This window comes from Schistocerca cancellata, chromosome 4 (assembly GCF_023864275.1).
Source record: "Schistocerca cancellata isolate TAMUIC-IGC-003103 chromosome 4, iqSchCanc2.1, whole genome shotgun sequence".
Taxonomy (NCBI): Eukaryota; Metazoa; Arthropoda; class Insecta; order Orthoptera; family Acrididae; genus Schistocerca; species Schistocerca cancellata.
The window spans coordinates 743,374,007-743,518,185 of NC_064629.1; positions in this window are offsets into that span (position 1 = coordinate 743,374,007).

Here is a 144,179-nt window from a genome sequence, read left to right on the forward strand (position 1 = left end):
TCAAACTTGTTGTACTTACATTTTTTGGAAAGACAGATGTTGACTCTCCGGCGGTTCTACATCAACTGATAGCTTCCTAGCGAGTTTTTCCTGCTTTTATTGTACGCCTCTCCTCTTCCAGATATTGCCGAAAACACAATCTTTCTCTCTGTCTTTGCAAATGTGTGTGTGTTGGACTGGAAAACAGATTAAGCAGGCAAACCACGAAATCTTTGCAAAGTGAGACACTTGTTTTTCCTGAGAGAAAGTCAAGGAAAATAAGCGTGTTGAAATTTGCAAAGGCTCATCACACTCAGATTCTTCTTCTGCTGACTGCAAGGCTCTATAGAGTGATGGGACACATTCTGCATTAAAAAATAAATCATGGTGCAAACCACATCAATATTTATTTGTATTTCTGAGGGATAATTCTCCTTCACGTAATGATGCAACACAGGAGCTCGCGTCTCACAAGGGGAAGGCCTCAGGCACGGCCAACCGATTCGGCTCAAATTTGGCAGGTCGCTTGTGTACAACCTAAAACGAAGGAATTTAGGATATTTTGGGTCAACACCCCCGAAATTTTGAGAAAATCACCCCTAAAGGTTATGATGAGCAATCGACTCAAAATTAGCGGGATTGATAGATAATTCAGAGCATTTTTCATCATCAGGTATGGGGTCCGAAAACGCATACTTTTCCAGAAATCGAGGTAAGAAACTTTTACAAGTGTCGTTTCTGTACCCACATGGTAAATGCTTTTCGCTGACAGCACCGATAACGCCGGCACGGTAGCTGAGTGTGTTCGGTCAGAGGGTTAGCTGTAATAAAAAAACTGAGTCAACAGCTCAATACTGAACTTGAACGGGTGTCGTGGGACATCCGCACCGAACAAATGCAACGAACAAAAAAAAAAAAAAAAAAAAAAATTGCGCGACGCCCAAGGTAACTGGCTGGGAATCGGAGAACCCAGGTTCGTATCTCGAAGAAATCGGATGTTCTTCTTTTCGTTTGTATCTCAATTGATAGGGACAGGAGTGTTAATAAGGTAAGTAAATCAATAAGGAACGATAATAATAAGGTGTGCAATCTAATTTCCCAAACGCCGTGAGTTAGTAAAGTATTAAACTTTTAATCCTTGTCACATCGAAACAACTCCGAGTAAGAGTGCTGCGAATTCCTCACGAGAGAGCACAGATAGCCAACCTCGCGGCGCTTGTTTACAGTGAGGCACGGGACAGAATGCTCGCGGGGAGAGTTCTGTTGTTCCGGTTGGCACTTCGTCATATCATAGTTGTGAACTTGGAAGAGTGAAAGTGACCAACACGTGCTTTACAGATGTCAATCGGAAAGAGTTGTTTTCCGTCATTAGGCTGCCGCGAACCTCGCGGATACATGTACTGATTTTTTCATCGTTAATGCGCCGAAGTAACATATGACGAGTACTGTATGTATTTTGTAGTAATTAGCTCCTCTGTTTCTGCCGTAGTAACTAGTTATTGTTTGTTGTGTCATATCTTTCAGGTGCATAATCTGAATAATGGAGGATGTACACCCTTCGACTAGCGCTGTAATGTATATTTGGGAGCTTTTCACAGTATTACCGACGCTGTGTTTTGGTTTGTAAAAGTGTTGCAAGACAGATGCATTATCAATGCACTACTGGAAACAGGCAGTTCTGTTTCTCGGCGTTCCAGATTGATATGAGCGGCTATCGTCGAGCGATTTTTGGAGCTGACGAATGAAATGACTTTTGTTGATACTGAAGTACTATACCATGAAGGTTTCTTGGAAATTTACCGATTCCCAGCGAGTTATCATAGCCGTTGCGCTATCGGCGCTGTCGCCAAAAAGCGTTTACCATGTGGGTACAGAAGCGGCAGTTGTAAAAGTTTCTTTCCTCGATTTCTGGAAAAGTTTGCATTTGCGGACCCCATACCTGATGATGAAAAATGCTCTATGTACAATTATCTATCAATCCCTACAATTTTGAGTCGATTGCTCATCATAACCTTTAGGGGTGATTTTCTCAAAATTGCGGGGGTGTTGACCCAGAATATCTTGGAGTCCTTCGTTTTAGGTTGTACTTAAGCGACCTGCCAAATTTAAGCCGAATCGGTTGGCCGTGTCTGAGGCCTTGCCCTTGTCAGTAGCGACAGGAGGCCGAAAGCATCCCTGCAAGTGATACGATTACACGCGTCTATTATCTTCCAGAGAATCAACTAGAGCATTTTTGCCTCTTTGTCTGGCACCATACACTCAGTATTACTTACTCTAATTCGACGCGCAAGTCGCCGAAGTGACGTCAAATCGAAAGACTTGCACCCGGCGAACGGCCTACCCGACGAGAGGCCCTAGTCACATTACATTTATTTTACATACTATAATAAATTTTTAATTCTTCTGCACAAGCCCAAAATCTAGTGTGTGCTGTTTCAATCAAACAACCAATAATTATGGCTGATTGCAAATCTAGTGTTTTTGTCAGAATTGTAAAACATTTAGGCAATAATCATTGCTCCGTGAAGATCTTCTGCAATAGATATTATTTCACTATTCTACGAATTATTTCCCAGTGCTTACGAAACCAGCAATAAAACTAATCACTCGACCAATTCATTCGAATTATTCTCCTGAATAAAATCAGTATGTGTTGATGATTCGGTGGAGATTGTCTTCCAGTCGTGAATTTCAAGCCCATTTTCGTCCTCTCGCTTACAATGCATGTCGTCATCTTTCACTATTGTTCCACCAATTTTGTTTATTGCAGACTTCACTATTTGAGTTTATTTACAGCTTCGGTTTGAATTTAATTCTTTGCGAGGGAGGTAGCTTCGCTTGTGGGCATTGCTAGCCTTGCGAATTTTTACATAAGTTCGAATATCTCATAGTATGTGGCTCGTTTTAGGAGGTCACATTTTAAACGACAGGCCTACATTATACAATCCTCTCGCTCCCGGGCGTTTTAAGTTGTGAATTATTAAATCATCTGCTCCAGCATCTACCGGTGAATCACCAGTCGTCCACACTCTCGCTGTTGGTACAAATCTAAAGCCGTATACAGTATCATCCATTCCGTCTATCGGTTTACTAAAAATTGATGTTGCCAGTCTACCTCATGCTTCCAGCATTACTTTCGCTCATGGCTCTACTTCATCATATCTTCCATCTCATATTCATCCTCTTCTTCTGCATTTACAAATGCTATACACCCATCTCCTTCATCTAGACCTGTCTTATTCTCCTGTCATAATAACTCTCCCAATTGAAAAACAGGTCTGAATGTTCTTTCCACACAGAGTCAACGTCAGATTGTCTTTTTTGCAACAGTGGCAGTTTCCAGCAACTCTTTCGTCGAGATTCCAACACCTGGCTTTTAAGACTAATCTTTCGCCATTGAATTGCGAGACATGTTGACAACCACAGAGCTCAATCACAACAAGCAAACGTCTCAATTTATATCACTGCTCACAGCGTTATGCATTAGGTTTATTAAACAGTATTTTGGCACCATGTGAGTGTTAGCTATTGGAGGAAGAAAATTGTACCCCCTCTGATATATGTTAGAATGTTGTTGCCTCAAGGTATTTATGTGCTAAGCTGTAATTCTTCTGTAATATATATAATGTTTACGAACTACAAGAAAAATAAATCAGTATTAAAACTGGCTTAACAGAGTAATACAAAGTGAAATTCAGTAGCACTATGCCTGGCAAACAGCAGCAGCAAATGCAATAACTTATACCTAAATATGACATAGCTCAAGCAGAAAAAATAGTACACTAAAGACAACAATGCAGATAAGGGAAATGTCTATTCACATCTTAATGTCTGTCATTCAAGTGGTGCACCACAACAACTTATTCTACAAAAAAAATTACCAAGTACTTGAAATGAAAATTATGTATGCAGTCACTGTTATTAGTCCCTTCTTATTATTCTTTTCTTTTCAAGTGCTCCTTTTTCCAAGAATGTGGATCATAAAATTATTATTTAATAGATCTGTTGACAGAAAGTGTTCACATTAGCAAATGAATTTAATTTTATTTTATAAAATCAATGCTGCAACACAGCTGGAAACCAGATATGAAATGAAATAAGCAACTGTGTACAAAGCAAAGTGTAAAAACACCATTTAGTAGGCATGTGGCATTTCATAAGTCAGTAGAAATTCTCTCAACTCTCGTAGAAAGACACTTGTCATAATCAGGTGTGCAGATATGAGAAATTTCCCATCAATTCATAAGCATTTCAGTAAGTAGCACAAAGTATAATCATATGTTTCCAAGTAATAGCGTGTCACATTTGCGATGCTTTCTACAAAGGAATGTCAATAGTGAGGTTAATGGCCTCTTTTTTTCTCCACCTAATGGCTTTTTCTCCAGGCGACTGGCGCAGCTGGGTGCCCACAACGCATTACGTCAAGGTCACTTAGCTTTCTTACCCAAAAATTTATGACAGCAGTTTCTGCTACAGTGACAGTTTGATACCAATACAATTTCACACGTCGAAAAATTACAGTAGAAATGTGTAGAAACGAAATCTCATGAATAGCAGTGTTGTGATACATTCACACATGGACACACAAGTCATAGCTCTTAAAGTATGATTCTTGGTTTCTAACATTCTTTTTCACAAACTAGAGTCCCTAACTTCTATTCATTATTCATATACATATAGATACATATATATATATATATATATATATATATATATATACACATATATCCTGGAAGGGTCGCCATATGAAATGTCCCTTTTGAAAATTTATATTTTACTATGCTGGAAAACCTCTACATTATTTGATTTTCAAACAGCTGAGCAGAACTGAACGTACTCAGATATTTCGCTCTTTACTTATTCTGATCAACACTAAACTGACACACAATATTTTTAGTGCAACGCAATCTGACTTTCAATAATCCCTACAAAAGAATGGCCCTGACTAACAATAACCTATACCTTTCATGAATCACTTATCTCACAAAAATCTTCGTTACTTGAACTACTGCAATGCAGGGAGGATCAATACTGACAGGTAAATAAAAGATTCTAACTACTGAAGGCACTAACTATTGATAGGCATATTTAGCAAATGAAAGATTGTGATAGTAAACAATGTATTTACCTTAATAATGTTCAAAAGTCATATATATATATGCATCCACTGCATAAAAAGGGAGACATGGCAGATATAAACAACTATCGAGGAATCTCCCTTCACCAAGTCACTTATAAAATCCACTCAGCTTGTCTTCTTCAACGAACACAAGAACAACTCGAACACAGTATTGGTGAATACCAAGCTGGCTTTCGCCCTCACCGATCCTGTGCAGAACAAATTTTCAATTTGAAGACAACACTAAAATACAAAGCAGTCAGAAACAGTCCGGTCATTTGTTCCTTTGTTGATTTCGCAAAGGCTTATGATTCAATCGATAGGCAATCTCTCTTTATTATCCTTGAGGAGCTAGGACTCGATCCGAAAACCCTAAACCTTATCAAAGAAACGCTCACAAACACAACTTATAAGATAAAATTCCTGGGTGAAATATCAGAGCCCTTCCTGATCAAAACCGGCGTCAGACAAGGTGACGGCTTGTCTCCACTCCTCTTCAACCTTGTCTTAGACAAAGTCATCCGAGAATGGGAAAAAGAACTGAAGAATCAAAATTACTGGAAGCCTATACAACCAGGAAGATCGAAAGATGGTATTAAAATTTCATGCTTGGCATTTGCAGATGACGTGGCCATTCTAGCAGAAAACGAGACCACAGCAATTAAACAGATAGACATTCTCAAAGAATGTGCCGAAAAAGTTGGGCTACAAATTTCCTTCCAAAAAACCAAATTCATCTGCTCAAAATTTGAAACTAAAAACTGACTACAAAATATGGACAAATTGAGAGAGTTCCATTCTTTAAATACTTAGGCGAGGTCCTAGAACCCACAGGGGGAGAGAAAACTGCACAAAAAGTTCGACTGCAAAAACTGAAAAGAGCATACTGGAAAACCCACAACATCTACAATAAAAAGTGTCTCTCCATTCACTCAAAAATACACTACAATACAGTAATCAAGCCCGAAGCACTATATGCCAGCGAAACACTCACACTCCATAGAAAAGGCGACCTGGAAGGCATCCTGAAAGAGGAACGCAAAATTCTCAGAAAGATTCTTGGCCCAAAAAGAACTGAAGATGGATACAGGTTACAGTCTCGGAAAACTACAGAAAAATTATCTAACCTCGCCGCAGTTTCCGGAAAAGAAGACTAAAATTTTACGGTCATATCCACAGACTCCCAACACCCAGACTCTCCCACAAAATCTTAATATACATTGAAAAATTGAAAACCATACCCTGGATAAAAGAAACCAAAACAGATCTGGCAAATGCACAAATAAATTCTTCAGAAGTTATAAACAGAAATGTATACAGGCAAAAAATCAATAGTTGGAAAGTACAACCCGAGAATGAAGTTTGCAAGAGACAGGGGACAAAATGGACAGAGGAAAGAAAGAGAATTCATGGGGAAAGAATGAAAGAAGTTTGGAGAATTAAAAAATTGAATCGGAAAAGCTTTGCGTGATCCGTATGGGTCCAATCGCACATAATAATATATATATATATATATATATATATATATATATATATATATACACATACGTATCAGTTCATGATATTCGGTATTACAAATTTACTCTTTCTGATGGACACATGTCCAGATCGTCCGCTCTCAAAACTCTGCTATCTTTCTCTCCACATCCACCACTGCTGGTGGCTAACCTCCAACTGCGCAACGCTACGTGCTGTTCACATCGAGCTGCCCAACAGTACAATAGCAAATATTCCAACAATGCAAACCAGCATAGCATAGTCAGTGATTTTCATACACAGTGCTATGTGGCGTTACCAATATAAAAACCTAAACAGCCTACTTACAAACTTTATGATCCAGTACAGGAGTTACCTTCACATGCGATTCATTTCCACTCTTCAGTCTGTCTTGCAGGGTGTTAGCAGGAATTTTAATTTTGTCAGCAGCTATTGTAATCAATAAACTTGCAAGGTGACCCTGTTCTGCCTTTTCGAAATCTTCTGAGGGAATCTGACATATCGAGGAATGTGATTCTGCAATTGTAAATTCAGCACAGGAGTTAAGAAATCACTGCTGGATTGAGATGTTTGCTCGTTGCGTTTGAGCAATGCAATTATCAGTATGTCTCTCTCAAACATTGATTGGTTGGAAGTCTTAAGAGTTAGATCGTTCTCCTCTCCTAGGTGTCCACCATTCCTCCGAAGTGCTTACCGTTCCCCTTAGCTTACCACTCAGTAATATCTAACACTTAATTCATAACGAACTGTCCGTGTGGCTCACCCCATCAGAGGTTCGAGTCCTCCCTCGGCATGGGTGTGTGTGTTGTCCATATCGTAAGTTAGTTAGATTAAGTAGTGTGTAGGCTTAGGGACCGATGACCTCAGCAGTTTGGTCCCATAAGACTTTACCATAAATTTCCAAATTTTTCCATATCGCTACTACTTGGAAACATATGATTATACTGTGGAGTTTGTACTTTGTGCTACTTACTGAAATGCTTATGAATTGATGGGCAATTTCTCATATCTGCACACCAGATTATGACAAGTGTCTTTCTACGAGAGTTGAGAGAATTTCTACTGACTTATGAAATGCCACATGACTACTGAATGATGTTTTTACACTTTGCTTTGTACACAGTTGCTTATTTCATTTCATATCTGGTTTCCAGCTGTGTTGCAGCATTGATTTTATAAAATAAAATTAAATTCATTTGCTAATGTGAACACTTTCTGTCAACAGATCTATTAAATAATAATTTTATGATCCACATTCTTGGAAAAAGGAGCACTTGAAAAGAAAAGAATAATAAGAAGGGACTAATAACAGTGACTGCATACATAATTTTCATTTCAAGTACTTGGTAATTTTTTTTGTAGAATAAGTTGTTGTGGTGCACCACTTGAATGACATAGACATTAAGATGTGAATAGACATTTCCCTTATCTGCATTGTTGTCTTTAGTGTACTATTTTTTCTGCTTGAGCTATGTCATATTTAGGTATAAGTTATTGCATTTGCTGCTGCTGTTTGCCAGGCATAGTGCTACTGAATTTCACTTTGTATTACTCTGTTAAGCCAGTTTTAATACTGATTTATTTTTCTTGTAGTTCGTAAACATTAAATATATTACAGAAGAATTACAGCTTAGCACATAAATACCTTGAGGCAACAACATTCTAACATATATCAGAGGGGGTACAATTTTCTTCCTCCAATAGCTAACACTCACATGGTGCCAAAATACTGTTTAATAAGCCTAATGCATAACGCTGTGAGCAGTGATATAAATTGAGACGTTTGCTTGTTGTGATTGAGCTCTGTGGTTGTCAACATGTCTCGCAATTCAATGGCGAAAGATTAGTCTTAAAAGCCAGGTGTTGGAATCTCGACGAAAGAGTTGCTGGAAACTGCCACTGTTGCAAAAAAGACAATCTGACGTTGACCCTGTGTGGAAAGAACATTCAGACCTGTTTTTCAATTAGGAGAGTTATTATGGTAAAGTCTTAGGGGACCAAACTGTTGAGGTCATCGGTCCCTAAGCCTACACACTACTTAATCTAACTTTAACTAACTTACGCTATGGACAACACACACACACACATGCCAAGGGAGGTCTCGAACTTCTAATGGGGGGAGCCACACGGACAGTTCGTTATGAATTAAGTGTTAGATATTACTGAGTGGCAAGCTAAGGGGAACAGTAAGCACTTCAGAGGAGTGGTGGACACCTAGGAGAGGAGAACGATCTAACTCTTAAGACTTCCGTCCAATCGATTTTTGAGAGACATACTGATAATTGCATTGCTCAAACGCAACGAGCAAACATCCCAATCCAGCAGAGATTTCTTAACTCCTGTGCTGAATTTACAATTGCAGAATCACATTCCTCGTTATGTCAGATTTCCTCAGAAGATTTCGGAAAGGCAGAACAGGGTCACCCTCCAAGTTTATTGATTACAATAGCTGCTGACAAAATTAAAATTCCTGCTAACACCCTGCAAGACAGACTGAAGAGTGGAAATGAATCGCATGTGAAGGTAACTCCTGTACTGGATCATAAAGTTTGTAAGTAGGCTGTTTAGGTTTTTATATTGGTAACGCCACATAGCACTGTGTATGAAAATCACTGACTATGCTATGCTGGTTTGCATTGTTGGAATATTTGCTATTGTACTGTTGGGCAGCTCGATGTGAACAGCACGTAGCGTTGCGCAGTTGGAGGTTAGCCACCAGCAGTGGTGGATGTGGGGAGAAAGATAGCAGAGTTTTGAGAGCGGACGATCTGGACATGTGTCCATCAGAAAGAGTAAATTTGTAATACCGAATATCATGAACTGATACGTATGTGTATATATATATATATATATATATATATATATATATATATACACTCCTGCAAATGGAAAAAAGAACACATTGACACCGGTGTGTCAGACCCACCATACTTGCTCCGGAAACTGGGAGAGGGCTGTACAAGCAATAATCACACGCACGGCACAGCGGACACACCAGGAACCGCGGTGTTGGCCGTCGAATGGCGCTAGCTGCGCAGCATTTGTGCACCGCCGCCGTCAGTGTCAGCCAGTTTGCCGTGGCATACGGAGCTCCATCGCAGTCTTTAACACTGGTAGCATGCCGCGACAGTGTGGACGTGAACCATATGTGCAGTTGACGGACTTTGAGCGAGGACGTATAGTGGGCATGAGGGAGGCCGGGTGGACGTACCGCCGAATTGCTCAACACGTGGGGCGTGAGGTCTCCACAGTACATCGATGTTGTCGCCAGTGGTCAGCGGAAAGTGCACGTGCCCGTCGACCTGGGACCGGACCGCAGCGACGCACGGATGCACGCCAAGACCGTAGGATCCTACGCAGTGCCGTAGGGGACCGCACCGCCGCTTCCCAGCAAATTAGGGACACTGTTGCTCCTGGGGTATCGGCGAGGACCATTCGCAACCGTCTCCATGAAGCTGGGCTACGGTCCCGCACACCGTTAGGCCGTCTTCCGCTCACGCCCCAACATCGTGCAGCCCACCTCCAGTGGTGTCGCGACAGGCGTGAATGGAGGGACAAATGGAGACGTGTCGTCTTCAGCGATGAGAGTCGCTTCTGCCTTGGTGCCAATGATGGTCGTATGCGTGTTTGGCGCTGTGCAGGTGAGCGCCACAATCAGGACTGCATACGACCGAGGCACACAGGGCCAACACCCGGTATCATGGTGTGGGGAGCGATCTCCTACACTGGCCGTACACACTGGTGATCGTCGAGGGGACACTGAATAGTGCACGGTACATCCAAACCGTCATCGAACCCATCGTTCTACCATTCCTAGACCGGCAAGGGAACTTGCTGTTCCAACAGGACAATGCACGTCCGCATGTATCCCGTGCCACCCAACGTGCTCTAGAAGGTGTAAGTCAACTACCCTGGCCAGCAAGATCTCCGGATCTGTCCCCCATTGAGCATGTTTGGGACTGGATGAAGCGTCGTCTCACGCGGTCTGCACGTCCAGCACGAACGCTGGTCCAACTGAGGCGCCAGGTGGAAATGGCATGGCAAGCCGTTCCACAGGACTACATCCAGCATCTCTACGATCGTCTCCATGGGAGAATAGCAGCCTGCATTGCTGCGAAAGGTGGATATACACTGTACTAGTGCCGACATTGTGCATGCTCTGTTGCCTGTGTCTATGTGCCTGTGGTTCTGTCAGTGTGATCATGTGATGTATCTGACCCCAGGAATGTGTCAATAAAGTTTCCCCTTCCTGGGCAATGAATTCACGGTGTTCTTATTTCAATTTCCAGGAGTGTGTATATATATATATATATATATATATATATATATATATATAATGACTTTTGAACATTATTAAGGTAAATACATTGTTTACTCTCTATCACAATCTTTCATTTGCTAACTATGCCTATCAATAGTTAGTGCCTTCAGTAGTTAGCTGTTTGAAAATCAAATAATGCAGAGGTTTTCCAGCACAGTAAAATATAAATTTTCAAAAGGGACGTTTCATATGGCGACCCTGCCAGGATATGTGTATACATATATGTATATGAATATATATGTATATATAGGTATATGAAAAATGAATAGAAGTTAGGGACTCTAGTTTGTGAAAAAGAATGTTAGAAACCAAGAATCATACTTTAAGAGCTATGACTTGGCCATTAGCCTCACTATTGACATTCCTTTGTAGAAAGCATCGCAAATATGACACGCTATTACTTGGAAACATATGATTATACTGTGGGCATACTGTGGACATACTGTGTGACATAGACATTAAGATGTGAATAGACATTTCCCTTATCTGCATTGTTGTCTTTAGTGTACTATTTTTTCTGCTTGGCTCATATTAGTTGAAATGTTGTATTTGCTTTTCTAATTTATATTTATTGTTGCTAGTTTTGCCAATTTTCATTTTTTCATTGCTGTTTGTGTTCATTGTTTTGTGCTGCTGCATTGCCTCATCCCTTAGTTTATGCATTTGAGCTCAGTAAATTTAAGTTAGCTTAAGAGGGGGTAGGGTATATAAGAGAATGAGTTGTGATGAATTGGAAGAAATGCATTGAGAAGTTATACGAAAAAAGTTTGTAAAAAGAAGGGTACTGTACAATGAAGAATAATTATTTTGAAAGAGGATACGAATAGAATACAGAAAGCAGATATAGATAGGACTTTTTGGGAATAATGATAAACGAAGGGAGATGTCCAAGAAATAAAGAAAGTTTTGTTTACAAATAAAATACTATAAATACTGCAGTAAAACAAACCCTGTCCTTTCCTTTTGTGTTATCACTCTATGTGTTAGTGTACCCTTGTGTATTTGTGTTCTTCCTGTATTTATGTGTTTAGCTAATAAGAGTTATGTTGTAGAATTTTTCTATTACTCATCTACAGTTACTATGATGAGGGAAACTGTTATCCTCAAATATAATTTGCATTAATAATATGTTATTTACTTTGTAAAGATGTTTACACATTATTTTCGAAAGCTATTCTGATCTTATATGTATTTACTTATATCATAATTCCTGTAACACTGATGTATATGTTATTTCGATTCTTTTGTAAAGCCCGTGTTACTACAAATGTTATCTGCATTATTATGTTTTTAATGATGTTTTCTGTACCTTTGTAATTGTTTTCTCATGCTATAAATTTGTAATTGACACCAGTTCATCAAATTAAGTAACTTGTAAGCATTCATTTCAATGCACACATTTCTGTTGGTCATAGTATATGCACAATATCTGAGAAAAAAAGGGGGGACTGCTAGTGCTCGGACGTCTGTTGATAATTCAGCAAGGGACTGGTTAACATCATTGCTGGTTCTAAGGACATACCAAAAACTTTGTGAATGCACAAGTGGTGGTTTATGGACTTGCTATATTGTCCGCAAAACTCTTTAATGGTGATTGTGCACCCACACAGTCGCAACAGATGGCTGCTGGTCATCTCTACAAGGATTACGTGGGTCTACACCTTTGATGACCCACTAATACCATTATTTCTACAAGGACTGCAGTGAGTCTGCACCTCTGGTGGCCCACCAATACCATACTCTCTACCAGGAATACAGTGGGTCTGCTCTGTGATGACCAACGTACCAATATTCTTCAAACCTTCAACTGACACTGCTGTGGGTTTGCTCTGTTGTGGCCCATTACCTGTCTGCATGTCAAGAGTCAGCATTGTCTTTCCGTTGGAAGGACAACACTACTTCTTCAAGACTGCATGGAAATCCACTACTTCCGTGTGCATTTTCTTTTACTGCTCAGACTTTGAGAAAAGAAGAAAACTGTTATTACTATTGTGATGAATGATCAGGACTGTCTTTATGAGAACAATTTTTGCTTTTGACCAACATTGCATGAATAAGTGTGTGCATTTGATATCTTTTTTATTGTAATTATGAAATTTTCTTTCAAATCTGTATTGGCCACTGCCAAAAACAATTTGTAAAATTTTTGTGGGGAGCATGGAGGCTATGTAAGTAGGCTGTTTAGGTTTTTATGTTGGTAACGCCAATTAGCGCTCTATATGAAAATCACTGACTGTGCTGTGTGCAGTCTGTGGCTGGTTTGCATTGTTGGAATATTTGCTATTGTAGTGTTGGGCAGTTGGATGTGAACAGCGCGTAGCGTTGCGCAGATGGAGGTGAGCCGCCATGACAGAATTTTGAGAGCGGACGATCTGCACGTCTGTCCATCAGAAAGAGTAAATTTGTAATACTGGATATCATGAACTGATATATATGTGATGACTTTTGAACATTATTAAGGTAAATACATTGTTTGCTCTCTATCAAAATCTTTCATTTGCTAACTATGCCTATCAGTAATTAGTGCCTTCAGTAGTTGGAATCTTTTATGTAGCTGGCAGTTCTGGCGCTCGCTGAATTGCAGTAGTTCGAGTAACGAAGATTTTTGTGAGGTAAGTGGTTCATGAAAGGTATAGGTTATTGTTAGTCAGGGCCATTCTTTTGTAGGGATTATTGAAAGTCAGATTGCGTTGCGCTAAAAATATTGTGTGACAGTTTAGTGTTGATCAGAATAAGTAAAGAGCGAAATGTCTGAGTACGTTCAGTTCAAATAACGTAGAGATTTTTCAGGACGGTAAAATATAAATTTTCAAAGGGGAGGTTTCAAGTTGTCAAATAAAACTACTTAGTAGTGCTCACCGTCTAGAAAGTAATTTTATCCATTTTGTTTCAGGTAGGTACAAAATGGACTGCTGAAGATTTGCCCAAGCAAAACAAGAAATTTCTGCAGGTTCGATTGGAAAGGCAGCTAAAACCTTTAAGATGCGTCATAGTACACTGAAACAGATTACAGAATGGAAATATATCGGACTCGAAGGCAAGCTCTGATTTGCATCACTTAGTTACTGAACAGATCCATGTGTAAAAAATCCAATCATAACGATTTCTTTTTTACGCTTTAGGTGGGGAGAAAATGGGCTGTAAAGATTTGGAAAATTTGAAACCGGTAGTTGCTTCAGGTTTATCCATTAATAAGACAGTTTTAGTTTTAAGAATATCTTATAGCAGACCGCAAATTAGATTAATGACTCCAAACAAATAGGAATTTTATTGACAAGCTTTGATCATCGTCTGGATTTCACAACGGCTGTCGAAAACACTCGAGTGAAAAACTGGAAAACTGCGTTTGGAGGCTATCCATCGGTTGAGAGATGTTCACAAAAAGTTGATTTCACAGATTCATAGACAGTCCACTATTTACTGATTTGGATGGAACAGCGTGTATTGGTTTACGTGAACAGATGGCGAGAGATCTTGTTCGCTTCCGCAGAAGAACTGAAAATATTAGCCAAGTAACTGAGCCAGTTGAACATCAATAGTTTATAGAGTGATATGAGAGAGCAAGCAGGCATATGTAAGAGATAACGCCGCAGCCTTATCTGTTGCATGGACGCAGTCGTTGCTGAGAAGGCTTGCTTACTATTGCACCGAAGACAAGTGAACTACCATTATAACTATAACGGAGTGCTCGTTAAGAAACATATTTTTAACACAATATTTTTAACGGAAGTTTACGTTCTGTAGAAGCGCGGTTTGTCTGTTTAATCTGCTTTCCTCTTCAACACACACATTCGCATAGAATCTGAAGGAGAGTCTCCCAATATATTGTGAATCAGAACCTTTGCATGCACATTCGTTAAATAAAAATTAATCGTGGTGAACATTGAGTTCTTTTTATTTTGGAAACGATATGAAATCCGAAATTGACAATGGCTCCATATGAGATAAGAGCGTATTTGAAAGTGAACTTTTTACATGATAATAAGTATAGCTATCTATAAAAAGTGTAGTGTGAGCAAGCATTGTCAGCTCATTTGTTTGGATGTCGAGTGAGTAACAGTACTAGCCCACATCAAATTGTCTCATACTGTCGATTATACAGAGCATCAAAATCAGTCCTACTTTTTGTAACACATAGTTGTTGTTAAATGAAACATTGCGTACTGGGTAGCAATATGCAGCGCACCATTACCATAATAGCATCCATTTTTATGTTGCTAGCGTATTTGGAGAAATCATGTTGCGCACGCTATCGTTCTTGATAGTGATGGGTGCAGCAATCTTGTGTATTTAAGAGTGTAAGCTACCTTTGTCAGCTGTTTGGACCTCGAGCGAGAACAGTTCCACCACATATCAGTTGTCTGATACTATTGGTTATACACAACATGTAAGTAAGCATTACTTTTTTGTATGACGTAGTTGCTAGAATGAGATTTTCACTCCGCACCGGAATGTGCGTTGATACGAAACTTCCTGGCAGATTAAACTGTGTGCCGGACCGAGACTCGAACTAGGGACCTTTACTTTTGTGGGCAAGTGCCCTACCATCTTCTTTTTCTGTCGCGCTGACCACTCTTTTTATTATAATTAAATGCTTTCGCGGGAAAGTGCTCTACCATCTGTTTTTTTTAAAGAGAAAGGAAATGTCAGGAGTGAGGTTGTTTTATGTTTTTTATTTATTTATTTTTTATTTTATTTTATTTTTTATTTTTTATTGATTTTTATTTTTTAAGGAAGGTAGGAAAAACAGAAACCTTTATTACTCACAAAATAAACGTAGTACCTCCTTATACATTATAGCTGTCCTTGAAGGAACCTCGTTGCCGTCCTACCCTGCAGCGTGAAATAACAACAAAGTCAGAGTAGGGCCACCTCCGGCACCCTAAAGAAAAGTATTTATAGATATGAAAACAAAATTTGAAGCACATCCCATTGCTAACTGTGCAAGCGTTAGTTTTTCCTAGGTCGCATACTCGCATAGTTGTTCTTAGCTGATCACTTTACTTGGTCGGTTTCACAACAACACCCCAAGTATATGGCGGGTCCGCAAATACCGTTACTAGGAAACTGCCATACCAATCCTTGTATTTTTGTAGCCGTAACAGTTTTTGTGTCCATCTTACAAGTGTTGCCAGTAATCCAGTACGTTCAGACGTGTGTCTCTATAGATGTAATGGACCGTCATATCTGTGATCCACGCCACTGCGTTCGTCTTATGACGCGGAAAATACGTTTCCTCTGGAAAAAATACTATGTGAGAAGAGACTGCTGTATAGATAGTGCGCCACATGAACGCTATTATCTTCCTTGCGAGACTCCAGACAGCCAATGCCTCGCCGCAGACCAGCCGGTGGTCGTCCGTATCCAGCACGCCGCATTGCTGACACATGGGCGAATCCGCCAAATGTATCGCGTACTTTTTATCCTTCGTAGAGTATTTTCGGTTCACTACAATGTATCATGTTGATCTGGCTGTTGTAGAGAGGTGGGGGTGGTGTACCGTGCGCCACATCACGTGCCAATTAACGGCTGGATGTTTCCGTTGCACCCTATCCCGGGCGATCTGTCGAAGAAGCAGATGGTACACGTCCTTCGATGTCGACTGTCGAGTCGTCCGCAAACGCTCTCGAACGTAACTGTGTTCCACGATGAACGTGCACACATACGCTAACGGGGGCGATATATGGCCGACACTGACTGGAGGAAGACGCGATGTTGGTACTAGTTCTTCGATGCTCGTCCCCGTAAGCGAGTGATTCCTGTTGCGCCACCGTTTGAGCATAGTATTAATATACATGGCACGCGCCTTCTCGTGCACGTTCACTAAACCAACGCCCCCCTCTAGCGCTGGGAGGGTAAGCGTGTTGTACTGTACCTTAAAGAGCTGTCCCAGGCTTACATAGTACCCAAAAGCCGCCTGAATCCTCATAGCCATCGAGCGCGTCAAGGAGAGAAGTTGTCAGGTGACACATGATGGGCGCGAGATAAAGGTTGACGAGTAACACTCGCTGCAGCATATCCATCGACCGTAGTGCGTTTAGTCGTACTGCCGTGCGGACCCTGAGTAACAACCTTCGGTAGTTGTCCGCAGCCGTTCCCGCCGTCTCCTTGTGAAAGGTAATACCCAAACAGCGGAGGGTTTGCACCGCAGGTAACGGTCCTTCCATTCCTGGTTCTAGTCCACGCCCCACATGCATGAATTGTGATTTTCGGTAGTTTACCTCACTTCCAGCTGCCATCCCATACGTCTGTAGCCAATCCAGTGCTGTTTGAGTCTCCCTCTCATTCCGTGCGAGGAACACAATGTCATCCGCGTATGCTCTGCATTGGAATGATAGATGTCGTAGGGAAATCCCGGTAAGACGGCGGCGAAGGCCTGCGAGACACGGTTCTAAGGCGATCGCATACAGGAGGATCGACAAGGGACAACCCTGTCTGACTGATCTTAAGCTCGGAAAATACTCAGTTCTCCCTCCGTTGATCACCATCGCTGATCTGGCGCCGTGCAACAGCCGCATCACGGCAGTGGTCAATAATGGCGAGACATCCATCCTGTTCATCACGGCCGCGAGGTACACAAGATCCACACGATCAAAAGCATGATCGAAATCTACAGCAACCATCGCCCCTTCGGAGGCGTCATGCAGCCGCGAGGGCGACGACGTCACGATAGTCTCCCAAGGCTGTGTGGATATTACTGATGCCGCCAAGACAAGTCTGATCGGCATGTATTCGGTTCTCCAGCGACTTTTTGATACGACTGCCCAGTATGCGCATGAAGATCTTGCAGTCATTATTAAGGAGGGTCAAGGGGCGATAATCACAAGGCCGTTTGCCGCCACGGGGCTTTGGTATCGGTATCATGAGCCCTTCCGTGAATTTATTGTGAACCGGTACTTCTTGCCGCAGAAGCTCATTAAACATGCTTAGCAACATCGGTGTCATAATGGTCACAAAGGCACGGTAAAATTCCAAAGGGAATCCGTCTGGACCTGGGGACTTGTTGCAGGCACCTCGTGTAATCGCTTCCTACAGCTCTTCACACGTAATTTCAGATAACACGTTTGCTTCCCCGTTCACACTCGTCGCGTCTGGGATCTCTTCCAGGACGTTCCTCAACTCCCTCTGACCCTCCCCGTTGCTTGCATAGAATCTGCTAAAATGATCCGTGAACGCCTGTGCTATGCCCCTTTGTGTTGTAAAACGACGGCCATCGCCGAGATTGATCTCATGTATTAACGCCCTTCGTCTTCTTCGTCTTTCTTTTATCACATAATGCATCGAGGGAACCTCGTTGCGCAGGCAATCCTGCGACCTCGCGCGTGTCATCGTACCCGCCATTCTCAGCGTCGCAAGTTGGACCAGCTTCGCCTTGACCCTGTGGACGGCCGTCTGGCGTTCTGGTGTAGGTGGTTGAGCTAACAGTTCCCGGAGAGCAGTAAAGTAAAACTCAGTGGTCGTGCGCTGCCATTGAGAAACCTCCTTCCCGTAACCTATTAACATCCTCCGTAAAGCTGACTTCGAGCACTCGATCCACCACTGCAGGACAGAACCGAAAGAATTTCGTCGACGGAGGCAGCCATGCCACGCGTCCTCCACCATGCGTCGGCATTCTGTATCACTCAGGTGGGAGACGTTCATCTTCCAATTCCCCCTCCGTCTCCATACCTGCTGTCTAGCAAGGTTAACCGTACAAATATATGCCTCGTTATCTGTAAACGCTGTTGGCCATATTTCTGCGTCCACCGTCGATATTGCTAACGCCCTTGAAACGTAGATCCGATCCAATCGGCTCGCGGAGTGGCTAGTAAAAAATGTATATCCTGGTTGATTGTGATACTTCAGGTCCCACGTATCGACTAATTCCATCCCGTTGACTAGCTCCCAAAGTTCTTGGTTAGTAGTATAGTTAGGATGTTGGTCCTTTCTGTCGAACACACAATTAAAATCTCCGCCGAGTATGCAAGCATCGTATCGTCCCTGGAACAACGGTGTAACCTCATGGGCGTAAAAATCTGCTCTGTCTCTTCTCTTATCCGAGCCTGACGGTGCGTATATGTTGATCAAACGTATTCCACCTATGATCACGGCCGTACCACGGGCAGAAGGCAAATACTCTACTTCGTCTGCACGTATCCCTTTCTCTAATAGTATCGCTGTGACAACGCCTCTCTCGTCACACGGGGAACAGTAAATGTCATAACCGTAGAAGTCCGAGGGGGGAAGTACCCGAACTTCCTGTAATAGTACTACGTCTAAATCTGCAGCCTTTTTCATGTCACTGAGCATCTTGGTTTTTACCGGCGTCCCAATGCTATTGCCGGCCAGGGTGGCCGAGCGGTCCTGGGCGCTACAGTCGGGAACCGCGCGACCGCTACGGTCGCAGGTTCGAATCCTGCCTCGGGCATGGATGTGTGTGATGTCCTTAGGTTAGTTAGGTTTAAGTAATTCTAAGTTCTAGGGGACTGATGACCTCAGAAGTTAAGTCCCATAGTGCTCAGAGCCACTTGAACCATTTGAACCCAATGCTATTGATGTTAACAGACCCTATCCGATAAGCTTGTTGCTTGGCTCTCAACGTAGACAGGGCACCGTACGGTCGCTAATTCTTCCGTACACAGGCTGCTTTCGTACTAACGTCCCCCGCCGTCCCCTCATATGGTCTGCCGTTATTCCGTGCACTCTTCCGGTCTTACACCGGGAGAGTTTGTGGGAGCAGTTCCTCCGGCATAGTCTGTTCCCCAGAGGGTTGGGTTTTCTGACCAGTCCCCTAGAGTCCCATCGGTGTCGTGCGTTGCAGGCGCCGTAGCCTCCTCAGTAGCCTGTTGCCGTCGATCAAATTCCGTCGCTGTGTCTGGAGCATCGTCAGCGGTAGGTCGTGTCGCCGTCCCACTGGCCACCGTTGCATCCACGCTAGGCAGTTCTTCTGTATCCATGGTCGTCTGCTCTGTATACGAAAAAGTCTCAGAATTGCCTGCTAGATCAATTTGGTCGTTCTCCACCGTGAGGCGGCGCTTCTTCCGGCGTTTTGGTGATCGCTGTTTGTATTGCCGTGCTTCGGAATCAGAGGTCAGCATTGTCTCCGGTTGTTCGTAGGGGACGTCGGAATCGTGCGCCGTCGTATTATCGACGTCTGCAAGTGCCTTATCTGAAGGGGCCGCAAGCGGCACCGAAGAGAGGGCGTCCTGTGATTGCTGGAGGCGGTCCGGCGAAACATCGCCCTTCCGTGGCTCGCCACGATCTGCCTCTGTCTGTGTGTTATGGTACGCTTCTGTTTCGCGGCTCACGTCGTCGCGTAATGCGGCGACATAAGTCATGGGGAGCACAGTCGGATGCGGTGTGAGGGGTGGATCATCCCGTGGCAGCTGTAACAACCTTCGTTGAACACACTCAGAACGGACGTGTCCCTCCTTCCCACACCCAGAGCACGTCCTTGGTTGTCCGTCGTAGATGACAATCGCCCTACAACCAGCGATGTACAAGTATGACGGGACGTGTTTTCGGACTTCGATCCGTATTTGTCTGACGCCATTGAGGACCAGATACGTCTTGAAACTCGCCCATTTTTCAGCCACGTGGGATAGGACAGTTCCGTAAGGACGCAGGGCGTCTGTCACCAATTCTTTTGGCACTTCGAATGGAAGCTCAAAGACGCGGATCGTTCGGAGTCCCATGCCGGCGTGTTCAACTGTTACCGCTCCTAAATTCCCGTCCGAATGACAGAAACGAAGTGCTTGTCGGTGTCGGAGTAGTAGTTCGTCACATGCCGCTTCATTTATGAGCTTGACATAGACCACGCTGCTTACTATAGATAAGTGTATTCCAACTAGAACGTCAAGTTCGATTTTCACCTCGTCCCGTAAATAATATTCGATCTCGTAAGCCTTCGGTCGAGCATATTCGTTAACAAAACTGACTGTTAGAGCTACCCAAGCACGACTCTCGCCCCCTCCTCACAGCTTTACTTCTGCCAGTACCTCGCCTCCTACCTTCCAAACTTTACAGAAGCTCTCCTGCGAACCTTGCAGAACTAGCACTCCTGAAAGAAAGGATATTCTGTAAAGTTTGGAAGGTAGGAGACGAGACTGGCAGAAGTAAAGCTGCGAGGACGGGCCATGAATCATGCTTGGGTAGCTCAGATGGTAGAGCACTTGCCCGCGAAAGGTAAAGGTCCCGAGTTCGAGTCTCGGCCCGGCACACAGTTTTAAACTGCCAGGAAGTTTCACATAGTTGCTGTTGTCAAATGAAACCCGGCATTGTCTCTATTTTCCTCATGTTTCAGGTGTGTTGCAAGTGGACTGCAAAAGGTTTGCGAAAGGCAAAACACGCTGATCCTGCAGGTTTATTGATTACAAAAGCTGCTGACAAAATTAAAATACCTGATAACATCCTGCAGAAGAGTGGCAAGGAATCGCACACGAAGGCAAGTCCCATGTTGAATAACATAGTCGTCGAATAACACCACGCAGTAGTGCTCATCCTATAGAAAGTAATCCCCTCCATTTGTTTCAGATAGGTACAAAATGGACTACTGAAGATTTACGCAACGTAAAACAAGAAATTTCATTCTGCAAATTAGATTAGACTGCAAATACATAAGAACTGTACTGCCAAGCTTTGATTATCGTCTGAAGTTCACAATGACTTTCGAAAATATTCGAGTGAAGATTGGAAAACTGCATATGGAGACGTTCCATCGGTTGATAGATCTCCACGAAAAGTTCATTTCGGAGATTCAAGAAACAGTCCACTATTTATTGATTTGGAACGAACAGTATGTGTTGGTGTATGGAAACAGATGGCGCGAGATCTTGTTCGTTTAAGCAGAAGAACTGACGATATTAGCGAAATAATTGAGCCAGACTTACATCAACAGCTTTATCTGTCATATGCACGCAGCCAGTGCAGAAAGGGCTCGCATTACCATTACACTGCAGACAGGTGCACCACCGCTATAATTATCACGGCGCCCTCGCTAAAAAAATATTTTTTACCACAGTAATTTTTTTAACGGAAGGTTGTGTTATGTAGAAGCGAAGTCTGTCTACTTAATCTGTTTTCCTCTCCAACACACACACATCCGCAAAGAGACAGAAATATTTTTGTTTCTGAGAAGTCTGGAAGAGGGGTCCTCTTTCCTTGATAAATGTGTGTTGTAAACAAGATATGAAAAACCTTCCTGGCTGAAGTCTACTAATTACATTTTTGCCTGCTGATTCAGCAGAAAGGCATACTATAAAAGCTGTAAAAATCTCGTAAGGAAGCTACCAGCTGGTGCTGCACCTCTGTAGAGTCAATATCGCAGTCGCTATTTGCACTGTTGGCTGGAATACTCTCTTGAAATTCTGAGGGTAGCATGAGTAAAACACAGGGAGCGAAAGGCCACCTACAAATTGTTCTGAAACCAGACGGCAGTTATAAGAGTCGAGGAGCAAGTACATTGTGCAAGTAGTAAAGGAAACAAAAGAAAAATTAGGAGTTGGAATTAAAGTTCAGGGAGAAGACATACATATTTTGAGTTTTGCCGTTGACATTGTAATTCTGTCAGAGACAGCAAACTGCTTGGAAGAACAGTTGAATGGAATGGACAGTGTCTTGAAAGCAATCTATAAGATGAACATCAACAAAAGTAAAACGAGGATAATGAAATGTAGTCGAATTAAATCAGGCGAAACTGAGGGAATTAGATTAGGAAATGAGACACATAAAGCAGTAGATGAGTTTTGCTATTTGGGCAGGAAAATGACTGATGATGTTCGAAGTAGAGAGGATATAAAATGTAGACTCGCGATGGCAAGGAAAGCGTTTCTGAAGAAGAGAAATTTGTTAACATCGAATATGGATTTAAGTGTCGGGATGTCTTCTCTGAAAGTATTTGTATGGAGTGCAATCATGTATGGAAGTGAAACATGGACGACAAAGAGTTAAGACAGGAAGAGAATAGAAGGTTTTGAAATGTGGTGCCTACAGAAGACTGCTGAAGATTAGATGGATATATCACGTGACTAATAAGGAGGTACTCAATAGAATCTGGAGCAAAGAAATTTGTGGCACAACATGACTAGAAGAAGGGATTGGTTGGTAGGACACATTCTGAGATAACAAGGGATCACCAATTTAGTACTGGAGGGAAGTGTGTGTGTGTGTGTGTGTGTGTGTCTGTGTGTGTGTGTGTGTGTGTGTGGAGGGGGGGAGGTAAAAAAACTTAGAGTGAGACCAAGAGACGAATACAGTATGCAGATTCAGAGGGACGTAGGTTGCAGTAGTTAACTCGGAGATGAAGAGGCTTGCACAGGACATAGTAGCACGGAGAGCTGCATCAAACCAGTCTTCGAACTGAAGACCACAACAACAAAACTGTCGTCGCAAGAAATGCAAGTGCAACAGGCACTGCTACTGACAGGAATCAATATATTTTGTTTATCAATTGTTTGCTGTAATACATGAAAGCAGGGATTCCGTGTTATAGAAACTCACCGTAAGACTGTTGGTCTTGCAAAAAGTGCGTTGCCTTACGATATGAGCGCTAAACGTATCACCACCAATTCTGGAGCAACGGTGCTGATTCATCTGAAGGACTTCAGGATGTATCCGTCAAGATCCTCGGCCACTAGTCCCGCCGGTCTCAACTTCCTCAACACTGGTAAAGTGTGCATAATATACCGTGGAAGTGAGAATAACACAGAGACAGTAGAGTTTGAAATTTTCAGTGAGTGTTTTACCGATTCCGAACACTGTTTGTGGAAGTGTATGATAGTTTCAGGGTATGACTTAATGTTCTCGTATGCAACTTCATTTTATTTTTCGCACCAACTTCAGATAATAATCGATGCTTTCTCGAAGCTCCTCTTCAGCAAACAGTATTTCATTCTCATGTGAATTATTGCGCGCTGCTTACAAACCCAACAAGAAAACTAATCGCTCTATGACTTCATTTGTGGTTCATGTGTGCTATCAATTTGTTGGAGGACTTCGTCCAGTCTGAGTGTCATTCTCTTCTTCTCCCTCTCATAATCATAATGATTTTCCACATCATAATCTTCTTCTTCTTCTTCTTCTTCTACACCTTCTGCTTTCATAAGTGCAGGGGCTCTAACGTCTCCGCCTGTCTTCTTTCGGAATAGTTGCCTCAGTCTCTGAGAAGCAGGTTGAAGTGCACGGTTCTTCTTTAACCACATCTCCACTACTGTGCCAAAACCTGAGGGATTAATTTTTGGCACAGCTGGATTATTTTATGGAATTGAAAATAATATCTCATTTATATCTCTGCTAAGCAATGATAAGAGACTATTTAAATAACAGTGTTTTACAGTTTTTTTACGCACAGAGTCTGATAAGAAGTTGAAGTGTTCACATCTTCTTCTCCTCTGACAAAACCTGGTGAGATTATTTGCATCAAACACTAGGCACACCCTGGGTATTGTGTGAAACTGAGAATACTATAGGGGGCTCTTTACCGATTCTGAGCCGGCCGAAGTGGCCGAGCGGTTCTAAGCGCTACAGTCTGGAGCCGCGCGACCACTTCGGTCGCAGGTTCGAATCCTGCTTCGGGCATGGATGTGTGTGATGTCCTTAGGTTAGTTAGGTTTAAGTAGTTCTAAGTTCTAGGGGACTGATGACCACAGCAGTTAAGTCCCATAGTGCTCAGAGCCATTTCGAACCGATTATGAATACTACGTTTTTTTTAAGTGTACGGTGGATATAGTTGTATTCACTACACGTAACTCTTTCGATTCTGGGCTAAGAATCTGGTAGGTAGGTATATCAAAGGTCTATTATCTATTATCCTTCGAAAAGTCAGTGATAGAATTTGCGAAAGTCCTCGCTTCATCGATATGCTGAACTGCACAGCTTTATTGTCTGTTGACACAGTATAACATGCAAGGAGACAGAAGTGCTGTCAACATATTGTCTACATATGTGAAATCGAAAAACTATCTGAACACTGTCAGACCGTTTTAAATAATGTAGGAGACCATACCGCTGCTGATTAATTTATCTCTTATGTTTATCTGCTGTGTTCAACAAAATAACGAGAAAACGATAGTCAGTATGCACTGTACTAATACAAATTAATTATAACTTGCCATGACAACTCACAAAAAACGTCGTTTTTAGTAAAATGTTGTGTCTCAAATTACTACAAATTAGCAGAATAATACGCACTTTCAGATTCAGAACGGTCTGTATCTACCATTGGTCGAGAGTGATACTGATGTAGCGCTACACGACTACCAAGAAAGTATGTGAACGTAGCACTAGTGGTAGATACACAACAGAATCCAGTTAACAAATCCTTCAGTGCCACAATTATGCCAACATAACTGACAAAACCAGAAAAAGCAGGCACTACAAGTGTGGGACTCAGGAACTTTTCACCTTCGAATCTGCAGCGTACAGAATCGAGGTAGCGACAAAACGTAGAGGGGAGAAGTTGTCTTAGGATTTCCTTCCTGAATGTCAATCTACTACCTGCTAGTGGCTCTTTCACAGAAGATTCAGAATATTTGATCTAAATGACAAGAAAAATCGAGTGAATTTACCAGGATAATTTTAAACCAAACCAGGAAGTAAACCGACTGTCACATATTTGCCAAACGTATTCTGTAATGTTGTTAAACTAGCGACAGGCAGAGTACGGCTTCTCAGGCGACGTGAATCTTGAGCTGTGTGCCATCGGGGAAGTTCGTCAATTAAAGATGCGGTGTCGCCGGCTGACACTGCATTGCCTGGGAGCAGAAGTTTTATTCACGTTTCTGTAGCTATGAGTTGGGTCTATAGCGTAGTTACAACTAATGTCCAGATGCACTGAATGCGACTAGAATATCACAAATGAAGAGCAGGGAAGACTTTTTCGGCCGTTCACCTGTTTTGTAACTGTCGTAGGTATTTTTCGCAATCCCATTAGATTTATTACTCTTGCATAGCTAGATTTCGGCACTGAAGATGGCTCTTATAGCCGAAATCTAGATATGCAAAAGTAATAAAGACTGGTGGGATTGTGACTGATTGTTCTTTGAGTCTCCTAAGGTCACTGTTCACAAGAGTTCCTTATGGAATCAAAGTAGATATTCTTGTTTCTCTGCCTTAAGCAAACTGCAAACTAAAACTCTCACTCACTGGAAGCGATTCGATTTTTTAGCATCACCAGACACTGTTAACGTAATGAGTAGATAACATTCATTTTAATATTTTCCCTATGCATATTTGCATTGGCACCACTTCGAATACGTAATAACATAAATGAAAAGGCAACATAGCACTCATTGTGGGTGATTGTGTTTTTTAATTAACTTTCAGATGCTGCAGAAGACATATGCGAATAATTTCAGATCACAAAAGCCAACCAGGCAAGGGAATTTTTACCTAATGATCGAAAAATTGAACTCAAAAAGCTGAACAGATAATTACACAACTGAATCATTCGACGCGCAAGTCGCCGAAGTGGCGTCAAATCGAAAGACTTGCACCCGGCGAACGGTCTACCCGACGAGAGGCCCTAGTCACACGACATTTTTATTTACCCAAGGAGACGAAAAGTATCGTCTGCTCGTAATGATTACAATAAGCTGCTGGTGATGATTTGTCAGTAACTGTGAAAAGCGCCTGATGAATGAGCTTATGAATTTTTGGACCGAAACCAAAGTAATAAGAAGAGATTAAGCTAAGTGAGCGTGTGATCGAATTTCTTTGCAGTATCTCGCAGTTGGCGCATTTTGTTCATATTTTATGACTCTGCTGTTTCACACTAACGATCCCTCTGGTAGGTCTCAACATTCAGAAGTGAATTATTGAGATAAAATTGTAAAAAGGGACTGCCACTTTAAATATTACGGCACTTTCCGATGGATCTGATTCTGTGGAGAATGCTTTTCAAGATACTCGCTACACACATCAAGCTATCTCCTGAGACAATTGCTCATCGGCTCCTCGATAAAAAAAACTTGAGACCAACGTAAATAAGGTAAAACCAGAAGGATAAATGGGTATGGAGACTCGACATCTCACTATTTTCATGGGTACCCATACAGTAGTTTTCCATCTACAGTGGCTCAAGTAGTGGAAGTTTAATTATAACCACCCTGTACAACCAACCGCCATTGCCAGCCTCAAAGAGAGGATAAATTCCTTTTCAAAGGATACTAGTTCATCAGAAACTAGTGCTGCCACAAAGCTTCAAATGCTGTTTGACAATCTGCTGAGCGCCGGAATTTCGTGCCCCTCCTCAACAAAGATTCTGTGATCTGCACAATTTTTTTGCGATTTTGCAATATTAATGGCGTAAAAGCGGGAATGAATATAATTGTTTTATAGTTTGTGGCGCTGCAAAGTTCCCGATTGCCTTTGTTGGGCAAGGACTGGTTTGAGCACCTTTCCTGCTAATCATATGCCCAAGTGATTTACCTATGTTAGTTCAAAATGGCATTTATCCATATTAAGCATTTGAGATGCTCTGGCATTTCGAGAATACGATGATATTGTCCAAATATACCATGCAAGTTTTCGACTTTACACCCATGCAAGACCCTAGCTAATATTCCCTGTAACATGGCTGGCGAGTTTTTCAGTCCAGACTGGTACTGTCCCTAAGAGACCGTGAAAGTGCTCTTTGGTCTATCTTCTGGGACTACCTCTAGCTTCTTAGATCCAGTGTTGTAAAAAACGGGCACTGCCGAGATTGTCTACTGTTTCTGTAATATTGGGAGTGGGATACGCATCCCTCGCGGTTGTTGCATTCAAGTAGCAGTAATCACAAGAGAATCTGTACTTCTTAGTAACATCTGCTGACTTTTCTGGCATGATGACATTTGTGCCTCATGGGCTTTCACTGTAATCTATTATATCTTCTGCTAACTGCTGACTTACAGACTCCGCCATTATGAGTTAGTGATGCTTCACTATGCTGTATGACTTACTATAAACTGGAGCATTATTATCTGTAGGTACACAGGGTGTTACAAAAAGGTACGGCCAAACTTTCAGGAAACATTCCTCACACACAAATAAAGAAAAGATGTTATGTGGACATGTGTCCGGAAACGCTTAATTTCCATGTTAGAGCTCATTTTAGTTTCGTCAGTATGTACTGTACTTCCTCGATTCACCGCCAGTTGGCCCAATTGAAGGAAGGTAATGTTGACTTCGGTGCTTGTGTTGACATGCGACTCATTGCTCAACAGTACTAGCATGAATCACATCAGTACGTAGCATCAACAGGCCAGTGTTCATCACGAACGTGGTTTTGCAATCAGTGCAATGTTTACAAATGCGGAGTTGGCAGATGCCCATTTGATGTATGGATTAGCACGGGGCAACAGCCGTGGCGCGGTACGTTTGTATCGAGACAGATTTCAAGAACGAAGGTGCCCGACAGGAAGACGTTCAAAGCAATTGATCGGCGTCTTAGGGAGCACGGAATTTTCCAGCCTATGACTCGCGAGTGGGGAAGACCTAGAACGACGAGGACACCTGCAATGGACGAGGCAATTCTTCGTGCAGTTGACGTAACCCTAATGTCAGCGTCAGAGAAGTTGCTGCTGTACAAGGTAACGTTGACCACGTCACTGTATGGAGAGTGCTACGGGAGAACTAGTTGTTTCCGTACCATGAACAGCGTGTGCAGGCACTATCAGCAGCTGATTGGCCTCCACGGGTACACTTCTGAGAATGGTTCATCCAACAATGTGTCAATCCTCATTTCAGTGCAAATGTTCTCTTTACGGATGAGGCTTCATTCCAACGTGATCAAATTGTAAATTTTCACAATCAACATGTGTAGGCCGACGAGAATCCGCACGCAATTATGCAATCACGTCATCAACACAGATTTTCTGTGAACGTTGGGGCAGGCATTGTTGGTGATGTCTTGATTAGACCCCATGTTCTTCCACCTACGCTCAATGGAGCACGTTATCATGATTTCATACGGGATACTCTACCTGTGCTGCTAGAACATGTGCCTTTGCAAGTACGACACAACATGTGGTTCATGCACGATGGAGCTCGTGCACATTTTTAATCGAAGTGTTCGTACGCTTCTCAATAACAGATTCGGTGACCGATGAATTGGTAGAGGCGGACCAATTCCATGGCCTCCACGCTCTCCTGACCTCAACCCTCTTGACTTTCATTTATGGGGGCACTTGAAGGCTCTTGTCTACGCAACCCCGGTACCAAATGTAGAGACTCTTCGTGCTCTTATTGTGGACGGCTGTGATACAATACGCCATTCTCCAGGGCTGCATCAGCGTATCAGGGATTCCATGCGACGGAGGGTGGATGCATGTATCCTCGCTAACCGAGGACATTTTGAAGATTTCCTGTAACAAAGTGTTTGAAGTCACGCTGGTACGTTCTGTTGCTGTGTGTTTCCATTCTGTGATTAATGTGATTTGAAGAGAAGTAATAAAATGAGCTCTAACATGGAAAGTAAGCGTTTCCGGACACATGTCCACATAACATATGTTCTTTCTTTGTGTGTGAGAAATGTTTCCTGAAAGTTTGGCCGTACCTTTTTGTAACACCCTGTATAGTGCTGGGCAACAGGTGTTGCTGGTAGAGAATAGTTTGTGTTAAGGAAATCCGTAAACCACAGTAGCAAAGCTTCTATTACCTGCTGATCACTGCCTCACAATTGACCCACTTTTGCACACAATGGTGCTGCATGGGCGGTTTGCTTGCAGCCCTGGTTATCACATGACTTATCAATATCTTTTCATGAAGCGTTTATTAACAACTCTATCACAGTTGTACATATACTCGGCGACTAGTTTCGAAATAACACGTCCGAAAGAAAGAACAGACACCACATATATATCATTAAGACGAGGACGATCAACGGTCTCTTCAGTGCAGATGTACACCAAGCACAAAATCTTACGGGGAATCGGCCAAATGCCGTGAATAACGAGGATAATGGGCAAGGGGCACTCCATTGGCAATGTGTGCATAAGTTGAGACTTTGTATCTGACAGCGGTGTGGTAGGATAGTCTGTGCAGTTCAAATGACCACTGTGTCTGGATGGCTAGGTGATCAGATTATCTGCTTAGCAAGCAGGAGACCTGGGTTAGAATCCCATTCGGACACAAATTTTCAGCTTTCCCTATGGATTTAAATCAATGTAGACTCAGAGCCAATGTCTGTAATTGCTTTGTGTCTTATTTCATAGTGGCTGCCATATCAAAATGGTGTCTGTTCTTTCAGAGAATGTCAGAAAGAACAGATGCCACATAGATACCACGCATCTTGTCTAATTCTTCATTTTCCCTTAGTGGCTCCAATACATAAAATGATTCACAGGGTAAATCAGTATCAAAGGAAACTCACACTAACATCCCCATACCTGTTGGTATTTTATCACTGGAACCAATCTTTTGCCCGCATCTCGTGGTCGTGCGGTAGCGTTCTCGCTTCCCACGCCCGGGTTCCCGGGTTCGATTCCCGGCGGGGTCAGGGATTTTCTCTGCCTCGTGACGGCTGGGTGTTGTGTGCTGTCCTTAGGTTAGTTAGGTTTAAGTAGTTCTAAGTTCTAGGGGACTTATGACCACAGCAGTTGAGTCCCATAGTGCTCAGAGCCATTTGAACCATTTTTGAACCAATCTTTAGCGAATGTGTTTGCAGTTTAGTTGGCAACACTTTCATTAGGGGAGAGCCTTCTGACTTTACCTCATTTGCAGTTGTATCCCCCAAATAAGACAAAGACCCCCTTAGTTACCCTGTATGCTACGAAAGATCGATTTATTCATGAAGTCAAGCAAGAAAACCGAGGCCAAGAATTGCTGGATACCCTTCACCCACGTATAATAACACCTCCATTTGGTCATGAAAATTCCCAGTTCCGATCCGAAAACTGAGTAACTTCATACCCAACGACTCTACATTATTATCATCCAATTCATGCTGTTTGCAACGTGGGGCACCAGTGTCCTCTTTCCTATGACATTCAGACAAGCGATTGACATGGGCGTACCGGTATCCACCAGAAATTTATGTTCTTTGACTCTCACAAAACCGTGCTAAGCAGCATTCTGTCTGTGCATTTATTAGTGCAATACTATATCCTATTTTCTATAACATATGAGTGAAGGTTGTGACACATGGATCACAAAATATAGAAGTTTAGATGTGGCGATGATTCGTGTATAGATAGCCAAAGTGGTTAAGACGACAATTTGTGTAAAGCAAGAAATCCGGGTTCAAGTCCTGGGGCAGCACAAATTTTCATTGTCGTCATTCCAATATACAGCTAATGGTGGTTCATATTTGCAATTGCGAATACATTTCCTCTAAAGAAAAATTTCACTCAGCACACCACATTGTGCTGCTACTGACAGATGACTGCCAGTTCTGAAATCAATATTGTGACCTGGAGAGTTAGGTGAGTGGTCCAGTTTATGCCCGGAGGCGTCATTGACACAGTAGTGTCTGAAATAACACTTACTTCTGGTGTTAAGTTTACAGAGCTATAAAGTGTGTCCAGGGCAGTGGTCGGCAGCCAGGCATAAGCCCGTGAGGCGAAGAAGGCTGACACCTTGTCAGCAAGATGTAACATCGTCCCACAGGTCAGCACACCATGGTTGTGTCTTGTGCTGGCAGCAGCATGGGGCCGAGAAAGTATCGCCCACCCAGACATCCTGTGTCATAATACGGCTCCCACCTCAGTGTTCTAAAAGATAACCCATGACATGGTCAGGTGAGGAGAGCTGACTGTGCACAAGGATGTCAGTTATCATGAGGATTAGGACCTGTCATGCACATGGATAGATCAAGACTTCAGTAGATGTTCATGAGTCAGCCAGGGGTCTGAGCAAACATACTGTGCCCAATCGGTGTAGAGATGACAGCTTGCCTATGATGACCCAGAGTGCAGGATTTCTGACTGCACAGCAGTCTTCTCCTCATCCAAAATGTACCAGGAGACATAAATGGCAGATCACAATTGTGGTACACCTCAGGACGACTGCACCTCAGTGTTGGAGTCAGCGAGCAGGTAGCAGATAGACCATCATCGATCAGCTTATCTTGTTTTCACTGCTATCTACTAGGTCATTTATATATATTGTGAAAAGCAATGGTACCATAACACTCCCCTGTGGCGTGCCAGAGGTTACTTTAACGTCTGTAGACGTCTCTCCATTGATAACAACATGCTGTGTTCTGTTTGCTAAAAACTCTTCAATCCAGCCACACAGCTGGTCTGATATTCCATAGGCTCTTATTTTGTTTATCAGGCAACAGTGCGGAATTGTATCGAACGCCTACCGGAAGCCAAGGACTACATCATGAGTGAAGTTTTCCAGTTTGTTGGTGCATGAAAGCAGACTGTCCACGTGTCTGCAAGCAATCATGTAGCACTTGCAGCCATGTAACATTGCATAAGAACAGTGTTTGTAAACAACTCATAACTGATAGGGCTTGGAAACAATTGCCAAGCCAGTAGCTGGGGAGTGGGTATTCTGGCAAAAACGCTGACTTATTATCTGTCAGCACTTTTTTAACAGTGGTGTCATATTATAGCTGAGACAGCTGAACATTTAGTATTTTCCTCACATCAGCATCAGCATTTCCTTATGTCCCAGGTAATTCCAGGAATCATGACATCCCACCATATGCCAAGGTCAAGGAGGGGAGGGAAGGGAAGGGGAAGAGCCTGCACTTCTGCAAACTCTATGTGAAGCCCTCCCACCCAATGTCCCATGCTCCCACACTCCCATGCCCCCATGCTTCCATGGACCTTGCACCCATGCTCTGCAACTATGTTTGCATTATTGACTTCCAAAGTTTGTTTAAGAACTGCTTCACCAGTACAAACATTGGTAACTTCGATTTCATCATGGAAAATTGGAACAACCAGATAGCACATCTCTCTATAAATAATTAAAAACCAACACCTGCTTGTAAAATATAGATAGCAAAATAGGAATACTTCTTTATTGAAAATGAGCTTTTTACCTTAAATACTATCCCACAAGCTCTGAAAACATAAATAATGGCAAGCCCATCTTCACCTACTACTTGCTCCTTTCACCAGCAGATGGCTGCACTGAAAAATCTACAGTTCTCTACAAATAATCATAAGCAAGCTTTTGACTGTAAAAAATAAATAACAAATTAGGAATTTATATATGTTAAACATGAGTTTTACTTTAAATGACATCCCATAAACCGGGAAAACGCGAAATAATAGCAAATCCTGCACTGAAAAATCGCGATCGAAGTTCTATTGTCATACCACAGCGCTAGATGGCTTCAATATCAATTAAAAACGCAAGGAAATTGTAAAGTAATTATTTTCCACATCTGAGATGTTGAAAAAATCTAAAATGTCTGCAAGATAGATCTGTAAGGCGAAAAAGTGCGATTTTTACATTGCTAGTAGATGTTAATATATGGAATATCACCATTCGATGTCACAGTCTGCAATGTAAAAGAAATGGTGAATTCATTTCCACATATACACATATTCGTCAGATTAGTACAAAAAATTCTCCAATATTTGCCCCAGTGGTAGATTTCAGCAGATGACATTTGAGAGTATAGGCCTAAAAATTCTATGCTGTAAAACTATCCTGACCAGGCTTTTAACAGCAGAAAAATAAGTGTTAGCTAAGGAAGCAAAACAGACAGACTGAATGTAATGAATTAGGCACACCCTCAAATAAAGTATTTCTGAGACAGTGCAAAAAGTACAATGTTTCCATTCCAGTTGACGTTAATACACCCTCAAAGTCTATATTCCAGGAGTTAAAAAAAACTTCTCAAGCACCACTTCCGGTGGGACCGAGATGAAACGCCATCGTAGTCACTAGAAATTTTATAAACGAAGCTATTCATTGCCATTATTGCTATTATTACAAATGACAAAAGCCTAATAAAGGCTATATAAATATCCACAGTTCGCAGGCAGAGGGTTGCGATGTTATTGCTCACAATTTTCTAAACAAAAAAATACGTCAGCAACGCTGTTCATATTGATATATAGGAAAAGCGAGTGTTCGATTGAAAGCGAGTATTCGATTGTGCAGTTGCATTTCCGCCACTTATGGCATACAGAAATAAAAACCAGTAACCGACTTCACCACCACAAATACATACATGACACAATTGTCTTAAAAGGAAAGGAAGGAGAGAATAAAGAATTTTTTATTACCAAAAATATTACAACACGAGTACTTGTACAGCTTGTAAACACAAGACCAAAGACAGTAACATTGAGAGATGTGACATTTCCAAAGACATCAAAGTCGATAACTAAGAAAAAACTACTTACAATAATATATTGTGAGACGTCTCACACTTTGAGAGCACAAATAAAATATTGTTGCATCTAAAACGTCCATACAATTCATTAAAATACGTCTTTATAGTGATGTAAACAAACCGCTATAAAAATTGGCTCTCGTACACCTTGTAAACAGAAAGAGCTATCATAATACGCCTAACACCTAATGCAAGGCTTTATATGACTTCACTCTATTGCTATGAACGCCAGACAAATGCCACAATACGTATTAAATTAATGCTGTTCTCTATAACATACAGAGATTCTGCCAGCCCATGATGCTACTTCAGCTGGAAGATATGCATAACATGAAGCCCTCGAGCCTTCATCCATGTTAGGACTTCCAGTAAGCAGAGCTCAAACAAAATAGCTGCAAGTATCACGAGCTATTGTACCTCAACATTGCAGTGTAACAGTATGGAAGTCGAGTTTGCAGAGATGAGGAAGCAGACATATTAATACATGGAAAATAATGTGATTGCAACAGCAGCAGCTGCACAGCATTACCAGAAACTGCTGAAGTGACATAATTATATTCCATAACAGAGTAGTTGAAAAGTCTTGAAGTATATACCTAAACAGCCTTTCCTAGGGATTGATCATATGATCCATTCCATAGTGGTGTCCAGCCACCATGTCCAGCCACACACCTGGTCACTTAATAGAACTGTAAGGTGGTTACCAATAACATTGCCTGCTCCTGGGCTTGTGATTTGACATATAAAATTTATTATATAAATTTTACTCTGCAAGTGGAGGTCACTCATGTCAAATAGTCAGTCCTAACTGCTTTACTGTATAGCATAAACCTAGATGTCACAATATCTGAAGCAGGCTGGTTTCGTTAATGTAGATTTATGGTGTAGTTTTGTGAGGTAGAATACGTGCACTGTGTGTACATTAATGATGTAATAGCATATTCCACAAAAATGACAGTGAATAATAATGTAATAGGATAATTTAATCGTAAACACTGCAATTTGTGTGACAGAGTACTAAATAGCATCAGGCAGACTGTACTGCTGACAGTATAATGGAGAAAAACGCTTCTCCTGTTTTAATATAGCACTTCTGTTGGAGTCAGAGTAGCTTACTGTAGTCGTGTGCAAATAGAACATAGTGTTTAACTGTCTGCCTGTATGCCAGTAGACATGCAGCAGAGGGGCTTTTGACCCAATTCTAGCAGAATTGGTGGAGTCACAGCATGCAAGTGTGGGAGACATATTACTTGACTGCATTCTCGAATACAATGACTGGAACATACTATGAGTGAGTGATAGTAAATTGTGATCTGTCATTGAATTCTCGTGTTCTTGACTGCAGCAGGAAAGTGGAGCTGCAGCAGCATTAATGATCAACAAGAAGACGATATTACTGACACAGTGCTCTCAAGCCATATCATTTTACATATAAAACATCATTAGTTCACATATATGACACTTTAGCAAGCCTACCAGGCTACATTACAATACTAGTATATATATTGATGGCAATGCAAATACTGTTTGCTAATGCAAATTTCCAAATAAGATCTGTACTTCATACTCTGAATGTTGCTGTATATGTTTCAGACACTCCCATACAGCACATTTTAGTTGGTATGTATATAAAACACATCATAAAAATTGTGTATAGGGCTATGAAATGCATAACATGATCTTGCATACAGAAAAAAGACATTTATTATGGTTCACAAGAGATACATATTAATTTGTGGACTGTGGAGTTTAATATGTTGTAGAGGCTAAAAATACAGTATTTGCTGTTACTGCGCACCTTTCTCAGCTATAATATGCCACCCCTGATAACAAATGTGTTGACAGATAATGAGACAGCGTTTTATGCCAGAATGCTCGCTGCCCTACTACTCATGCCTTGTTAGTGAGAATCGGTCTTGCAGTAAATTCTGCTGTCAGTGAATGCAGTTTCATTTCAAACAGTTGCCATGCGAACTTAGCGTAAAGCACTAGACGCAATCGATATTTGGAGTCGGGTACCTCGCCAAAGGCCAATTTTCACATCGGTACATAGTTTTGTATGGCTTGGCGAGCCAAACAGCACACAAACTGTACGGTAACTGGCTTGAGGCGTATTGTGTGGTCTGACGAGTGTCAGTTTTGCTACTTTTAAAATAATGCAAATCATCCATTGCATCGATGATTCAATGAGGCATTTAATCCATCCGTGTGTCGATGTTGCAGATAAGGCCAGAAATGATTCTTTGCTGTTTTGGGTTTGTTTTTCGTACCACTACTTATGTCCACTCATTCACGTTACCGTGAACTTGGCCCTGGATGTTAGTTTCAACATTGTCTGTAATGAGTAGGCTATGAACATTTCCGTCTTCCACAATGAGGACCGTCGTGCTCACAGGGCTGCGCCCATGCATTGAAAAGTTAACGTTGTTTCCCTAGCACATGCTTTTTCTCTCTGAGGCAGGTGAGATGGCGAATGAGTACTTAGTTATTCTTTTTTTTCTGCATGTTCCTTTGCATCCCCTACTATTGTGTCCACTATTTTAATTGTATTTAACCTTGTTTTGTTGTTTCACTACTGTTTGTTTTGCATGGCGTCAGTGCGTCGACATTGACAGCAGAGTGGTGAAATCAAAGTTGGTGTTTGAGCCTTTGGTTGTTACCAATCGAAATTAGCTTTGGTTCGAACCCAAAGAGAGTGTTCACGCCAAAGAGGATAATAGGCTGTGAATCACGTTCCGTGGTTGGCCACAGCGGTCAGGTCTGTGTCCGCCCCCCCTCCCCCCCCCCCCCCACTCCCCCACCGTCACCATGGTTTCTGGAGAGAATGATCTTGTTGCCTTCACGTTTGGCGCCCTTTGGCTGGCTTCAGAGGTGTAAAGTTGACTTTCACGTGGGCTCCGTTATTTGATCCTGGAGCAGACAATATAAGCATGTGGAATATTTATGATGAATCATGAAATAACTCACCTTCCTTTCAGATTTTAGTTCGAAGCACATTTTGGGGGAATTTAGAGACTGTACGTAGAGTCTTTTCAGAAACTGAAATCTGTTGGAGGTACGGATCCTTTATGTGAGATAATGGCCGTGCAGCACATGGTTGAACATTAAGAGGAATTTTCATGTGTAATTTTAATCTGAAATTATTAAAAACCCGCGTAATTCTGGAATACTTAAGAATGTGTGTGTTATATTTTGTCTGAAATACTTAAGATTCCATGTGCTAGACTTAGCCTGTAATACTTAAGAATCTGTGTGTTAATTGTAGGTTGAAGTACTTAAGAAACCGTCTATTAAATGTAGTTTTGGTTAATTATTGAGTGTGATATCATTTTGCTCACCCAAGTGCGCCACTTGCGGGCTGAGTACAGTACAGCCATTGTCTTTGGCCCCGTTGTTACTAGCCGAACCGACGACTGGGAATTAGCATGCTTGGGCCACTTTTCATGATAGTTTTTGACTGTGGTCTCTCTAAGATGGAATAATTTTTTGTGTCCTGAATTTTGGTTTAACTCAAGAACTTAACGGTGAGTAGTTTCATGGCCATTGTCTTCCTCACCATCGCGGGAGGAATTACACGTGCAATGAGTCCACGAGTGTTCTCGAGTGTGTTCAAGTGAGGTAAACGCATGTACTAGGAATTAAGTGTGCAAATACACCGTGTGATTCTTTTCCTTTGTTTATTCAGGAGCGTAGCGACTGTGAGTAATATAGCCAGTGACGTAACGGTTCCATGCGGTCCATCTGCACTATGGATTGAGCATTGTCCCTCCTGTAGGTTTTCAGACAGGCCTGTGCTGGTGTATAGTATCCAAGCACTCGTGTGGAAGACTACGGTCGTGGCCACCTTAAGTGAGTGAAAGTTGTGTTTTGTCCAGCAGGGGAGGAGAAGAATAACTGCGCATGACGTGGGAATTTTTGGTAGGGAAAGACTTTGTGGTTGTTTGCATAATCTTGTTAGAGTCGAGAGTGAAATTGTTGGATACGTAGTTTCTCTGTTAAAGGTTTTGTTCTTTCGTTTCCGGACACACCCAAATCAATCTCCCTAGTGCAGTAGCCTGATTGTAAGCGACCATATTCACGTACTACATCATATGTAGTGAATAGTTTTGGGATGACTATTTTGTGTTATTTCGCTGCTTTTTGCGAGTCATTCCCGGTGACAGAATAAATTCAGTAGTTTAGAGCTCATACTTTGTTACCCGCGAAAAGTGGGTTCTCTGGTCGTAAATAAAATGTTCAAAGAGTCTAAACAAGAAGCGTCCATCTCGTCATTATCCATTCACCAGCTGTACGCCCTCTTACCACTTCCCGCCATTCCGACTTTATCGATGGTTTACCACCGATGATAATCAAAATGTGTTGCCATTGAAAAATAGCACTGTGATCTGGTAACGCAACGTTCTTGTCTCAGTTGCCCTATTTAAGATTCGCGTCATCCATTGTGCAAAGTTGTTGATTACCATTTTACAATCTTGGTCAGATATCAAATGTTCATTCGTGCCTTGACATTAGTGAATACACTTCGACCTTTTAATTGAGAGGATAGAGTTGCCGTGAGGCGACCTCCACCAAATGGTAGTAACCAAACAGCCCCATACCATTACAGATATCTATGGGGTGTTGCATAGATACGCTATAGTAGGGGCTACTAGTAAATAAATACAGACAGTTCAAAATAAATAGCCCGCTCTCAGCCTGCCTGATCTGTCGAACACGCCCGCTACATTATCCGCAAAATATGTCTGGGGCAGTAAATGAAATCAACATTGTCACAATTTGCTAGCTGTAGATGCAATCGATATTTGGAGTCGGGTACCTCGCCAAAGGCCAATTTTCACATCGCTACATAATTTTGTATGGCTTAGCGACCCAAACAACACACAAACTGGACGGTCACTGGCTTGAGGCGTATTGTGTGGTCCAACGAGTGTCAGTTTTGCTACTTTTCAAATAATGCAAGATTCAATGAGGCATTTAATCCACCAGTGTGTGGATGTTGGTACCACTGCTTATGTCCACTCATTCACGTTACCGTGAACTTGGCCCTGGATGTTAGTTTCAACAATGTCTGTTATGAGTAGGCTATGGACATTTCCGTCTTCCACGATGAGAACCGCCGTGTTCACGGGGCTGCGCCCATACGTTGAAAAGGTAACGTTGTTTCCCTAGCACATGTCTTTCTCTATGAGCGAGCCGTCAGGCCATGTTCAGTTATTTTCTAAAGTTTGTTTTGTTGGTATACACGAAGACTATGCATGTGAGGTGGAGAATGAGTACTTAGTTATTCTTTTTTTCCGGATATAGCACAGCTGAAAAACTTGTCACTTCCGTTTCTCGCTGATTATCAAGCCTAGAGGTGGTATTAGTCTAAGGCGTACTGGTTTGGATAATTTTTTGTCCGATGGGCTTAGTTGTCTTACTTCTGCGTCAGCTACTGCGGTACCAATAGATATTCCAGAGTTGAAGGACTGGCAGTAGTTTGAACAAGAAATTGCGGTCTAGGACAGTGTAGATGCGATAACGCGTGTTATTTCCAGCAGCGACAAATGAGTTCGTGACCCTCTTAGAAAACGGCTGATATGATCGCAGAAATGTGCTGCGCCCGGGTTTTCCCAGGCACCATCTATATCCAAGTTCCCGTCGGTGGCCACAGGGCACATTAATATCTGACATATTATCACTGTCAACATTTTGTATTACGCAATTATTTTTCCAATAGACGCAGCGAGCATGACTTTCTTGGGACATGAGACAAAATTATACGATATCGTCAGTGAAAATTCACAGTTACGCTGCTGAGTGAATCACAGCCGACAATAAAAAAAAAGTTTATTAACATTGGACCCGAGCTGAAGATTCTTACTAATCTTTGTTCACACACATCCACTTTAACTTCACAAACAAATAGAACCCAAGAGAACGAAAGTGATCCCGGACCTTGATACTATCGAACAACGAGAGGCTGTAACTCCTTTCATCTGTCACTTACTTCCAATAATAGTGCAAACCTGTTATAAATGCTTCACACACGAGAAGAAACGAACTGTACCGCCATGCGTTGCCAGTTCCTGTAACACCACAATTATAACATACATCATGGAGTTCGATACAAAAACGCAATGCAGATCGTGAACAGAAGTATACAATGGATCAATAGGTGTGAATGATATTCTGAGTAATCTTTCGATTCCGTTCCATTACCACCTAGACTATTAGACCATGAGAGAAAAAACACTGATTCAAACTGTGATGGTATAATGGAAGCATATGCATCTATGTAGCAGCTTCAGTTACACTTTATCAGCATAGTAGGACATTGGAAACTGAAACTTTAGTGAGGTAAGGAGATTCAGTATCAGCGAATTATTCTAAATGTTCATATAGAAAGTTTTCAGATTCGAACTCTGGGAAAAATAAGAAGAAACATACTTTCGTTTTAATGAAGACGTTGTATTTGTCTCCGCGACAGGTAAACAAATAACGAAAACGTGAACAGACCAAGTTTGAAAGTAAGCCTGAAAATCAATTATAACAAAACTAAAATAATGTGCTAGATTAGGTTAGACAGACTGTTCGTCCGGTAGACCATTTTGAGGAAATCCTGAACCATGTGAAAATCAGAAAAAGAAATATGTATAATACATATCCCGAAAGAACTGATGTCATTGGTTCTTCCACAGATTCAGTGCGTGGTGATCATGAAGAATGTGGAAAAAATTTTTAAAAAGCGTTATTTACTCACAAATTAGTTAAAGGTCTTACCGCAGAGTTTACATGTGTGTTGCAGAAGTCTATATGATAGTTCTTAGACTGTTGTAGAAAAAAATTGGCAGACCAAAAACAGTTTGCAATGCTTACTGACATAGATGTCATTACTGAACTGAAGCTGTTCTAATGTAAGTCATTACATGGCATTCATGTTATGGAACGTAGTTAATATTTAGAATATCAGTTAGTTCTGCTTAGAACTTCGTTTATGGCGTCGGACGAGTTGGTCATCAGTAAATCCCGTAGGCTCCTCTTAAACTCTACTTTATTAGTAACAAAAATATTTATAGATGCTAGCAAGCTATTGGAAATGTTTGTTCCTTATTGAACACATTTGTGGTGCAAAAGGAAACTCTTTTATTAAAATTTTTATTATTCGTGGTACTGGTTCTGTGTGGTGAACTGTTAGTTAGAAAGCGAGGTATATTGCTAATGACAATTTTCATTAACCCAGTGTGAGTAAAACAGAAGTGTGTTGCTTCCATCTGAATAACCGGTTGGCGAACGTAAAACTGGAAGTAAGTTTCAGAGGCAGAATTCTTCGTCATAATTCGAACCCAAAATATCTTGGTGTCATCCTGGATCGTACACTATGCTTCAAACAACACCTTCTTAACTTAGCTCAAAAGTTGAGGACTCGAAACAACATCCTCCATAAGCTATGCGGAACTACCTGGGGATCTTCAGCAACCACCCTGCGATCTTCAACTCTGGGCTTGGTGTACTCAAGTGCTGAGTATTGTGCACCTGTTAGGACGAACAGTCATCATACAAGGCTTGTTGATACTCAGCTGAATACGACAATGCGCATAATATCTGGAGCAATCAGATCTACTCCAGTTTATTGGCTTCCACTGTTAACCGGTATAATGCCTCCTAATCTACGCAGATGTACTTCCCTTATGAGAGAATTTCAGAAGATCTCCAGGAATTAAAACCTGCCGCTTTTAAATCGTAAGAGACTGAAATCACGCCATCCAACTCTGTGCTATGCTGCTGACATGGTTGCTAAGGATTTCAAATCTCTTGAAGAATGGAAAGGTTGGTGGGAAGCAGTGACAGTGTGCACCTGCATGACATCTTCTCAGGTGCTAAACTTCCAAGTGGATTCGACCTACCACGCAAGACCTGGACTACTCTCAACAGAATCCGTACCGGCCATGGCCGATGCAGGGATGTTCTCTTTAAGTGGAAGAAGCTGCCTGATCCAGCCTGTGACTGCGGGGCTCCATACCCGACTGTTCACCACATTGTCAGTGAATGCAGGATTCGAGCCTATCACGGCGCCAAAGAGGACTTCCTGCTAGCAACTCCAGATGCAGTGCGCTGGATTGAAGGACTGGATATTCAGTTGTAAAGACAAACTTAAGTTTTTTGTGTGTCAATATGTACATATGTATATGTAATTTAACTTCATGATATGTCTGTATTAGCCATTACGCTAAATAAATAATAATAAATGAATAAATATTCTAAGTAGCAGTGGTTAGCATACTCTGCTCTTTAAACAGCTTTCTGCAAGAAGTTTTTGAATTTACACAACAAATAATTCGTATTACCTGCTTGTGTACACAGAAACGTATTGTAGCCAGTGAACAAATCGAAAAGAAAGTGCTACGAATGAACAAGAAAGTCACACAAGTAGTCAAGTAGTTGTTTAGCTTCTATCAGGAGAAGACAACTTTTACTGATCAGCCAGAACGTTACGACCACCGGCCTACTATCGATATAAACTCGTCCGGGCGATAGCAGCGTCACCTTGCGACGAATGACTGCTAGTCATACACAAGCAACGTGCATGTAATATCAGTGAGCGTGCTGTCCGTGTGTATAACGGAGAAGGTGCCCGATCTATCACAGTTTGACCGAGGACAGATTGTGATGGCCCAGAGGATCGGCACGAGCATTTCGGAAACTGGATGACTTTTCGAGTTTTCGAGAGGAGTGCTGTGGTGAGTGTCTTCAACACAGGGTGAAACCCCGTCTAGACGTCGTGGGGTTGGGTGGCCACCCCTGACTACAGATATCGGACGTCGTAGGCTGGGCAGACTGGTAAAACAGTACAGGCGGCGATCTGTGGCGGAACTAACATCAGACTTTAATGCCGGGCAGAGTACAAATGTATCTGAACACACAGTGCATCGAGCACTCCTAACGATGACCTCCACAGCCGGCGACCCATACATGTGTCAATGTTAACACCACGACATCATCAACTACGGCTGAAATGGGCACGTCACCATCGGCACTGGACGTTGGCGCAGTGGCGGGGCGTTGCATGTTCTGATGAATCCCAATACCTTTATCAATATGCCAATAGGGGGCACGAATCAGTCGTCTTACAGGGGAGCAGATCCTTGACACCTGTACTGTGGAACGGAGACAAGCTGGAGAGGAGTGTGGGTGGAGGTTATACTTGGACAACCGGAACAAATTAACAACTGGCTCCTGTTACAACGCCCTCCCCCCCCCCCCCCCCCCCGGCTCTGATGAAACAGTTGCTGAACACTTCACTCAAAACTTGAATCACATTTCAAATAGGTATCCCACTGATACAATTATAGTTGGTGATGACTTCAACCTGCTTTTCGATATGTCGGTGAAAATACAAGTTTAAAGTCAGTGGTAGACATAAAATGCGTCTGAAATCGTATTGAATGCTTTCTCAGAAAATTATTTTGAACAGCTGGGTCCGAAGTCCGCTCGAAGTGTGAATATTCGCGAAAACATTCTTGACCTCTTGGCAAAAAATAATTCTGAGCAAATAGGGAGCATCATAACGGATACAGGGATTAATGACCACAAGGTAGAGACTGAATAACGTAACATCCAAAGACCACCAAAAATACACATCTATTTAAAAATGGAGATAAAAATTCGCTTTATGTCTTCCTAAGAGACAGCCTCTACCCCTTCCAATTTCACTATGTAAGTGTAAATCATGTGTAGTTTATATTCAAAGAAATACACTCCTGGAAATTGAAATAAGAACACCGTGAATTCATTGTCCCAGGAAGGGGAAAGTTTATTGACACATTCCTGGGGTCAGATACATCACATGATCACACTGACAGAACCTCAGGCACACAGACACAGGCAACAGAGCATGCACAATGTCGGCACTAGTACAGTGTATATCCACCTTACGCAGCAATGCAGGCTGCTATTCTCCCATGGAGACGATCGTAGAGATGCTGGATGTAGTCCTGTGGAACGACTTGCCATGCCATTTCCACCTGGCGCCTCAGTTGGACCAGCGTTCGTGCTGGACGTGCAGACCGCGTGAGACGACGCTTCATCCAGTCCCAAACATGCTCAATGGGGGACAGATCCGGAGATCTTGCTGGCCAGGGTAGTTGACTTACACCTTCTAGAGCACGTTGGGTGGCACGGGATACATGCGGACGTGCATTGTCCTGTTGGAACAGCAAGTTCCCTTGCCGGTCTAGGAATGGTAGAACGATGGGTTCGATGACGGTTTGGATGTACCGTGCACTATTCAGTGTCCCCTCGACGATCACCAGTGGTGTACGGCCAGTGTAGGAGATCGCTCCCCACATCATGATGCCGGGTGTTGGCCCTGTGTGCCTCGGTCGTATGCAGTCCTGATTGTGGCGCTCACCTGCACGGCGCCAAACACGCATACGACCATCATTGGCACCAAGGCAGAAGCGACTCTCATCGCTGAAGACGACACGTCTCCATTCGTCCCTCCATTCACGCCTGTCGCGACACCACTGGAGGCGGGCTGCACGATGTTGGGGCGTGAGCGGAAGACGGCCTAACGGTGTGCGGGACCGTAGCCCAGCTTCATGGAGACGGTTGCGAATGGTCCTCGCCGATACCCCAGGAGCAACAGTGTCCCTATTTTGCTGGGAAGTGGCGGTGCGGTCCCCTACGGCACTGCGTAGGATCCTACGGTCTTGGCGTGCATCCGTGCGTCGCTGCGGTCCGGTCCCAGGTCGACGGGCACGTGCACCTTCCGCCGACCACTGGCGACAACATCGATGTACTGTGGAGACCTCACGCCCCACGTGTTGAGCAATTCGGCGATACGTCCACCCGGCCTCCCGCATGCCCACTATACGCCCTCGCTCAAAGTCCGTCAACTGCACATACGGTTCACGTCCACGCTGTCGCGGCAAACCGAGCGAGGTGGCGCAGTGGTTAGCACACTGGACTCGCATTCGGGAGGACGACGGTTCAATCCCGTCTCCGGCCATCCTGATTTAGGTTTTCCGTGATTTCCCTAAATCGCTTCAGGCAAATGCCGGGATGGTTCCTTTGAAAGGGCACGGCCGATTTCCTTCCCCATCCTTCCCTCACCCGAGCTTGCGCTCCGTCTCTAATGACCTCGTTGTTGACGGGACGTTAAACACTAATATCCTCCTCCTCCTCCTCTGTCGCGGCATGCTACCAGTGTTAAAGACTGCGATGGAGCTTCGTATGCCACGGCAAACTGGCTGACACTGACGGCGGCGGTGCACAAATGCTGCGCAGCTAGCGCCATTCGACGGCCAACACCGCGGTTCCTGGTGTGTCCGCTGTGCCGTGCGTGTGATCATTGCTTGTACAGCCCTCTCGCAGTGTCCGGAGCAAGTATGGTGGGTCTGACACACCGGTGTCAATGTGTTCTTTTTTCCATTTCCAGGAGTGTAGTATCTACGGCTGTTGAGAGAGATATACCAAATAAATTAATGATAAATCGTATTGTTCCCCCAAGGAAAATACAACAGGTCAGAGCACCGTTGCAGAAGCAACGAAAATAGCGTGCCAATTTAAAAGAAAGCAAAATCACCAAGATTGGCGAAGTGTTGCGGAAGCTCGAAATTTAGCGCGATCTTCGATGTGAGGTAGTTTTAATAGTTTCTACAACGATACTCTGTCTCGAAATCTGTCAGAAATCACAAAGAGATCCTGGTCATATGTAAAGTCGACCAGAGGGGAGACGCGATAAATGCCTTTACTGCACGATAACGGTGGTGATGTTACTGATGACAGTGCCATTTAAGCAGTGTTACTAAGCACAATTTTCCGAAATTCCTTCACCAAAGAAGGTAAATTTGGATTCTCCCAAGACTCATTAAGTTACAGTCTTCTATTGTATGTGCGTTCTGGCGAACGGTCGCTAGACCTCAGCTGCTCAACAGATATTAACTACTTGTCCCACCCACGGATTTCACCCTTGAATTGTAACGTTACAATACCTCTACTTCCAGTGGCATATTTTAGTTTCCTAGATGGCGCATTAACTAGCACCTAGCACAACTAGTGACATTGAACATGTTCTCTATTGGTGTCTAATCAGTTGCCAAACAACTTTAGCTGGTGCATGAAGCAATGTGATTTATCTAAAGAAATTACAAGGAATGAACACAGACAAATACAGTAACACATACATTCAGTATTAAATTAAATTGAACATTTGAAATAGAATAACAGTAATTTTAGATTTCCATTTTTTAAATGAAGTTGTATGAAACGATCTTTACATCTCCGTAACAACACACGATATTGCTTCACAACACTGAATTCGTCTTTACACTTAATTTTCTCAACTGTTTCAAAGTTCATTATTAATGTTTTGGCGACAGACTCCCTACTCTTCTAAGTTGCAGAATCTTTCGATGATGACCCTGGCACTAGACGCCAAATACTGCAACCACGCATGTGGTACTTCGCAGCCATCGTCTACACCGAAGATGTGAGATCTATCGAAAAGTGTCCACAGTGTAGCTACCAATAAATTATATTCTGACGAATCCCCATAGTTCAGGCCCTGAACGCCCTTCCCAGTGGATTCGATACGCACGTTAGATGAGTGCCAATGCTAATGACATAATTATCTGGCTGATAGGCTTGATTATGTGAAATTTTCCCAACAACCCTTGTTTTAATCCAGGAGGACTCCATGTTTATATCAGTTTATCCAGAAAGTAATAGTAATAAATTTCTTACGAGGATCGGTACATTCACGCTCCTCCAGTCCTAAGCCACCGACGGAACCCGTACGGGCGCACTCCCCCAACCCTTTCTCCATGTCTGAGAGCGTGCCCGCGCGCTGGCCGTCTCTGAGGGGCCTTGACCTGCGTTGTGGGCTTGCACAGTAGAACTTTATGTTTGACTCTTCACCGAAAACAGGTACGCCAACTGAGATTCACACATTCCTGATTTAAAAATTATTGTTGAGATAGTTTTTACTTACATGTTTTTTTGAAAGTTGAATTTAGGATTTTGATTAACAAAAGGAGCAGTTCATATTTCAAAAATTATAACTTAATTGGGTCATAATCAAATCTAAATAAATATATATTCTACAGTTCGAAAAACTCACACATAAAATATTAAAGTGTCATGTTTTTATGATAATACTGAAAACAGGTTGACATATTTGTGCAGATAGAGCAATATAGTAAATTTCCTGCCTTTTCTTATTGTCTAGACAAACTCAGCACCTCTTTCTATTTTTTCTATGTATTCCTTCAGCCTTCTGAAATTCTATGAGGAAATGATTAGATCCCTTTCGTCCCAGTTCTTTTTAAAGGTTGGCGTCTGTGTAACAGGGGCAAATAGGGATTTCACTACTGAATTACAAAAGTCGTAAAGCTTTTTCTGGCCTATATTAGTTACATATCGTATATGCATTATATAAGCACAAATGGGGAAAATGTATTCCAAGTTTTTCGTCAGTTTTAAGACTCTTTCTTTGAATCAGGTAATACGTAATCATTTCATCGAAATAGTGGACGCCGTCCATTGTTTCGTTGAATTTCAGAACCATCTCAGTGTTCTGAATTACATCGCCTCGACGAATCGTGGTATCAAACATTTTCCCAGAAAACAGTGAGCTGATCATCAGCACTTATCTGTTGTCTTTCCATTTGAGTACACAAATCCCCTCTTCGTTATAAACATCGATTACTTCCCATTTTCTGGTTTTGAAGTAACCACATCTAATGAGTTACCTCTAGGGTTTTGTCTGAGGGTTCCTGTAACATAGGTTTTCCTCTGAAAAAGTTCTTGAACGAGGTTGACACTATTATAGAAGTTATCTATAAATAATGAATGTCCAACCCCCAATTTTCCATCCATTAATTTATGGACAACTGAACAAGCGTGTCCTCTTCCACCAACCTCTTGATCAAAGGCACCCATATATGCAATAACCCTCAGGACTCATCCAGACAACTCAGTCAACATATAAAGTTTAATTCCATAAGGGTGAGCCTTATTCTTTATATATTGTTGAAAGGTCTGTCTATCTCTCCTCAGAACCATGGATTCATCTGTTGTCAAGTTTTAGGTCGGTAATATGTCTGTTCATTGTCCTATGAAACATGTTTAACAAGGATCCAATTTTGTACAGCCTGTCAGCAGGTATAGGTTGATTGGGATCTGGATTTATTGCAAAATGCAAAGCTTGCAAAACTCCAAAGAATCTAACATTGCCCATAGCTCGACGAAAGCAGAGCAATCCAAAGAGTGCAGGGTTAGTGCACCAATAATCAATCATTCAGCTCACTGGAATGGTTCTCATGTGGTAAAGTAAACCAAAAAACACCCTGAATTCTTCTACCCCCAGCAGTTCCATTTTTTTACCAATGCTTTAGGATGTGTGGCCATTCTGCCTAAATATTGAGCATAAGGATTTGTTTGAGTCACAGTACGAAAAAGAAGTTGGTCTGTTAGTAAGAGGTTTAGGAAGTCTGATGGGGTATTTAAATAAGTCATTAGTTCAGGATTTATTTCAAAATGTATGTCAGTGGTGTTAAGGGGTTGCCTGGTCCGTTGTCTAGGGGATCGTTTTGAGGCAGATGAAGGGACACTAAGCTGGGGTGCCGAGTTAGATACTTGGGATTCGTCGTCTTCATCGGAACCCTCGTGCCCTTCAGGAAGAAAAACACAATTTTCCTCCTCCAGGAATGCTTTGTCATCATCGTCACTGATGTTTTCCTGGATGTCCTTTCTATCATCTTCTGTCAGGGTCCTCAGATGATCGTCGTCAGTGAGAATTTTCTTCATAGTGCGGTCCTTACTTTCCACTCTTCTTTGCTTGGAACTCAAGAAAACTAAAAGAACATACATGAAAGACCAACCAGAAATTCAAACTTGTTTATTTGAGATAAATCATTTTACTATAGTCTGCAAAGTCAGATCAAAAGTAAGGGAGCCTAAACAAATGTTTGTTTTCCACCCATATTTACAAAACAAGTTCACATTATTCAAATAAAATGCCTACAGTGAAAGGCACTAATAAGAATAGGGTACAAATAAGAAAAGAACATTTAAGTAGTACTTCTGTGGCAAATGCATTTTTATCTGTGTGTCCACCAAAGTACTTGGTTCACTCTAATCATGAACTGTCGCTCAGAGTTAGAAAAAGTAAGAATAATATTTGAAAACCGCACTTTCACAAACCTTGTTGCTGCGGGCAGCGTCTAAGACCAAGAGTGGTCAGCTGATCTGTGGCACGGGTGCTGACATCAAAGGCGTGGGATCTCAGGAAGCTGATGAAATGGGTTCAGAACGCCAAACCATCTTTTGCTTCCCTAGTTTGAACCATTCTGATCGGAAAATAAGTTTATTTAGTACACTACTGGCCATTAAAATTGCTACACCACGAAGATGACGTGCTACAGACGTGAAATTTAACCGACAGGAAGAACATGCTGTGATATGCAAATGATTAGCTTTTCAGAGCATTCACACAAGGTTGGCACCAGTGGCGACACCTACAACGTGCTGACATGAGGAAAGTTTCCAACCGATTTCTCATACACAAACAGCAGTCGTGGGAAGACTTTGGAAACAGGTTGGAGACTATGGGTCAAGCTGCTGGAAAACCATTCCGGAGTGTAATTAGCAGTCTTCGAAAGGGAGGTAAGAAGGAAATGACAAGTATTTTGGACAGGTCAGGAAAACTGCTGGTGAATCCTGTAGATGCCTTGGGCAGATGGAGGGAATATTTTGAAGAGTTGCTCAATGTAGGTGAAAATGCGATCAGTAATGTTTCAGATTTCGAGGTAGAATGGGATAGGAATGATGATGGAAATAGGATCACATTTGAGGAAGTGGAAACAATGGTCAATAGATTGCAGTGCAACAAAGCAGCTGGGGTGGATGAAATTAAGTCGGAACTCATCAAATACAGTGGAATATCAGGTCTTAAATGGCTACACAGGATAATGGAAATGGCCTGGGAGTCGGGACAGGTTCCATCAGACTGGACAAAAGCAGTAATCACACCAATCTTTAAACATGGAAACAGAAAAGATTGTAACAACTACAGAGGTATCTCTTTAATCAGCATTGTGGGTAAAATCTTCGCAGGTATTGTTGAAAGGAAAGTGCGAGTATTAGTTGAGGACCAATTGGATGAAAATCAGTGTGGGTTTAGGCCTCTTAGAGGTTGTCAGGACCAGATCTTTAGCTTACGGCAAATAATGGAGAAGTGTTATGAGTGGAACAGGGAATTGTATCTATGCTTTATAGATCTAGAAAAGGCATATGACCGGGTTCCTAGGAGGAAGTTGTTGTCTGTTCTACAAGATTATGGAATAGGAGGCAAACTTTTGCAAGCAATTAAAGGTCTTTACATGGATAGTCAGGCAGCAGTTAGAGTTGACGGTAAATTGAGTTCATGGTTCAGAGTAGTTTCAGGGGTAAGACAAGGCTGCAACCTGTCTCCATTGTTGTTCATATTATTTACGGATCATATGTTGAAAACAATAGACTGGCTGGGTGAGATTAAGATATGTGAACACAAAATAAGCAGTCTTGCATATGCGGATGACTTAGTTGTGATGGCAGATTCGATTGAAAGTTTGCAGAGTAATATTTCAGAGCTAGATCAGAAATGTAAGGACTATGGTATGAAGATTAGCATCTCCAAAACGAAAGTAATGTCAGTGGGAAAGAAATATAAATGGATTGAGTGCCAAATAGGAGGAACAAAGTTAGAACAGGTGGACGGTTTCAAATACTTAGGATGCATATTCTCACAGGATGGCAACATAGTGAAAGAACTGAAAGCGAGGTGTAGCAAAGCTAATGCAGTGAGCGCTCAGCTACGATCTACTCTCTTCTGTAAGAAGGAAGTCAGTACCAAGACTAAGTTATCTGTGCACCGTTTAATCTTTCGACCAACTTTGTTGTATGGGAGCGAAAGCTGGGTGGATTCAGGTTACCTTATCAACAAGGTTGAGGTTACGGATATGAAAGTAGCTAGGATGATTGCAGGTACTAGTAGATGGGAACAATGGCAGGAGGGTGTCCACAATGAGGAAATCAAAGAAAAACTGGGAATGAACTCTATAGATGTAGCAGTCAGGGCGAACAGGCTTAGATGGTGGGGTCATGTTACACGCATGGGAGAAGCAAGGTTACCCAAGAGACTCATGGATTCAGCGGTAGAGGGTAGGAGGAGTCGGGGCAGACCGAGGAGAAGGTACCTGGATTCGGTTAAGAATGATTTTGAAGTAATAGGTATAACATCAGAAGAGGCACCAATGTTAGCACTGAATAGGGGATCATGGAGGAACTGTATAAGGGGGGCTATGCTCCAGACTGAACGCTGAAAGGCATAATCAGTCTTAAATGATGATGATGATGATGATGATGAAACAGCAGTTGACCGGCGTTGCCTGGTGAAATGTTGTTGTGATGCTCGTGTAAGGAGGAGAAATGCGTACCATCACGTTTCCGACTTTGATAAAGATCGGATTGTAGCCTATCGCGATTGCGGTTTATCGTATCGCGACATTGCTGCTCGCGTTGGTCGACATCCAATGACTGTTAGCAGAATATGGAATCGGTGGGTTAAGGAGGGTAATACAGAACGCCGTGCTGGATCCCAACGGCCTCGTATCACTAGCAGTCGAGATGACAGGCATCTTATCCGCATGGCTGTAACGGATCGTGCAGCCACGTCTCGATCCCTGAGTCAACAGATTGGGACGTTTGCAAGACAACAACCATCTGCACGAACAGTTCGACGACGTTTGCAGCAGCATGGACTATCAACTCGGAGACCATAGCTGTGGTTAGCTTTGACGCTGCATCACAGACAGCGCCTGCGATGGTGTACTCAACGATGAACCTGGGTGCACGAATTGCAAAACGTCATTTTTTCGGATGAATCCAGGTTCTGTTTACAGCATCATGATGGTCGCATCCGTGTTTGGCGACATCGCGGTGAACGCACATTGGAAGCGTGTATTCGTCATCGGCATACTGGCGTATCAACCAGCGTGATGGTATGGGGTGCCATTGGTTACACGTCTCGGTCACCTCTTGTTCGCAATGGCGGCACTTTGAACAGTGGACGTTACATTTCAGAGGTGTTACGATCCGTGGCTCTACCCTTCATTCGATCCCTACGAATCCATACATTTCAGCAAGATAATGCACGACCGCATGTTGCAGGTCCTGTACGGGCCTTTTTGGATACAGAAAATGTTCTACTGCTGCCCTGGCCAGCACGCTCTCGAGATCTCTCACCAACTGAAAACGTCTGGTCAATGGTGGCCGAGCAACTGGCTCGTCACAATACGCCAGTTACTACTCTTGATGAACTGTGGTATCGTGTTGAGTCTGCATGCGCAGCTGTACCTGTACACTGCCATCCAAGCTCTGTTGGACTCATTGCCCAGGCGTATCAAGGACGTTATTAGGGCCAGAGTTGGTTGTTCTTGGTACTGATTTCTCAGGATGTATGCACCCAAATTGCGTGACAATCTAATCACATGTCAGTTCTAGAGTAATATATTTGTCCAATGAATTCCCGTTTATCGTCTGCATTTCTTCTTGGTGTAGCAATTTTAATGGCCAGTAGTGTAGAATATAAAAACGTTTATGGTAAATATTACTGCATGTTAAATAAATCAGAATAACATATACTGCAGCGCCAAAGAAACTGGTATAGCAATGCGTATTCAAATAAAGAGATATGTAAACAGGACGAAAAAGCACTGCGGTCGGCAACGCCTATATATGACAATAAGTGTCTGGCACAGTTGTTAGATCGGTTATTGCTGCTACAATGGCAGTTTATCAAGATTTTAGTGAGTTTGAACGTGGTGTTATAGTCGGCGCACGAGCGATGGGACACAGCATCTCCGAGATAGCGATTAAGTGGGGATTTTCCCGTGCGACCATTTCACGAGTGTATCCTGAATATCATGAATCTGGTAAAACATTAAATCTCCGACATTGCTGCGGCCGTAAAAAGATCCTGCAAGAACAGGACCAACGACGACTGAAGAGAATCGTTCAACGTGACGTAAGTGCAACCCTTCCGCAAATTGCTGCAGATTTCAATGCTGGGCCATCAGCAACTGTCAGCGTGCGAACCATTCAATGAAACATCATCGCCGGCAGCTGTGGACGAGCGGTTCTAGGCGCTTCAGTCCGGAACCGCGCGGCTGCTACAGTCGCAGGTTCGAAACCTGCCTCAGGCATGGATGTGTGTGATGCCCTTAGGTTAGATAGGTTTAAGTAGTTCTAAGTCTAGGGGACTGATGACCTCAGATGTTAAGTCCCATAGTGCTTGGAGCCATTAGAACCATTTGAAACACCATCTATAAGTACTTTCTGAGCCGAAGGCCCACTCGTGTACCCTTGAGAACTGCACGACACAAAACTTAACGCCTCGCCTGGGCCCGTGACACCGACATTGGACTGTTCATGACTGGAAACATATTACCTTGTCGGACAAGTCTCGTTTCAAACTGTATCGAGCGGATGGGCGTGTTCGGGTATGCAGACAACCTCATGAATTCATGGACTCTGCATATCAGCAGGGGCCTGTTCAAGCTGGTGGAAGCTCTGTAATGATGAATGTGTGTGCAGTTGGAGTGATATGGGACCCCTGATACATCTAGATACGACCTTGGCATGTGACACGTACATAAGCATCCTGTATGATCACCAGTATCCATTCATGTCCATTGTGCATTCCGACGGACTTTGGCAATTCCAGCAGGACAATGCGACACCCCAAACGTCCAGAATTGCTACAGTGTGGCTCCAGGAACACTATTCTGAGCTTAAACGCTTCCGCTGGCCACCAAATTCCCTAGACATGAACATTATTTAGCGAAACTGGGATGCCTTGCAATGTGCTGCTCAAAAGAAATCTTACGGATTTATGGACAGCACTGATGGACTCATGGTGTCGGTTCCCTCCAGCTCTACTACAGACATTAGTCGAGTCCACACCACGTCGTGTTGTGGCACTTCTGCGTGCTCGCGGAGAACCTACACGACATTAAGCAGGTGAACCAGTTTCTTTGGCTCTTCAGTGTATTTGTTTAGACATGAGTTACTAAAAAAGCTATTTGTTCTAATAAACTACAGTAATATCTGATTGTACCTTGATTATGTATAAAAAAAGAATGATTTATTTAAGGATTCAACATAACAATCGAATCAAATCGCGTAAAAATTTGCTTTACTTACCTTGATATTGCAGAATGACTGCTGGCGAAGTGCGATGTGTATTGGATAACGAAAACGTGTTCATGGTTCTCTATGCCTTTCAGAATCACTGACAAATCACATGAATCTTAGCAGAAGATTGGCTTGGAGAGAAGTAAACGTAAAGGTGAATGACCGCGAGCAGGCCAGCATGCTTTCAAGTCGTTGGGAAAATTTATGGGGAAGTGCGCCAATACGCCCTCTGCCGCTGGCTAGGGACTGCAAAAAAATGTGTGTGAAATCTTATGGGACTTAACTGCTAAGGTCATCAGTCCCTAAACCTACACACTACTTAACCTAAATTATCCTAAGGACTAACACACACACACCCATGCCCGAGGGAGGACTCGAACCTCCGCCGGGACCAGCCGCACAGTCCATGACTGCAGCGCCTTAAACCGCTCGGCTAATCCTGCGCGGCCTAGGGACTGCAGGTGCGTGCCGGCGCCCTCCTCTTGTTGAATGGGTTAATCTGAGTTCATATTATAATTCTACTGTCCCTGATTGGAATTTACACCAAATTTATTTCAATTAAACATTTATATGCTTCAATAACTTCTACCCATCTATATACGACACTTAAAGTACTAACAATTATTTACGCCATATATTATTTAATCACACATAAAATACATTGTTCCATCCGATTTTCTGACCTTCACGCACCTTACGTGCGTCAATGGTCTCAAATTTTTTATCCATCCTTCCACACAGAAGTAGTGCCTGTTTTTCTATTTCCGAACTTTCCAGCTGTTAACCTTTTAAGTGTGCGTGAGACATGGCACCCCTGTTAGAATATCTTTGAATTTTACCTTATGCTTCTCATTCTATAGATCAATTTCAAAATACTTTTCTTTACAATTAAGTGAGGACTTGAATGAGATTTTCACTCTGCAGCGGAGAGTGCGCTGGTATGAAACTTCCTGGCAGATTAAAACTGCGTGCCGGACCGAAACTCGAACTCGGGACCTTTGTTTCTCGCGGGCAAGTGCTCTACCAACTGAGCTACCCAAGCACGACTCACGTCCCTTCCTCACAGTTTTACTTCTGCCAGTACCTTGTCTCCTACCTTCCAAACTTTACAGAATCTCTCCTGCAAACCTTGCAGAACTAGCACTCCTGAAAGAAAGGATATTGCGGAGACATGGCTTAGCCACAGCCTGGGGGATGTTTCCAGAATGAGATTTTCACTTTGCAGCGGAGTATGCGCTGATATGAAACTTCCTGGCAGATAAAAACTGTGTGCCGGACCGAGACTCAAACTCGGGACCTTTCCCTTTCGCGGGCAAGTGCTCTATCAACTGTGAGGACGGAACGTGAGTCGTGCTTAGGTAGCTCAGTTGGTAGAGCACTTGCCCGCGAAAGGCAAAGATCCCAAGTTCGAGTCTCGGTCTGGCACACAGTTTTAATCTGCCAGGAAGTTTCAAGTGAGGACTTGTATTTACGCAAAAAATCAGTACCCAGTAAAACATTTTTAATTAGTCCATTCATTATGGGACATCTCATATTAAATTTGTGTTCTGCGCAGTTAAAATCTAAGTTTCATTTTTTTTCGGCCTACGCAGTCCATCAGTGACAGTTTTGATCTTGACACCTGTTACTGGAAAAATTACTAAGTTCTTATTTCTACGACTGCTGACAATTACTTCCAAAACTGCCGACACGTTGCTTCTTGAGTCGAGAAATGCGTATATCTTCTCATTATATATCTCAATCTCTGTAGTTGGTTGAACAATTTCAACTTTTACTCTCTCCATACATTTCTCTCTTAACATATTATTTTCGACATCATACATCTCGTCTGTCGAACAACCTTCTGCCTGTTCGTCTCCTTCAAGTAATTCATCGAGCAATTCATTCACTTCTCGGTCTTTTCATCTCTTTTCAAGTTCTCTCCCAAATCTCGATTTTTTCACATCTCCACAAAACCGTATGAGATCTGTAGCTTTGACGACGTAACTAGCAGTCCACAAAAGTGTAATCGTCTGGGCCCATTGTACTTCAGTTTCATGCTATTTCATAGTTTAAAGCTTGTCCCGAATCTCTAACAACAGGGTTAAAAGTAATAAACGCGCAAACAAAGTTGACACCCGGCGCGCTGGCTGATGGAAGCGGCTGTAAATGGGAAATACCTTTGCAGTCGCTCCCATCAGTCACCGCACGGAGGGTCAAATTTGTTTGCGTGTACAATACTTACGTCCTCCTCCGTAGCTCTAACGTTGATACCCATCATCTCATCATTTAAATCAACCTTTCCGTCTTCCTCCAATAACAGTTCACTTCCGCCGGCAGCTGTGGCCGAACGGTTCTAGGCGCTTCAGTCCGGAACCGCGCTGCTGCTACGGTCGCAGGTTCGAATCCTGTCTCGGGCATGGATATGTGTAATGTTCTTAGGTTAGTTAGGTTTAAGTAGTTCTAAGTTTAGGGGACTGATGACCTCAGATGTTAAGTCCCATAGTGCTCAGAGCCATTTGAAGTTCACTTGCTTCCGCCGATTTATCAAATTTCCAGTCTCCAACTGATGAGACTATAGTTACAATGCCTTCAGCGACGCCGGCCTTGGTGACCGAGCGGTTCTAGGCTGTACAGTCTGGAACCACGCGACCGCTACGGTCGCAGGTTCGAATCCTGCCTTGGGGATGGATGTGTGTGATGTCCTTAGGTTAGTTAGGTTTAAGTAGTTCTGAGTTCTAGGGGACTGATGACCTCAGAAGTTAAGTCCCATAGTACTCAGAGTCATTTGAACCAACCTTCAGCGACATTAAATAGCGTTATATTCTCACTTACGACCAGATCTTTCAGTTTCATTATACAAATCACCTTACACTTCCCTTGCACGCAGCTCTTCTCTCCTTCCTCAAGCTCCCTTGCCATTTCTCTTTCGCCCACAGTTTTGGTAACTGTATTTTTTAAAGTTCACCCATGTGATCTGCAATGACTAATACTATAATCCTCTTCCTTCTTTACGTGCCACTCAGCATTAATTTCTGAATGTAGCTCAGTAGTTTCCCCATAGCTTCTTACTATTATCTCCTGCTTTGTTTCGAATACATTCATTGACACTTTATTGTCGTCTAACACCATTGGCTCGCCTCCTTCTACGGAAATGATAGCGCTGATTCCCTCTTCCGAAACATCCAATACAGCAGCAACTCCATCCTCGTCCACAACTTTATTTCTTGAAATCTCCCCCTCACTTTCCCCTGACAATCAATGTATCACTTCTGTCGACACACACACAACTTTCTCCACATTTGATGAAACAGCACACGAATCGCTATAACTATCTTCTTTAACATCCGCCGATATAGCATATGAATCGCTATACTCATTTTCTTCAACGTTAGCCGACACATTAAAAACTTCCTTTTGTGGTCCATTACCGGCCTCACAAGGATTACTGCTATTAGATTGTATACCAGTCGAGTTTACATTGCATTCTATTTCTGTCAAGTTTGTACTTACTTATGGTCTCGAATTTGATACACAGTTTCCCCCTAAATGTTTTCTACTCGTATTATTGTTCCCTTCTTCCCCTGGATTAAATAAACTAACAGCCTCATTTCGTCTTCATCTAACATATTAATTTCACTTATCCTTCTCTCATTTATGTTACTTTTCTTCCTACTTCTATCTATCCACTTTTCATCACTGGCCGCCTCAATTTATATAATTCTAGCAGTGTTTTCCGATTCCGTGTACTCTCGGTTTTGCTAACCATCGTGTCCTTTTCCACGCCGGTTTATTTTGGCATCTCGGGACTGAGATGCGGCGAAAATTAGTTTTCAGTCCTCCTGTCGATGTCATATTGTTCTTCAGCTCTTTGCTCCCTATCACGATTCCTAAAATGTCCTTGATTATTACTCCTTTGATAATTATTCCCATTGCTGATATCGCTTCGGTGAACACGATTATATTGATTTCGTTCATGATAGTTGAAATCATCATAGAGATTTCCATTTCCCGCCGGCCGCGGTGGTCTAGTGGTTCTAGGCGCTCAGTTCGGAACCGCGCGACTGCTACGGTCGCAGGTTCGAATCCTGCCTCGGGCATGGATGTGTGTGATGACCTTAGGTTAGTTGGGTTTAAGTAGTTCTAAGTTCTAGGGGACTGATGACCACAGATGTTAAGTCCCATAGTGCTCAGAGCCATTTGAACCATTTCCATTTCCTTGTATGATGCTAAAATTTATGTCTTAAATTTCAGTGGCTGTTCCAAATTTTTCACAAAATCTATAAATTCACCGATTGAGATGTTCGGCATATGCACTGACTCCCACTGCATCCACTGTGACAATTGTAATTTGAGTGTTGTTATCTCAGTCAGCGGCAGACTTACGTGCATTAGTTTACTTAGTTCACGACACAAAACTCCTGCATCGTCATATTTCCGTGTCTATAACTTGTTCTGTTTCAGATGTCATTCTACAATCGCATCTACTTCGCCTCACTCTAGAATTTATTCACAAAACACTTTTCAGACACGTCGTAACCGGTAGCTGAATTATTCATCACACACTGCCGTGAAAAAATTTATACACTAGGAAAGAAGACATCGATTCTGATTCGTTGACGGCATATGCCACCTGGGGGATGGTAGATGTACTGATAATGGTTTCAGAGTCGTCCGCCACCAGATAGCGTAGTGGCATAGCTACCAGAGCTCCATCTGTATCTATCCTTCGCATCTACATCTACATAGATACTACGTAATTCACAGCACGGCGCGTGGCGGAGGGTACCTTGCACCACTACTAGTCACGTACTTTCCTGTTCCACTCGCAAGCAGAGAGAGGGAAAACGACCATCTACATGCCTGCATATGAACTCTAACTTCTCGTATCTTATCTTCGTGGTTCTCACGTGAAATGTGTGCTGGAGGCAGTAGAATCGTTCTGCAGTCAGCTTCAAACGCCGCTTCTATAAATTTTCTCAACAGCATTCCCCGAAAAGATTGTCGCCTTCCCTCCAGGAATTCCTATTCGCGTAAGTAACTCTAACAGCCCGTCTCTAAATTGCTTTGATGTCCTCCTTTAATCCGTCCTGGTACGGATCCCAAACACTCGATGGTACTGAAGAATAGGTGGCACTAGGATCCTATATGAGGTTACTTCAGACGTCTTTGAGCCACTCACATATCTGTGAACCTAAGTAGTAGGGTAAAGTTCGTGACACCCTACTCTGCACTGTTGCCAAATTTATTCAAGATGGCGGATCCAAGACAGTGGCGGTAGATGTAGCAACGTCGCAATGACACCACGGCGGGAATTTCAAATTTTGGCTGAAAAATAGGTCAATGAAGCTACCTCCACTAACCTAAATCCATCACCTCCCTCTCCCCTCGTCCCCCTTCTTCCCAGAAAATGGTGGGAAATTCTAACTTTAGCAGAAGAAGAGGTCAATTGGGCTTCCTCCACTAACCTAAGGAAATGGCAGGAAAAAAGGTCACTTGGACTACCTCCAATAACCTAAGTCATCCGCCAATCACCTGTTCCTTGGAATTGGTGGGAAAAGGACTCAACCTGTGCTGGTTTGCTGGATAGAATGGACGTAAGTCTTTATTTAGCATGCAGTATTTATTTAAGCAATTTGAGTTGTCATAGGCTGTAGCTCCAACCAGTACGTTCATCATGACGTCCAGAGTCCACCTGACCTAGTACACAGTACTACCACCGGAGGACACTGTCGTCCCATGGCAGTCTGGGGAAAAATCGTGGGAAAAGGACTGAGTTTGTGTCCAGCTGCTGGAGAGAGGAGAGAGTGTACTTTTATTTATTTTTTCAGTGGGAAGCTGGAACAATTTACTTAGGGACAGATTTCAAGTAGTTTACTTATTACACTGATACACAACCACTCGTCCTGACGTGCCTGGGGTCACAGTAAATAGCCTACAGACCAGCAAACTACTCGTAAATCACCGAAATAATGCAGTACACTGATGTACAGACATGCAAAAAACTCGTAAATTGTCAAAATAATGCATGTATAATGCTCTTCAAACAAACTTGCTAATTGAAAACTATGGAAATAGTGCGTTTCTGAGCACATAGATCCGAAACTACTCGTAAATCACCGAAATAATGCAGTACACTGATGCACAGACTCGCAAACAACTCGTAAATTGGCAAAATAATGCATGTAAAAGGTTCTGCAAACACACTCACTATTTATAACCTGTCGAAATAATGCATTGCACAGCCCACAGACATGCAAACTACTCGTAAATTACCGAAATAATACAGTACACTGGTGCATAGGTATGTTCACTACGTGTAAAATTATCAAAAATAATGAATGTATTACACTGTGCAAACACAATCACAACGCTTAAACAACCAAAATATTGCAGTGCACAAACACCCATTGCATATAAAACAGTTTTCCACTTACCATTAAGACTTCAAACTCGACATATCAGCGGACTGTCCCCTACAGAGTTCCAAGGCGGAACGATGACTGGATGCATTCTTCCTAGCGATCCTAACAGGACAGCCAGTCCCACAGGCGTGTTGCATCTAACCACCCACGTGTCTACCGTGGCTGATGCATAGCTTTCAGAGCTGCGGGGCCAGTGCCCTGTGAGATATGTTTGCATAGCGACTCACCCTCACAGGCACAGCTAAAAGATCGTCATTACTGTACTGACGTCACATATCGATGTAAATATGAGTCAAGAGTACCTATCAGAAATTGTAAAGTGCCACAGAAACAGTTAACTGGCGCTTTTGTTGTTGCTGTATGAGGTTTCGTGATGTATCAGCTTGTCTGCATGGAAATTCTTGTCCTAACAGGACCTGTTTACGAAAATAGCGCAGAATAGCACCGAATGCATTCCTCCTGATGGTTCTAACGAGGCAACCCGTCCATCACGTGTTACCCTTCCTGAAAATCGTGATGTCATGCTTTCAACAAACATCTCCGAAACAGTAAACGTTCTCACTGCTATGTAGAGGCTGCTACGTCCCAGCGCAAAGTATGTCTTCTGATTGGACGAAATATTCTGATTGGCTCTTACTGAATTTACTCCCCAAATTACTGAAGCTGCGAGTGTGAGAGCACTGTCCTCCTTTACCTTCTGCGGATAAAACATTGAATGGCAAAAATATTTTGTACAGATCGCCATACTGCACTGACAGTTAAACCCTGCAAAAGTGGTCTCCAGATCGTCAAATACGGAAAGACTCTTGTTCAATTACACTGCACTGCCATTGATGATGTAAAATTGAATAATTCAACGTTAAACCTATCTCCACGTACCATAGCCATGTAGTAAACACACAGTTCGTATCCTGCGCCATACAAAATCGCCACTTCTGCATCCTGCATAAATCTATCGACCATCAGACACTTGTACAAATACCGCGAAGATAGACAGCATAATCACCTGCACCATATGTACTCCTTGCAGCACTAGATATTTCCCGAGAGGCATGGCAGTCATCAACCCCAGCTGACGGTCACAAGTAATCCGCCCCCACGCACACACTGACCCGATGCATGATGAGAGTGGCCTCAGTGGACCGAGGGCACTCTCCAAACTGTTGTACAATGGCTGGGCCGGTTTCTCTCGCCACAAAGGCGTTACTGTTTCTGGCCCCTACCTGCTAGCTTGCTTGCTTTCAACACCCATCTCCAGACTCTGGGATTCCAAGAACATATGTATTTTCACAAAAAAATGGTTCAAATGGCTCTGAGCACTATGGGACTTAACATCTATGGTCATCAGTCCCCTAGAACTTAGAACTACTTAAACCTAACTAACCTAAGGACAGCACACAACACCCAGCCATCACGAGGCAGAGAAAATCCCTGACCCCGCCGGGAATCGAACCCGGGAACCCGGGCGTGGGAAGCGAGAACGCTACCGCACGACCACGAGATGCGGGCATTTTCAGATGGTTTGCCAGAATATCATACCATTTTCGTGATACTTCTCGACATCAAGAACTCAGATGTATGCTACCGATCGCTTGCACACTATAATTCCGACGATGTAGACTGGAAACTATTTCTCTAAAATCCGAAGCTTTATCTGGTTGAAGGGTGCTGTAAACCACTGAGTAACTAGAAACTTATCTCGTTTGCGAAGACCTTTACGTGAAAACTCGAGAAAGATAGAGGAAACTTATATTTCCACTCGTGAATACCGATGTTGGTGATTTTACAGATTCCATATCATCCTTATAAATTACAAAGTCACTAAGGTGTTTCTCATGTTTAGAGAACCAGCTAACGTGTCTTCCACCCGTCTTTCACCTGCTAGATGCACACAACACACACCACAATCGATGTTCTCTCAACCAAATGAAGACGGGAGATGTGTAGAAGCAGTCAACCGGACAATTTACATGGTAGGGAACAATGGTCCAGCGCAAACACACGTCCATATTGAATCTTCTCAAATTTACACGGAGAAAACACGCAGTCATGAAGGCTGCCCAACACATACCGAGTATTAGTTCGCTATTCAGCAGTCTAGAGGACGACACAGTTAGGTCAGGTACATTCCTGTACCCCAACAGGCCTTTCCATTTGGACAGCTCATGCCGTTAGCCAGAAACGTAAATCATTCCCGTCACAGGCCACTGCCGCCGCCCGCCACGCACCCCCAGACAGAATCGTCCTAGGAAACTGGCCACATTAGATTAGATTAGATAAGTACTTGTTCATATATCATGAATACGACACTTCGTAATGATGTGGAACGTGTCAGGTTAATAAAAGGTGTCTATACAAGATATTACATTAGACAAAATATTACATGACACTCAATATTTATTTATTTATTTAGTTGGTTTTTTTTTTTTTTTTTTTTTTTTTGAGGTTGGGAAATTACCCACTTACTATATCCAAAAATTCATCTAATGAGTAGAAGGAGTTGCCATTAAGAAATTCTTTTAATTCCCTTTTAAATGCTATATGGCTATCTGTCAGACTTTTGATGCTATTAGGTAAGTGACCAAAGACTTTTGTGGCAGCATAATTTACCCCTTTCTGAGCCAAAGTTAGATTTAACCTTGAGTAGTGAAGATCATTCTTTCTCCTAGTGTTGTAGCCATGTACACTGCTATTACTTTTGAATTCGTTCGGATTGTTAATAACAAATTTCATAACAGAATATATATATATTGTGAGGCTACAGTGAAGATTTCTAGCTCTTTAAATAAGTGTCTGCAGGATGATCTTGGATGAGCTCCAGCAATTATTCTGATTACACATACCTACAATTAAATATAACGATTGCGGTCTCAATTGGACGACATTCAACAATGAACGAAGTATCGGAAACACCCCCTGCTGACGGCTGTGGCTCTGGAAATAGAAATATCTGTACCATTCTTATGACTTGACGTACTTTTACAAGTAAAAAAAAAAATCTTTCATTCTCTTTGCGGCTCTCAAAGTATTCCAAGTCAAATCCATACCTTCCCTTATGACAGGACATAGTCATTTTCTTTGCACATGTCGGAACACACACACACACTCACACACACACACACACACACACACACACACACACACACACACACACATACTTAACAAGCCTGTTGCTCAAGGCGAACCTATCAGACATCAACTACTACTAAGTATAATACTTCGCCAATAACTGATTGCTGGCGATACGTAAAAATACTGAGCGATAATCAGCGATGGGTGGACATGTCTCGTAAGTTTTTCTTGCGAGTGGTACCGCTGTATCTTAGAAAAAGAGACATAATTGTCTTACAAGACGCCAGATGTTAAAAACACGATCGCAACGACTTGGTTCTACAGGTGCCCACAAGTATCGCTGACGATATCCATGTTAAAAACTATAAAAGCCTTATAAATCATGGTATGACATTATCTCCACATGAAATGGTTTTTCCACACAAATACAGCCACACTGAATATAGACAGTGATCGCCAGAATGTACACTCCTGGAAATGGAAAAAAGAACACACCATACTTGCTCCGGACACTGCGAGAGGGCTGTACAAGCAATGATCACACGCACGGCACAGCGGACACACCAGGTGTCACCAGGTGTTGGCCGTCGAATGGCGCTAGCTGCGCAGCATTTGTGCACCGCCGCCGTCAGTGTCAGCCAGTTTGCCGTGGCATACGGAGTTCCATCGCAGTCTTTAACACTGGTAGCATGCCGCGACAGCGTGGACGTGAACCGTATATGCAGTTCACGGACTTTGAGCGAGGGCGTATAGTGGGCATGCGGGAGGCCGGGTGGACGTACCGCCGAATTGCTCAACACGTGGGGCGTGAGGTCTCCACAGTACATCGATGTTGTCGCCAGTGGTCGGCGGAAGGTGCACGTGCCCGTCGACCTGGGACCGGACCGCAGCGACGCACGGATGCACGCCAAGACCGTAGGATCCTACGCAGTGCCGTAGGGGACCGCACCGCCACTTCCCAGCAAATTAGGGACACTGTTGCTCCTGGGGTATCGGCGAGGACCATTCGCAACCGTCTCCATGAAGCTGGGCTACGGTCCCGCACACCGTTAGGCCGTCTTCCGTTCACGCCCCAACATCGTGCAGCCCGCCTCCAGTGGTGTCGCGACAGGCGTGAATGGAGGGACGAATGGAGACGTGTCGTCTTCAGCGATGAGAGTCGCTTCTGCCTTAGTGCCAATGATGGTCGTATGCGTGTTTGGCGCCGTGCAGGTGAGCGCCACAATCAGGACTGCATACGACCGAGGCACACAGGGCCAACACTCGGCATCATGGTGTGGGGAGCGATCTCCTACACTGGCCGTACACCACTGGTGATCGTCGAGGGGACACTGAATAGTGCACGGTACATCCAAACCGTCATCGAACCCATCGTTCTACCATTCCTAGACCGGCAAGGGAACTTGCTGTTCCAACAGGACAATGCACGTCCGCATGTATCCCGTGCCACCCAACGTGCTCTAGAAGGTGTAAGTCAACTACCCTGGCCAGCAAGATCTCCGGATCTGTCCCCCATTGAGCATGTTTGGGACTGGATGAAGCGTCGTCTCACGCGGTCTGCACGTCCAGCACGAACGCTGGTCGAACTGAGGCGCCAGGTGGAAATGGCATGGCAAGCCGTTCCACAGGACTACATCCAGCATCTCTACGATCGTCTCCATGGGAGAATAGCAGCCTGCATTGCTGCGAAAGGTGGATATACACTGTACTAGTGCCGACATTGTGCATGCTCTGTTGCCTGTGTCTATGTGCCTGTGGTTCTGTCAGTGTGATCATGTGATGTATCTGACCCCAGGAATGTGTCAATAAAGTTTCCCCTTCCTGGGACAATGAATTCACGGTGTTCTTATTTCAATTTCCAGGAGTGTATATTATCAGACCAACAGTGCGGTTACACGTTGCCAACGGCGAAAGCTCGTAATAAAATAACCGAATTTAGAAAGTAATTCGGATAAGGAACACGGTAGTAACATGGTATTTGCAAAAAAATGGTTCAAATGGCTCTGAGCACTATGGGACTTAACTGCTGAGGTCATCAGTCCCCTAGAACTTAGAACTACTTAAACCTAACTAACTTAAGGACATCACACACATCCATGCCCGAGGCAGGATTCGAACCTGCGACCGTAACGGTCTCGCGGTTCCAGACTGTAGCGCCTAGAACCGCTCGGCCACTGCGGCCGGCTGGTATTTGCAACTCCCTCGTGCCGCCACTAGATATTTCTGCAGTATTTTTAACGCATTCTGTCTTGATGCCATGTCTGATGTTCTGCGACGTATCCACTGGGTTACAGGTGAAGGTTGATTGAGAATGACCACAAACAGCAGATGGTATGCTGATTCACATCGTAAGAAATGTACACAGGCTTTTCAGATCTTTCGATGAGAAATGATTCGTCAAGCGCGAATTAATTTACCTATCTCCAAACCGACAGCAGTTATAACATCAGATTTTTTACGCCAAAAAACCACGTATTTGTGACAAATTTGTGATGAAATCGAGTAGCATATGAAAATTTTCCAAATTTCACGTATTTTCACATGGTTTGTCAGACTATCATACCATTTACGCGACTGTTCTCGATATTAATCACATAACAGTATCTTTCGGTGGCCTTCACAGCATAACTTGAAGAGAAAGAATGGAAATTATAACTCTAGAAAGCCGAAATTTTAGCCTGGTCATTATATGGGATGTGCTGCAAATCATTGACTAACTAGAAACTTATCTCATCTGCCAAGATTTTTACATCTCGAAAATAGAGGAAACTGGTAGTTCCATCAGTATTTTTTAACGAATGCCAATGACAAAGATATATCAGATTCCAGATCATCCTTGCACTTTACAAATCTTCCACCTGTGTGTGATTCATCATCTCGATGCAAAATACACATCACAATTTATGTTCTCTCAACCAAATAAAGACAGGAACTGTGTAGAATGGTGGTACAAGCAGTTAACTGGTGAATTAGCATGGGTGGGGAATAACTGTCCTACACAAACACTGGCCATATTAAATCTTCTGAAACTTCTACATAAAAATCGGAGAATACTCGCATCACACTCTATCGTGAAGGCTGCCCAACACATCCTGAGTATTTGTTCGCTATTCTCCCTCCCAGAGGGTGACACAGTTTGGTCAACTGCATCTCTTTTTTCCCTGTGACCAGTTCGGGCCTCTCAGCGGTAGCTTGCCTCCTTAGCCAGAAATGTCCATTCGTTCTGTCCATCGGCTACGTACGCCTTGTGCCCTCATATCAAGCAGTGTTCACCTAGGAAACCAGCCACATACTTATCAGTTTAATTACAATTAAATAATACGATTTCATCACCAATCTGGTGACATTTGACAATGACCAAAGTATCGGAAATACCTCCTCCTAACGACTGTGACACTGAAAATATCAATGTGACACATAAATCCATGTCCTTCTTGTGACTATACATAATTTTCCACGTAAAATCATTAATACCCTTACAGCTATCGACGCGCTGAAACTGCAGTTTCCCACCTCAAATCTATACTTACATTACGAACGGACATTGCCATTTTCACTGCACATTCTGGAATACTGACCCAGGAACGCTACTTTCTAACAGCATAACATTCCTGAAATATAGCGTGATTATCATTTATAGATGAACAGCGTCCGAAACATTATGTTATGTCGACACATACACACCAGCTACGTGTCATTTCACAGTGTCTACCATAGATTCCCCGTAGCAAAACTCTCAAACCACATCGACGTTATCACATATTTGTTGAGAAATAAAGGACGTAATTACAATTAAAAGCCATCGCGTCTTTTATTTATATTACATGGCCGGCGTTCGTTAGAGCAAGCAGAACTGATAACGCAAGCCAAGTCGCAGACCTCTGCTAATTCTTTCGAAATCCCCTCACATTCCGACAGCCCTGTTCCTCTAGTTAAGAGACTGTCTAATCATCTATCCCTCACTGATTATGTAGGAAGCTATAACAACGATAAATAAGAGCACTAACTTACAGGAGCAAACTTTCTGCATGCAGAGTATACATGGAGTGCACAAGGAACATCAGAAAAGTAACACCTACAACTCATCAAGATCAAATGACGATCTATAAATATCACCCACTGCATGCCATGATCTCCTTTATCTTATTCCTTTAATTACTACGATAGAAGTATGACAGTGTAATGGTGTCAGAAACTTCGTTGACACCACAGTGTGTCTCTCTCTCTCGCTTCTCGTTATTTTTGTGACATCTAACGCAGTAAAATTACGAACTATAAAAAGTTCGCTAACGCCGCCTGGCAGAGAACTCGATACTACTGCATCCTTCTCTACCAATACATCGAAAACAAATGCCGTCTGCATGTTCACATCGAGCATTTGTGGTGATCCTATTAAATATACATATATTGGTCCCTTGGAGCAGGTGGACGGTGATCGAGGTTGCTTGCACAGACCTGTGTAAAGTTGTGTAAAGTTTTGTCGCCTGTACTGTAGGAGGACGATATCCCACAGACTATCAGTCGCAAGAGACGGTTCCTGTATTGTTCTTCCGTAAGCAGTTTTATAGATTGTTTCTCTGCTATAAATAAGCCAGCAATGTATGACTACAGCTTTATATATAGCCATACATTTTGTTTTTCCACCATGTCTTTAAGGTCTGTGTCAGGTACTAAACCAACATCAACATTTTTCGAGCCATTGACTCTAACAGCCGGCGGGAGTGGCCGAGCGGTTCTAGGCGCTACAGTCTGGAACAGCGCGACCGCTACGGTCGCTAGTTCGAATCCTGCCTCGGGTATGGATGTGTGTAATGTCCTTAGGTTAGTTAGGTTTAAGTAGTTCTAAGTTCTAGGGGACTGATGACCTCAGAAGTTAAGTCCCATCGTGCTCAGAGCCATTTGAACCATTTTGACTGTAACAGTAAGATGAACATTGCATATTGTAAACTAAGCTGCTCCCACAATACACAGGATGGTTCAAATAAAAGAAAGAGCTTGTGTTTCTTATTGACAAAAATGGGAAAGACATCTCAGTACATGGAAACTGGAATAGTCTGCGACATTGTGGTGCGTTTCCAAACAGCTATTCGAAGGTAATATTCTCATATTTAATCTCATATTCCACATATGTCTCGGTTTTCTGTTTTTGATGAAATCCAGAGCACTGATTCCTTATATGGGTGGTGCATTTTGCACCCGAATATATGAGAGCAGGTTCGGAGTCCTAGGTGGTAGTCACCCTGATTCCCAAATCCATGGGCACTGCGTCTTTCATTTTTATGAATTACAATGCATAACCGCATGTGGAACAAGACCCATAGAGTAAGGATAGTATGCACAATCAGTTGTCAATCACACTGGTGATTCTCATACACCCAGGCGAGCACGTAAGTACCTTTATCCTTCCACATTCTTTGTTATATTTTCATAAATTTTACATATTTTCAGTCAATTTTCGAAATTTTGTCAGGTTTTCCGTAATTTCAACGCATTTCACTCAATTATTCGAGGTCAAAAACACCACTCTCGACAAACTATCACGTCAACAAAAGGTCTCGTCGCGTCGATCCCATGATGCTATCAGCCAATGACATTGCAGCATGGTTCTCAATTTCTGTATCATTGCTAAACCGCCCCCTCCCCCCTGTTACTTTCCGAGGGTCATATACATGTGGACACGTCGCGAAACCTGTTACACTGCTTTCACCACATAATGCAAATATTCTTTCATAGTGTAAGAAACAGCCATCAGCAGAGAGGATGTGCAGAAGTTACGTTCCTTAGCCGAAACAAATTATAAATTCGGTAAGATTTTATTACGATTTTTCATCTGACCCTATGTGGATGAGAGTCACAACTCTGAACAAAACTCTAGATGGTCTCGCTACGTATGTCGTAGCTCTTCCTCCGTCTAGGGTACTATGTTCACTACATTCGACGCCTTATGAAGGAACAAAATGATCTGATTTCCGTGTAATCTATACACAGTGATATGTTGCTTTCGCAAATAGTATAACATGTGTTCCAAACTTGTACTGACCGACTCTAGTGATGCAGACCAGTATGCTCACTCCAATATTGTGACTGCCATTCCGTGAAAACTATTCCATACCAATCTCACTCATATCACCGGTCCAAATACACACGATCTCTCCAGATGCTTGCGTGCTAAGGAGTTAAGCACTTCTTATTGGCGTATAGTAGATATGCGCCTGATAAATTTGTGATTATTGTGCTGATATAACAGACGATTAAGAAGAAGAAACGTACAGTAGGATATATGCATATTGGAGCTCCAGAAAGAGGGAGTTGGAAACATTTTACGTAGATCATTTGTGCTATCAACTTGTGTTTGACTTCCGTACCAAGAAGATACTGGGAAAAGAGAAACGATCATAGTACATAAACACTCACTCCTAAGACTACACGGTTTTGCACTTAAGCATTCTGTAATGTTAGAGCAGTGTGTTCCCGATATACACTGAGGCGCCAAAGAAACTGGTATAGGCATGTGTATTCGAATACAGAGATGTGTAAACAGGCGGAATACGGCGCTGCGGTCTTCAACGATGGCTACGATGGCGGATTATCAAGATTTAAGTGAGTTTGAAAGTGGTGTTGTAGCCTCCGCACGAGCGATGGGACACAGCATCTCCGAGTCAGCGATGAAGTGAGGATTTTACGGTGCGACCATTCCACGAGTGTACCATGAATATCAGAAATCCGATAAAACATCAAATCTCCAACATCGCTGCGACCGGAAAAAGATCCTGCAAGGACAGGGCTAACGACGACTGAAGAGAATCGTTCAACGTCACAGAAGTGCAATCCTTCCGCAAATTGCTGCAGATTTCAATGCTGGTCTATCAACAAGTGTTAGCGTTCGAACCATTCAAAGAAACATCATCGATATGGGCTTTCGGATCCGAAGGCCCACTCGTGTACCCTTGACGACTGCACAACACATAGCTTTACGGCTCGCGTGGGCCCGTCAACACCGACAATGGACTTTTGATAACTGGAAACATGTTGCCTGGTCGGACGAGTCTCGTTTCAAATTGTATCGAGCGGATGGACATTTGTGAGTATGGAGACAACCTCATGAATCGATGGACCCTACATGCCAGCAGGGGTCTGTTCAACCTGGTGGAGGCTTTGTAGTGGTGTGGGAAATGTGCAGTTGGAATGATATGGAACCCATGATGCGTCCACATACGACTCTGACAGATGACACGTACGTAAACATCCTGTCGGGTCACCTGCATCCATCCATGTCCATTGTGCATACCGACGGACTTCGGTAATTCCAGCAAGAACATGCGACGCCCTACACGTCCAGAATTGCTACAGAGCGGTTCCAGGAACACTCTTCTGAGTTTAAACACCTCCGCCGGCCACCGAACTCCCCAGAAATGAACGCTATTGAGCATATCTGGGATGCCTTGCAACATGCTGTACAGAAGAGATCTCCATCACTCGCATACTTACTGATTTATGAACACCCCTGCAGGTTTCATGGTGTCAGTTCCCTCTAGCACTACTTCAGACATTAGTCTGGTCCATGCCACGTTGTGTTGCGGCACTTCTGCGTGCTCGCGGGGGACCTGCACGATATTAGGCAGGTGTACCAGTTCCTTTGGCTCTGCAGTGTATTAGTCGTGTAGACTGAAACGCTTTTAACACTCCAATGTAGGGAATATATTTCCAACATCTGGCATACATTCATCCTGTAAGTTTTCTATCCTACTCACTATGGTGAGAAACCTCAAGATGATAAACCTACTACTTCTACACCAAAGGGAAAAAACTTAGATTCTTTGTGATACATGCATTACATAGATGTCTGGAGGTATATAGCGCTTACTGTTCACATCCGATTACGGTTCGGAAATTGCGCTGTGATCGCAACAGTCGTATAAAATGATCATCCCCAGCGGAAAATGCATGAAATGCACGAAACAACGGAATATTATAAGGAAATAGACAAACACATAGCAGCGAAATTTGACACGTGAAATTACATGGCACGCAGTTCTAACTCCACGCACAGAACACAGTCTCTTCCGTACACAATATCTGACAAGCAAATGTGTACACAGGGATTGCAGTACCTCATAAACACTCCTCACTAACTTAGAATCACACGTAGTTATGAAACTGAACATTCTATTTATGTCAAAGACTCGGCAGGTGAATTGAATACTTCGCAAACATCTTCGTTCGTCTAGAGGAGGGTGACGAAATAGATTTTCCATCGGTTTGGTGGACATGATTCGTCACACATGCGTTGGAAGTCCTCTGCTCACTGTGGCATGGGGAATTTTGCTGTTAACGATCACAGGTAGACAGTGTTCTAAATTGCTCACAGAACGCGGAATCATATACGAGTCAAACGTAGGTTATACAAAAAACTGAACCACCCTGAGAGAACAACGGAAAAAATTGTTAAATGTGTGATAAATGGCGTGCCGCAACATCTCCCCTCTCTCTAGAATGCATCATCAGCCTACCATTAAAAAAACATACCTCATTACAATTCATTTCAACCGATTACTCCATTTACTTTCCATCATCTTTTAATACAGATCCATGTCAATTTAGAGGTAAATGATTCTCTTCCCCAGGAAATCATCAAAGACAGCAGTCAACCGAGCGAGGTGGCGCAGTGGTTAGCACATTGGACTCGCATTCGGGAGGACGATGGTTCAATCCCGCGTCCGGCCATCCTGATATAGGTTTTCCGTGATTTCCCTAAATCGCTCCCGGCAAATGCCGGGATGGTTCCTCTGAAAGGGCACGGCCGACTTCCTTCCCTAATCCGATGAGACCGATGACCTCGATGTTTGGTCTCTTCCTCCAAACAACCCCCAACAGCAGTCAATGGGTATGTACGGGTCGCCGGCCGGTGTGGCGAAAGGGCACGGCCGACTTCCTTCCCTAATCCGATGAGACCGATGACCTCGATGTTTGGTCTCTTCCTCCAAACAACCCCCAACAGCAGTCAATGTGTATGTACGGGTCGCCGGCCGGTGTGGCTGAGCGGTTCTAGGCGCGTCAGTCTGGAACCGCGCGACCGCTACGGTCGCAGGTTCGAATCCTGCCTTGGGCATGGATGTGTGTGATGTCCTTAGGTTAGTTAGATTTAAGTATTTCTAAGTTCTAGGGGACTGATGACCTCAGATGTTAAGTCCCATAGTGCTCAGAGCCATTTGAACCATTTATGTACGGGTCCCTATTAGCTCAACAGACATATACCAGAAAGTTGTTAGTAGAGAGTACAGACAAGTACATTGTAAATACTGGACCTGAAATTGTGATCTGACATATATAAATGTATTACTCTACGTTGGTAGTCATCCACGTTAAAGAAACAACTCCACCCATCTTACCGCAGTCCATGAAAAATGAATGTTTCCTTGGTTCGCTGAGTTTCCGTCTCTACAAGAATTTTCATGCACCAAGCAGACATATAAGTACTCCCTCATTCTCCCGCAATTTTCCTGCACTTTTTGCATATTTTCCCCTCAATTTATACGTATTTTCCGTCAATTTTCGTAATGTTACTGACTTTATGTCACTTTTGCTCCTGTGATCATAGCATCACTCCTTGACATATATTCCAAAATTGGTTGTCAATGAAGTACAGTTGTCAACACCTAGCGGGACTGCATTATTTGCGTGTGTGTGTGTGTCTGTGTGCCTATATTGGTTTCAAGTTGGGAGATACCATGGCACAGGATAGGTTTGGGATAGGATCACGATAGACCTCGAAGGTTGACCCACCAAGCGTTACGTCGGGTATAGGGGTCGAGGGTGGATCCACCATGCATTACGGTTGGGATAGCATTCGAAGGTGGATCCATCATGGGTTATGATCAGGGATAGGGTTCAGAGGTAGAGCCACCACATGTTAATGCCGGGATAGTTTTCGAAAACACATCAACCACGCGTTATGGCTGTAATATGATGCAGAAGTGGATTGACAATGCATTTCGGCAGGCATAGTTCAAATGGTTCAAATGGCTCTGAGCACTATGCGACTTAACTTCTGAGGTCATCAATCGCCTATAACTTAGAACTAATTAAACTTAACTAACCTAAGGACATCACACACATTCATGCACGAGGCAAGATTCGAACCTGCGACCGTAGCGGTCGCTCGGTTCCAGACTGTAGCGCCTAGAACCGCACGGCCACTCCGGCTGGCAGGCCGGCAGGCATAGTGTCCGAAGGGGAATCCACTCGCAATATGTTTGGGGCAGTGTCTGAAGGTGAGTGGTGTTTGTCAGATACTGCAATACCGTGTATATCTCGGCTTGAGAGATGTGAGTGGAAGAGATTGTATGATCTGTTGGGGAGGGGGAGGGGGGAGGGGGACACTTAAACCAATACTGGCACACACACCTAAAGAAAAAAAGTGCGCTTCCGCTAGGTGTTGGCAACTGCACTACATGTACAAGCAATTTTACATGGCGAGAAGTGATGTCATGATCACGTAAGCAGAAATGACATAAAATAGGTAAAATTACGAAAATTGACAGAAAATACATAAAATAGAGGGGAAAATGCAGGGAAATCGCGAGGTAATGAGGGAGTATTTACATGTCTGCTTGGTTCAGAAAAACGCTTGTACATGCGAACGAGTGTGTGACAGCAAGAGGGATACGAGAAAAAGCTGATATGGAAACTCCGCAACCAAGGAAACTCTCATTTTTCCTAGACCACTATAAGATGATTTGAGCAGATTGTTTAACGTGGATGACCACCAAGTGTAGAGTAATACATTTATATATGTCAGATCACAAGTCCAGGTGTGACCCCAAAGTTATCGGCAACAACCTTATAGGTTTTTATAAAATGTCCTTATTCTATGAGCATTGTATTACCAGCTTGAGACCTGAAATGTACAACTACAGAATGGATCGCATGTTTGACCCTGTGCAAGGCCTTTTACGTGTTTTAAACCCTAGCAACCAGTATTTACAATGTGCTTGTCTGTACTCTCTACCAGTCACAATAATGAAGTGTCAGCTAACAAATATCTTACAGAATAGTTGCTGCATGGTTTTTAACAACACTCTGCTCTATGCCTATTGAGGCACTAGGGACATGTACAAGTTGACTGCTGTCTTTGATGATTTCCTGGGAAAGAGAATCATCTGCCTCTAAACTGACATGGATCTGTGTTAAAGGGTGACAGAAAGTAGATGGAGTAATCGGTTGAAAGAGGTTGTAATGAGGTATGATTTAATTGTATATTGTTGATGCATTCTAGAGACAGGTGATTTATCACACATTTAACATTTTTTCCGTTATTCTCCAAGGGTGTATCAGTTGTTTGGTATAACCTGCATTCGACTCATAGACAACTGCATATTCTGTGTGTGATTTAGAGCACTATCTAGCTGTGATCGTTAACACAAAACCTCTCCATATCACAGTCAGCACAGGACTTCCAACACATATGTGATGAATCATGTCTTACAAACCGATGGAAAATTTATTTCTGCACCCACTCTAGATGAACGAAAATGTGTGCAAAGTATTCCGTTCCCCTGCCGCCTCTTAGACGTAAACAGAGTCTTCAGTTTCGTAACTGCTGTGATTGTAAGTTAGTGAGTGGTGTTTGTCAGATACTGCAATACCGTGTATATCTCGGCTTGAGAGATGTGAGTGGAAGAGATTGTTCTGTTCACGGAGTTTGAGCAGCATGCAGTGTAATTTCACATATCAGATTTCGCGTTTGTCTATTTCCTCATAAGATTTCGTTGTTTCCTGCATTTTCTGTTGCTGATGATAAATTGTAGGACTGATACGAGTACACCATAGTTTCTGAACCGTAACCAAATGTGAACAGTGGGCCGCATAAGAAGTGGGACAAAGCGGGCATCAACACACTCTGCATTGTTGCCAGATTTATTGAAGATGGCGAAACCAAGATAGCAGCCATATATGTGGCTATGTCGCACTGATGTCATAGCAAAAAATTCAAATTTTGTTGAGAAAATGGGTCACTTTGGCTACCTCCACTAACCTAATTCCACTCCATCCCCTCCTCTCCCCACTCCCTCTCCCCTCCCCTTCTCTACAGTGCCCTATCTGGAAATTGGCAAGAAAAGGACTCAATCTGTGCTGGGCTGCTGGATAGGATCGACGTAAGTATTTATTTTGTAGGCAGTATGACATAGTGTTTATTTTAACTATTTGAGTTGCCACTGATCAAGTACTAGACAGTACCTCAATCCTGTGTGTTCACCTTGACGTCCAGTGTGCAACTAACCTAGTTCGCAACACCACCAACAGAGAGTGCTGTTGACTCTCCCCACTCCTCTCTCTGTCATAATCTGAGATGGTGGCCTGGGGAAAATATGGCGGGAAATTCGCTCAACCTGTGTCTAGCTCCTGGATTGGGAGGACTCATGACATTGGTTAATACAGTGTGCACAAGGCATTGTTTAAACAATTTGTTTAAGAATATTGTTTACTTATTTCAGAATCACAATACATCTAAAAATTTGCGCTAGTGTTTTAAACAATATAGATGACATTAAACAAATGCGGTACTTTTCTTTTTACTCTGATAGCTAAAGGAATCACATAGTTACATTGTACCAGAACACGCTAAACATATCTGGAAAACTTTCTTAGAGTCACAGCCTCTGGAAGAAGCCACGTGCTAAGCTCACGGCACTGGCACATGACCTGCACTGGTCAGCTGCATAGTAAGAACTTCCTGTCATGCTGGAGTTACTCGCAGAATTCCACCTCACCCCTGGCACATGGATATCCCTTGTTGTTGAACACGAACTGCCTCAGGAGTTAATACATCTGGTGTGTGTGGAATACTGTCATAAACATTTCTTGAAGAAGACACAGGAACTAAATAATGTACCACTGCACAAAGAGAGAGAGAGGTTTGCAGGAGATACAAGAATATTATAAAATTTATGACGTAATTCCACATTTGAGCCTGAGGAATACCACCACCATACTTGAACGTGGACTCTTAAAAAAAAAAAAAGATCGCGGCGCACTTGGGAAACATCCCAGCCTTCCCCCATGAGACACTGTACGCATATTTGTGCATTTTTGGGAAATACCACATCCTACCCTTGTCATTGCTTCTGGGGTTATTAAATCCAATTTAATACGCCTCTAAAGACACTTTCAAAAAGATTGTTGCGCAGCAGTTTCCTTCAATTTTGCGATGCATACCGCCACACTCAACCACAGACTCTCAAAAGACTGTGGCAGGCTCTGGTACACACTTGTGAAACCTCTCAGTCTTCCTCCCTGGGACACTTCATACGCATTTGTGGGAAATAGATCACGAAACCGATATCAGTTGCAATATACGATTTTACACGTTAAAACGACGATATTTGGAATTCGAAATAAATATTTTTGTAGCTCTAAACAGGATGCTTACCACTTTTCAAGCTTTCGCTGCTTGTTTGAAGGCATTGCCAGAGAGAAAAAAATTTCTGAGTCCTTCAGCTGCTGTGGTGTTCATCACTTTTCTGAAACGCTGAGTTTGCTTACTTTATATTTCCTGCTGGAGTAGGGGATATTCAGGCTCTCATTTTTTATTTATATCACTTCTCGAAGAAAGTGTTCCAGATACATAGAGCGCTATCAGAGTACAAAAAAAAGTATCGTGGTTGTTTAACGTCGTCTATATTGCTTGAAACACTAGTATCAATATATAGAAAAAACTAGAAACCCGCCTCGATTGCGAAAAAAGCACCTAGTGTTAACTTAGGTTTCGACGTAGATAACTACACCTTCTTCAGAACAATAAAACCCACAAGTGCCTAAGAAGACCTTTGTGCGTTTTATTGTTCTGAAGAAGGTGTAGTTATCTACGCCAAAACCTAGGTTAACACTAGGTGCTTTTTTCGCAATCAAGGCGGGTTTCTAATTTTTTAATATATTAACCAACGATTGCTGACGTGCTGCGATGTTGAAGGTTCTTATATACCAGTATCAATTTTTGAGGTGTATTGTGATTCTTAAACAAATTGTTTAAACAATGCCTTGTGCACGGTATAATAACCTACCATCGTGAGATCCCCCCAGTCCATCAGTTAGACACAGATTGAGCGAATTTCCCGCCGTTTTTCCCCAGGCCGCCATGTTGGTTTACGTCCTGGGAGGGGAGGGGGGAGGGTCAATGGCGCACTCTGTTGGTGGTGTTGTGAACTAGTTCAATTGGACTCCAGATGTCAATCTGAACATACTGGATTGAGCTACTGTCTACTGCTTGATGAATGGCAACTCAGATTGTTCAAATAAACGATATACTGCACTGTATACAAACTAAAGACTTATGTCCATCCTATCTGGCAGCCCAGCACGGACTGAGTCCTTTTCTTGGACGATTTCCAGTTGGGTCAAGGGAGAGGAGGGGAGGAGGAGGAGGGAGGGAGGGGAGGAGGGAAGGAGGGAGGTGGAGAGGGGAGGGGAGGGGAGGGGCCAGAGTCAAAATTTGAACATCCCACCATCACGTCAGTGTGACATAGCCACATTTATGGCCGCCATTTTGGATCCGCTATATTGAATAAATTTGGCAACATTGCACAGTGGGGTGATGCCCCCCCATTGTTGCACTAATGCCATGCACGTCTAGAAAGCTATATAATGCGTGGATCACAAAGAAACTTTCGATTGGTGCAGAAGATGAAGTTTTATCATTGTAAAGTTTCTCGCCATAGTGAGTGGGATAGAAAACTTGTAGGGTGAATGTATGTCAGGTGTTGGAAATACACTACTGGCCATTAAAATTGCCACACCACGAAAATGACGTGCTACAGACGCGAAATTTAACCGACAGGAAGAAAATGCTGTGATATGCAAATGATTAGCTTTTCAGAGCATTCACACAAGGTTGGCGCCGGTGGGGACACCTACAACGTTCTGACATGCGGAAAGTTTCCAACCGATTTCTCATACACAAACAGCAGTTGTCCGGACGTTGCCTGGTGAAACGTTTTTGTGATGCCTCGTGTAAGGAGGAGAAAGGCGTACCATCACGTTTCCGACTTTGATAAAGGTCGGACTGTAGCCTATCGCGATTGCGGTTTATCGTATCGCGATATTGCTGCTCGCGTTGGTCGACATCCAATGACTGTTAGCAGAATATGGAATCGGTGGGTTCAGGAGGGTAATACGGAACGCCGTGCTGGATCCCAACGGCCTCGTATCACTAGCAGTCGAGATGACAGGCATCTTATCCGCATGGCTGTAACGGATCGTGCAGCCACGTCTCGATCCCTGAGTCAACAGATGGGGACGTTTGCAAGACAACAACCATCTGCACGAACAGTTCGACGACGTTTGCAGCAGCATGGACTATCAGCTCGGAGACCATGGCTGTGGTTACCCTTGACGCTGCATCACAGACAGGAGCGCCTGCGGTGGTGTACTCAACGATGAACCTCGGTGCACGAATGGCTAAACGTCATTTTTTCGGATGAATCCAGGTTCTGTTTACAGCATCATGATGGTCGCATCCGTGTTTGGCGACATCGCGGTGAACGCACATTGGAAGCGTGTATTCGTCATCGCCATACTGGCATATCAACCAGCGTGATGGTATGGGGTGCCATTGGTTACACGTCTCGGTCACCTCTTATTCGCAATGGCGGAACTTTGAACAGTGGACGTTACATTTCAGATGTTATACGACCCGTGGCTCTACCCATCATTCGATCCCTGCGAAACCCTACATTTCAGGAGGATAATGCACGACCTCATGTCCTGTACGGGCCTTTGTGGACACAGAAAATGTTCGACTGCTGCCCTGGCCAGCACATTCTCCAGATCTCTCACCAACTGAAAATGTCTGGTTAATGGTGGCCAAGCAACTGACTCGTCACAATACGCCAGTCACTACTCTTGATGAACTGTGGTATCGTGTTGAAGCTGCATGGGCAGCTGTACCTGTACGCGCCATTCAAGCTCTGTTTGACTCAATGCCCAGGCGTATCAAGGCTGTTATTACGGCCAGAGGTGGTTGTTCTGGATACTGATTTCTCAGGGTCTATGCACCCAAATTGCGTGAAAATGTAATCACGTCAGTTCTAGAGTTTTATATTTGTCCAATGAATACCCGTTTATCATCTGCATTTCTTCTTGGCGTAGCAATTTTAATGGCCAGTAGTGTATATTTCCTACATTGGAGTATTAACAACCTTTCAGACCATGCAACTGATGTATTGGGAATCACACTGCGTTAACATTATAGCATGCCTAAGCGCAAAACCGTGTAGCCTTAGGAGTGTGTACATACGTTCTACAATCGTTTCCCTCTTCCCAGTACCTTCTTGGTATTGAATTCAGACACTACAACAATATTCCATAGAACTAACAGCACAAGTGATTTACATAACATGTGTACAACTCCCTCCATCTGGTGCTCCAATATGCATAGATCATACTTTCTTCTTCTTAATCATCTGTTATATCACCACAATATTCTCAAATGTATCAGGATCATATCTACTGTACACTACTAAGGAGTGCCAAACCCCTCAGCATGCAAGTATCTGGAGAGATCATGTGGAAGTGGACAGATAATATGAGTAAGATTGGTGTGGAATAGTCTTTACAGAATGGCAGTTACAGTATTGGAATGAGCATACTGATCTGCATCACTAGCGTCGGTCAGTACAGGTTTGGAACACATGTTATACTGTTTGCAGAAAGAACATATCACTCTGTATTGATTACGTGGTACTCAGATCATTCTGTTCCTTCGTGAGATGTCAAACGTAGTGAACACAGTACCCTCCTACTTCTGGTCAGTTCCAGATTAAATCAGAGACAATATAGCAGGGAGGGTTGCTTAAAGACAGAGGAAGAGCTACGAGACACATAGAGAGACCACCTAGAGTTTTGTTCAGGATCCACGAATGCGAGGATACGTTGTGACTCCCATCTTCGTGAAGTGAGATGAAAAATCGTAATAAAATCTTACCGAATTTATAAAGCGTTTCAGCTAAGAAACATAGTTATTGCATCTCCTCTCTGCCGATGGTTATTTCCTACACTACAAAATAATATTTGCATCATGTGATGCAGGTAGTGTAACAAGGTTCACGATATGTCCACATATATGCGATCCTCGAAAAGTAATAGAGGAAACGGCTTAGCAGTGCTACAGAAATTGTTGACTATGCTGCAATGTCATAGGCTGATAGCATCACAAGATCGACGTGATGAGATGTTTTGTTGACATGACAGTTTGTCGAGAGTGGCGATTTGGACCTCGAGTAACTGAGTGAAATGGGTTGAAACTACGGAAAATTGATTGAAAATACGTAAAATTGATGAACATGCAGCAAAGAATGTAGAAGGATGAAAGTACTTCCATGCTCCACCAGTGGGATTCATTGCTGATCCTGCATGCTATCCATGCTCCATGGGCTTAAGTCCTGGAGAATAACCTCTTTTCCACATGTGGTTGTTGTTGTTGTGGTCTTCAGCCCTGAGACTGGTTCGATGCAGCTCTCCATGCTACCCTATCTTGTGCAAGTTTCTTCATCTCCCAGTACGTACAGCAACCTACATCCTTCTGAATCTCCTTAGTGTATTCATCTCTTGGTCTCCCTCTACGATTTTTACCCTCCACGCTGCCCTCCAATGCTAAATTTGTGATCCCTTGATGCCTCAGAACGTGTCCTACCAACTGGTCCCTTCTTCTCGTCAAGTTGTGCCACAAACTTCTCTTCTCCCCAATTCTATTCAATACCTCCTCATAAAAATGGAAATTGCAGTGCCCAAAGATTTGGGGATCACATATCTGGGGGTCACATATCTGGGTGCAAAATACACCACCCGTATAAGGAATTAGTGATCTGGATCTGTTCAAAAACAGAACACCGAGACATCTGCTTCCCCATCATTGTGGAAGGTGAGGTTAAATATGAGGACATCACCTTCGAATAGCTGTTTGGAAATGCACCACAATGTCGCAGACTGCTCCTGTTTCCATATATTGAGATGTCCTCCACATTTTTGTCAATAAGAAACACCGACTTTGTCTTTTATTTCAGCCATTCTATATATTGTGGGAGCTGCTTAATTTTCAATATTCAATGTTCAGCCTTCTGTAAGAGCCAATAGATCGAGGAAATGTTAATGTTGGTTAAGTACCCAACACAGACCCGAAAGACATTTTGGAAAAAGAAAATGTATGGCTATATATAAAGCTTTAGTCATACACAGCCGGCATTTTTACAGCATAGAAACAATGTATCAAACTGCTTATGGAATAACAACACAGGAACCCTCTCTTGCGATTGATGGGATATCATCCCCCTACAGTACAGGCGACAAAACTGTACACAGGTCAGTGCAAGCGACTCTGATCACTGTCCACCTGCTCCAATGGGCCAATGCGTATATATTTAATAGGATCACCACAAATGCTCGATGTGAACATGCAGGCGGCATTTGTTTTCGATATACTGGAAGAGAAGGGCGCGGTAATATCGAGTTCTCTACCAGGTAGCGTTAAAAAACTTTTTATAGTTCATAATTTTACTGTGCTGGATGTCACAAAAATAACGAGAAGTGAGAAAGACGCACTGTGCTGACAACGAAATTTCTAACACCATTACACTGTCATATTTCTATCATAGTAATCATAGGAATATGATAAAGGAGATCATGGCATATAGAGGGTAATACTTATAGATCGTCTTTTGGTATCCATGAATTGTGGGTGTTATGTTATATACATATATGCAGCCAACTCCCTCCAGCTAATACTGCTTTCTTCTTTGCAGTAATGACTTTCCAGGTGACCTTGCCTCTTAAGCATCGTGCAACCGATCCACAGTATATACTGATGGCTCTCCAGGACATGGTGGCCATACAGATTACATAAAGTCCATCATATGCGATACAGACCACCATCCACCTCTTTCATATTGCTCCTAAATTCAGTAGACAGTTGGGGATCGACCAGCACCAGATCGGCAGCTATAACAATAATAACAAAACTTAAGTATAAACACATTAAATAATGCCTTGACATTGTTAATGTATCGCAATAGGCACCGCGTCTATAAAAATACACACAATAATTCTCTAAGTTTTTCACGGAAGCAGTATAACGTTAGCTGCTGCCTCCACGCAAGCTGACTTTGTTAACAACAAAAAAGAATTGATAAATACTTACTGTCAGACTTCTTCTGCCCAGCTGATTGGTGCTGATGCTGGTTGCACTTCGCACTGGACAAAGTACAAACAGCAAATAATGTCGACTCATGTAGTCGAACTATTAAAAGTGAAATTGTCGGATTGGTGTAGGCACATGAGCTTGCACGCCATTAGCTGATACTTGAATGTTCACGAGCCCTATCGCAGTTTAATGAGAGCACGATGAGATCGACGCACATGTATAGCGCCATTGTCCACAGGGTGAGATAGGGGGGGGGGGGATTTACTCGTGTCGCCGCTAGAATGACATCCCTTACGCCTCCGCTGCGTTTCTGTAATTGCTGCGTGGCTCAACGCCAGCAGGTGCTATTCATTCTCGTGATGGGCGGCGGACGTTCTGTTGTGGCTTCTCACTGTACACACGACAGTGTGTGAAGTGTCGCGTAATGCCTTAGTGTAAACTGGGACCTGTTAGAAAGCCGTCGTTGTCAGAAATATTTCAGAAAGCGCAGCCTTGGCTACGGAGAATGAGAGGCTACAGGCTGGACATGCGCACAGTGATAATCCCTGAGGTCAGATAACGAAACGGGGCTGCACCGCGTCGCCTTTCCACGAAACTCACGTCAGTGGCGCCTGTGGTTCCAGCTTAACAAAAGCTAAATGCCGACCGAAATCAACAACCACAGAGGTTAGAATCGTCTGCAAGCGTTATTAAACCAGAAAGAAGTTCGCCTCTGTTTGGTTCGTTCAATTAAAGTTGATCCAACACAAACCTTGCAACTAACAGATTTATACGATTCCACTATAGCAGGATATCGTCGTCCGTCATATGTCAATCATAAGGCATCAACAGGGCAATGACTGTCTCGCTGTCCATCCATCTGTCAAGATGCCTTTGTCTTAGGAATGGGTGGATGTATTGAGCTGAAATTTATGTCACGTACTAAAAGGTACGGTCCGTTGGTGGTAAAAGAAAGTTAATCTGCTAAGTCAATGTAATCAAAAGATACAGCATTTTATGTAACATACCAGTACTTTGGTACTCACAAACTCACTCATTAAAATCTGTAAGGCACTCCCTTTGACCTGGAATCATGAAATTTGCCAAGAAGCAATGTTTGACAGTGCAAGTAAAGGAAAATTCAGAGAATTATATCAAATGAAAAAAAAAATTGTCATTTGTTATTGGACTATCTGTCAGTCCATTATAAATGAAACTAATTAAAAGTAGGAGCAATTATAATAGTCCATGGATAGATGTTGTTCTAGAATCCACTTCAAACCTGTACTCAACATTGTTATTAAGTACGGTAGTTACAAAAATGAACACATCTCTAATAATATGAATGCAATATAAATTTTATATGAAATAAGCAAGTAAAATCAAACAGTGTAAATAGATTATGCATATCACGAAATTATACAAAATTAATTGTTCCACTACTAAAAAAAGTTCTAGTTTTATTGTACAAAAATGTTTTTACAAAATGAGTAATAGGTTAGTGGTTGCTTGTTATTTCTCCTACAGCTATATAGGAACAGTATTTAACTTAATTAGATTACACTGGGGCAGCATATTGTTCCAAAGCCATGCAGAATTTGTTTACTAACGAACCTAGCAGAAGAACTTTTTATGTAACCTTGCAAACATAAACTCGCACAGCACTGTAAAAAACAATACTGACATAGATTAGATCCACATGGTCTGAAGAAATCAAGTTTTCCCAAAGAGGGATGTTCATGCGGACAGTTACTAAAATGGGTAGCATCATGTGCGGACACTGGACCTGAAGTTCCCCTTCCCCAATTGGTGTTGGTGAAGATATATCTATATCTACTCTTTCCTGTCTTTCTTTATTCTCTCCTTAAATTATACGATAAATTTATGATTTCCTACTGCCAAATTCCTGTATTTTTCTTTTAAAAAAGTGTAGTTGCTGTAAGTAAACAACACATAACATCAAAGTGCAGACAAAAGATCTCCATGCAGTCCCAGCTCCACATGGGCTACACGGGCAACATAGCCCATGGTCTCAACTTCATAGCACTATTTTGCTGTATGGTGGTGGCCACAGGCATGGGGTAAGAGGTCTCTGTGGAGCACTACAGCCTGCATAAAGTAAAAAGTAATAAGATGGCAGCTTTTTTAAAAGAAACAGAGAGAGAGAGAGAGAGAGAGAGAGAGACCCCCTTTTCTCAGAAATTTCAATAGCAAGTGTAAAATTACACAAAAAGTTTGAACTTAAAATTAAAACATTCTTGAAAAGTCTTGGAATTCCCAAGACTGATAAATTGCAAGTGTCAATGTCTATAACAGGCAAAGAATGTTGAGATTGTTGGCTCCCTGAGCCAGAGCATGAGTTCTACTCACACTTGGACTTTTTCTTTGTTTTTACCCTTATTTTCCTTATTTCTATTGGTATATGAATCATTGTGTGCCATTTTTGCTGAAATAATTACTTTCTCATAGTAGAGAAGTAGCCCTAATTATTATCTGCATTTATCATAAATTAACTCTGTTTTTAAGTTTGCTAACAACTATAGTCAACCTAAAAACACTATAGGAAACTAGATTTTTATCACAGGATTTTGTGCTGCCTTAATATAAATCTTGTTTTCTGTATTCGCTGCAATTTTTATAGTGAATTAGCAACTTTCTAGCTCAACAGATTAAAAGATGATTAGCAGGCTTAATTTAAAGTTATTTGTTCATTGCATTGTAAGACATTGCACCAGCCAAAATGCAACCTCAATGTGAATGCTGTTCTCAAACACAGGATGAGTTGGTTGATGTTTCTAAGCAGCAAAAAATACCATGACTACCGTCAAATGAATGGCAGCTGCTGCAAATTGTTGGGTTGGAAGAGCTCCTGAGAGCTGTTTACCTGTGGTACTGGTACCAGAGATACCTCAAGTACTATCCTCTCCTGTGGATCCTGTCTCCTCTGCAGAAATTACAGAATCTGTCATTACTCATCCACTTGCCTGCGAGGGGTGTGTTAATTGTACATCTAGGTATCCTGTAAAGGATGTATGGGGACCAGGAAGGACTCAGGGCACTGTACTGATCCCCCTAACCAACAAGTTTGAGAGGCTGTCTCTCACTGAAACTGAAACTGAGCCAATGGGACTCACTTCACCTGTTTTGGGGAAACCCATTTTGTCTGGTGTGAAGAGGAGGCAAATGCAAAATGGTAGTGATCTATTAATTGTCAGCAGTTCAGATGTATGGCAAATGATGGTACCCCTTAGAGAAATGGCAGCAAGGGACAGGAAAGGACATCAGGTGCATTCAGTGTGTATGCATGGGGGCTCATCAACACACTGAAGAGGCCGTTCCAGCAGCCATTGAGAGAGCAGGGTGCAACCAATTGCAGACTGTGGCACACATTGGAACAAATGATGCCTGTTGTCTGGACTCCAAGATCACACTTGGGTCATTCCAGTGACTGGCAGAGAATGTTGAGAAGACCAGCCTTACACATGGAATTTCAACAAAGCTTACAATTTACAGCATTTTCCCTAGATCTGATCATGGCCTTTTGGTTCTGAGTCAACTGGAAGGACTAAAACAGAGACTTCGAAGGTTCTGTGATCAGCTAGGCTGTGACTTTCTGGGCTTGAGCTATAGGGTTTAGAACTAAATATTCCCCTAAATGGGTCAGGTGTGCACTGCACATCAGAGGCTGCTACTCAGGTAGCTGACTGTGGGAGGGGTGCACACGAGTGTTGTTTAGATAAGGTGACTCTCCATCCAGTACAGATAATGATAGCTGTAGGAAACCCAGAAGTATCAGTGTAAGACTGAAACAAACACCTCCCACAGTTGAGAGTATTAAAATCCTAATGGTAAACTGCTGTAGCATTTGCAGCGTAGTTCTAGAGTTTGAAGCACTTATGAAAAGTAGTGAAGCTCACATAATAGTAGTTACAGAAAGCTGGTTGAAACCTGAAATAGATGAATGGAGGTGGTGTATTTGTCTCAGTAGACAAGAAACTCAAATCCACTGAGGTAGAAATTGAAGCTCCATGTGAGATTATTTGGGCAAGACTCAGTATCAGGGGTGGGCATAAAATGATAATTGCATCCTTCTATCACTCACCAGACTCATCTCCTAACGTAACCAAAAGCTTTAGAGAAAACCTCAGTTTACGTGCATATAAATTCTCCAATTATATTGTAATCATTGGTGGAGACTAATCGTCCAACAATTAACTGAGATAATTCCAGTTTCATTAGGGGTGGGTGTGATAAGACATCCTGTGAAACATTAATAAATGACTTATCTGAAAACTACTAGGACTCTCACTCATGATGGAAGTATATTGGATCTAATGACAACAAATAGACCTGACCTCTTTGAGGATGTCCACATCGAAACTGGTATCAGTGACCATGATGTGGTTGTGGCAGCGATGATTATGAAAGTACAAAGCACAACTGAAACAAGCAGAAAGACATATATGTTCAGTAAACTAGATAAAAAAAAATCTTCACATCTCAGTGAGGAACTTGAAACTTTCAGCACAGGGCAGGAGCACATAGAGGAACTATAGCTCGAGTGTACCACATAATAGGCCTAAACCAATTCATGGGGCTATAGATAGAGAGATGCTAACCGAAATGGCTGTCCAGATAGCAATGCATGATGCCTTCAATGACTACCATGGCAGAATATTGTCAAACAATCTTTCACAGAACACAAGGAAATTCTGGTCATCTGTAAAGATTGTTAGTGTCACCAAAGTTAGTGTCCAATCCCTAATGAATGAGACAGGAACTGAAATTGAGGGTGATAAAGTAAAAGCTGAAATGTTTATCCCAATTTTCAAATGTTCCTTTATGTTATGGCATAAAGCCAAGCAGCAGCACACCAGTCAGGAACAAGAGAGCAGAGACGGCTGTGAAGAAGTCAGCCAATTGCACACTGACCGACCCCTCTCCAGGACAACAACATGATGGCAGTGGCCTCTATGCAAAGAGAACATAAGAACTGCACCTGAATGGCCACAGCCCAATTCTACAGAAGGTTCAAGACTAGCAACCTGAATAGAAGAGTCAAAGCTCATACATTCTATCTAGCTCAAACTTGGAATTGTTAAACTGAAGAAACTTGATTATTTTGTCTGTTGCCCTTTGCTTGCAACACATCTATGTTGTTATCAAAGTTAAGTATTGTCATTGTTCATTTCATAATAAAACTGATTAATATGATTTGCTTGAACTGCTTGTCTAGCAATCTGAGAAAGCAGGTTTCCCAGACACCACACATTTGAAGACTAGGTAGGATTCAACACTTTACAAAGGAAAATCCAGGAGAACTGCCCCAATTTAATCCTTGTACCACTGAAAAGATGAATGAAACAAGTATTAGTGTCAATGGGGTTGAGAAACAGGTGAAATCATTAAAACGGAACAAAGCTCCAGCACCCGTTGAAATCTCTGTCAGACTGCATAGTGAGTTTGAAGCTGACTGAGCACCCCTTCTAAGTGTAATCTATTATAGATGCCTCAAGCAAAAACCATGCCCAGTTCTTGGAAAAAAGTGCAGCTCACACCCATCTACAAGAAGGGTAATAGATGTGAACCACAAGTCTACTGTCCAATACTCATGACATTAATTTGTTGTAAAATCTTAGAACATATTCAAATGATTCAAATGGCTCTAAAAACTATGGGACTTAACATCTGAGGTCATCAGTCTCCTAGACTTAGAACTACTTAAACCTAACTAACCCAAAAGACATCACACACATCCATGCCCAAGGCATGATTCGAACCTGCGACCATAGCAGCAGTGGGGTTCCAGACTGAAGCGCCTAGAAATGCTCGGCCACAGTGGCTGGCAGAACATATTCTGAGCTAAAACATAATGAGGTATATTGAATAGAATGGCCTGCTCAATGCAACCAGCATTGGTTTCAAAAACATCAGTCATGTGAAATCCAACTCGCACTTTTCTCACAATGTACTGAAAGCATTGGATCAAGGCAGTCAGGTAGATGCAGTATTTCTTGATTTCCAAAAAGTGTTTGACTCAGTACCACTCCTATGCTTATTGTCAAAAAGCATGATCATATGGGGTATTTTTGACTGAATTGAGGAACTTTTGGTAGGGAGGATGCAGCATGTTATCTCGGATGAAGAGTCATCATCAGATGTAGAAGCAACTTCAGACATGTCCCGGGAAGTGTGTTAGGACCCTTGCTGTTCATGTTGTATATTAATGACCTTCCAGACAATATTAATAACAACAGTATGATTTTTGCAGAATATGCAGTTATCTATAATGAAGCACTGTCTGAAATAAGCTGCATAAATATTCACTCAGAGCTTGATCAGATTTTAAAATGTTGTAGAGATTGGAGACTTGCTTTATTTGTCCATAAATGTAAAATTGTGCACTTCCTAAAATGACAAAAATGTAGTATTCTCTGACTATAATATCAATGAGTCACTGTTGGTATCGGCTAACTCATACAAATAGCTGTCTGCAACACTTTGTAACAATATGAAATGGAATTATCACATAGGCTCAGAAGGAGATTGCCTACAAATCCCTCATACGACCAGTTCTAGAATACTGCTCAGGTGCATGGGACCCGTACCAACTAGGACTAACAGGGATATTGAATCTATACAGAGAAGGGCAGCACAAATGGTCACAGGTTTGTTTGCTGCATGGGAAAGTATCAAGAAGATACTGAAAAACTGAACTAGCAGGCTCTTGAAGACAGATGTAAATTATTCGAGAAAGTCTAATAACATAGTTTCAAGAACTGACTTTAAATGATGATCCTAGGAATATACTACAATGCCCTATGTAATGCTCCGATAGGGATCACAAGAATGAAATTAAATGAAACTTCCTGACAGATTAAAACTGTGTGCCAGATCGAGACTTGAACTCGGGACCTTTGCCTTTTGCGGGCAAGTGCTCTGTGCTAGTGCTAGTTCTGCAGGGTTCACAGGAGAGCTTCTGTAAAGTTTGGAAGGTAGGAGGCGAGGTACTGGCAGAAGTAAAGCTGTGAGGATGAGGTGTGAGTTGTGCTTGGGTAGCTCTGTTGGCAGAGCACTTGCCCACGAAAGGTAAGTGGTTTCCAGCTTATAGGTGTAGATGTAGATTTCCTGTAGTAGTGAACATAGCTACTATTTCAGAGCTTGATTTTGCTGTGTTGATTTTCTTAACATTCTAAGTCACTCTCCACATTTTCTTATTTCTTGTGTTATCCATGTGTTAGTTACGCATTTTACTTTCATTTTCTTAACAAATAATGCAATTTCATACTTATGTTTGTTAACAAATTAAAAATGACTCAGACTTCATACCTACATTGTCATTTTTGTCCAAGCCCCAGTTTAAACTTTTTAACGAAGAATTAAAAATCCTAATGTTGGGCTCATTAATACAAATCATGTAGATGTATTCCTCGCTGTATTCCTCAGTATTGTACTGAGTGCATTATTTGTATTTAGCTTTATTGCTTTGTGATCTGAGAATCCAGTGGCAGTCACTCCTACAACATGATCTAGATTTTGAAAGTCAAAAAATATTTGCTCAGTTGTGGTTTCAGAGCTCTTTCCATGTCTATTGCATTCATAGAAACTAGGTGCTATATTATGTGAAGACTACAAACTGTCCAGTTTTGGTAGTTTTAGACAGCTGATTTTAAAGTTAACACTGAAATCTCCATGTATAATAATGCTTTATGTAAAATGTCTGAATTCACTAAAATGTATTTCAATGCTCTTCAAAAATTCCATTAAGTTAGCTGACAGGGAATGGCACATGAGCACAATAATTATTTTGAGTTTTATAACTTTACCAGGAGACTTGCGAGTTGTTTTAAGTATAATACATCTCACAAGTAACTATTAGCCAATAGCTCTGGGAGATGCTCCAAGAGGTAACTTAGTATTTCAGTCTTTTCATACTTCATTACAAATGTATCAGAATTGTATTTTCAGATAAAGTAATGGAGCCAGCAAATAAAACAACAGAAAACTATTCCATACTACTTAAAACTGCGTATTCATGATTTTCTGGTAGGTTTAGCAGATTTATTCATTCTGCTATTGGGTGGCATGCTCCATTGTGAATTGCATTGTTGTCACAATGATAAATCATCAGGAGTTATTGTAGATTTATACCTACAGTACTTGCTCTCTGTTGTAAAGCATGACTAGGTGTTATCTTTTTACTCTGAAACATAGGTGAACACCAAAGGTAAAGAAGAATATTGCAGGTGGCAAACACCCAATACTTCCATCTTCCCAACTCACTGTTAAAAAGATAGTGAAAATAAGTGGCATAAAAGTTTCTAAGAATACATAAATAACAACAACAATAGTAATATTATAGTAAGAATTACATAAGTTTGGTGCATTCCATCATTCACCTGATGATTATCAAAAGTCACCTATTCAATCTACATGAAAAATTCAGTACAAATTCAGAGATTTATTTAAAATTACATTACTGAGATTCATTCTGTTAATTTTCAGTTGTGTTAAAGAATGGGCAGAAACAACTGACTTTACGTATAACACTTTTACAATGATATTCAGTCCTATGGTAACAGTTGAATTCATGTGAGGAAACAAGGTGAAACATCACAAAGCTAGTGAAATGCTGAGGCCAGAAACGTTCTCTCACTGCTATGGCAGCAGCTAAGTCACAAAGAATAGCAGATTGCTTACAAATTGAAAGGTGATGATTACTGTAATTTATAAGTAATATGACCTTGCAGTCAAAAGATTGAATTTTCTCATTGACATTTATTACATACTGATGAGAACTGTTCATAGAATTTTGTCAAAATTACAAGAAAATATTGGAAAGGACAATTTAACTCCAGTCCAAACAGTAAGTGGACAGTCAGACTTGCCAAACAAATTTTGTGATGTTTCCAAATCTCACATTTTTCCAGAAGCAGCAACATATTTTTGTATGTCTCTCAAAATCTCAGTCTAGTGCTACTACCAAACATTGCTGGACCTCTAGGCTCCTGGACATGAGCTTGAGGCCAGGCTGCATTCAATTCACCTATAGAATACATCTAAGAGTTTTACATCAGTTCTACCTCATAATTATAATTACAGTATCTCAATATGTACAATACCATGGAAACATTATAAATATACATGAAATATCCTGTGATTTATGTAATTGCATTATTATATGTTTATTTGTGTAATGAAGGTATAATTGTGCCATGATAATTGACAAATATGAAAGCTCTTATGTACACTTTTGAAATGAGCCATTCCTATGATATGGATAGTTTATCCATATTTCTAGTATTGTAAAACATTGATGGCAGAAGGTATCTTGGCTTTCAGCAGATTTTGGATAATTAAGGCATCACGTGAAGTACAGCTAGTGCTTTCAGAGTGAGCCACAGACAGAAAGTAACCTGAAAAATTGCGTTAGAATAGTTCATAGACTATGAGTTGCCTCAATTTGAGGTGGCTGTGGCTGTTTTCAAGAATTCTTGGAGAGACATATCAACTGCCATCATAATGCAGCAGGTGAAATTTCCTAAATTTAGCAGAAGTGGATAGAAATGTAGTCCACCAAATGCCACAGTTATTTTAGCTTTTTGAGACTACAATCATTAGATGTAAGTTACCTCATTTTAGAGAAGTCAGACAGAACTGCAGCAATTTATGACATTTGAGACAATGTAGTGATTTGTAACCTTTAGTTTCAACATTTGTGTAATAGGACCTTATCATCATCCTATGATGGCACTACCCCATGTAAAATGGACATGAATCAGACTGCAAGCCTCGTTCATTGAAATAACAAATGATCAGCAACATTCAGAATAGTCTTCTTTTGCTTTGCTTGTGTCAGCTTGGTCATTAATGGATTTGGTATGGTTAGTTTAAGGATGGCCAGATGCCCTTCCTGTGATAAAATATGTGGACCACAATTGTCTACATGCAGTTTTATTCATGCAAAAGTGTGAAAAAAATTCTAAATGCTTGTGAATCATGTATCTGAGGTGAGCCTTAGGTACCAGCCCAGTATTCATATTGTGGGTTGAGGAAAACTACCTGAATCTCACATCCAGGGTAACTGACACACCTACCTTGTCCTCCATCTGCTAGGCTGATCCTATCCAGGGCCAATGGACATCCTTGTCTGGAAGCAGTGCTGTAATGTGCATGGCTATCCAGCCAGGGAAGTGACACTCAGAACAGTGAAAGAAATATTGCAATGAACTGAATATAAAACTGATCGCAACATGAACTGACTATTAAACTGATCATGTATAAAGGACCTGAGTAGTGACTCTTATTTCAGTTGATACCAGACAATATGATTTGCTTTGGAAAACAGATTTAATATACTCAGCACAACAAATTCTCTTGTTATTTTAATCACATTTGCAGCACCGCAACAATTGAGATTTACATTTTTTAAGTCAGATTATTCAGTCTAATGCTAACTTCAAAATGTATCCTTTGAAATTCACCTTGGTGTTATTTTGCAAACAGCTCACGGTGAGCAATATTTGTGGCATACATTATGCAAAATTCTTATTTATGATGTAAGTGCATAAATGAATTATTATTTATAAATAAAAGCATGCTTGTGAGATAAAGGTCGTCTCTACACAGGTAGTGTTGAGTAGTATAATTTAAATAATTACTTATTTCAAACTGAACAGCTGCTAAGTTCTATCACTATGCACTACTGTTTAATCACTGGGGAAGTTTGGTGACAGTTATGCTCAGCAGTTCGATAGATTCCACACAATGCAGCAGAGGGGCCACATATGCACTAGGACTTTATTGACACTCATGAATCCAACCTCAAGTTTCCCAAGAAATTCTCCAAAAAACATAAAAAAGACAAAGAGACTGCGAGGAGATTAGTTTTCATGTCTGTTTATGGTTCTGATATATTTGGGGGTATCCTATTTTTCAGTTAAAAAAAGAGTGGATCAATAATATCTGGAAGCAAGAGAATGTGTTCAAGAACTATTATGATGGCATTATTAGGCCTTTATAAAGTCTGCAGGCTTTTTTACTGGTTTTGAACATGTCCAGCACTCCAGAGATTGAGGTCAAGCAATTTTGTTTATCTACCACTGACAAGCCTTCTTTACTACATCTCTTCACCAAAGCTAGAATTGAGATATCTATTCATGTAACAGAACATTAATTTGCATTTGAAATCATAATTTATGAGAAATCCACATGGGGATTGTGAGATAGGGAATAGTGGGGCTGCATAGTAATGCGATAACCTGTTACTCTTGTTTATTGTCTCCACAACTGGGTGACAGTCTGCAACTGAAGATATTAAAGAGTCTACAGAAAGGTGTAAACATGCAGCATATTGCTGTGATTAAGAAGTAGAAGTATCAGTTGCAACACAAAGCCGCTCAATAACCCTGCAACTATTATGTGTATACTAAGCACGTGATCAGTCACCACTTTCTTCTTCTTCTTATCTGGCACTATAATCTGTGAAGGATCTGGATGTTGTTGACCACCTGTCTCCTCCAATCCCTTCTCAACTTCACCAGTGTTCTCCACTTCTGTACTCCTAACTCTCTTGGATCCAGCTGGTCTCCTCACTGAGGGACTACCCTCTGGATTTGCAATTAGCACCTTCTTTGGCACTCACTGTTCTTCCATTCTCTGCATATTCCCCAACTGATGTAATCTTTGAGCGTTTACATCTTTGGTGAATGGTGGATTTTTATAGATTTCATACAGTTCTCTATTGGCCCTAATTCTCCAGGCATCATTTTCATATACTGCAACATACTTCTTGTGCAGTACTGTGAATTCCCATGCATCCAAGGCATTTCTGACCTGTTGTGTTATTGTCCACATTTTGGACCCATACATAACAATTGGTTTTATAACTGTTTTGTAAACTGTCATCTTCAGCTATATTGAAATTTTGGAAGATCGCAGTATGTTAATGAGGCTGTAATAGCACCTGTTACTTGCAGTTAAATGTGCCTTTATCTCTGCTGGTACCATAGTATTTTCTGTAATCATTCTCCCCTAATACTTAAACCAATTTACTCTTTCAAACCCTTCAAACTGCTCAATGCCTCTCCACCTGTTTTTGTTTCTGGAGTTGTTCATATATTTTATTTTTTTCCTTGCTTATGAAAAATTGCAGCCTTTTTGCATTCCAAAACTATGCAGTTTTCAACAAATATTCTCTATTTCTCCCAAGCATGGCTATGTTATCTGCAGATTCCATATTCTCAGCCATCCTGTTGAAAATAGTACCATCTGTTTTGCTTGGCAGTCTTTTCAGGACAGCCTTCAGAGCTAGGTTAAATAACATTAGTGATACAAAATCTTTTTGTTTAAGCCCTTGAAAGATTAGAAAATTATTAGAATATTTGCCATTAGTTTTTATTTTGCAGTTGGTGTTGTTGAAGGTCATTTTCACAAATTCTTTTAGCTTTTTGTTATCCACAGCTCCTGTAATGCCTTAAAAGAACCATTTCTGTTGATACTGCCATAAGCTGCATTAAAATCCACATACAGTTGATGCACCATTATATTGTACTCATAACATTTTTCCATTATTTATCCAAGGGCAAAAATTGATATGTTGTTGTGCTTTCCTTCCTGAACCTGCACTGATATTCCTCAATTACAGCTTCTATATATGACAGTAATTTCTTGTTCAGTATCTTAGTCAGTATTTTGTAGGCAGTATTCGCCAGTGCTATTCTGCCATGCTTATTGCAATTTGTTCTATTGCTTTTCTTATGTAGTTGTATAGTGATGCATGTGTCCCACTTTGTTGGTATTTTTTGAACCAGTTCATGCATTTACTTGAAAATTTCACTTGGTATCTTATCTTCCTCCACAGTGGTACACTTCCTCATCTCCTTAAAAGTTATAGTCCAATGTTGGTTCCTCTTCATCGTCGTTGCTACCAGCTTGTTTTACCTGTTTCTCTTCTTAAATTTCCAATTTTTGTCAGGTTTTAATAGTTCTTCAAAATATTCTTCCCTTATTTCTATGATTTTAGTTTCATTTCTGATCAGCATTCCTTCTTTATCATGGCATATTGTTGTCCAAAGCTGTCATTCTTGTTTTATCTCTTTTATTCCCTTAAACATTTTAACACATTTTCACTTCTATATTCCTTGATGTCTTTCAGTGTATATTCTCAAATTCTCTCTTTTTTCTTTCTGCTAACAGTTTTTGCTTTCCATCTCATATCTTCATAATTTTGTTGGCAACCAACTTACCTCACTGAAGCATCTTCTACACTGTGCTATTTCATTCCTCAATAGCCTTCTTACAGTCATCACCATACCACTCACTTCATCTTACTCTGATTTCCAGTTCCAGCTTGACCTCCATCATCTGTCATATTGTTGTTTCCATTAGTTGCAACTGCTCTTTGGGGCAGTTTCCTTCTCAATGGCTCCCACCTTTTCATCCATATTTCTTTGGAATTCTGCTCCTTCCCTATCATTGGTGATGACTGGTTCCACATTATACTTCCTATCTCTTTCTGCATGGTACAGGTTGACGTTAGTATCCTCTGCCTATACTTGACCATCACCATACAGTGGTCCAAATCTGCATCAGCCCCCTCCTCACCTTAACAACTTTAATGTCTGGTCCATGCCTTCTTTTCATGCATGAACTATCCAATTAACTGTTCCTCCATCTAGAGATTTCCATCTCCCTTTACAGATATTATTTTGCTGGAATATGATGCTGTTTACGGTGAGGTTTTTGGTTATGACAAAATCAGTTTGCATCAGGCCATTGTCATTACAATCTTCATATAGACTGTACTTTCCCACATCTGATCTAAACAGTGTTTCTCTTTCCACCTTGGTATTCATATTTCCTAGATTCACTTTCACATCATTTTCTGCTGTCACATCATGTGTGTCTTCAAGCTGTTCATATGAGTCTTTTGGCCTCATTATTTGCTTCCTCTGCTGGAACATGGGTGCAAGACAGTATCATACAGAATTTCATTTTCATTCTCAGTGTGTATATACTATTGTTTATTGCCTCAAAATTTGATATTGCTGACTACTATGCAGTGTGTACTAGGAAACTGGTTCCAAGATTGGAAGTACCACTGCTGCTGTAAAACTCTGTGCCGTCACCACAATCCAACAAGCAGGTCTCCGTCCACCTAATCTCCTGAAACACTGTTATTCTTATTTGGTGTTTATTCAGTTGGTCTTTCAAGTTTCTGAATGGTCCTGTGCTATTACGACTCAATACATTCCAAGTAGCCATTTGTAGATCAGTCCATGTCTATTGATTGATTGTCATCACAGAGGCTGCCTGGTCTCCACAAGTGGTCAACATTTTTGTGACTACATATATTTTATGTGGCAGGAAGTCACCCCCGTACACTGCCATGAGGAGGGCTGCCACTTCACAGCCTGGTTTCTGGTTTCTATCAGGAATGGTCTCTTAGCTTTTGAGCATCCCTTCTCTTCCTGTAAGGCAGCAGGATCCTACTGTTTCTCTCAGTAGGGAGATGCCACATTGAGATAGAAAAGGAAAGTTTTAAAGATACACAAGACCTTGAAACCTAATACCATTGGGGTAAAAAAAACCAACAGTTGGCAAAGGGAGGCTGATAGGGAAGAAAACAGAAGAAACCTGGCACAAGTAAGTGGAAGTAATGTCAGATTTAGCTGACATCCCATGTGGTTGCCAACCCTTTACCCTCAAGAAGGGAGGGACTGCACTTTGTCTGGAGTCTCACCAACTGAGTAGTCTGGCATGGGTGACCCTATATGAAGCATTATTCCCACCAGTATAGCCCAGTGGATCACTGATACACACAAACCTCCCCACCAACATTATGGTGGTAGTCCATGTGAAGGTCCTCGCCTGATAACAACAGTTCAAGTGTTGTCAAAAGTTTATTTGTTTGCTAGTTTTGGGCATTGCCCATCATTATAAAATCATATAAAATTACTTAATATATAGCATCATACCACATGATTTCAGTCTTAACATTGCTGCTCAGTTAAGATATAAATCACATGATACATACTATGTTTTGTAAATAAAACCATCTACATCACTTAATATCTTTCTTTCTTTATTACATCATTTTGACCAATGTCGTTATCAGCTCGAAAACAATTATTAGCACCAATCTTGTTCACCTTGAAGCTGAACGTTTAAATGAGTACAGGAAGGTGATTGCTCAAAGATGCAAACAACACCATGTTTTTGATGGCACACATATTTTTATTCTGTTCAAAGATCAGTAATTAATTATGGTGAGCAATTTTTACACTACAAACAGTAATTAGTGCAAGTCTTCAACCAGTATGCACAGTCACAGTGGTGAAGTTTTCAACAATGGCACAAAGTAAACAGTTTATCTTTTTCTAAAAACAACACTGTTCACATTTAACACAGTTCTTTAGTAATTGATCAGCTGTAATTATGCTGTGATAGTTAATTTAAGTTGGTCCATAACTAACATCACCGTGTTCAACAACCACTCACTTTGATGACAATAACAATTGTACTTGCTTATCACAACACAATTCACTCACAATGTTCATTAATTAGAGGTACTGTTATCAGGTGAAAGTTTTTACACATTAAAGTTCTTGAGCTTTGCCATTCCAGGTCTACATATTTTCACTTGTGGGATGTACATAATTGCAGTGTGAGTCAATACTGTGAGAGCATCCAGCATAGATGTTACTCATTTACTTTCAAACTGTGACCGATGACCTCACAGTCTGGTCTCCTCCCCCCAAATCAACCAACCAACCAACTTTCAAACTGTGGACTGACTATTTCATGACTGAGATGGTCTTATAAAAACTAGAGTAGGAACAAATTGTTATTTTGAAAAATACATAATACTTCAAAATTTGGCTAGGTTAGAATTTACTGTCATTGAAGAACTGCAAGTACCAATTGAATTCTGGATTATGCAAAATTTTACTGACCACAAGTTCAGAAAAATATGTGGACACTGTTTTAGTTCTACAATGGGACTCCTTTGTTTATATAGATGAGTGCTGTATTGCAAATTAGAAAGAATTACCTGAAATTATTAATTAGTGAATTAATGAATCAATGTTGTATGTCATACTGTCATGGCTTTTGTTATGCTAGGATGTACCTGTACTGCGCACTGACATAACATGATTTTCCTCTTTCCATACCATGAAAAATATATGCTGTATAATGGCATACTGACAGTACAGGAAATTATATCATTGTAAAGTATTAAATTCATGATTCAGGGTAAAAATATGGTCAATATTTTAAACATAGCTGCACAACAGCAACGGTTCCACGTAATAAAATTATAAACAGCCGACCAGTTGCAATGGATAAAGAATTCTTTACCTAGGTTTCAACAAATATAAATTTGTCTTCTTCAGAAGGTGGCAATTTTACATTAGTAAGGATTAATGTACCATCGCTGTTTTTACAAATGTCGGCATAGATCCATTTGTCAAAAATGAAATATAGCCCTAGAATTAGGGTTTGTCATGTAAATTTAAATTAGTACATGGATCTTGCAGAGCTCACAACTGGTTTGAATAAAAGAAACTCAATTAAAGAATTTTGCACACTCTAAATGCAACTTACCTTAATGCAAACCTAGTTGGATTTCCTGTGATGGTGCCTCTGTAGTGCTTGGTAACAAAATGCTGTTGCAACAGAAATGAAAAAAACTCTTTCTTCATATACTAATGTAGCATTGCTGAAATCACAGATGAGAATTAGCTGTTCATGATACACTAAGTGAAGTGGAGGGTATTGCTATTTATTTAATTGTATACTACAAATGGTATGTCTCCTAAAAATGAGATACAACTTATGAAACTTAATCAATGTGCAGCTACTTTAGCACAGACAATATTCAAGATAGGGAGATGGTCAGATTCAATGTTACAAAATGTCAAAGCAGTGTGAGAGTTTTATAGGCCCTTAGTAAAGCTCTTAACACAATCTGCAATTGAACCTAAAGGAGATGGCAAGGAAAGAAGCAAGTTCAATTGTCTATGAAAATTGTGACTGGTAATGAAGTCGTTAAAAATTTAGGTCAACTGTGTGATGTAAAAGAGCTTTCCGACTTATCTTTGTGCCCACAGGAAAGAGAGATCACATTCCCTGATGCAGAGAGAGTAAGAGCGTAATCCATGTTGCAGATCAATGGTAAATTGTCCAGGTCCAAGCCAACAGAGCAGTGAAATCTCATTTATTCAAATACACAACTCTACAATGTAATAGTAAAATAAAAGGAATTCACAGTGGACAATTTTTGAGGAGGCTGGAAGCAGCAGTTAGTGCAAAATGTAAGCTGAGCCTCACATATTGCATCTTTAGAAGCTAAACCTGGTGAACAATTCAAGCAGTAATTGAAGACCTCAAATTTTAACAACAGATTATTGGCCTGAAGAAACATAGAGTACTAAAGATATTGAAGTATAAGCAATCTATGTGATGCTGTTAGTTAACAGACAAGAGGAAATACATAAATAGATTCAGGGAATATACTGTATAGAGACAAATGTGATGCCCTATGATATGAAACCATGAGTTAATGTTGTGTATGTAATATGTGTGTCCACCTCTGTGTGTGAAATGTCTTTCAGTGCCATGAAAGAAGTGTTAACAGAGAAGGGAAACAGCCTTCATGTGCAATGTGCAATTACTCTTGTTTTCATAAAATATGTGGGAACACTGCTTCACATTTTTTATCCTGCTGCACACATCAGGCCATGGCTAGAAGGAGGCAAGAGGACACCAGAAGAAATTGCATGCAGAAAATGTCAATCAAACAATGATGTTCATTATGATGTGGAAAATTTTGAAATGAGGTGAGTACCCCCAAAAGTTTTTTCCAACTGAAGAACTACATATAGTACAGAAAAATTAAGGTAATAAAAGTATATGTCAGTAGTTGATGTGCAAAATTGAGCAGTAGTTATTACAAAATCTGGGATGGAAGATGGTACTGGCTATGAACCTGGATGCTAATTATTGCTGAAGGTAATTTGGTTTAGGTAATTAAAATACTTTACAGGAAAGTGGGAATGCTTAACTTGCGAATGGTGTAGATCACTTTATGGAATTAACTTGATTAGCTCATAGGTTTTTGTATGTAGCATACTATTGTGCTAACTTTAATTAAATGTAATTTTTAATTAAAAGTGCCATAATAAATCCTAGTTACACAAATGAAACATAACACTTGAAATGAGAATCTCAATAATAAATTTAAGTGTAATTACATCCAAATAATTTCATATAGGTATTGCATCACAATCGATAAACAAATTGACAATAAGATAAAGTTAGCAAAAAAATTTGGTTATTTGTGGGACTAAAAAGCATAAAAGATTAGGAGGATTCACCCTATTATGTCACATAATCTCCAAATCGGGCTATATGGACAGATATTACAGTCCTATGTTTCAACTGTTAGCTATTTAGCTATTTAAATTTCTATATAAATCACAAACAAATGGAGAATGTATAATTTTCATAAAACCCAGATGTTGTTGTTGTGGTCTTCAGTCCAAAGACTGGTGTGATGAAGCTCTCCATGCTACTCTACCCTGTGCAAGCTTCTTCATCACCAAGTACCTACTGCAACCTTCTGAATCTGCTTAGTGTATTCATTTCTTGATCTACCTCTATGATTTTTACCCTCCATGCTGCCCTCCAATACTAAATTGGTGATCCCTTGATGCCTCAGAACACGTCCTACTAACCAATCCATTCTTCTAGTCAAGTTGTGCCACAAATTCGTCTTCTCCCCAATTCTATTCAGTACCTCATCATTAGTTATGTTATCTACCCATCTAATCTTCAGCATTCTTCACAGTAGTGTATATGCAAATGGAATACATACAAAAACTTGTCACTGATAAGAATTACAAAAAATACCCTTTTCATACATTACTCTTATGTGATTATATACAGTATATTCTTTAAACAAGCAAGAAGCTTTTATAATTTTTTTGCTAAGTTACAATTTTTTACTCAGGTAAGTCACAGAATTCTTGGTTAAAAGACTTGGTTCACAGTCATGCTCTTTTATTCACCATTATTAGTGTGAAAATAGCGAGTTTCAAAACAGTGAGTGTCAAAACAGTGAATTTATGAAACACCTTAGTTCAGCTACATTTGCAGTATGCATGATAGCAGAAATAGGTGATTTAAAAATGAAGACATTAGTTTATTCGGCCTACTCAAATATCACATATACCAGATGTCACAAAGAAAAACAAACCATTGGAAAGAGTAACATGGGGCATTTCACAAACTTAACAATCCTCCATCAAAACATGTAATCAATAAAAAATAAAATACAACGACTAGAAGTTGAGCTCCAATCCTTGAACTGCACAGTAGGTTGTATTACTGAGCACTGGTGCAGAGACACAGAAATCCAACATATATTATTATCACTGTATGGAAAGGCAATCTCTTACTGCAGAACTACTTCAGGGGCTGGAGGACATGCATTTATATCAGAAAATGAACACCGTTCAAATCAAGACATGACTTCAGTACCGTAAATGAAGACAAACACTTTGAAATATCAGCTATTGAATTAACAGGGCTTGGTATCACTAAGAAATTAATGATATTGTGTGTGTATAGCTCTCCCAGTGGTTGTGTGGACACTTTTTTTACTAAGTCAACAGAAGTTCTAGATAAAGTCTCAAGCACAAAAGTCAGCATAATTCTGTGTGGGGACATTAACATCAACACTAACATCATAAATGAATCCAGCAGCACCTTCATAAACATCCTTCAAAGTTTTGGCATGTCCCTATTCGTCAATAGTGCAATAAGGGTTACCACAACGACTTCATCAGTAATTGACCATGTGGCCACAAATATGGACAGGGAAAAATGTGATGTAGCTGTAAAAGATCTCAGACTATCAGACCATCTCTGTCAAATAACAACAGTAAAGTCAGGCATCAAATCATTCCCTAAACTACAAGCCTACAAGTGACATCTATCAGAAATCAAAATAAAAGATTTTTCAAAGGAACTAGAAACACAAAGCTGTGATGAAGTGTATAAGGAAACCAATGTGAGTATGAAATTCTCTAAATTCTCCGCATTGTTTAATTTGAACTTTGAAAAAGCATTTCCAAAAGTGTGCATGTCTGTATCAATATCCCACAAAACAGATGGATAACAGCAGGTATTAAGAAGTCCTCCCAAACACTTAAACACCACAGTTCCATGAAAAAGATTCACAATGATCCAGAATTCTTAAATTTCTGTCATGGATACAAAAAGATCTATAGGAAGGTGCTGATTGCTGCAAAAAAGTAATTTGATGTCAAAATAATAAATAATGCAGAGAATAAAAGTAAAGCAGTCTGGGATGTTATAAAAAAGGAAACGGGGAGAGGCAAACAAACGGAGAGTAACATACTGCTAAGGGAGGGGGATAAAGTAATAAATGAAATTACAATGAAATCAATACCATTAGCTGCTTATGGGCATTGATATGCACCAACAGGGACAGTCGAAAATGTGTGCCTCGATCAGGACTCGAACCCAGGATCTCCTGCTTACATGGCAGATGCTCTATCCATCTGAGCCACCGAGGGCACAGACGGTAGTGCGACTGCAGGATTTATCACTGACACAATCCCCATGAGACCCACATTCTCAGCTTATAGTCCACACACTACGTTCGTAGTGTCCCTGCCATTACACCCATTACTCACGGCAGACAATCCACCGAGTCCCGTAAGAGTTCAGGCAGATCATGTGCATCTGCACTGAAGAAGGTCATTGGCCAGTTAGCCTTAAACGATGTGAAGATGGCATCTGTTCTTTCAGAGATGTCGGAAGAAAAGAAATTGCAAAAATACTCTTATTTAAAAAGGCAGCTAAAAAGTACCTGTTATGCAATACATTTTATACATTGAACAATTACTTAGCTAAAACAGAACGGTGGTTTGATAAAAAACGTTATACAAATAAATAATAATAATAACGATTATAAAATATCCAACATTCCACATAACTCCTTCACTTTATGTTTTTTCCTTCTGTTTTTTCCTTTCTAGAAATACTTACCCCCAGGCTATGCATGGCACAATACTAACACCTCTTCCTCTTTCTGAACTCAACATCTCACTCATTATGGAGGGATGCTGACTCAGTTTTTCAGGATAGCAAATGGGAAGCTGTGGAACAGAAAATGGCCCAGAAGTCACCAGTGTGTGTGTGTGTGTGTGTGTGTGTGTGTGTGTGTGTGTAGTGAGTGAAGTGTTATGAAACGATGTGTGTATAGTGTGTGCAGTGACCGATAGCGAGATACGAGTGAACAATGTGGCATTACATTAGTTATTTGTAAAAAAAGTATTGTATACCAGGAGTAAATCTAATGATTGTCTATAACTAGAGGTCTGTAAATATATATGTATACGAATTGGCTTATTTTAAATTGATCTAAATTTATAAATACTTTGACATTTCCTATATCCTTGTAAAAAGAGATCTATGGATGAATACATCTACTTCTACTACTACTGCTAATTCTACTACTACTACTACTACTTCCATTTACTAATGAGTTATGGAATCATATTTTGAGCAAACTCCTGTCACAAAGAGAAGATTTTCAAAATTCAAAAACGAGTCATTAGAATTATAACTGGTGTCAGTCCTAGATCATCATGTGTGTCTCTTTAAGAAACTTGGTATTCAAACTACTACTTCTCAGTACATATACTCATTTCTAACATGTCTCTTTTTACACAAAATAGTGCAAAAAATGATTATAATATCTGAACCAAAAACCATCTTTATAAGGACTATAAAAGGTTAACATTAGTACAAAAAGGAGTCAGATACATTGGTACTCATGTATTCAATAACTTACAAGACAATATCAAAGGTCTTGTAAGTGATAAAGGTTGGTTTCAGAGTGAATTAAAGAACTTCCTGTTGGTCAACTCCTTCTACTCCATCGATGAATATCTTCACAAGAATTATAGCTCATAGCTCTGTCTGCATTAGAATTGTACAATATCCATGTATCTCAGTAAAAAAAACCTTTGACTCTTTCCACATCCCAGAGACTCCTCTCCAAGGGATCCATGGAAAATGATAAATGTAATGTAATGTAAAGTTCATTTCAGATGTGATGTTCATGCCCATAGTCATGCTCAGCTGGCTGTTATAAGAAAAAATGCATTCACAGTAACCAACATTAGCAAATACATACAAAATTCAACTTCACATGGAATATAATATTCCTGATCTGGTCATTCAGTGATACATGTTATCAATATATGTAGTCATCCTAACATTCCAATGAAAAATATTTAAAATACAGTAAAGAGAATGGAATCTGTTTCATATTACGCTTTACTTTAGCTCAACAAAAAAAATGGTTCAAATGGCTCTGAGCACTATGGGACTCAACTTCTGAGGTCATTAGTCCCCTAGAACTTAGAACTACTTAAACCTAACTAACCTAAGGACATCACACACATCCATGCCTGAGGCAGGATTCGAACCTGCGACCGTAGCAGTTTCGCGGTTCCAGACTGCAGCGCCTAGAACCGCATGGCCACTTCGGCCGGCTTAGCTCAATACTCACTGTGCTGAACTGAAAAATCAAATTTCAAGAAAATTTTCAAAATGCTGCTTAGCATTTCCCAAAATGAATACCTTATTAAAGTTTCACAAAAAAAATTACCCAGCTTGGGAAACAGATACTGAACACATAACGTATGGGCTAAATAATGAACATAAACAAAAGTCTCCAAGCCCACCATTTTCAGTTCTTGGTTTTTCAGTTTGTGTTTCCCCATGTCTCCTGACAATGACAATAGGAGTAATTTTTCAAAATGTAAATCAAAGACAATTATCATGTGTGTACACTGAAGAAATTGTCAAATGATGAGAATTGACACAGGCACCACAGCATGGAAGTTTACAAAGAAATTAATGGCATTTGTGATTTCCTGTCACCAAGGTCGCACTTTCTAGTAATTGACAGAAAGTCGTCGAGTAAAATAGAAACGATTTCTGGTGTTCCCCAAGATAGAGTATAGGCCCTCTGCTGTTCCTTATCTATATAAACAATTTAGGAGACAATCTGAGCAGCCGTGTTAGGTTGTTTGCCGATGATGCTGCCATTTATCATCTAGTACAGTCATCAGAAGATCAAAACAAATTGCAAAACAATTTAAGAAAGACATCTGTATAGTGAGAAAATTGGCAATTGACCCCAAATAATGGAAAGTGTGAGGTGATCCATATGAGTGCTTAAAGGAATCCATTAAACTTCAGTTACATGATAAATCAGTCAAATCTAAAGGCCATAAATTCAACTAAATACCTATGAATTACAACTACGAACAATTATATTGGAAAGAACACATAGAAAATGCCTTGGGGAAGGCAAACCAAAGGGTACATTTTATTGGCAGAAAACTTAGAAAATGTAACAGATTTACTAAAAAAACTGCCTACACTATGCTTGTCTGCCCTCTTTTGAAGTACAGTTGCACAGTCTGGGATTCGTACCAGATAGGATTAACAGAATACATTGAGAAAGTACAAAGAAGAGCAGCACATTTTCTATTATCATGAAATAGGGTAGAGAGTATCACTGTGATACAGGATTTTGGGTGGACATCATTAAAACAAAGAATCTTCTCATGAAAGATCAATTAACAACTTTCTCCTCTGAATTGAAAATATTTTGTTGAAGCTACATACATAGGGAGAAATGGTCATCACAATAAAATAAGGGAAAGATAAAGGTGTTTGTTTTTTCTGCATGCTGTTCAAGATTTGAATAATAGAGAATTATTGTGAAGATGGTTCGATGAACCTTCTACCAGACATTTAAGTGTGATTTGCAGAGAATCCCTGCAGATGTAGATGTAGACATGAGATGTTGTAGGAATATTATGCATAAATGAGTAGCAGTTTTTGGGGTTTTTTGCATCTTTGCATTATTTAGTCAGTTAGCTTCACGTTCTGTGGTTTTTTTGCTGATTAAATTGGGGAATGGGTCATTTTATATTCACATCCCAAATTAATTTTTAAATATGGCTATATGCTGACATTCACAAGCATATTTTTCTCTTTTCTTTAAATATACAGATGTCACTTAGAAATTCTTACCCACCACATTTACACATTACAATAACAGAAATTCTTCTATGGAATAGGAGTTGTCAAAGAGAAACTTCTTCAATTATGTCAGACATTTTATATCACTGGGTAAGTGATGAAAAATTTCAGTTGCAGCTTTGTTCACCCATGTTTGTGCTAAAGACAACCATAATATGGAGCATGCAAGGGCCAAGTGGGGCCTGCACGCCCCCCCCTCCCCGCCCTCCCCCCCTCCTCCCCCCCTCCTCCCCCCGCCACCCCTGCCACCCCACCCCCCGCCCCCTCCCTTGTGAGGCCACCCACATTGCCACCCACACCAACCCTACCAGTCAGCCTGCATGCTATTTGTTCAGTTCTTTTGGCAGTCGACTCGACTGAATCGAGTTACCGAGTAGTTGTACTTTCCTATGTAGCACGCGCGTCAGCATTATCGTATTTTATATGTTTCTGTCTGGCACATAGGGATCGACTTAATGGCTTAGCTCTGTTGAACACTCAATCTGACATTGGTTGTCCTATTGACGATGTAATTAACCAATTTGCCAGAAAGAACAGGCACACAGAATACATCACTTAAGGAAGAGAACCACAATTGTAACTTTTTTATGTCATAAGATGTCATTGTCTTGTATATGTGTATAACCAGTTTAAATAAAAGTTTATTAAGCTTCACATGTGACTTGATTATTTTTTAATACGGTAAAAGTAAAGGAGTCTTTAGTGCCCCCTCCTTGATGTTTTTTTTGTATCCGCCACTGATGTGGAATAATGGCTGTCCCTCCTTATGGTATTGTAATTATGTACATCATTATTCCTTGAGAACTGCAGTGGATTATTTACAATAAACTTCATGAGGGGAAGAAATACACTGTGAAGCATTCCTCAGAATACCCAAATCCTTAAACAGGTATCAACAAGATAATTGTGGGTGAGCACATTTTTATGCAATGAACAGTCTGTTTTAAAGATTAGTTATCATGGAACATTAATCCACATGACGTTACTGAATGAAAATATGTCAACTTACTGATTTGTCTCACACCAAGATTTGCAATGATTCCACGTGTATATGTAGCTAAACTGTTTTAGGGTAAGAACACCTAAGAATTTTGAGGTTTCTACACTTTTTGTATTTGTATTTCTTGTTCATCCTGTAAATCACGATTTAGTACATAGTTTGTGCAAAAAATATAGGATAAATCAGGTTTGATGTAGTACATAAAAGTTTATAGTCTGAATGTGTTCTGTCTTTTTAAAATTGAGGGTGAGATCATATGCAGAAAACCAGTCAATGATATACTTTTAAGAACATTTGATTACCATTTCTTCTGTTTCTGTAAAGTACAACTTACTGTATTCTTTTGGTTAGATACAACATTAACCGTTGGTTGGCTATAACATCAATACAATAAAACTTCAATTTATCTAGGAGAATATTGTGATTCACACTGTAAAATACCTTAGATAGTCACAGAAAATAACATCTAGTACTATTTTATTATTTAATGCCTGTGAAATTTGGTGTGTGTGGACATATAAATGGCATTCTCCATCTGGAACTCTGCTGAAACCTGTACTGTAATTTGCTGAGAATATCATTGTTGTTCATGTGAATATTCTAGAGGACATCACCTTCTCAAACATTTTGGGAAATGTCAGCAGGAAGCAGGTGGGTAGTTATTGACATTTCTCCTATCACCTCCCTCTTTAATATGATAGAATTTTATGAGAGTTTATTTTTCAACATTTGTGTATTTCTGTGATTTTTTTCTTAAGCTGGTTGTCTCTATACTTTGTACTATGTTTAAGAAATAATTATAAAATATGTTTGCTGCCTGTGACTCATCATTCAGTTCAGTAGTGTTGTTTTCCTGTTCTGTGTCTGAGTGTCCTGTCTCTCATATCACTACATTCCATGTAGCCTTACGACTGATTTCTGATATTATGTGCACATGCCTTGATTTTTTAATAATCTTTCTTAGTAATTCTGAATAGTTTTTGTAGTGTGCAACTACTGCATGATTTCCACTTGTTCTTGCCAACAGGTATATTCCTCATTTCACAAGATATTTTAATCATTCTAGTCATCATTGGATTTTTTCATGGCTGTTTAAATCTACTTTCTGATTAGCTTAAACACAAAGCTTTTTTCAGATAATGATATGAATTTATCATGAAACACATTAAATTTTGTGTTAGCATTTGGTCCATTAAAAATTTCATCTTGGTCATTTTTGTACACTATTCTTAAAAACATTTGTCCTGGAATCATTAGTTATTCTGATTTCTCTGAGAAATATACATATTGTAAGGCACTATGTTATTTTCCCTAACTAACTTAACTCTAAACTAATAACTGAACTCTGTATCTTTGCATTCAGCAGTTGATAGTAAGAGTGTAGTTTTTGCCTTTGCCATGTTTGTTGTGTCTTTTAGATAAAACAACTGTTCACAAGTATGTAAATGTTTGTTTTTGATACACTAATTCCCAGTAAGCTATGGACCAAGGTGTGGTAAAAGTTCACTTGTAGGAAAATGACAACATAACTCTGTGCTACAAAATTTTAGTTATCTCCACGAATATGATTTTTTTTATTTGTGAGGATATTGATTCCCCAGAACGAACACTGTATTTGATGAGAATTGTCAACATCAGACCTCTGGCGGGAAAAACAAACTGGAATACTTGGAAATACAAAACAAGTATTTGTCTATCAGGAATTCCTGATGCATTTGATGTTGTGGAAGCCACTACGTCAGTGAAATCTAACATACCTTCGGACAGTGCATCTGTTGAACAAAGGGTGGCATACAAAAGTGCATTAGAATTTTTCAATAAAGCACAAAGCAATACTTTACTTGTTTCAGCTACAGATATGTCATCATAAATTTTGCAGAAGAACACCGTGTCTGAATACAACTTGCAAAGTGTGGGCAGAAATGCACAAAATATTTGATAGTGCCAATGAAAACAAAGTTTACAACCTTTGTTTGCAGTTGTTTGGTTTTTAAAAAAGGCTCCTGAAGATGATATTTCAAAACTGAAAAATATCTGGAGTGAACTGAAATGGCAAATGTCTAAAGATACAGTAAATAATTCAGAAATGCCTGATTTGTTTTTAATTTGTAAAATATTAGTTACACTACCAGATGACTATTTTTCATTCAAATTTTACTGGATGTTAATGTAGATGTGACAGAACAATTGACAATCTTACAAACCAATTGTGTGCATATGAGAAAGCTTTTAAGATGAAGGAGGATGAATTTAGTAAACAAGAAACTCTCACTACAGATTCATCATCGCAGTAATCTCAGCAGGTAAATCCAATGGAGAGAAAGAAGAAAAAGAAATTAATATGTGATTGCTGTAAGAATCCCAACTATACAATTAAAGTGTGCAGAAAATGGGCAGCTGATGTCAGACTGCCAAAACCAGCTAAAACAGATGCATGTTACATACTTTTTGCTGTTGCATCCTCTGTGATTAAGTCTGAATGCATAAATGATGACTGGTACATAGACAATGGTGCAACAAGTCACATTACAAAGGATGGAAATTGTTTCAAGATTTTGGAGCTATTTTCAACAAAACATTCTCTAACTACAGCTGTTGGTGACATAACAAAACAAACAGGAAAATTGCAATAAACACTGAAGCAGCAGTTGGTGGAAAATGGTACAGAATTACTTTGTCAAATGTATGATCTGTACCTCAGATTTACAAGAATCTATTCCATGTTTTGCAGCAAAGGATAAACATTCAGAAAGTAAATTCATATCAACTGCATAAATTTGTAATTTCAGTGTTGATCAAGTCACTAGATTGATAGGCGACCTTGATCACTTTGAAGGACTTCTTAAACAGTCTGAAAGAAATGTGAAACACAGCTTCCTCAGTAGTCAGTGTCACTAGCAGAGAAAAACTTTTGTAGGTTTCTCATGAAAGATCAAGACACCAAAAAAAGCGTCATGATTATGAAACCGAGCGAGGTGGCGCAGTGGTTAGACACTGGACTCGCATTCGGGAGGACGACGCTTCAATCCCGCGTCCGGCCATCCTGATTTAGGTTTTCCGTGATTTCCCTAAATCACTCCAGGCAAATGCCGGGATGGTTCCTCTGAAAGGGCACGACCGACTTCCTTCCCCATCCTTCCTTAATTCGATGAGACCGATGACCACGCTGTCTGGTCTCCTTCCCCAAACAACCAACCAATGATTATGAAGTATGTACTTAGCAGTGAACTGAATACCAGTATGGAAATGGCAGTGAACCATGTGAAGGCTGTATGTTTAGCAAGGCTCAACACAGATCTGTGTGGCGCATTTAAAAATTGAGTGCCAGGTTACTGGTATTTTGTAATTTTCAAAGATGATTATACAAAGTTATATTTCATCAAAGAAAAATCTGGATTTACGAAAAAGGTAAGACATTTCATAGCGGAAGTGAAACATGCTGGACATACCATTAAAAAACTTATGAGTGACAATGGAAAAGAATTTGACACAGAAGTTGAAGAAATTCTTCATAAAGGAGGTATAATTTACCATCTCATAATGCCGCACATCCCAGAATATAATGAAATGAAAGAGAAAACCTTACAGTTGAAGAAACTGCCAGGGCCATAATGCATGCACATTGAAATATCCAAAAAAGTTACATCCTAAACCAAACAGGGCCTTCCAACATTCCAAGATCATCCCCGTATGAGCTGCAGTACAGCAAGAAGCCAAGACCGGAACATCTGTGGTTGATAGGTTCCACCTGCTATGCTCATATTCAAAAACAATGGTGAAGGAAGATGGAGCAGAAAGCATTAAAAGGATTCTTGTTGGGCATAATCACAGTGAAGGTTATAGAATTTATTGTGAAGTGCTGATTCATTAGATCTTGAGATATTATCTTTGAAGAAAGGCCACTGAACCGTGGAGAATGTTCACTTTCTGCAGTGGCTGTTTTTAATCACCAGGAACCAGCACTTCTGACTCATGACCAGTCCGCTGTTGATATTTAGAGTGATGAGGATAACAGATCCTTGAATGTACATGAAGACCTTGTGATGTGGCTCTCCTAATGAAGTACGCTGAAAACGTTTACTTTCTGTGACACTTCATGAGAGTGCACGGCACTGTAATGAAAATGTACATTCATTTTAAGGGAAACATCATCACATTTTGTAAAATGTATTTTCTAGACTTGTATGTAGTGTAACTCCATCTAGGGGTCAGCAACATATTTATTCTACATCTACATCCATACTCCGCAAGCCACCTGATGGTGTGTGGTGGAGGGTACCCTGAGTACCTCTATAGGTTCTCCCTTCTATTCCAGTCTCGTACTGTTGGTGGAAAGAAGGATTGCCGGTATGCTTCTGTGTGGGCTCTAATCTCTCTGATTTTATCCTCATGGTCTCTTCGCAAGATATACATAGGAGGGAGCAATATACTGCTTGACTCTTCGGTGAAGGTATGTTCTCGAAACTTTAACAAAAGCCCATACCGAGTTACTGAGCGTCTCTCCTGCAGAGTCTTCCACTGGAGTTTATCTATCATCTTCGTAACGCTTTCGCGATTACTAAATGATCCTGTAATGAAGCGCGCTGCTCTCTGTTGGATCTTCTCTATGTTTTCTATCAACCCTATCTGGTACGGATCCCACATCGCTGAGCAGTATTCAAGCAGTGGGCGAACAAGCGTACGGTAACCTACTTCCTTTGTTTTCAGATTGCATTTCCTTAGGATTTTTCCAATGAACCTCAGTCTGGCACCTGCTTTACTGACGATAAACTTTATACGATCATTCCATTTTAAATCACTCCTAATGCATACTCCCAGATAATTTATGGAATTAACTGCTTCCAGTTGCTGACCTGTTATTTTTTAGCTAAATGATAAGGGATCTATGGTTCAAATGGCTCTGAGCACTATGGGACTTAACATCTGAGGTCATCAGCCCCCTAGAACTTAGAACTACTTAAACCTAACTAACCTAAGGACATCACACACATCCATGCCCGAGGCAGGGTTTGAACCTGCGACCGTAGCGGTCGCGCGGTTCCAGACTGAAGCGCTTAGAACCGCTCGGCCACAAAGGGATCTATCTTTCTATGTATTCGCAGCACATTACACTTGTCTACATTGAGATTCAATTGCCATTCCCTGCACCATGCGTCAATTCGCTGCAGATCCTCCTGCATTGCAGTACAATTTTCCATTGTTACAACCTCTCGATACACCTTAGCATCATCTGCAAAAAGCCTCAGTGAACTTCCGATGTCATCCACAAGGTCATTTGTGTATATTGTGAATGGCAACAGTCCTATGACACTCCCCTGCGGCACACCTGAAATCACTCTTACTTCGGAAGACTTCTCTCCATTGAGAATGACATACTGCGTTCTGTTATCTAGGAACTCTTCAATCCAATCACACAATTGTTCTGATAGTCCATATGCTCTTACTTTGTTCATTAAACGACTGTGGGGAACTGTATCAAACGCATTGCAGAAGTCAAGAAACATGGCATCTACCTGTGAACGCGTGTCTATGGCCCTCTGAGTCTCGTGGACGAATAGCGTGAGCTGGGTTTCACACGACTGTCTTTTTCGAAACCCATGCTGATTCCTACAGAGTAGATTTCTAGTCTTCAGAAAAGTCATTATACTCGAACATAATACGTGTTCCAAAATTCTACAACTGATCGACGTTAGAGATATAGGTCTATAGTTCTGCACATCTGTTCGACGTCCCTTCTTGAAAACGGGGATGAGCTGTTGCCTCTTCCAATCCTTTGGAACGCTACGCTCTTCTGGAGACCTACGGTACACCGCTGCAAGAAGGGGGGGGGGGGGGGGGGGCAAGTTCCTTCGCGTACTCTGTGTAAAATCGAACTGGCATCCCATCAGGTCCTGCGGCCTTTCCTCTTTTGAGCGATTTTAATTGTTTCTCTATCCCTCTGTCGTCTATTTCGATATCTACCATTTTGTCATCTGTACGACAATCTAGAGAAGGAACTACAGTGCAGTCTTCCTCTGTGAAACAGCTTTGGAAAAACACATTTAGTATTTCGGCCTTTAGTCTGTCATCCTCTGTTTCAGTACCATTTTGGTCACAGAGTGTCTGGACATTTTGTTTTGATCCACCTACCGCTTTGACATAAGACCAAAAGTTCTTAGGATTTTCTGACAAGTCAGTACATAGAAGTTTACTTTCGAATTCACTGAACGCCTCTCGCATAGCCCTCCTCACACTACATTTCGCTTCGCGTAATTTTTGTTTGTCTGCAAGGCTTTGGCTATGACTATGTTTGCTGTGAAGTTCCCTTTGCTTCCGCAGCTGTTTTCTAACTCGGTTGTTGTACCACGGTAGCTCTTTTCCATCTCTTACGATCTTGCTTGGCACGTACTCATCTAACGCATATTGTACAATGGTTTTGAACTTTGTTCACTGATCCTCAACACTATCTGTACTTGAGACAAAACTTTTGTGTTGAGCGGTCAGGTACTCTGTAATCTGCTTTTTGTCACTTTTGCTAAACAGAAAAATCTTCCTACCTTTTTTAATATTTCTATTTACGGCTGAATTCATCGATGCCGTAACTGCTTTATGATCGCTGATTCTCTGTTCTGCGTTAACTGTTTCAAATAGTTCGGGTCTGTTTGTCACCAGAAGGTCCAATATGTTGTCGCCACGAGTCGGTTCTCTGTTTAACTGCTCAAGGTAGTTTTCAGCTAAGATCATGTCATGGTTTATTATTACACCAAGCATAAAGCGATGATCCTTGTTTGCAAAATACGTGGTTTAAATTTCATTAAATGAAAATCAATCCTCAAACACAATCACAGTTCCACATCAGTAGAAAACACAGATTCAGGTCAAACAAAAAGACTTAAGAATAATTTCAGTGTCTTTCTCAAATCCACCATCTCCAAACACCTTCACATGATGCTAACCCTTTCAACAGCAAAATGAGTCTGACCCAAAAGGTGACAAGCAATGATAATATAAAACATGCTAATTATTCTCGAAGCTTCCAGCAAGATCTATGAGTCAAAATGCTGTATATGTAACTTCTGTTTTCAAAATTAAAATTCAACTTTAATTTAATAAGCTTTAGTCAAGAGTGCCAATTCCTTTGATAATTTTTGAGAGCAATAGCTGATGCTAAAGCTTTTAAGATATTGGAAATGTTCTTCATACTGTTATCTTCATGTTATAATTAAACATCAATTTGTATTGATAGTATCGAATAAAAATAGTGAAATATGTTTTGCTTGATATTAAAATTACATGGTAAAATATTTTTAAATGCTACAGTTTTGTTTTATTGGCATTTGGCGCCATATATTTGCAAACTAATCTTCAAAGTATAGTATCACAGCATTTTCAGATATCGATGTATAAATGAAAATTTATATTTGTGTCAAATGTGCTCCCATAAATTAGAAAACATGGCAAACGTTCAGAATCAGAGATTTCATAATTTATAAATAAATATGAGTTCAAATGTGGTTGGAATTTAGGTAGTATTGCAGATTTCTGTAACTGATAAAATTACTGTTAGGTCTTAATTTATTACAATATCCCCTTTACACAAAGTCAGATATGGAATTTTATATGAGATTGTCACTTTAGGTAGTGCACATGAAAATTAACAGTACTAAGAAAAAATTTAATTGATATTGAGCCTTCTGGAAGTTTTGAAGTATGAAAGGTCTTCCTCTTAACAATAATACCATAAAAATAAACGAAATAAAGATATGAAGATCTTTTGTGTAGAATATCAAGAAAATTCACAGAAAAAATGTAATGTCATTTGAAACAATTTTTTGATTAATATTCTCAATATTGAAGCATAGTACCAATTTTTAAATTTGTTGTTGATAAGAAGCGTAAAGTGACATCACTATCACTTTTGCTTTAAAAAAAAATGGAAAATGAAAATCAATTTTAAATGCAAAAAAATCATTTGTTCATAAAATGAAACAGTTTTTGATTTTGAAAGAATTGATTTCAGTACAACTAGATTTTGGATTACATTGCACAGATCATTTATTATACACTCATAAAACTAGAATCAGTTGTCTCTATGTTCACAAAGAATAACTTTTTGTAAAAACATTTTTTTTGTTAAAGTTTGTTGGTGTCTGCATGATGTGACAGTACATGCTTATCAATGAGAACACACAAGAAAAAACAGAACCTAGTTTGGTCCTCATTACAAGTTTTGTCCTTTTCTCCTTTCTTAATGATAGTCCTTTGTAGTTCTTTGTACATTTTTTGGTTGCCCACCTAGTTTTTTGGCTTTACTTCTGAAAATACACTCCTGGAAATTGAAATAAGAACACCATGAATTCATTGTCCCAGGAAGGGGAAACTTTATTGACACATTCCTGGGGTCAGATACATCACATGATCACACTGACAGAACCACAGGCACATAGACACAGGCAACAGAGCATGCACAATGTCGGCACTAGTACAGTGTATATCCACCTTTCGCAGCAATGCAGGCTGCTATTCTCCCATGGAGACGATCGTAGAGATGCTGGATGTAGTCCTGTGGAACGGCTTGCCATGCCATTTCCACCTGGCGCCTCAGTTGGACCAGCGTTCGTGCTGGACGTGCAGACCGCGTGAGACGACGCTTCATCCAGTCCCAAACATGCTCAATGGGGGACAGATCCGGAGATCTTGCTGGCCAGGGTAGTTGACTTACACCTTCTAGAGCACGTTGGGTGGCACGGGATACATGCGGACGTGCATTGTCCTGTTGGAACAGCAAGTTCCCTTGCCGGTCTAGGAACGGTAGAACGATGGGTTCGATGACGGTTTGGATGTACCGTGCACTATTCAGTGTCCCCTCGACGATCACCAGTGGTGTACGGCCAGTGTAGGAGATCGCTCCCCACACCATGATGCCGGGTGTTGGCCCTGTGTGCCTCGGTCGTATGCAGTCCTGATTGTGGCGCTCACCTGCACGGCGCCAAACACGCATACGACCATCATTGGCACCAAGGCAGAAGCGACTCTCATCGCTGAAGACGACACGTCTCCATTCGTCCCTCCATTCACGCCTGTCGCGACACCACTGGAGGCGGGCTGCACGATGTTGGGGCGTGAGCGGAAGATGGCCTAACGGTGTGCGGGACCGTAGCCCAGCTTCATGGAGACGGTTGCGAATGGTCCTCGCCGATACCCCAGGAGCAACAGTGTCCCTAATTTGCTGGGAAGTGGCGGTGCGGTCCCCTACAGCACTGCGTAGGATCCTACGGTCTTGGCGTGCATCCGTGCGTCGCTGCGGTCCGGTCCCAGGTCGACGGGCACGTGCACCTTCCGCCGACCACTGGCAACAACATCGATGTACTGTGGAGACCTCACGCCCCACGTGTTGAGCAATTCGGCGGTACGTCCACCCGGCCTCCCGCATGCCCACTATACGCCCTCGCTCAAAGTCCGTCAACTGCACATACGGTTCACGTCCACGCTGTCGCGGCATGCTACCAGTGTTAAAGACTGCGATGGAGCTCCGTATGCCACGGCAAACTGGCTGACACTGACGGCGGCGGTGCACAAATGCTGCGCAGCTAGCGCCATTCGACGGCCAACACCGCGGTTCCTGGTGTGTCCGCTGTGCCGTGCGTGTGATCATTGCTTGTACAGCCCTCTCGCAGTGTCCGGAGCAAGTATGGTGGGTCTGACACACCGGTGTCAATGTGTTCTTTTTTCCATTTCCAGGAGTGTATGTCGTGGATTGGTTTGTTAGGGAGGAGACCTGGCATACCATTATATACAAAATAATTAATTGCTGCTAAAAAAGAAAAACGGGATTTACAGAGACTTGTAATGAAGTACACTGAGGTGACCAACGTTACGGCATAGCGCTATGCTCATGTACAGATGGAGGCAGTATTGTGTACACAAGGCAGTGTGTTGGCAGAGCTGTCATTTTTACTCAGGTGATTCATGTAAAAAAAATTCCAAAGTGATCAAGACACATTGGACATTTCTTTCAGAAATCATTAGGGAATTCGATATTGTGAGATACACAGTGTCAAGAGTGTGCTGAGGATACCAAATTCTGGTATTACCTCTCACCATGGAGAATGCAGTGTTTGGTGGCCTTCACTGAATGACCAAGAGCAACAATGTTGGCATAGATTTTTCAGTGCTAACAGGCATGCAGTTCTGTATGAAATTACCATAGAAATCAATGTAGGATTACAACAAATGTATCCATTAAAACAGTGTGGCAAAATGAGGTGTTAATGAGCTATGGCAGCAGTTGACCAATGTGAGTACCTTTGCTAGCAGCATGACATCACGTGCAGTATCTCTCCTAGGCTCCTGACCATATCGATCAAACCCTAGATGACTGGAAAACTGTGGTCTGGTCAGGTGAGTCCCAATTTCAGTTGGTAAGAGCTGATGGTAGGGTCTGAGTGTGGTGCAGACTCAATGAAGCCACGGATCCAAGTTGCTAACGAGGCACTGCACTCCATAGTGGTGTGGGCTGTGTTTACACAGAATGAAGTGGGTCCGCTGGTCCAACTGAACCAATCATTGTCTGGAAATGGTTATGCTGGTCTACTTGGAGACCATTTGCAGCCATTCATGAACTTCATCTTCCCAAACAACAATGGAATTTTATGGGTGACAGTGTTCCATGCCACAATTGTTTAGGGCTGGTTTGAAGAACGTTCCGGACAATTACCATGAATGATTTGGCCACACAGGTCACATGAATTGAATCCCATCGGAAGTTTATAGGACATAATGAAGATGTCATTTTGTGCAAATAAAATCCTACAGCAGCAGCACTTTCACAATCATGGATAGCTACAGAGGCCACATGGCTCAATATTTCTGCAGGGGACTTCCAAAGATTTGTCAAGTCCATGCCACATCAAATTGCTGCACTATATCATGAAAAAGGAGGTCCAACATGACTTTTTTCACTAAGCACTAGTAAGCTAACCAATGACTCAAATGGAATATGAAAAATATGTAAATATAATTTTCAGTTGGACTTAAGAGTACATGTATAATCATCAAATTTTGCTTGATCCTCCAGTCTAAGCAAGGTACAAATACTGTACACAGAACAATACTAAAAACAGTTTGGAATTGTAAAAAGTTTCCCCTTAATGATCAGTCTTAAATTATAATATTTTACAGTAAGGACCGCTGATGTATTTATTTTTTATGTTATTTACAAATCACCATTCTAAGAGTAATTCCTTTTTCACTTTTGTGAAAAGCTACTTGCAGACATGCGCGCTGAACAATGTAATATCATTTTTAAGAAAGCCATCATTGGAGTCATTGTAATCATGCCATACAACAACAGAAAATGTAGTGCTGATGATGTTTTACTAAGATACTTATAAGTAAATTCCTGTAAGAACATTGAAATAGACATGTCATACATAGTATAATTCGAGCAAAGATACAATAAAATAAGACTAGATTCTTCTGATATGGTCTTTGACCACATACAGTAGTTGAAGGAACTATTTTGACATGATATACTCAAATAATCTTAGTAGGGAGACATTTTGTTGATTTTATTATATATTACAGACAGGATAGTTAAAGAGAAAAGAGCCTGAACAAACAGAAGAATAAAGTCAACCAGCTGGGATAGGTAGTACTTGGTAGATTGTGTGATTTTAATAGAACAGTAATTCCCAAACCTGTTTCATAATAATAACTTATTTTTCTGAATTCCTTGCTCCTTAATGCATTGGAATAAAATTGTTTGAAGACAGGTATTACCAAAATTGAAGAACTGCAAATTATCCTGAATGAAAGCAAAAATGTAAAAGTCATTCTACTTAAATGAACAATGATTAACTAGTGACTCTATAAAAATTTCAAATAAATTGGAACATTTTAATATAGGAAGCAGCTTTTGCAGATGTTGTTGTCGGTATATCTTGAATTGCCCATGCAAAATGTAGATTTATCGCTTTTATGTGTGTTATTTTCAAAGACAGAAGAAATCAGTGATTACGCGAGTTTGCAAGTAGTTAAAGTATCGTTACTCATTGTTAAAATCCTGTAGAACTGTATGGCATAGGTTATATTTTCTCTAATTATTCTCTCATCAGGTGAAAAAAATCTGTTGTTATCAGCTTAATATCTGTTTTTCTTGCATCACAGGAGTAGAATAGTAACTCATTTTTGGCTCAAGGCAGAGTGCTAAGAGCACGTTCTACATCAGTCGCCGGACGCCTCCTCACTTTCGAACTCTCTTAAAGAAGCCAGATGCCTCAACACCTACGAATTCTCTTTAAGCAGCAGCACAGAGGAGTTGTAAATATCAGTTTAACACCATGTATCACTTTATAAATTCGGTAATATAGCTGATTTTATTACGATTGCCATCTCGTCCTGTGTAGGTGGGAGACCGAACTTTCGTTAAAAGATGTCGCTGCAACGAGAAAACGCCTGATTACTGCTCCAACTCGCGAATCACATCCGTTGTTACAATCCCCCGAGCTCAGCAGTTGTAAAATGTCAGAACGACCGAGAGGTATGGTTTGGAAGAGAGGGTTGACTCGCGCCGACGCGAGCAGAGAGACACCGGCAAATGTGTCATTGGCTTTATTGCATCGTAAGGTACACAGCGGGCCTTTCACTGATCCCGGCGATGGCGCTGCACAGTGTGTGTGCGTGGGTCAGGGCCAACGTTAATGCTGGAATCTGCTGCAAAGACATCCAGCCATCCAGCCTATGGGCACAGAATATAGGACCAAAACTAAACCCATCTAAAACCCAAGCGGTACTTGTTGGTCACTCTAAGCTCATTAGTCCAAAACATTGGGAATCCGTACCATCTCTTACCCTAAATGGAACAAATATTAACTTCTCTTCCTCAGCAAAGAGTTTGGGAGTAATAATAGATGAAAATCTAAATTGGACAGAGCACGTAACTGCAGTGTGCAAAAAAGCATCAGTATCCCTTCATGTCCTACAAAAATATAAAAAACTCTTCCCTTTCGATCTGAGAAAGAAATTAGTACGAACGCTTATACTCCGAATCATTGACTACAGCGATATTATCCTACAGGGCCTCTCTCAGGAAAATTCGCGACATCTGGAACTAGCCATGAATGCCTGCGTCCGATATATCTGTGACGTTCGACTTTTTGATCACATTTCACCAGCATATGCAAAATTGTCCTGGCTGCGTGCAGACAAACGCAGAGATTTCCATACACTCTGACTCATCTCCTGCCTTATAAATGTACACTGTCCCTCATATCTCTCCTCGCCCTTAACGCTTATGTCGGAACAACATGACAGAAACACACATTCCCATCATAATAAAATCCTCTATGTTCCACTGCACCGCTCAGTCACCTTCTCCAAGTCCTTTACAGTAGCGGGAACCCGACTCTGGAATAACCTCCCTCGTTATGTTCGAGAACTCAAAAACATGTCCAGCTTCAAAAAACAGTTAATGACGTATCTACTTAAGCAACAGTAATGCCTTCCTCTGTACATGAATGCACTTCACCTCATTACTTCCCTCTTTCCCCCTCCTTAACTTTCCCTTCCCCAAAACTCGCTATACTAGTAAACGTCTACTTTACACACCAAGATATTAATGTACGTCTGCACTAATCTTCATTACTATTGCCAATTTTTCTCATGCTTAGCATTATTATTTGATTTTTTTACTGTTATTATTATTGCTTTTATCATAATTTGTATGTATAGCACCTGTTGTAAAAATACTGCCAGCATTTACTTTATTAGGTCTTAGTCATTACTCTTTATTCATATTGTCACTAGAGTAATCTAATTTTCTTATTTAAACTATTGACATGATGTAACTCTGATGTGTGAAATGCTGCATGTGTGGAACACTGATCCGATGTAAGAGAGGGCCTGATGGCCCTAATCTGATCAGGTTAAATAAATAAATAAAAAATATAAAATATAAGATGCAGCGCCCCTACTCATGTCACAGCTAAGTGACCGCCGTGTGTTTTGGCTGTGCCGGCAGCCCGCGACACGGCTGACTGCTCCCTCCAGTGCAGCTCGTAGGCCCCGTGTAGAATGCCGAAGGCAAACAGCCGATCACTGTCGTTGTAGTCAGCCTTAGCAGCTCTGACCATCCGCCCAGGGTTGTTCGTTCAGCGGCCTCCCTCAGATAGCGCTGCACCTGGGACCCCCCCCCCCCCCCCCCGCCCCCCAACATTTCGGACGGCAACTTGCAGTATGCCAGACGATGTCATCCTCGTACTTCACTACTACAATGTATCCCTTATCGTGCCCTTACACACTAAGGGCTGAAAACTAATAGCTTCCCCGACCAATGCCGGTCAACCATTCTACTAGTAACTAGTGTACTGGAACGTCCCTGTGCCCTCTTGCTCTTACCCGGAAATACAGTACGCATAAACCTGCTAGAAACACCCTGATATGCTCACCTCTAATACTTTGTGCTCTTGTTCTTCCCAGAAATGGTCTATACGCTGCCACATTTGTTGCATCGAAATTCCCCCCTGCTGGGACTCTATTAATCTGTCCAAGGACTGGAAAAGCTCTGGATTGAGTGTGTCATGAAAATACGTTAAATTTTGAATCAGAGATTCTTCTGACCAATGCAACATATGCTAGAAACACCCTGATACGCTCACCTCTAATACTTTGTGCTCTTGTTCTTCCCAGAAATGGTCTATACGCTGCCACATTTGTTGCATCGAAATTCCCCCTTGCTGGGACTCTATTAATCTGTCCAAGGAGTGGAAAAGCTCTGGATTGAGTGTGTCATGAAAATACGTTAAATTCTGAATCAGAGATCCTTCTGACCAATGCAACATATTCTGCTACAATGTCACAACTGTTGAGCCTGTAAGCATAGCCGAAAGACGAAAATCTGTTCCGACTACCTCACAAGTCGTGCCATTAATAATCATTCCACTTTCCTGAAGCTCGGCTTTTTTCAATCCTACCGGTCTGCCTCCTTGGTAACTATCCAACCATACAGTTTCTGGCGTGAATACGGAGTATAACCAATGTGTAACCATCCTCTGGAAATGCGTTCGGGCTGGCAGCAGCTCCTTTTCACAACTCGTCCCATTTACTTCCGCGAGAAAAAAAAATACTCGCTGCACATGTCCGCATATCAGTCCGTACTTGGCCACCCGGATAGATCATAGATTACTCTGTCACCCCCTTCCTCCTTCAGAGAACGCACAATCCACAATAAAGCAATATCAGTAATAACGATATGAAAAACAAACCCGCAAAAACACAACAAATATCCCTATGATAATAAAAAACCATACCCACAGATATACTAAGCAAAAAACCCAACAAATTACAATTATACAACTTACTTTTGCCATGCCTAACCTATACGGCACATCATACGGCTTATGTTGCTCACCTTCTTTTTACCCTTTCTAATTTTCATTTCCTAGTTGGTTGCCGATTACTATGGTACCCCTCTATATTCCTTCAACAGGTTTTATGCAACTGATGTGTACATCAGATGTTTTTGTTGGAAACTATCTTCAAATTGACCGGTGAGGTCATTTCCACGACCTGGTAGAATCGCTGTTATTTTCTTAAAAATTTCTTCGTTTCCCCCTTTGACATATAGGGACCAGTGACCAATCCACTGCCCCATGTGATATTGTGGCAATTTGCCCCTGCGTCTGATCGGTTGTTCCTAGTGTTATAGCTCCTACGTGTTTGCCTTTTGCACATTCCTCCAAACTTTCCTAATTCTTCTGGCAAACTTACTCACTGACTCACCACGTGGTCCTAACTTAGGAATCAAAACATCAAAGGAAGATGGCAGTTTCCTGACGTACACAGCCTCAAATGACGACAAGCCCATTGCAGTACGAACCTTCGAATTATAGCGACACTGTACGTAAGATAAATAGGCATCCCAATCGCCGTGACTAGAACCTACATAATGGTTGAACATCTCTGCAACTGTCTTGTGCACGTGTTCTGTTCTGCTGTTGGTTTGCGGATGAAATGGACTCGTCTGTAACTACCATATACGCAACACACGGCATAGTTGTTTCATTAAATATGAGATAAAATTCGTACCCATGTCCGTAATTATGGTCTCAGGCGACCCGAATTTTAATATCTGATTGTTTACCAACGCCTACGCTACAGCTCTAAGCCATCTGGTCTGGTATCGGTACCACTGCCAGAAATCGAGAAAAATGTTCGATGATCGAGAGAATATACCTATTCCCTGCGGGTGTTTTATTAAATGGCCTGAGGACATCCAATCCCAACATACAAAATGGACTAGACACCTCTGACAACCTTTGCTACAGCACTTTCTGATGCGTAATGTTGACCTTCTGCGCGTATGGTACACAGTCCTTAACACATTGCTCTACATCACGCTTCCTGTTCCTCCACCATAACTACTATATGCCTGTCCGCTGCATGTCGCCCACCAGGACCTGACAACATATGGCCGTGAGCTTGCTGCAAAACTTCCTTCCGGCAACCATCTTTACCCACCACACATGGTCCAAACTTCGTTGTTATACACGGCAAACCCTCGTGCATAACGAAATGTGGCTGTGCCTTAAATGCCTGACACTCCTTTTTCCAGAAAATTATTTTGAACAATTAGTTCATGAGCCTACTCGATGCGTAAATGGTTGCGAAAGCATACATGACCTCTTAGCAACAAATAATCCTGGACAAATAGGGAGTATCACGACGAATACAAAGATTAGCGACCACAAGGCAGTTGCTGCTAGGCAGAATACCGCAACACCCACAACCATAAAAAAGAAACGCAAAATACATCTATTTAAAAAAGCTGATAAAAATGCTCTTAACGTCTTTTTAAGAGACAGTCTTCACTTCTTCCGATCTCTTCACGTAAGCGTAGGAATGATGTGGAATGATTTCAAAGAGATAGTAGCCACGGCAATTGAGAGATATATACCACATAAACTGATAAGTGATGGTATATATCCCCCATGGTACACAAAATGGGTCAGATCGCTGTTGCAGAAGCAGCGAAAAAAGCATCCCAAATTTAAAAGAACGAAAAATCCCGAAGCTTGGCAAAGTTTTGCAAAAGTTCAAAATATAGCGCTTGCTTCAATGTGAGATGCTTTTAATAATTTCCACAACGAAACTCTGTCTCGAAATCTGGCATAAAACCCAAAGAGATTCTGGTCTTATATAAAGCACACCAGTGGCAAGACGCAATCAATACCTTCAGAGGGCAATAACAACGGTGAAGTCACTGATGACAGTGCCACCAAAGCAGAGTTATTAAACACGGTTTTCCGAAACTCCTCCAACAAAGAAGACGAAGTAAATATTCCCGAATTCCAATCAAGAACAACTGCGAAGATGAGAAACATAGAAGTAGATATCGTCGGTGTAGCAAAGCAGCTTAAATCACTTAATAATGGCAACGCTTCCGGTCCAGATTGTATACCAGTCAGGTTCCTCTCAGAGTATGCAGATGCAATTGCTACATATTTAGCAATTATACAGGGTGGTCCATTGATCGTGACAGGGCCAAATATCTCACGAAATAAGCGTCAAACGAAAAACCTACAAAGAACGAAACTTGTCTAGCTTGAAGGGGGAAATCAGATGGCGCCATGGTTGGCCCGCTAGATGGCACTGCCATAGGTCAAACGGATATCAACTGCGTTTTTTTAAAATAGGAACCCCCATTTTTTATTACATATCCGTGTAGTACGGAAAGAAATATGAATCTTTTAGTTGGACCACTTTTTTCGCTTTGTGATGGATGGCGCTGTAATAGTCACAAACATATGGCTCACAATTTTCGACGAACAGTTGGTAACAGGTAGGTTTTTTAAATTAAAATACAGAACGTAGGTACGTTTGAACATTTTATTTCGGTTGTTCCAGTGTGATACATGTACCTTTGTGAACTTATCATTTCTGAGAACGCATGCTGTTACAGCGTGATTACCTGTAAATACTACATTAATGCAATAAATGCTCAAAATGATGTCCGTCAACCTCAATGCATTTGGCAATACGTGTAACGACATTCCTCTCAACAGCGAGTAGTTCGCCTTCCGTAATGTTCGCACATGCATTGACAATGCGCTGACGCATGTTGTCAGGCGTTGTCGGTGGATCACGATAGCAGATATCCCGCAACTTTCCCCACAGAAAGAAATCGGGGGGACGTCAGATCCGGTGAACGTGCGGGCCATGGTATGGTGCTTTGACGACCGATCCACGTGTCATGAAATGTGCTATTCAATATCGTTTCAACCGCACGCGAGCTATGTGCCGGATATCCATCATGTTGAAAGTACATCGCCATTCTGTCATGCAGTAAAACACCTTGTGGTAACATCGGGAGAACATTACGTAGGAAATCAGCAAACATTGCACCATTTAGATTGTCATCGATAAAATGGGGGCCAATTATCTGTCCTCCCATAATGCCGCACCATACATTAATCCGCCAAGGTCGCTGATGTTCCACCTGTCGCAGCCATCGTGGATTTTCCGTTGCCCAATAGTACATATTATGCCGATTTACATTACCACTGTTGGCGAATGACGCTTCGTCGCTAAATAGAACGCGTGCAAAAACTCTGTCATCGTCCAGTAATTTCTCTTGTGCCCAGTGGCAGAACTGTACACGACGTTGAAAGTCGTCGCCATGCAATTCCTGGTGCATAGAAATACGGTACGGATACAATCGATGATATGTAGCATTCTCAAAACCGACGTTTTGAGATTCCCGATTTTCGCGCAATTTGTCTGCTACTGATGTGCGGATTAGCCGCGACAGCAGCTAAAACACGTACTTGGGCATCATCATTTGTTGCAGGTCGTGGTTGAAGTTTCACATGTGGCTGAACACTTCCTGTTTCCTTAAATAACGTAACTATCCGGCGAACGGCCCGGACACTTGGATGATGTCGTGCAGGATACCGAGCAGCATACATTGGGAATTTGGATCACAATAGCCATACATCAACACGATATCGACCTTTTCCGCAATTGGTAAACGGTCGATTTTAACACGGGTAATGTATTGCGAAGCAAATACCGTCCGCACTGACGGAATGTGACGTGATACCACGTACTTATACGTTTGTGACTATTATAGCGCCATCTATCACAAAGCGAAAAAAAGTGGTCCAACTAAAACATTCATACTTCTTTACGTACTACACGAATATGTAATAAAAGTGGGGGTTCCTACTTAAAAAAAAAAAAAACGCAGTTGATATCCGTTCGACCTATGGCAGCGCCATCTAGCGGGCCAACCATAGCGCCATCTGGTTTCCCCCTTCAAGCTAGAGGAGTTTCGTTCTTTGTAGTTTTTTCGTTTGATGCTTACTTCGTGAGATATTTGGCCCGGTCACTATCAATGGACCACCCTGTACACAACCGCTCGCTTACAGAAAGTTCCGTACCTAAGGACTGGAAAGTTGCTTAAGTCACATAAATACCCAAAAATGGAAGTAGGAGTAATCCGCTGAATTACAGGCCCATATCAATAACGTCGATTTGCAGTAGGGTTTTGGAACATATACTGTATTCGAACATTATGAAGTACCTCGAAAAAAAAAAAACGATTTACTGACACATAGTCAGCACTTATTCAGAAAATATCGTTATTGCGGAACGCAGCTAGCTCTTTATACTCATGAAGTAATGAATGCTATAGACAGGGGATGTCAAATTGACCCCGTATTTCTAGATTTTCAGAAGGCTTTCGACACCGTTCCTCACAAGCGTCTTCTAACCAAACTGTGGGCCTATGGAATATCGCCTCAGTTGTGCGACTGAATTCGTGATTTCCTGTCAGAAAGGTCACAGTTCGTAGTAATAGACGGACAGTCACCGAGTAAAACAGAAGTAATATCCGGCGTTCCCCAAGGAAGTGTTATAGGCCCTCTATTGTTCCTGATCTATATTAACGACATAGGAGACAATCTGAGAAGCCCTCTTAGATTATTTGCAGATGATGCTGTCATTTACCGTCTTGTGAAGTCATCAGATGACCAAAATTAATTGCAAAATGATTTAGATAAGATACCTGTATGGTGCGAAAAGTGGCAGTTGACCCTGAATAAAGAAAAATGTGAAGTTATTTACATGAGTACTAAATGAAATACGCTAAATTTCGATTACGCGATAAGTCACACAAAATTGCCACACAAATCTGAACGCTGTAAAGTCAACTAGATACTTAGGGGTTACAATTACAAGTAACCTTAATTGGAACGATCACATAGATAATGTTGTGGGTAGAGCAAACCAAAGACTGCGATTCATTGGCAGAACACTTAGAAGGTGCAACAGGTCTGCTAAAGAGACTGCTGACACCATGCTTGTCCGTCCTATTCTGGAGCATTGCTGTGCGGTGTGGGATCCGTATCAGGTACGGATGACGGATGATACTGAAAAAGTTCAAAGAGTGGCGGCTCGTTTTGTACTATCGCGAAATAGGGCAGATAATGTCACAGACATGATACGTGAATTGGAGTGGCAATCATTAAAAGAAAGGCGTTTTTCGTTGCGACGGGATCTTCTCATGAAATTTCAATCACCAGTTTTCTCCTCCGATTGCGAAAACATTCTGCTGGCACCCACCTATATAGGGAGAAATGATCATCACGATAATATAAGAGAAATCAGGGCTCGCACAGAAAAATTTAAGTGCTCGTTTTTCCCCTACGCCGTTCGGTAGAGAGACAGCTTGAAGGTGGTTTATTGAACCCTCTGCCAGGCACTTAACTGTGAATAGCAGAGTAATCACGTAGATGTAGATGTAGATTCCATACTTGTGCCCTTCTGCCACTTGTCAACGCTGTTCTCTAGCGTACTTAACATCGCCGCCTTGTAGCTTAACGAATCTGCATTTGCGTGTGATCTCCCACGTTTATGGATTACCTCGTACTCGAATTCACTTAGCTTAAGTGCCCGTTGATTTAATCTACTAGATGGATCTCTGAAACCAAGCAGCCATTTCAGTAATGCATGGTCTGTCACGACCTTAACTTCCTACCATAAAGATAACACCGAAAATACTTAATACCATATACAACTGCCAACATTTCTTTCTCCAATTTTGAGTAGTTTGCTCCATCTTCTTTAACTGACTTGAAGTGTAAGCTACAGGATGTTGCTGACCATCTACCATCTGTCCCAAAACACAACCGACTGCCGCATTTGAAGCATCGCATGAAAGGATGAACTCTTTCTCGAAATCCGGAAAAACCAATACTGGATCTGAAACTAATATTTTTTTTAAATTTTTCGAATGATTCCTGACATTCCTGCGACCAATATAATTTCATTCCCTTCTCAGTAGCTTTATCAAGGGTCCAGTTATTTTTGCAAAGTCCTTTACGAGCCGTCTATAATAATTACAGAGGCCAATGAACGATTGTACCTACTTCGTTGTTTGTGGTATCGGATAATTTTGAATTGCGTCTGTAAGATGAGGATCGATCTGTACATTATGCTCACTAATCACGTATGCCACATACTGCCGCAAAATGGCACTTGTCCACACTTAACGTCAAATGTGCCGATCGTAGTCTACTGAAGACATACTCCAAACATCTCACATGCTCCAATAAATCCTTTGGATAGACAATTATATCATTGAGATAGACCAAACAAGTTTTTGGCTTTAATTCTCTCAGTACCCCAGCTACTAATCGCTGAAAAGTTGCAGGTGCGTTCTTTAGTCCAAATGGCTTACATCTTTAATGAAAATGTCTTCCTGGCATAGTAAACTCTGTTTTCGGCCTATCTTCAGGCGCCACCTCCAATTGATGGTATTCACTCCTGAGGTCCATAATTGTAAAGAACAGACACTGACCCATGTTATTCCGTGATGTCTGGAACTGGATAAGAATTCGAAATGATTTACGCGTTTAGATATCTGTCGTCACAGCAAAATCTGTATATCCGTGCCCTGTCCGCCGATTTCTTTGGCAAGACGACAATACTGACGCTCCACGGATTATCACTTGGTTCTATGGTCCCGTCCCGCAGTAGTTGTTCAATAAATTCTTCTACCATTGGTTGCAGCTGCTCTGCTATATGGTATGGCTTCCTATAAACTGGTGCGCTATCCCCTGTCTGTGTGTGATGTGTCAGAGGGGTTGCCGGTAACCCTACGTTCGCAAAAAATAAATCACTGAACCTAAACAACAAGTTCCACATATTCATTCGATCGCTGCCCTTTCCCTCGTAACACTTCCATATCGACGGTTTGCCTTGTGGCTTTCCTCTAGGCTCGATCTATAGAAGTCCTCATCTTCCAAGACTTCCAGAGTGGCTATTATTGCACCCTTTGACAGAGTCACCTCCCCTCCAACAAAATATCCCATTAATATCACTCACATGTGCTAAACTTCTCAGGATAAAACAATGCGAACTATCCAACTCTTCACTGCCTAAGAGCGGTTCAACCATATATAATGTTTCCTTCAGGAAATCGGTATCCACTGAAAGCCACACTATCTTTCCCGTACTTCCTGGTGTTTTATCCTGCTTGGTTTGGTAGGAGCTACTAAGGAGTGATAAAGTGCCGGGCTAATATGAATTCAGGCACCCTTTGAAACAAATTTATTAACAAACAATTCTTACTCTTAACTGATAATATTTACACTGGTTCAATATGAAGGGTAAAATACTGCTGATACAGTAATGTCAAATTTCAGCCCAAACAATTATAACATCAATAAAGGTGTTAACCCACACTCGATAACTACACTCCTGGAAATGGAAAAAAGAACACATTGACACCGGTGTGCCAGACCCACCATACTTGCTCCGGACACTGCGAGAGGGCTGTACAAGCAATGATCACACGCACAGCACAGCGGACACACCAGGAACCGCGGTGTTGGCCGTCGAATGGCGCTAGCTGCGCAGCATTTGTGCACCGCCGCCGTCAGTGTCAGCCAGTTTGCCGTGGCATACGGAGCTCCATCGCAGTCTTTAACACTGGTAGCATGCCGCGACAGCGTGGACGTGAACCGTATGTGCAGTTGACGGACTTTGAGCGAGGGCGTATAGTGGGCATGCGGGAGGCCGGGTGGACGTACCGCCGAATTGCTCAACACGTGGGGCGTGAGGTCTCCACAGTACATCGATGTTGTCGCCAGTGGTCGGCGGAAGGTGCACGTGCCCGTCGACCTGGGACCGGACCGCAGCGACGCACGGATGCACGCCAAGACCGTAGGATCCTACGCAGTGCCGTAGGGGACCGCACCGCCACTTCCCAGCAAATTAGGGACACTGTTGCTCCTGGGGTATCGGCGAGGACCATTCGCAACCGTCTCCATGAAGCTGGGCTACGGTCCCGCACACCGTTAGGCCGTCTTCCGCTCACGCCCCAACATCGTGCAGCCCGCCTCCAGTGGTGTCGCGACAGGCGTGAATGGAGGGACGAATGGAGACGTGTCGTCTTCAGCGATGAGAGTCGCTTCTGCCTTGGTGCCAATGATGGTCGTATGCGTGTTTGGCGCCGTGCAGGTGAGCGCCACAATCAGGACTGCATACGACCGAGGCACACAGGGTCAACACCCGGCATCATGGTGTGGGGAGCGATCTCCTACACTGGCCGTACACCACTGGTGATCGTCGAGGGGACACTGAATAGTGCACGGTACATCCAAACCGTCATCGAACCCATCGTTCTACCATTCCTAGACTGGCAAGGGAACTTGCTGTTCCAACAGGACAATGCACGTCCGCATGTATCCCGTGCCACCCAACGTGCTCTAGAAGGTGTAAGTCAACTACCCTGGCCAGCAAGATCTCCGGATCTGTCCCCCATTGAGCATGTTTGGGACTGGATGAAGCGTCGTCTCACGCGGTCTGCACGTCCAGCACGAACGCTGGTCCAACTGAGGCGCCAGGTGGAAATGGCATGGCAAGCCGTTCCACAGGACTACATCCAGCATCTCTACGATCGTCTCCATGGGAGAATAGCAGCCTGCATTGCTGCGAAAGGTGGATATACACTGTACTAGTGCCGACATTGTGCATGCTCTGTTGCCTGTGTCTATGTGCCTGTGGTTCTGTCAGTGTGATCATGTGATGTATCTGACCCCAGGAATGTGTCAATAAAGTTTCCCCTTCCTGGGACAATGAATTCACGGTGTTCTTATTTCAATTTCCAGGAGTGTATTTGTGATAAAAAATTTAAAATCCCCAATGCTATCTTAAAAATGCGAGTACTAACCCTTAAACAAATCTATAATAACAAACGAACAGCAATTCTAACGAAAACAATATTTAGATAAAAACAATTTAACAAAAGCACTTGAAATACACAACAACAAATTATAGTGGGAACCCCTTTCTCACAAATTTCGTACATATCAGTTTTTCGTGCGCCACAATTTAAAATTTGCTCATTTAGTGCACCGAAAAACCGAACAATATAAAAAAAAGTTTAGATGCAAAACTCCTTCAGATGAAATCAAAATTAAGAGTCGTGAATGGTCAGCTACAAAAGGCAATTACTTAGCTCAAGAACAAATCTGCAGCATTAGGATTCATCCGCTGCTATCTCAATGGGTTTACGCAGCCGTAATCGTGCAGCCTTATTTTATGTCAGACGTCAGTCTTGCGCGTACTTCCTGGAGATATGTTACGCACATCATAAAATTAGCGTGATAAGACCTGAGACACATACCAGTCACCACTGGTTCCACACGTGCATACAAAATAATGGCCCCCACCAGGGCAAACTCAATGCCAACCTTGTAACATAAACATCTAAAACAAACAAATGACCAATCACGAAATAGTGGAACTAATGACGCCCCATAAAAAAAATGGTTCAAATGGCTCTGAGCACTATGGGACTCAACATCTTAGGTCATAAGTCCCCTAGAACTTAGAAATACTTAAACCTAACTAACCTAAGGACATCACACACACCCATGCCCGAGGCAGGATTCGAACCTGCGACCGTAGCAGTCCCGCGGTTCCGGACTGCAGCGCCAGAACCGCTAGACCACCGCGGCCGGCGCAACGCCCCATAAGGGCAGACTCAATTACAGTTTTGCAAGATGAACTAAAACACACAGATGGGCAAGTACTCAATAATAAAGCTACTCAGTTGCACGTGGAGTTATCCAGTACTCGTGTGTAAATGCAGCCAGGGCACAGCGACAGTGTAGTGACGGCTGTACAGACCTCCAACCGTTGCTTTAATCGCTGAACTACTTCGGGCATCGCCAGGGTTGGGCAACCGAAGCGCTCTTGCGTGCTAAAGGAGAGCTCCTTTCCAAGTTACAGCTTTCCAACAACGGCTCTCAACTACAGCTAGGCCGCACATTACTCCAGGCGCGGCCAAGTCGTTTTCCTCCTCATACGCGGGCTGCTCCCAGCACAGAGCCCCGCTCGCCACCTTCCTCGTACCGTTGCTAACTCAAGACTGAAGTCGCTGTACGTCACACGCAACATCGCGGATCACATTCGCACCACAAGCCTCTCTGGCAAAGAGATTCCACACAGCCAGCGATTCCACCAGAGAGGCACAAAGTCGAAAAATACCAAACTTTGCGGAAGGTTTCGATGCACGGCAGACTGCTGATCGATCTGTACTGCAAATGTACGCAGTTTAGTTGGTCTCACCCCCATGGCAGATGAATCTTGCGCCGTTGACTCAGTTGCAACTGTTTCCCCCAGTTGAAACAAAATTCCACTGACTTACACTGTGCTTAGGGTGGAACGGACCGAGGTGGCGCAGTGGTCAGCACACTGGACTCGCATTTGGGAGGACGGCCATATATGGATATGGTGTCCGAAAGAATAGACACCATATCCATATAAGTATATAGTTCTGGCAATACCTGCCAGGACCTTCCTCTTCTGTGCGGATGCACACATACACTCCTGGAAATTGAAATAAGAACACCGTGAATTCATTGTCCCAGGAAGGGGAAACTTTATTGACACATTCCTGGGGTCAGATACATCACATGATCACACTGACAGAACCACAGGCACATAGACACAGGCAACAGAGCATGCACAATGTCGGCACTAGTACAGTGTATATCCACCTTTCGCAGCAATGCAGGCTGCTATTCTCCCATGGAGACGATCGTAGAGATGCTGGATGTTGTCCTGTGGAACGGCTTACCATGCCATTTCCACCTGGCGCCTCAGTTGGACCAGCGTTCGTGCTGGACGTGCAGACCGCGTGAGACGACGCTTCATCCAGTCCCAAACATGCTCAATGGGGGACAGATCCGGAGATCTTGCTGGCCAGGGTAGTTGACTTACACCTTCTAGAGCACGTTGGGTGGCACGGGATACATGCGGACGTGCATTGTCCTGTTGGAACAGCAAGTTCCCTTGCCGGTCGAGGAATGGTAGAACGATGGGTTCGATGACGGTTTGGATGTACCGTGCACTATTCAGTGTCCCCTCGACGATCACCAGTGGTGTACGGCCAGTGTAGGAGATCGCTCCCCACACCATGATGCCGGGTGTTGGCCCTGTGTGCCTCGGTCGTATGCAGTCCTGATTGTGGCGCTCACCTGCACGGCGCCAAACACGCATACGACCATCATTGGTACCAAGGCAGAAGCGACTCTCATCGCTGAAGACGACACGTCTCCATTCGTCCCTCCATTCACGCCTGTCGCGACACCACTGGAGGCGGGCCGCATGATGTTGGGGCGTGAGCGGAAGACGGCCTAACGGTGTGCGGGACCGTAGCCCAGCTTCATGGAGACGGTTGCGAATGGTCCTCGCCGATACCCCAGGAGCAACAGTGTCCCTAATTTGCTGGGAAGTGGCGGTGCGGTCCCCTACGGTCTTGGCGTGCATCCGTGCGTCGCTGCGGTCCGGTCCCAGGCCGACGGGCACGTGCACCTTCCGCCGGCCACTGGCGACAACATCGATGTACTGTGGTGACCTCACGCCCCACGTGTTGAGCAATTCGGCGGTACGTCCACCCGGCCTCCCGCATGCCCACTATACGCCCTCGCTCAAAGTCCGTCAACTGCACATACGGTTCACGTCCACGCTGTCGCGGCATGCTACCAGTGTTAAAGACTGCGATGGAGCTCCGTATGCCACGGCAAACTGGCTGACACTGACGGCGGCGGTGCACAAATGCTGCGCAGCTAGCGCCATTCGACGGCCAACACCGCGGTTCCTGGTGTGTCCGCTGTGCCGTGCGTGTGATCATTGCTTGTACAGCCCTCTCGCAGTGTCCGGAGCAAGTATGGTGGGTCTGACACACCGGTGTCAATGTGTTCTTTTTTCCATTTCCAGGAGTGTATTACCCAAACTCTTACGGGAGTTGATAAGAATGTCTTCCACGAGTAATGAGTGTGTTGGGTAGGGACACTAAGATTGTAGTGTGTGGACATATAAGGTGTGAATGTGGGTCTCGCGGGAGGCGTGCGCGACGTAGTGCCTGCAGTCGCACTATCCTCTGTGCCCTCGGTGGCTCAGATGGATAGAGCGTCTACCATGTAAGCAGGAGATCCCGGGTTCGAGTCCTGTTCCGGGACATTTTCACTTGTCCCAGTTGGTATATATCAACGCCCGTCAGCAGCTGATAGTATAAATATATAATTCTAATTTCATCCTGATTTAGGTTTTCCGCGATTTTCCTAATTCGCTCCAGGCGAATGCCAGGATAGTTCCTTTGGAAGGGCACAGCCGACTTCCTTCCCCGTCCTTCCCTAATCCAATGAGACCGATGACCTCGCTGTTTGGTCTCTTCCCCCAAACAACCCCTAGAGTGAAGTTTGTAGAGAAAGTCTAGATCGAGAATCACTGAAAAACCTTCGCCTATGCATGGCAGTACCACCATACGTTCGCTGAATTTAGTTTTCCCGAGCGAAAACTCCAGTACTACCGTACCCTATTATTCCACCCTATTATCGCCAACCCCACGCAACCTATACCGTGGTGGCCCCAGTCTCCTCTCTTCCACGAGATACGAACTGAAAACGGACACATTCGCGCTTGTGTCGACCAAACGTCTGTGTGTCCTGCCACCCACAAAGCCCAGTGAGCTGCATTCTGCCTGTGTACTCCCTTGTGCCATGTTACAGTCCATCTGGACTGCCTTCCGACGGCTGCAGCAATCCCGTTTGCGTTTAATAGCTGCTTTCCTTGCCGGTGCTTTCCACCCTTCCTACCTGTACACTCAAATGCCCGGTGGCCCACTACGCCACACGCATAGTACTCCAGTTGTTTACACTGCTTCCTTACATGTCCCTCCCGACCACATCCATTAACACTTGACTTCAGAAGCGAACACACGGTGGTCCACTCTCTGCTTTGTGGCTATATCCACCTCCTCTTTAAGTGTTACGATCCTAAGAGCTGACTGTAAGTCCTCTGGCTTCTCCATCCATACCCCTGTGACATTTCAGCGGGTATACCACCAAAAAGCATCCACCGCTCTATTTTCTGTCTCCTGTAACAGTACCCTATTACCTTTTGCATTCTGGATTGGTAAATATATTTTTGCATTCAGCTTATGGATTCTATCTGAGAACGCTTCCACAGTTTCGTTGCAGTGATTGCCAAATTTCTACTGGAAAAATCGCGCACCGTTCTGCTTTTGGTAGCGCTGGCACAACCCAGCAACACACTCCTGGAATGTACGTGCTTTACTCAATGTCTCATGGTAGAAAACATATTCTTTGGCGTTCCCCGCCAATCGCATATTAGCAACATACAGGGTTACTTCATCTGAACACCCATGTGCTTCCGCATTGTCCCTAACTTCCTAAACGAAAACGCACGCCTCGCAATGCTTTGCCTGAGAAGGGATTAATCACACAGAACAGAAGGCAATCTCGGTCCAGGCTTACTCTCCTCTGACTCTGATTGTGACTGTTCGTGACTCTCTAACTAACGATTCGGTTCGAAATTTCTCTGGTATATGCTTTCAAACTGGTCTGTTAACGCTTGCACTTGCTGAGTTAAAGCAGCAACTGCATTCGAGGTAGTATCATGTGATTCCACCACGTTACATACTATGATTCCACTTTAAACTAGTGGAACAACAAGGACGCCACTCCCAGGTTGCACTGTTGCCAAATTTATTCAAGATGATGGATCCAAGATGGCGGCGGTTGATATGGCAACAATGTAATGACTTCATGGCGGCAGCTCAAATTTTGGTGGGAAAGTAGGTCAATTTGGCTACCTCCAAATTTTTGATAGAGCCTATGCCTCTTGCAACTGCTGCCATTTTTGCAGCTTTGTTCATGTGATCGGCCAATTTAAGTCGGAGTTGATCAGAAGTCGGGGAGAGCTGTATTTACCATCTTCTGCAACCCGTGTAGAAACAGAGTGACCTGAGTCAGTGCGTCAGGACTCTGTTTTGACCATTTGGAGGAAATGGGAACATCTTGTTGTAGCTCTGTCAGAAGTGTACGATGTGTAAGGTCAGCCCCACACATAGCCTGCTCTTGCAACAAGAGGTAGTATAAAAGACAGTATGGAAACTGGGAGAAGGATGAGGATTTTACTGCTGCATTGTGGTGCATCCCCAAACTACATACAGATGCTGGTATCCGAAGCAGATCCCATTCACATCTGTCACCCTAACATACTACCATCGTTATTCTGTACCATACAACAGATAAAAATTACAAACTATAAAAGCTCCACTAACTTCATCCAACAGAGAACTCGATACGATTTTTACTACATCTATCGCCTCCCATATATCGAAAACACATACTGTCTGTGTGTCGGCATCGAGCACATGTGACGATCCTATTAAATATACCGGTAATGATCCATTGCACAGGCCAGTGTAAAGGTGCATCGCCTGTACTTTAGGAGGATAACCGTAGCCCACAAACTATGTTATGAGTAGCAAGATACGATCCCTGTGACCCTGTGCCGTTGTATGAACCATTGTTTTTTTTTTCTGCTGTAACCAGCTTTGTACACTGCCATACATTTTGTTTTTTCCGCCATGACTTCGAGGTCTGTGTCAGGTTCTAAACTGACACGTTCTGATCCATTGCTTCTCACAGAAAATTAGACTTCACACAGTGTAAATCATGTTGTTACTGCTGCTACCATAACACATCACACACAATGGATGATTTTAAATAAAATACAGTTACAAGGTAAGGAAACTGGAAGAGGTTGGTGGCGTTGTGGAGCGTTTCCAAACTGCTGTTCAAAGGTGATTGACGGTCTTTACATTTAAATCCATCTGTCACAATGACGGAATAACTGATGGCTCAGTGTTCCATCTCGAATGATTCCTCATATTGCAGTCATGTATGCTCAGTTCCGACTTAAATTGGAACGATCGCATGCTAGAAATATGATTCACTAGTGGCTGTAATAATTAAAGGACTTTTCCATCGGATACAGTGCAGCTATGTTGTTAAATGGAAATTTGAATGTCCCACCATTTTCTAGGGAGGGGGCAGGGGAGGGGTTAGGTTAATGAAGGTAGCCCAATTGACATATCTTCCCACCAAAATTTGAGCTGCCGCCATGAAGTCATTACATTGTTGCCATATCTATCGCCACCATCTTGGATTCGCCATCTTGAATAAATTTGGCCACAATGCAACCTGGGGTGGCGTCTTTCTTGTTCCACTACTCCTTAATTCAACTGCTTTTTTGAAAGGAACAGGCAAAACACAAACTCCAGTTTTGCCCTACATGAAAAAAATGTGATCACAAATTAATTTCTCCGGTGAATCATCGCCCTTCTACATTCAGTACGACTAGTAAACAGATGACCAGTACACCTACATACAGGACAAACAGCTGCTACAGCTCTGGTACATGGCAACTTGTGCCCTGAAAAACTGCAAACTGAACACATCACTGGCACTAAAATATCTCTTCCACCATTACATCTAAACGAAGAAAAGTCCACAAATTCCTGTAGCTTCACAAATGTAGCTCTATACATTGTGTACTCTAGCTCACACAACTAACTCTGACGATGAGAGCAAACATCAACATTAATACAAATAAAACTGAGACTCGCCACGCCACATTGTGCTAAGCTAGTACCACCAAACCTATGTCAAGTGGCAATGCCTCACTCACCACTCAACAAAACCAATTCTCTCACCAAAAAGTAGTGTTGTACGTGGACGAACACTTTCCGACACAACGTATTGTGTTGAAAACCGAACGACCACATCATGACACCGAACTGTCACAACCACCCAAGCTCAAGGGTTGTAATATGTCGGAACGACCGAGAGGTATGGTTTGGGAGAGAGGGGTTTCTCACCCCGAAGCATGCAGAGAAATACTGGTGACATTGACTTTATTGCATCGAAGATACACAACTGGCGCGACAGGGCTGACTGCTCCCTCAAACGGAACTCATGGGCTCCATGGAGAATGCTGAAGGGAAACATCCGATCACCGTCATTGTAGTGACCGTTAGCAGCTCCTGCCGTCCACCCAGACAGCTCATTCAGTGAGCGCAAAGAGCTCTGCACCTGGGAGGTCGCGTGTTCGCGCCCCAGACCCGCCCCTGTGGACGGCAGCTTGCAGTCAACTGGATGATGCCACCCTGAGGGCAGCGGCCAGCAGCCCTCTCGCTCCTCGCGCCGGTGCAGCTCCAAGGTGCGTCCCGCTCCGCCACAGCTATGGCGCATCCATGCGGTGGAGATTGGTGCTAGTTTCAGTGGGCTGGTTGGCCACCGATACCCATCACCAGAAGTCGTCGTGGTTGGCATGAAACTTAAACAACCGCCATCTCTCTGGTTCTAGAAGCGGAATGAATGGCGCCACGACTACCTGATTTTAACTTTTGGGCTCACTTATTTAAACGCCTTTACCCTACGCCTCTGACAGAGTCCCTTTGGAGAGGACGGTGGAATGGTCGTTAATAATTGTAACATCAGCTTTCCTCAAGCCGCATCGGCCTCTACACACGTCACCAGGCGCTGTTGTAACTGCAATGTATGGGTTCTTCACGGCATGTCAGTGCCATGTACTGCGCAGATTACTTCGCACTTGTGTATGGTGACCGCCGAGCGAGCGGTGTCGTAGACCTGCCTCGCAGAATGTCTTGCTAATTATCAAAACTGCCCACCCCTGCCATCTGATGTGTCAACTGGTCCGTTAACTACTAACTTCCAGCCATAGCTGCGCGAAAAATATCAGAATTCGCAAATCCGTGCCTGTACTTATTCATGGGGGAGCACTGGGCTACACTCACGTTCGCCTCCACCCGCCCGGCGGCACGTCATTGGTATCAAATTGACTGATTAATTAATTAAATTAATTATGAGAGCCCCTTTGTATGGTGATAGGAATTTTTTCCCTGCAGTCGGATTACACTCGCCAAGTAACTCAAATTGGAATGCCTGGAAGGAAGACGATTTTCTCTTCAAGAAACACTATTGAGAACTGACATTTGAAAGTGACTGCAGAAGGATTCTACCACCACCAACACACATTTCGTGTAAGGAACACGAAGACAAGATGTGAGTAACTGGACCTAATACAGAAGCATATAGACAGTCTTTCTTTCCCTCGCTCTATCTGCGAGCGGAACAGGGAAGGAAATGAAGCGCTGTACGATGGCTCGCAAGCTATGCACGTAGATGTAGATGTAAATTTAGTCTACCTATTAAAATGTCAGACCATCCATCGAAGAGAATGGGCTATTGGCACACAGTCAACACGGATTTAGAAAAGGTCATTCATATGAAATACAACTAGGTAGCTCTTTACTCACACGAAATGTTGAGTGCTACTGACAAGTGATCTCAAATTGGTTCCGTATTTCTATATTTCCAGAAGGCTTTTGACACTATTCCACAAAAGCGGCTTGTTGTGAAATTGCGTGCTTATGGAATATCGTCTCAGTTATGTGACTGTACTCGTGATTTCCTGTCAGAGAGCTCACAATTCGTAGTAACTGATGGAAAGTCATCGGGTAAACCAGAAGTGATTTCTGGTATTCCCCAAGGAAATATTATAGGCCCTGTGCTATTCCTTATCTATACAGGGTGTTACAAAAAGGTACGGCCAAACTTTCAGGAAACACTCCTCACACACAAATAAAGAAAAGATGTTATGTGGACATGTGTCCGGAAACGCTTAATTTCCATGTTAGAGCTCATTTTAGTTTCGTCAGTATGTACTGTACTTCCTCGATTCACCGCCAGTTGGCCCAATTGAAGGAAAGTAATGTTGACTTCGGTGCTTGTGTTGACATGCGACTCATTGCTCTACAGTACTAGCATCAAGCACATCAGTACGTAACATTAACAGATTAGTGTTCATCACGCCCGCATCTCGTGGTCGTGCGGTAGCGTTCTCGCTTCCCACGCCCGGGTTCCCGGGTTCGATTCCCGGCGGGGTCAGGGATTTTCTCTGCCTCGTGATGGCTGGGTGTTGTGTGATGTCCTTAGGTTAGTTAGGTTTAAGTAGTTCTAAGTTCTAGGGGACTGATGACCTAAGATGTTAAGTCCCATAGTGCTCAGAGCCATTTGTTCATCACGAACGTGGTTTTGCATTCAGTGCAATGTTTACAAATGTGGAGTTGGCAAATGCCCATTTGATGTATGGATTAGCACGGGGCAATAGCCGTGGCGCGGTACGTTTGTATAGAGACAGATTTCCAGAACGAAGGTGTCCCGACAGGAAGACGTTCGAAGCAATTGATCGGCGTCTTAGGGAGCACGGAACATTCCAGCCTATGACTCGCGACTGGGGAAGACCCAGAACGACGAGGACACCTGCAATGGACGAGGAAATTCTTCGTGCAGTTGACGATAATCCTAATGTCAGCGTCAGAGAAGTTGCTGCTGTACAAGGTAACGTTGACCACGTCACTGTATGGAGAGTGCTACGAGAGAACCAGTTGTTTCCGTACCATGTACAGCGTTTGCAGGCACTATCAGCAGCTGATTGGCCTCCACGGGTACACTTCTGCGAATGGTTCGTCCAACAATGTGTCAATCCTCATTTCAGTGCAAATGTTCTCTTTACGGTTGAGGCTTCATTCCAACGTGATCAAATTGTAAATTTTCACAATCAACATGTGTGGGCTGACGAGAATCCGCACGCAATTGTGCAATCACGTCATCAACACGGATTTTCTGTGAACGTTTGGGCAGGCATTGTTGGTGATGTCTTGATTGGGTCCCATGTTCTTCCACCTACGCTCAATGGAGCACGTTATCATGATTTCATACGGGATACTCTACCTGTGCTGCTATAACATGTGCCTTTACAAGCACGACACAACTTGTGGTTCATGCACGATGGAGCTCGTGCACATTTCAGTCGAAGTGTTCGTACGCTTCTCAACAACAGATTCGGTGACCGATGGATTGGTAGAGGCGGACCAATTCCATGGCCTCCACGCTCTCCTGACCTCAACCCTCTTGACTTTCATTTATGGGGGAATTTGAAAGCTCTTGTCTACGCAACCCCGGTACCAAATGTAGAGACTCTTCGTGCTCGTATTGTGGACGGCTGTGATACAATACGCCATTCTCCAGGGCTGCATCAGCGCATCAGGGATTCCATGCGACGGAGGGTGGATGCATGTATCCTCGCTAATGGAGGACATTTTGAACATTTCCTGTAACAAAGTGTTTGAAGTCACGCTGGTACGTTCTGTTGCTGTGTGTTTCCATTCCATGATTAATGTGATTTGAAGAGAAGAAATAATATGAGCTCTAACATGGAAAGAAGCGTTTCCAGACACATGTCCACATAACATATTTTCTTTCTTTGTGTGTGAGGAATGTTTCCTGAAAGTTTGGCCGTACGTTTTTGTAACACCCTGTATAAACGATTTAGGAGACAGTCTGTGCAGCCGTCTTAGGTTGTTTGCAGATGATGCTGTCGTTTATCGTCTATTGAAGTCATCAGAAGATCAGGACAAACTGCCAAAGAGATTTAAGAAAGATATCTGTATGATGCAAAAATTGGCAATTGACCCTAAATAATGAAAAGTGTGAGGTCTGTATATATGTATTAAACCGGGGACCTAGAAACGATGGAGAGGCTTCGTCCCGCCGTAGCCCTCAGTGGTTCACAACCCCACAGCAGTTCACCCACCCAACGGCCGCCCACACCGAACCCACGGTTATTGTGCGGTTCGATCCCCAGTGGACCCCCTGGGAACGTCTCGTACCAGACGAGTGTAGCCCCAAATGTTTGCGTGGTAGAGTAATTATGGTGTACATGTACAGGGAAACAGTGTTTGCGCAGCAATCGCCGACACAGTGTAACGGAGGCGGAATAAGGGGAACCAGCCAGCATTCGCCGAGGTAGATGGAAAACCGCCTTAAAAACCAACCACAGGCTGGCTGGCACATCGGATCTCGACACTAAACGCGGCCAGCCTGGCGGGCTTAAAGTGTGAGGTCATCCACATGAGTGCTAAAAGGAATCCGTTAGACTTCGGTTACGTGAAATCTGAAGGCCGAAAATTCAACTAAATACCTAGGAATTAAAATTATGAAAAACTTAAGTTGGGAAGAACACAGGAAATGTGGGGAAGGAAAACAATCATCATAATAAAATAAGGGAAATCAGAGCTCGCACGGAAAGATGTAGGTTTTCGCTTTTTCCGCGCACTCTTTGAGAGTAGATTGATAGTGAATTTTTCTGAAGATTGTTCCATGAACCCTCTGCCAGGCACTTAAGTATGATTTGCAGAGTATCCATGTAGATGTAGATGTATAGTCACACACAACTAACAGAAGAATGTTGTCTCTTATTTTTCGAGGAAACAAAACACGGAACTTCTGCTGCTGATTGTCTCTCAGTAAAAATCTTTGTACTAGCCTTAATTTTCTCACTGCAATCACTTCGCGAGACGTATGTAAGGGGTTGTAATATGTTTGCCCACAATTCTTAGAAGAAGCGGTGTAGAGCTCACCTCTCAACACCCCTTTTGGCAGAGTAGCGCTTGCCTGCCGTGTCCTCACGAATCTTCCAGCCTTCGATATACGCTTGAATCCACCCAATTTCGACGAGTAAGAGGTGTCCCCCTCCA